At 48.6% G+C, this 115,946-nt stretch overlaps 2 protein-coding genes across 2 annotated transcripts; one reads left to right on the top strand and one right to left on the bottom strand.

The window, feature by feature from the left end:
- Positions 1–22,997: 22,997 nt before the first annotated feature.
- Positions 22,998–47,648, bottom strand: CNN2 (calponin 2). The gene is made up of 7 exons (XM_056844344.1): positions 47,567–47,648; positions 32,089–32,210; positions 31,230–31,296; positions 28,500–28,637; positions 27,267–27,383; positions 24,673–24,819; positions 22,998–23,298 (listed from the first exon to the last, which is right to left on the bottom strand). Exons 1-7 carry the CDS (start codon positions 47,627–47,629, stop codon positions 23,044–23,046), a joined length of 909 nt encoding a protein of 302 aa, XP_056700322.1. The 5' UTR covers positions 47,630–47,648; the 3' UTR covers positions 22,998–23,043.
- Positions 47,649–65,965: 18,317 nt separating this feature from the next.
- On the top strand, positions 65,966–110,558 carry ARHGAP45 (Rho GTPase activating protein 45). The gene is made up of 22 exons (XM_056844580.1): positions 65,966–66,094; positions 71,119–71,419; positions 81,352–81,495; positions 84,225–84,309; positions 85,928–86,000; positions 86,127–86,205; positions 87,031–87,168; positions 87,805–87,869; positions 88,370–88,480; positions 91,572–91,652; positions 93,018–93,197; positions 95,069–95,206; positions 96,558–96,745; positions 98,519–98,667; positions 101,770–101,933; positions 103,395–103,583; positions 104,954–105,091; positions 106,460–106,695; positions 108,125–108,365; positions 109,514–109,604; positions 110,263–110,324; positions 110,370–110,558. The coding sequence occupies exons 1-22, from the start codon at positions 65,966–65,968 to the stop codon at positions 110,556–110,558; spliced, it is 3,171 nt and encodes a 1,056-aa protein (XP_056700558.1).
- Positions 110,559–115,946: the final 5,388 nt, after the last annotated feature.

Raw genomic sequence — 115,946 nt, 5'->3', positions numbered from 1 at the left:
TTATTATTATTATTATAAAACCAACTGTTATTATTATTTTAAAAACCAACTTTCTTCTTTTTCTTCTTCTTCTTCTTCTTATTAGCTCATGAGCAGCCTAGGCTGGTTTCTTCTGGTCAGTTGGCAACCTTGTTATCCGCAAAGAGTCGCAAGTCATTGGAACATTTTCTGCCTAACAGTGCTGAGTCAGCCTGGCAGGAAACCTGAGTGGGCATCTCTGAAAGGCGAAGAACGGGGTTGCCTGGGGAAACGGCTCCTGTTGGATTCAAAGGATAGTTAAAGATCAGGGGGGAAATAACAGAGGTAGCGTGATCTCCCTGGGAAAGCTCATCCAGAACCGGTCAAACCCGCCAGTCAGCTTCCCGCGCCTAACGGCATCACGACAGCCCTGGCGTGGGTACCACTGGAGAAAAGGGGGAACAGCCGCGAGTGTGCACAAACGTGGGGGTGTCAAGTGCGGTCAAGTCGCAGATGGGTTTTCAAGGCAAGCAATTAAGCAGAGGTGGTTCCCCATTACCTATCCCTGCAAAGTTTTCCTTGGCGGTGCATGCACAAAGTCAGTTCCTTTAAAGGCCTCGTAGCCTTGATCTGGATGGCCCAGGCTAGCCTTTTCTTGTCAAATCTCAGAAGCGAAGCAGGGTCGGCCCTGGTTAGTACTTGGATGGGAGACCACCGAGGAAGTCAGGTTTGCCAGAGAGCCAGCGTGGTGTAGTGGTTAAGAGCGGTGGTTTGGAGCGGCGGACTCTAATCTGATGAACCGGGTTTGATTCCCCACTCCTCCACGTGAAGCCAGCTAGGTGACCTTGGGCTAGTCACAGTTCTCTCCGAACTCTCTCAGCCCCACCTACCTCACAGGGTGCCTGTTGTGGGGAGGAGAAGGGAAGGGGATTGTAAGCTGGTTTGATTCTTCCTTAAGCAGGAGAGAAAGTCGGCATATAAAAACCAACTCTACTTCTTCTTGCTATGCAGAGGCAGGCAATAGCAAAACCACCTCTGAACATCTCTTGCCCCGACCTGGATGGCCCAGGCTAGCCTGATCTCGTCAGATCTCAGAAGCTAAGCAGGGTCGGCCCTGGTTAGAACTTGGATGGGAGACCACCAAGGAAGTGTAGTGCCCAGATATAAGGGCTGGTATAAAACACTATGTACTCATATGCAGTGGCGCAGAGTGTTAAGCTGCAGTACTGCAGTCAAAAGCTCTGCTCACGACCTGAGTTCGATCCCAACGGAAGTCGGTTTCAGGTAGCCGGCTGTCTTCTTGTACCAGGAGTGATTTTAAAAACCTGCTCACAACCACAGCCTGCTCACCACCACAGCTCACAACCCCCACGCCCACCCCCAAGCAGGAAGATTTTGTTTCTTTCTTGTGGTCGCCCCGAACTTGGGAATTTCTGCCTTATCAACTATATGCTCTTGCCTAAGACCCTGACTACAACTATCCCAGAACTGACCAGGAGCAAAGCTGAGAAACCCTTTTAAAAATAAATAATATTAAAGTCTGAAAGAACGTTTAAAGAAGCAACAATACTTTTATGTACGGACGGGGGGGAGAGAAATATATATATTTTAAAAAATTAAAATGTATTGGATAATAGCAATAACAATAAACAATAACAGCAACTGAAAAGCAGGAAAAAAAGACAATCTTCATTATCTAAAATACAGTATATCTATATCACTGGTTCCCAACCGGGGGTCCACGGACCCCCAGGGGTCTGCGAGAACTAAATTGAGGTCCGCGAAACAAAGTTATAAACCCATAATTAATATTTTCAATTAAAAGTTCTCTATTCTAAAAATATATTCAAATATTATTCTAAGTTTAATGTTTAACTAACAGTTATGATTAAAGTTTATTTTCAAATTCTCTGAATTTTTATTTTGAACCTTGGGGTCCCTGCACCGAACAAAAAAGTCCTAGTGGTCCCTGGTCAAAAAAAGGTTGGGAACCACTGATCTATATACACGATAACAACAGGATTCCTATGTTACAGCTTATTTCTTTGTCTTCATATTCGTTCCGTCCTGACTGAGCACAATGCATTCCCTTTTCTCGCCCTTATTTATAAAATTCTCCATTTTATTTATAGTTTGTGACCATAACTCATCTAAACTTATTGTATCTCTATTTTTCTGATATGCTGTTAGCTTAATTAAAACATAAATTTCTTTAATTTTAACCAACCATTCCTCTATGTTTGGATTCAATTTTTGCTTCCAGTGTCTGGCAAAGGTCGTTCTAGCAGCAGTTATCATCTGTAATCCCATACAAAGTTGGCCTTTAGTTAGGTTAGGTACCAGATTTAACAGGAATACCTCGAGTTTACATGGAATATCCATCTCCATTCCAACAGCTAAGCATTTCACTATTTCGGACCCAAAATGCTATAGCTCTCTCACATTTCCACCACGTGTATAAAATCTGCTTGTTTTCTATCACAGATTTTACGTACGGGGGTGGGGGGGGAGAGAGAAATATATCTTGAAACTAGGACATGGGTGGAACTTTATCAACCGGCCTAGGAAGAGCAAAGAATATTATGAAAGACGTCAATGATCCAGCAGTGAGAGGCCAGCATGAGCCAAAGATGCTTAGACGTGCGAAGGTATTATTCATGAGCAAAGCATCCTTGTCCGATTGTCCATTAGAGGTACAACATCTCTCTCTCTCTCTCATATTAAGCCAAATAAAACTCTCTCTCTCATATTAAGCCAAATGAAACTCTGGCTGGTAATACAGCGTTGTGTTTCTTGAGGACATTAAAGTAGATGCAACTCAGAAGAACTGAAAAAAAGTATTTCAAAACCAAGAATATGCTCACTATTAGATATTAAATAGACAACTGTGTATTTAGAATGCCAGAGGCACATGTACACGGCAGGAAGAAGAAGAAGTTGATTTTATATGCCGACTTTCTCTACCACTTGAGGCAGAATCAAACCGACTTACAATCACCTTCCCCTCCCCACAACAGACACCTTGTGAGGTAGGTGGGGCTGAGAGAGTTTGGAGAGAAATGTGACTGGCCCAAGGTCACCCCAGCAGGCTTCATATGGAGGAGCGGGGAATCGAACCCAGTTCTTCAGATTAGAGTCCGCTGCTCATATGGAGGAAAGTGGAATCAAACCCGGTCCCCCAGATTAGAGTCTATGGGAAAGGTAGGGTGTAGTGGGTTAGGCCCAGGTTCAAATCCCCACTCAGCCCCAAAGCTTGGGCCAGCCATTCTCTCTCTCAGCCTGGCCCACCTTACAGGGCTGTTGCAAAGATAAATGAGGGACCGTGTTCATTGCCCTGAGGTCACTGAAGACTAAGATTCAAACACACATTATAATGTTAATAAAGTGCAGAATGGGACAGAACACAAACTTCCTAATTTTTAAAAAAATCTACCTTCCCCCCCCCCAAAAAAAGAGCCCGTTACATGCACAAATATGTCTGATATTAGCAAGGCCTGCTGAAATCTCTACCGCCAAGGGATAAATAAGGATTTCCTCCAGGGGAAAAGAAAGTTCAGTGTCCTCAACTGACCCTATGACGAACATAATTTTATTTACTTACTTGCTTTATTTACCTCCTACCTTTCTTCTCTATGGGGACCCCAAAGCAGCTTACATGGTTCTCCTCTGTCTTAACCTCACAACAACCCTGTAAGGTAGCTTAAGCTGGCCGAAGGTCACCCAGCAGGCTTCCATGGCAGAGCGGGGATTCGAACCTGGGTTTCCCAGGCCCTAGCCCGATCCTCTCAACTCTACCCCGGAGTGGATTAGGCACAAGAGAAATCACACCCATCTGCTCGGAAGTTGGACGGCCCGGGTTCAGAACTGTTAATTTTGTTAAGCACAAAGAAAGTTCGCCAAACCCCAGACAAACATCTGACCATATTTGCAGCCCGCCCCCCTTTTTTTTGAGATTCTCGGAGGTGACCAAAAGTGCACACCTGGGCAGGTGGCACTTGGGTTTTTAAACCCTCTGTAGTTCAGCACACCTGAGCCCGCACGGCAGGTGTGCAATCCTGACTCATCCCACGCGTCTCCCAGGACGATTAGCCTCCAAGCCAAATATTAATCAGAGCACGGTTGCCGGAGGAACCAGTCCTTCAGAAGATGTTCTTTCTCTTGCAATAAAGCTGGCTTTCTCTCTCCCCGCCCCATTCCCTGCAACCCCCCCCCAAAAAAACCCAACCACAGGAACTATTAGTACACATATAATTAATTTTCTTCCCCAGCCTCCTGCCGTGGCCACCCAAGTAACCTCCCCCATCCTTGTTCATTTGAGTCTGAAAACACCTGTCTTGCCAAGCTACTAGTCCCTAGAAAGTCCACCAGTCCACCAGAGCCATGTTTATTTAGAAGAAAAGTTGGTTTTTATTCCCCGCTTTTCTCTACCTTTAAGGAGTTAATATCCTACATTTTAACATCATTAGTCTTTTATTTAATTTTGTAATTTATACTAGTTTTACAGTTTTATTAAGTCAGATAATTTTATGTATTAACCTTTGGCTGGTCGAACAGACCGTATCAATACACACACACACACACACACACGCACACACACAGGAGCCCCGTGGCGCAGAGTGTTAAGCTGCAGTATTGCTGTCAAAAGCTCTGCTCACGACCTGAGTTCGATCCCGACAGAAATCGGTTTCAGGTAGCCAGCTCAAGGTTGACTCCCCCTTCCATCCTTCCGAGGTCGGTCAAATGAGGACCCAGCTTGCTGGGGGTAAAGGGGAGATGACTGGGGAAGGCACTGGCAAACCACCCCCGTAAACAAAGTCTGCCTAGGAAACGTCGGGATGTGACATCACCCCATGGGTCAGGAATGACCCGGTGCTTGCACAGGGGATCTTTACCTTTATACACACACACACACACACCTTTAAGGAGTCTCAAAGCGGCTTACAACCGTCTTCCCTTCCTCTCCCCACAACAGACACCTTGTGAGGTAGGTGGGGCTGAGGGAGTTCAAAGAGAACTGTGACTGGCCCAAGGTCACCCAGCTGGCTGCATGTGGAGAAGTGGGGAATCAAACCCGGTTCTCTAGTTTAGAGTCTGCCGCTCATGTGGAGGAGTGGGGAATCGAACCCAGTTTTCCAGATTAGAGTCCACCTCTCCTGTGGAGGAACAGGGAATCAAACCCATTTCTCCAGATTAGAGCTGGCCGCTCTTAACCACTGCGCCACGTTTATCCCCACCTGTTTCCCAACAGGATTAAAGATGACCCTAAAGGGAGAGAGGAGAAAACTAGCTTTTGCAAACAGTCCCAGAGGGGTTATTGTAATGCCAGCCTTTGTACCATGTCAGTCTTCTAGGTGCCAGAAGACCTGTCTTGCTTGCAACTTTTGCAAAGATTTGCCGATTGGATTACCCGTAGTGATTCACAGGGAGCCTGTTTATAAAACAGAATATCATGTTTGTCTCCCAAAGAAGCATCCATGCTTCTCTATTTTGAACTCCCAGCCATCCTGTAAAGCAGTTGAGGCTGGGGGCGTCTCCTGGTCACTCAAGGAACTTTGTGGCTGAGTGGGGATTCGAACCTGGCTCACCCTGACCCTTGCCCATCTCTCTAACCCAGGGGACGCCAACCTTTTATTTAATTACATCTTATCAGTTTTTTATTTATTATTGACTTTATTTATACCCCACCTTTTTCCTCAATGCAGATTCAAAATGGCGTGCATAATTCTCTTTTTCGCCACTGGGTCCTCACAACGACCTTGCGAGGTAGGTTAGGCTGAGCATGTGTGACCGGCACAAGTCACCCAGCAAGCTTCTGTGGCAGAGAGGAGATTCGAACCTGGGTCGACCAGATCCTAGTCCAACACTCCAAACCTTTACACCAAGCTGGCTCTTCATCTACTTTTGAGTAATGAAAATTATCCCAATTTACTGTCACAGAATTTGGTCTAGGAAAAGCCACCAGAAATTAAGGTACCAGCTAAACAGCCCTATGAGAAAAATCCTATAAAATAAAAGTTGTTGTTGTTGTTTAAACAACAGCAACCTTTCTTGGATTTTCTAGGGCAGGGATCCTCTACCAATACCTTTCCTGGCTCCCACCAAGTGTTTTTAGAAAGTGGGCAGGGCCAGATGGGGCTCCTGAGAAGAAGAAGAGGAGTTGGTTTTTATATGCCGTCTTTCTCTACCACTTAAGGAAGAATCAAACCTTCCCCTTCCTCTCCCCACAACAGACACCCTTTGAGGTAGGTGGGGCTGAGAGAGCTCTATCAGAGCCGTGACTTGCCCAAGGTCACCCAGCTGGCTTCATGTGGAGGCGTGGGGAATCAAACCCAGTTCTCCAGGTCAGAGTCCACCGCTCCAAACCACCGCTCTTAACTACCACGCCACGCTGGCTCTCTGGAGATCCGATTGTCCATGCAGATTAAAATAACATCATTTCACTGGGACCTGCCACCACCATGTTGGTTTTATTCTCTCTCACTTCCCTTTCCCAGTGTATTTTTAAAAAATTACTTCTCTTGTCTCCTGTACTTGGGCTTGCTCTATATGTCTGTATGTGGCTCTGCCTCCCATGGCAGATATTTTGTGGCTGCGCCAACCACCCTGAGTCAGAATTTCATACGTGCCTGCAGGCCCAGAAAAGTTGGGGACCCCGATCTAGGGGATGCACAAGGTACTCTGCAGCAACCAGTGAGCTACCAGTCACACGTGAGCGACCGTTGGAGCCCCCCCCCCCGCTCTAACCACTACACCATATTGTCTCTCTACCTTTAAATTTTGTAGTCCCCAGTGCTACAGCTGATGAACGCTCACTTCATTTACCCCGTCTTGCAAGAATGTGGGAAAATACACCTTTGAGCCCAGGGTGGAGTAATGGGTAGAATGCTGAGAGACCTGGATTCACATGAACACATGAAGCTGCCTTATACTGAATCAGACCCTTGATCCATCAAAGTCAGTATTGTCTACTCAGACCGGCAGCGGCTCTCCAGGATCTCAGGCTGAGGTCTTTCACATCACCTACTTGCCTGGTCCCTTTAACTGGAAATAATAGGGATTGAACCTGGGACCTTCTGCATGCCAAGCAGATGCTCTGCCACTGAGCCATGGCCCCTCTCCATGGCTTTCCAGCGTCTCAGGCAGAGAAACGTCTTTCACATCACCTACCTGCCTGGTCCCTTTAACTGGAGATGCCGGGGATTGAACCTGGGACCTTCTGCATGCCAAGCAGATGCTCTGCCACTGAGCCATGGCCCCTCTCCATGGCTTTCCAGCGTCTCAGGCAGAGAAACGTCTTTCACATCACCTACCTGCCTGGTCCCTTTAACTGGAGATGCCGGGGATTGAACTTGGGACCTTCTGCATGCCAAGCAGAGGCCCTACCACTGAGTCACGGCCCTTCCCCACTCAGCCCTGCTGACCTCCAGCCAATAATTCCCTCTCAGCCTAACCTACCTCACAGGGTCGTTGGCAGGATAAAATTGGGAAGGGAGAATCGTGGACACTACCTGGTGTTCCTGGGGGAAAGAGTGAGATGAAAATGTATTAGACGGACGGAGAAGCTCTCAGAACGTACAGAAAGGAAAACTTGAAAGAAAAGATAACCGCTGTCAAACCGCACCAACCAGGCTGACATAGAAAAGCCAAGATTTTTGGTTGCGTATGAGGCCGACTCATTCATGGGAGGCCCAGCAATGTGGCAGTCTGCATTTAATGCCTTCTTTCTGGGACTTATCTCAGGCAATCCCCTTTGCCCAGAAGGATAAAGGGTGTTGCGGGGTAGGGAAAAATTTAGGATTACATTCCTTTGCCAGGAAACTAATCGCATTACTGAAGCTGATCTGTACTGTATTCAGGAGGAGGATTTTGTCGCACAAAGCAGAGAAACTTCCAGTGGGAAGCACACGGACCAGTATAGCCTGTGCAACCAAAGATTTATTGGTTCTTGCCAAAATGGGGGTCAGTCCCCCCCCATCCCTAACACCCCATGTGGATGCACCTTCGGGCTATAGCCTCAGCCCTTTCTGTCTTTCCCCCAACCCCACAAAGCTGGGTTGATCAGTAACACCCCAGGATTGAATCTCCCCACACACAAACACACATACATATACACCCTGTCCAGGCATCCTTGAGCATTCCATGACATCACAGCAGCTCAGCCAATCAGCAGTACCCCTCAAGCAACTTTTTAACAGCAATTATCTCTCATCTTTTCTCCTCTAAAGGGTGGTGACGTTGACCCCCTCATACCAAGCTGTTGACTATTCCACCCTTTCAAAAGAGAATTAAGTTTTCCAGGTTTTGGTGAAAGGGATTTCTGAGATTTCACCTATCTGTGCGTGCATCTCCATTTGAAGAAGGCAGAAAAAGAGTGAATATAATAGGGGAGGGGGCCATGGCTCAGTGGCAGAGCATCTGCTTGGCATGCAGAAGGTCCCACGTTCAATCCCCAACATCTCCAGGCAAGTAGGTGATGTGAAAGACCCCCACCTGAGACCCTGGAGAGCCCTGGAGAGGGGCTGTGGCTCAGTGGTAGAGCTTCTGCTTGGCATGCAGAAGGTCCCAGATTAAATCCCTGGCATCTCCAGTTAAAGGGACCAGGCAAGTAGGTGATGTGAAAGACCCCTGCCTGAGACCCTGGAGAGCTGCTTCCGGTCTGAGTTGACAATACTGACTTTGAGTAGACAATATTGACTGAAAGCCAGCGTGGTATAGTGGTTAAGAGCAGTGGTTTGGAGCAGTGGTCTCTGATCTGGAGAACCAGGGTTGATTCCCCACTCCTCCACATGAGCGGCGGATGCTAATCTGGTGAACCAGGTTGGTTTCCCCGCTCCTACACATGAAGCCTGCTGGGTGACCTTGGGCCAGTCACAGTTCTCAGAGCTCTCAGCCCCACCTTCCTCACAGGGTGTCTATTGTGGGGAGAGGAAGGGAAGGTGATTGTAAGCCGGGTTGATTCTCCTTTAAATGGTAGAAAAAGTCGGCATATAAAAACCAACTCTTCTTCTTTGTTGGACCAAGGGTCTTATTCAGTAGAAGGCAGCTTAATGTGTTCACTTTTGCAAAGGTTTAGCATGCAAGAGCTTTTTTTTTTTAAAAAGTAGCATGCTACATTAAATTATCTGGAGCAGCTTGGGGGGGGGGGACAAGCTCAAGGTCTTTGAAAGGGATTAGCATCCCCACCGCATACAATGGAATCCACTGAAAACAGCAAAGAGACGCATCCTCCCTGTAAACATATTTTAGAGATTAAAAGGAGTCTTAAGCTGCATTACTGCAGTCAAAAAGCTCTGCTCACGACCTGAGTTCGATCCAGACGGAAGTCGGTTTCAGGTTGCCGGCTCAAGGTTGACTTAGCCTTCCATCCTTCGAGGTCGGTGAAATGAGGACCCAGTTTGCTGGGGGTAAAGGGGAGATGATAGGGGAAGGCACTGGCAAACCACCCCGTAAACAAAGTCTGCCTTGGAAACGTCGGGATGTGATGTCACCCCATGGGTCAGGAATGACCCGGTGCTTGCACAGGGGACCTTTACCTTTACTCCATATGAAATGATCTGGAAGTTGCCACTCTGAAACAGCTTGATTCGAATCAAGGCTCTGGATTTACCAGGGGGCAGCAGTTAGAGCAGCACAGGGGAGATCCGGATTCGAATCGCCACTGCCCCCAATCTGCCTCGAAGCTCACTAGGCCAGCCACTAGCTCCCAGTCTAACCTACTTTGCAGGGCTGTTGTGAGGATAAAACAATCCCCCTTCCCGAAGTACTTCTCATTGTAGAAAATAAAAATGGATTGTTAGGCACGGCAGGAATAAGGAAGGGGACAGCCCCCAAATAGACAAGGCCCAGATCCTCTAATAATTTTTAAAAAATTGCTAGCAGTAATTCAATGCAATACTCTTTTGATCGATGAAGGAATCACATCCCTCGTGTGCAATGTGTGTCTCTCCTTATACATGTGTGCATGAGAGAGAAATGAATTCGGAAAAACAGAATTCATAGAATCATAGTCGGAAGGGATCACCAGGGTCATCTAGTCCAGCCCTCTGCACAATGCAGGAAATTCACAACTACCTCCCCCCCACATCCCCAGTGACCCCTACTCCATGCCCAGAAGATGGGCATAATTGTGTTATTATTGATGGGAAAGATATGCATGTCATTTCGCTTTGGGAAAGGGAAGAGATGATGTACTCTTTATTATTAACCAGCAATGCGATAGTGATTAATATTTAATGACATTAAATTAAATGTCTCTTGATGCCTTTGGAGAGGAGAGAGAAGACAAAATTTAGGGTAAGCTCATACCCTACCAGAAAATATTTTTGTTAGTCTTTAAGGTGCTACTGGACTCTTGCCCTTTAGGGTTTGGGTTTTTTTAAATACCACCACCACTACCACCACCAAAAACCCAAATACTTTGTGGAATCTGTAAAGTACCCCCAGAGGGTAGGAAGGGAATTGAGGGTGGGGGGAGCTGCAGAAAACTGCCCGCCGACCCTTTCCCATCTCTCCGTCTCCCCCCTCCCCCGACTTCTCCCCCCCCCGCCTCTTTACCTGCATCCTTCCCGCACGGCGCGGCCCCTTTAAGAAGACGCGACCCTCTCCATTCGACGCCTTTTGCCGAATGTATCCGAACGGGAGGGGCGGGGACCCAGCTCCTCGCAGGCCACGCCTCTTCGCCGGCCGGCCGGCCAGCGCTCGACGGTGGAACGCCGGCGCCGCCAACGTTCCACGCGATTGATACATCAAAAGAGGGGCAGGAAAGTAGCGCGAGAGGTTATTGGCGGTCGCCGCAGCGTCATTCGCCGGCTTCTTAAAGGAGACGCGGTGGCTAATTTTATAACTGGCGGTGGAAGCGGGGGGGGGGGGAGAGAGAGAAAAAATAGGCAATCTTTCTTTTTTGCTGTTGTTGTTCCGCTTCTCCCCCCCGCACAAGCCTTTGTGAGGTTATTTAGTAGGGTTGCCAACCTCCAGGTGGTGGCTGGAGATCTACGGTTGCCAACCTCCTGGTTTTTCCTTGTGTTTTGTTTTGCTTTGTTTCATCTATAAGTATATATGATTGGAAGTGTAATGTGAACACTGTTGTGCTTTGAACTTATTGACAAATAACAGACAAAGATTGTGGTCTGAAAAGATTTGTTTATTTATTTTTTTCTTGGACTAAGAGTTGAGCAAGTGTGCTGTATTACTTTTCAGATAACTATACCAGCACAATTAGTGGAATTTTGTGATAACCTCCTGGTACTAGCTGGAGATCTCCTGCTATTACAACAGATCTCCAGCCAACAGAGATCAGTTCACCTGGAGAAAATGGCCTCTTTGGCCACTGGACTCTATGGCATTGAAGTCCCTCCCCAAACCCCGCCCTCCTCAGGCTCTGCCCCAAAAACCTCCCGCCGGTGGCGTGACGAAGAGGGACCTGGCAACCCTTCCCATCAATAGGGTTGCCAACCTCCAGGTACCCGATCCAAATAAGTTAGCCTGCTGTCCAGTAAGTTCAACCAAAAAACAGCAGTAAAGAAGTGTGCTTACACCAATAGTATGAAAATGCAAAACACAGATAATATAGAAAACCACCTACAAATATATTTCAGATGACAACAGATACAAAGCAAAGATAAAAGCTCAACAAGAGCCCAACATCAAAAAACTCCTTGAGACCAAAGTCCATAGCAGGTAGATCTCCCCAGTGTATGACAAATAAAAGTTGAGCTTTTAAACAGGGTGCAGTGATCGTGTGGTTGATGCCTGGTTCTGATGGATCCTTCTAGGATCGGAACGGTAATGGATCCTTTTAGGATTGAAACGGTAATAACCATGAATCCTTCATATAAATGATATTACAATAATTATATACATAAAGTCAATAGGGTCGCCAGGTCCCTCTTCACCACCACCAGGAGAATTTTGGGGTGGAGCCTGAGGAGGGCGGGATTTGGGGAGGGGAGGGACTTCAATGCCATAGAGTCCAATGGCCAAAGCGGCTGGTCTGGGATCCGGTCTGACTTTCCTAATAATGGAACTGATGGAAATGGGATTATACTAGAGGTGGTTCCAGTTATAAATTGAGAGGAGACTTTGTACAGTCTTGTATTGAATTGAAGAGGGACTGAGGAAGAATCGGATACGGCCGTCTCCCCTTCTTTTCTTGACATTTGGAACCTGCTTTTTCTCTTGTACCTGGCTGAAGGACATCTGAAAATAAGAAGATTCACTACTACATATACTCTTACAGGCTTTTGTACCAATATTGGACTTTTATAACACATGTAAGCCCATTTGGGGATAGTAATCCTGTGTTATTTACTTGGCTATTTATAGCTCTTAGGACAGATATATAGTTGCGCTGTCATTGGTCTTGTTTTTCATGTTATGTAGCTTGTATCATATTACATTTTGCACTTTGTGATACACTTTCGCTCCTGTGTTTGCCTCCTTACATTCTGTACTTACACAGTGGCATCCCTTTTGAGTACCCGGAGGTTGGCAACCCTAAAAATTAAGCAAAGCACACTAGTACATACAAGAGACCCGTTTACAAAATCCAATACATAAACTGAACGTTTTTTTCATCCTAGAAATATTGTACTCACGCATGGACTACTACATAGCCTGTTCTCATGCCGACCGGGACGCAAGAGTTCTCTAGCTCCAACGCGTCTCTGAGGTGCAATAACCTTTCCCTAACCATATGCACCTGTGATGGTGCTAGCAGAGAAATGACAGCATTGACGCAGCACTTTATCATTAAAGGAGCCTGCTCCTTCAAAATTAAACATAACCGCTAAGATCCAGAGAGGCATTGTGTCCATGGGATTGTACTGTGCCAAGGTAAGGTAAAGGTAAAGGTGCCCTGTGCAAGCACTGGGTCATTCCGGACCCATGGGGTGACGTCACATCTCGTCGTTTCCTAGGCAGACTTTGTTTATGGGGTGGTTTGCCAGTGCCTTCCCCAGTCATCTTCCCTTTACCCCCAGCCAGCTGGGGACTCATTTTACCGACCTCGGAAGGATGGAAGGCGGAGTCGACCTCGAGCCGGCGACCTGAAACCAACTTCCGTCGGGATCGAACTCAGGTCGTGAGCAGAGCTTGGACTGCAGTACTGCAGCTTACCACTGCGCCACGGGGCTCCTTGTACTGTGCCAAGAAGTTGAATACATTTTGCTTCTTGTTGCAGTGAAATTTTGTCAATATCAAGCAAGTTGAATCTTTTGCATGGTCAGTTTTGATGCTCTTTTGCATGGTCAGTTTTTGCATGGTCAGTTTTGATGCTTGCTCAAAGCTCTTTTTTAAAAATGCGACTTTAAAAATGCCTTCTCACAGTCCCGATGCAAAAGGAGAAGTTCCACTCCCCCCCCCTCGCCTGCTCCTTTGTTCCTGTTTGCATAGGCATTAGCATATGCATAGCTAATGCGCCTCTGTTGTTTTGCATTGTTCCTTGAGGGGGGATTCTTTGAGGCAAACACCAAAGGTCGCGTTAAATGGGCTCTTTTGTAATGCGAAGCTGGTGTTCGCCGTCTTTGCAGTCACTTCTGGAATGACGGTTCAGTGTGCAAAACTCAAAAAAATACGTGGGGCGATTCAGCCTGGAACATGCTGCTAATTACCAGGCAAAAAAGGCCAGTGTCGTTGTCGCTATGGGCCTTTCTCAATAAAATGTTGGACCAACGGGGCATTGATGGTCCTATTCCTAATACGGGAGCGGAGCTCCCCCACTCAATATTTAATAGGTCTATTCGTTTTCCCTATGTACCAAAGAAAGCAAGGGCACTGGATGGCGTAAATCAGGTTTTTAGAGTCACAATTATTGAAACTTTTAATCTGAAACTTAAACCCCGTGGTGGGGTTGGTAAATTCCTTAGCTGGTAGCATGAACCTACAAAAAGAGCACCTGCCGCATTTCAAATTACCAGTCGGGAGGTTGGTATCCCGTGGTTGTCTCATGTCCGTGATGTACCAAGTGCTTAATTTTGGTCTCAAGGAGTTTTTTGATGTTGGACTCTTGTTCCTCTTTTTCTTTGCTTTGTAACTATTGTCACCTGAGAGATATTTGTATATGGTTTTCTATTTTATACGTGTTTTGCATTTTCATACTATTGGTGTAAGCACACTTCTTTACTGCTGTTTTTTGGTTGAACCTCCAGGTACCAGCTGGAGATCTCCTGCTATTACAACTGATCTCCAGCTAATAGAGATCAGTTCACCTGGAGAAAATGGCTGCTTTGGCAATTGGACTCTATGGGACTGAAGTCTCTCCTCCCCAAACCCCGCCCTCCTCAGGGTCCGCCCCAAAAACCTCCCGCTGGTGGCGAAAAGGGACCTGGCCACCCTACCCATCAAGTCCCGCAGTCTGTTCACACAGTGGCCAACCAGGTGCCTCTAGGAAGCCCACAAGCAAGACGACTGCAGCAGCATTTATCCTGCCTGCGTTCCACAGCACCTAATATAATGGGCCTGCTCCTCTGATATTGTAGAGAATAGGTATGCATCATGACTAGTATCCATTTTGACTAGTAGCCATGGATACCCTTCTCTTCCATGAACACGTCCACTCCTCTCTTCAAGCCTTCCAAGTTGGCAGCCGTCACCACATCCTGGGGCAGGGAGTTCCATATTTTAACTGATAGTGAAAAACACAATGTGCAGGAACAACCAGAAGGTGGCAGCCGAAGACAATATGCAGGGAGAGATTCTTCTCTGAAACATGTTTTGGGCATGGCCAGTCATTGGACAAGTCCAAAGACGACTTTGTTTTTATACCCTGATTTTCTCTACCTTTAAGGAGTCCCAAACCAGTTTACAATCGCCTTCCCTTTCTCTCCGCACAACTGACACCTTGCGAGGTAGGTGGGGCTGAGAGAGTTCGGAGAGAAATGTGACCGGCCCAAGGTTGGAATCTGCCACTCATGCGGAGGAGTGGGGAATCAAACCCGGTTCTCCAGATTAGAGTCAGCCGCTCAAGTGGAGGAGTAGGGAATAGAACCCAGTTCTCTAGATTAGAGTCCACCGCTCAAGTGGAGGAGTGGGGAATAGAACCCGGTTCTCCAGATTAGAGTCCACCGCTCAAGTGGAGGAGTGGGGAATCGAACCCGGTTCTCTAGATTAGAGTCCACCGCTCAAGTGGAGGAGTGGGGAATAGAACCCGGTTCTCTAGATTAGAGTCCACCGCTCAAGTGGAGGAGTGGGGAATAGAACCCGGTTCTCTAGATTAGAGTCCACCGCTCAAGTGGAGGAGTGGGGAATAGAACCCGGTTCTCTAGATTAGAGTCCACCGCTCAAGTGGAGGAGTGGGGAATCGAACCCGGTTCTCCAGATTGGAGTCCTCCGCTCCTAACCACTACACCACACTGGCAAAGTGACCTCATTCTCCTGGCTCTGACGAAAAACGTGGGCGCATAGTAGGCAAGGCTAAGAGCTGCAGCTTTCCCAAGGCGAGTCGCGTGACTTTCACACACTTTGCATTGACATGGCTTGCCTCCCTGCCGATGGGAGCAAAACCCAGAAAATGTGGGTTCTCCTCCTCATTGCTCACCGTGGATTTTTGCCTGCAGAAGTCAGGCACGCCGTACCCGTTTTAGCTCCAGGAACTGTGATTTTTTTCACAGTGCAGCTTGCCTATGCAGATAGGAGCCATGGGTTGTTTGTTATGTCTTGCTTGGGGAAAGTCCTTGAAGACAGAACAGTTGCACAAATGCTGCCTACCGTCTCTTGTGCGGGTAGCGTGCCCGTCATTGACACAAGAAGGCCGTTCCAAGTTGGAGCCGCCGCTGAAAAACACAACCTAATGTGCGGGAACACCCAGGAGGTGGCGACCCAAGACCGTATATGCAGGGAGAGATGGGTCTCTGGAACGTATGCTTTGGGCGTGTCCAGTCATTCAGTTTTTCTGGGAAGAAGTTATTACTTGTATCAGTCTGGTATTAGAATGGACACTGGTTTTTGGAGGATGTCTATGTACTTTCAAACTATATGCCTGTCTCTTGGAGGCTAACTAATGGGCAACGAAAAATGGACTTTCTGTGCCCTTGCTACAGCTAAAAGCTCATATCCTGCCAGAAAATTTTTTTGTTAGTCTTTTAGGTGCTACTGGACTCTTGCTCTTTTCTACTACTGCAGACAGACTGACACGGCTACCCACTGTGAGTTATCTACAGCTAAAAGATTCATATTATTACACCGTTGCAAAGGAGGAGGAGTTGGTTTTTATATGCCAACTTTCTCTACCACTTAAGGGAGAATCAAACCGGCTTACAATCACCTTCCCTTCCCCACAACAGACACCCTGTGAGGCAGGTGGGGCTGAGAGAGTGTGACTAGCCCAAGGTCACCCAGCTGGCTTCATGTGGAGGAGTGGGGAATCAAACCCGCTTCTCCAGATCAGAGTCCACTGCTCCAAACCACCGCTCTTAGCCACTACAACATGCTGGCTCTATCCTCTCATGTGGAGGATCTGAAGAAGTGAGCTGTGGCTCATGAAAGCTCACACCCTCTGCCAGAAATTTTGTTAGTCTTTCAGCTGCTACTGCACTCTTGCTCTTTTCTATTTCTGGGAAGAAGTTATTACTTGTGCTCAATCTGGTATTAGAAAGGTCACTGGTTTTTGGAGGATGTCTATGTACTTTTAAACTCTTGGAGGCTAAATAATGGTCAATGAAAATGGGACCTTCTGTGCGCTTTCTACAGCTAAAGGGCTCATATTACATTAGAAAGATAAAATCCCACCTCCGGTAAATCAATGGATTAGAACTCTTTATCAATATGATGCATGACATCTAGATGGCAACTGTGCATGGACTGATCTTTAGATATTTGGAAACCATTTATAGAAAAATATGTGTAGATCTGCCCCCACAATGCATAGTTAAATGGTAGAACTCCCTACTTGTGGTGATGGCTGCCAACTTGGAAGGCTTTAAGAGGGGAGTGGACATGTTCATGGAGGAGAGGGCTATCCATGGCTACTAGTAAAAACAGATACTAGTCATGATGCATACCTATTCTCTCCAGGATCAGACCTATTATATTAGGTGCATTGGAACGCAGGCAGGATAATGCTGCTGTAGTTGTCTTGCTTGTGAGCATCTGAGAGGCACCTGGTTGGCCACTGTGTGAACAGACTGCTGGTCTTGATGGGCCTGGGTCTGATCCAGCAGGGCTTTCCTTGTGTTCTTATGACTTATCTTTAGCTATTTGGAAACCATTTATAGAGAAATATGTGTTAATCCGCCACCACTGTTGATCCATACAGTAAAGACAAAAATGTAAGTAAAAAAAACGTTTTGGGCTGGTTTTTCCCCTGGTTTTTTGGAAGGACATTAAAAAACGCAGGGAGCTGGTCCTTTGGCACATGGGTTCTGAACGCCTCTAAAGATCGTAAGCAACACCCCAAACTGCTCTCGAACAAACCAGCAACACATGTAACGGTTCGAAAACAGGCATGGTTTGTTCCCAACAATTAGCCCCATTACTATAATCAGGTTGCTATATCCAAATTGGCTGCAGTTTCCAAGTTGTCTTCTTGCAAAGATTTGGAAAACCCTGCTCATGGGGTGGTAGGGAGGGAGAAAAGACACCCGAAATCCGGTTTTGCTTTTGGAGCATTTTATTGCCTATATTCAAATAATCGCAGGTTCACATTTGGTCTCCGAAAAAGTCCCACTTTCCCAGCATAACCCCCAGACACCCCTCCCTCTCAAAACACAGCTGTTATCTATAGAGATGGAAGAGACTATCCAGTTTGTGTTTCCAATGTAAAGTTTAACCAGGAAGGGAATGTTTTAAAGAAGCAGCAATAGTGGACGGAGCCATCTGGGGAGTCCGCCCTTTAACACGCTGAAGGCGAGCAGATTTATTGGGAGCAGACGTCCATTTTTGGCAGATGAAGACTTACAGATCGGCCCACCGTGGATAGTGAACCGTGGGTAGACAGAGGCAGCGAGGAAAGGGGCAAAGCTGTTCATGGGCCTTATTCACTGTAGGGCTGCCCTGCCTGGGTTATGTAGAACCCAGCCCCTATTTCCCCCCACCTCGGTTATCTATTTTAAGGCGACACCTCCCAACTTTTTAAAAGACAAAAAGCCAGGCAGCGAACAATTCGACATGCACAAAAAAAAAATCAAACTTAGCCATTAACATTTACAAGACAACCCCAACATCACTTAAATAACCATATATATTTAGAAGAGGGAAGAGACAAGAGTTTTGCTTTTCACATTACATTTTAATGGAGGAAAGCAGGAATCTACTAATAAAGAGTATAAGGCACACAAACCCCTGGGGGGAAATTGCTTTCTTAACCCGGCACCGAAAATGCCGCAGTCTAGGATTATGACCAGGCCGTGGCATGGTTGATGGGGGGTCAACAAAAAAGGGAAAGAACTCAACCAGGAAAAGGGGGGGGACTCAGCCAGGAAAGTACAGGAGCCTCAAAGGTTGAGCTAGAAACTATAAACTATAATAAAATAATTATATTTATTACAAGGTCACGATGGGTAGCCGTGTTAGTCTGTTAGTAGCAGTAGAAAAGAGCAAGAGTCCAGTAGCACTTTGAAGATTAACAACATTTTCTGGCAGGGTGTGAGCTTTCGTGAGCCACAGCTCACTTCTTCAGATACAGCCAGAGTGTGAGTCCATCTATCCCTAAGTAGAGAAGAGTGAATTAGACAAGCAATGGCAATGCAAATGTCAAAAGCAAGTAAATGACATCAGCAGGCGTGATTGGATTAGGTGTTATATTAGCATTGGCAATGAGATAGGAATCCCAGATCCCTATTCAATCCAGGAGAAGTCTAATTTTCTCTACTTAAGGCTCCTACCCTGCCAGAAAATGTTGTTAATCTTTAAGGTCCTACTGGACTCTTACTCTTTTCTATTATTACAAGGTGCACACTATAAATTTGTTAAAAACACAGAGCCTGGAATGCAGGCTACATATAAAAACACCAGTTACAAAAATCTGATACGCAGTTGATGTACATTCAATATAAAGGACCAATATTGGACCATACGCTTTTTGGCCTGAGTAGGCCTTTCTCAGTGGTCATAAATGTACAACATGATTATTAAAAACGCATCCGGAAGTGAACCTTATGAGGTATTTTTATCTGAAAATAAAAATAAAATACCATAAGAAATGGGAGGAAAAGCCCAATTAATATAACTAATATTTTTTTCTATAACTAGAAATTTTTGAAAAACCATTAAGTATAAGAGGCCGTATATTCAGGCCGAAATGTGTATGGTCCTATATAGGTCATTTATATTGAATGTATATCAATTGTGGGGGGGAGGAGGAGGAGGAGGAAGAGAAGAGGGAAGGAGGAGAGGGAAGGAGGAGGAGAAGGAGGAGGAAGAGGAGAAGAAGAAGGAAAAGGAGGAGGAGAGGAAGAGGAGGAGGAAGAGTTGGTTTTTATATGCCAACTTTCTCTACCACTTAAGGAAGAATCAAACCGGCTTACAATCGCCTTCCCTTCCCACAACAGGCACCCTGTGAGGTAGGTGGGGCTGAGAGAGCTGTGACTAGCCCAAGGTCACCCAGCTGGCTTCATGCGGAGGAATGGGCAAACCAACCCAGTTCACCAGATTAGCCTCCGCAGCTCCTGTGGAGGAGTGGGGAACCGAACCCGGTTCTCCAGATCAGAGTCCACCGCTCGAAACCACCGCTCTTAACCACCACCACACTGAGATTTTTGTAACTGATGTTTTCATAGGTAGCCTGCATTCCAGGCCCTGCGTTTTTAACAAATTTATAGCGCACGCTTTGTAATAAATATAATTATTTTGTTATAGTTTGTGGTCGGCGGGGTGCCTTTTCCTCTCTTGTGGCCAGCCACGCAGAGCATTCCAAGAAAGCAGTTTCCGAGGGTAGCAAATTTGGTCCGCAGCAGAAAAACTAGATGAGAATCATGATTTCTCTGTCGAAGGGAGCTTTGACTCTCTAAAGCTCACACCCCCAGACTCTGACTGGTCTCTAAGGTGCGAATGGACTCAAATCTAGTTGTTCCAAGAAAATAAGTACCATGAGGCAGCTTCATCTGGGAACAACATGTCCTTTAAAGGCCAGCGGCCAAGCTTTTAAGATGCCACGTGATTCTGGGCTGGTTTTGTTCCAACAGGCGAAAATACAGCTGCCCTTCTGGAACAAGGGTTGCCAACCTCCAGGTGGTTAGCAAACAAAAAACAGCTTCAAACTGCAAGACAATACAAGTTTGTATTAAACAACAAATAATCATGCACCATATGTATGGTGCATGATTATTTGTTGTTTAATACAAACTTTTTTTTTGTTTGCTAACTAACTTACAGCTTGCTGATTTTTGTGTGCCCAACCTCCAGGTGGTGGCTGGAGACCTCCTATTACAACCGATCTCCAGCCAATAGAGATCAGTTCCCCTGGAGAAAATGGCCCCTTTGGCCATTGGACTCTATGGCACGGAAGTCCCTCCCCTCTCCAAACCCCACCTTCCTCAGGCTCCGCTCCCAAAATCTCCAGGTATTTCCCAACTCGGAGCTGGTAACCCTATCTGGAACTGGAGATTATACTTGGTCTCTGAAGAGAGGTCAGATTCCCACAAGCAGGACAACACGTGCAGACTTCACAGCTACCACAGAATTCCGTCACATATGATATGAACCACTCTGAACAAACCCAGAGCCCAGACAGAATTTTAAAAAGTAGGACAGGAAACTCCTGTTCTGTTCCTAGGGTTGCCAGGTCCCTCTTCGCCACCGGCGGGAAGTTTTCGGGGTTTGGGGGTGGAGCCTGAGGAGGGCAGGGCTTGTGGAAGGGAGGGACTTCCATGCCATAGAGTCCAATGGCCAAAGCGGCCATTTTCTCCAGGTGAGCTGACCTCTATCCGCTGGAGATCAGTTGTAACAGCAGATCTCCAGCCAATACCTGGAGGTTGGCAACCCTACCTGTTCCACATCTGGCACATCTTATTTAAAGCCCCAGATAACGACATCCCCTTTTTCAACCTCACAAACGTCCCCCAGGGTTTTCAGTGCGTTAACGTTAAAAATGGCACTTATTAATTAAAAAAAAAAATAGAAAAAGATTTGTCCCCAAGTATCACCCTCCCCAAAAATTCAGACCAGTTTGTCTGTTGTCTTGCTTGAGGAAAAACAATATAAATGAAATGCTTACAATTGCTTTGAGAAAACGTTTGCTTTGGCATAATTAAAAAGTACCTAAAACTTAAGAATTCTTGGTCCCTCAAATAAGTGATGCAAAGGCAGTAGGAAGGCATCTGTTAAATAGGAAGTTGAGAGATGACATGACAGACTCAGTTTTGAAAGCATTTTCAAGTTGCAAGCCCTCATTACGTTAAAGCACCGCCACCCAAAACACTCACAAGGTGGCCTGTAGCCACCTGTGACCGCAACAGTACCAAATCCTAGAGTGAAGAACAAGTTACACATCTTCCAGAAAAATCAGAAGTTATTGCAGAGTTTTCACAAGAAAGCCAGTCTAGATTTCAGAGGCTGGGATTTTGGGAGTTCCCGGTCCCCAATGATTTGGAGATGTTTCTGAACAGAGAAACCAGGTATTACCCACCGAGTCCTACAAACACTCCTTTATAACCCCTAATTTGCGTGTTACAAGTTGGCAATTTACATTGCTTTAAAAAAAAAAACACCACCTTAACAGACAGGAGGTCATGGGATTTGCTTGTAGCAGAATAAAAAGGACATTGTTTCCCAGGCTGAACGCATACCAGGACTCCAGAAGCATGCAGAGAGTGGACAGAACGTGGTACCAGGTCCAGAATCCTGCTTCCTGAACAACTTAATTTCCTTTTAGGACACACAAGTTTCTAGTCCTCAGGGCTCTAAAAAGGATGCCTGGAAACCTATAGCGCCGCAGATGCCCGATTGGTGCGGCTGAGCAAACTTTCAAAAGCAATCGAGATCCAGCGCTTCAGTACAAAGCTCAAAAAGGCCCAAGTTCAATTCCTGGCATCCCCGTGTGAAAAAGGATCCGTTTATTAATCTGACTGGAAGAGACTGCCGATTAAAGTGGAGAATACTCAGCTGGCTGAAACAGTATGACTCCATCCAAGACAGCTTCAAGCATTATGCAGACCAGGAAAATAAGATGGAGGATGCAGAATTCAGTCCTAGTTTTACCACCTTTGAATGGGGTGCAGTCCATAATGGGATTCTTCCAGATACTAACATATACTAGGGCCCTTAAGGTTTCCAGTGGTGGTAGAAGAAGAAGGAAAGAAGAAGATGGAAAGAAGGAAAGAAGAAGGAAAGAAGAAGAAGAAAGAAGAAGACACAGAAGAAGCAGCACCAGCAGCAGAAGAGTTGGTTTTTATATGCCGACTTTCTCTACCACTTAAGGAAGAATCAAACCGGCTTACAATCACCTTTCCTTCCCCTTCCCACAACAGACACCTTGTGAGGAAGGTGAGGCTGAGAGAGCTCGGAGAGAACTGTGACTAGCCCAAGGTCACCCAGCTGATCTCATGAGGAGAGGGGAAAACCAGCCTGGTTCACCAGTTAAAGTCTCCGCCGCTCATGTGGAGGAGTGGGGACTCAAACCCGGTTCTCCAGATCAGAGTCCTCCGCTCCAAACCACCGCTCTTAACAACTACACAACAAGAGAGATGAACTTTTGGGGTGAGGGAACAAATACTTCAGGATAGCTCCACACAGCTTCCGGCCCTGAATTTATCCCCAAAGACATACAAATCTAATTTAGAAGATCTGCTCAGTTTGCAGAATTAAAGTGGTTTTGGTTTTGTTAAACAGGTTTTCTCCAAAATGAACTGGGGTTTCTCCAAAATGAACTCAGGTTTCTCCAAAAATTCACCTGCAGAATCTGATTTTAAGGCACAGGAGGCACCCAACCCTGAAGGTGACCCTTGGGGTCTTAAGGACCAACCCAACACTTGGGGCAAACAAACAGATAAAATCATGAGCTTTATTTTTTTCATCTCTGCTTAAAAAAGAAGAGAAAAAGGATTCCTATTAATTAAAAAACAGGTTACAAAATACATGATACCGCAGTGTTGCTGGCAACAAAGAACTGTACAGGACAGGTTATGGGAAGGAGGAAAACCCAACTTTGCAGGCTCTCTAATCTTCCTGTTCCCGATAACAGTAATATTCAGGCGAGTTCCTGTCCTGGTTGTCGTTGGCTACCTCGCCGGGATTGCCCAGGGGGCAGTACTTGGGGTCATAGATTTGGCGGCTCATGCCAAAAACCTGCCCGCTTTGGTTGGCCCCCTGGGTATAGCCCATCTGGAGAGACATGGAGCTGTCGTCGCATTTATCCGTGCCCGTCTTGGCATCATAGATGTGCCGCCGGGTGCCTGGAGCCGTCATGCCCACCTGCAAGAAGAAACAAGACTGTTCCGCATGAAGGAGCCGTGGAATTTTTTTCGGGGGGGCGGGGGTTTGGACGATGACAGAGGTGGTATATTTGCCAACATGTAGACAGCAGGAGCCTTTCTTTATCAAAAATACAGCTAACAGCCAAAAATATACAGAAGTATATACAAACCAAGTCCTATGATGAAAGGTCAAAGGAGCTGGGTATGTTTAGTCTGAAGAGGAGAAGCCTGAGAGGGGATTTGAAAACCATCTTCAAGTCCTTCAAGGGCTGTCATATAGAGAAGGGTGCCAAGTTGTTTTCTGTTGCCCCAGAAGGTCGGACCAGAACCAGCAGGTTGAAATAAACCAAAAAAGTTTCCGTCGAGACATTAGGAGAACTTTCTAACAGTCAGAGCGGTTCCTCAGTGGAACAGGCTTCCTCGGGAGGTGGTGAGCTCTCCTTCCATGGAGGTTTTTGAGCAGAGGCTAGATGGCCATCTGTCAGCAATGCTGATTCTATGACCGTACACAGATCATGAGAGGGAGGGCACCTTAGCCATCTTCTGGGCGTGGAGTAGGGGTCACTGGGGGTGTGGGGGGGAGGTACTTGTGAATTCCCTGCATTGTGCAGGGGGTTGGACTAGATGACCCTGGTGGTCCCGTCCAACCCTATGATTCCATGATTCTATTCTATGGTTCTGTCATTTCCTACAGCCCAACAGGATGGCCTGTAGTTCTCGGCGTTGGAACTCAGAGGGAGTGGACTATCGAGAGAAGAGCTATTAAAAACAGCAGGGGATCAACGTTTACTAACTGCGGAAACTGTGATTGCTATCTACCAGCAATTAAACAAGATCTTAAACAAGTTGGATGATTTAAGTGCCATGCGGGACAGAAAATCGGGTGTGGTGGGGGCTGAAACCCTGTCCTTGGAGGCCGGCCCTCCATGGAGGGCCGATATCGCTGCTGGATTTAAAGCCACAAATAGTAATTTAAAAACCACGAGGACAGCACGAGTCATTGATCAGGGCTGAAAGACAGGAAGCAGTAATGGGCAGAAGTTAGGCTGCCGGAAAATAAAGGTGTTGTGTGGGGGTTTTTTTAATTAACAAGAACAGGTTTCTAGTCCTCATGACAAAGGTGTGCTTGAATGGAAGCCCACTGAAGTCTCGGAAGCCACTGAAGTGGGACTGGCCCTTGGCTTCTTGCCCCTCCCTGCGGATTAGCAAAACTAAAGTTACGCAAGTATGTTTTGCATTATTATACTTAGAAGAGAAAGAAAAATAGGACTACACATGAAGCTGTGGGTGGTTTCCATCACTGGGGGTGGGGACGGGATGACGAACCCCTTCAGCCATGCCAAACTTCGAAGGCAAGGTGCTCCATTCTCACCTGACTGGCACACTTGTTAGTGCCCATCTGCAGACTAATCGTGGAGTGGTCCATTGGCGGGAGGATCTGGTTCTTGGGGTCGTACAGGTGCCGCCTGGTGCCGTAGGCTGTCATCCCCGATTGACTGGCACATTTATTAGTGCCCATCTGAAGCACAGAAAGAGAGACAGAGAAGTCGTTTATGCATGGGTACTTACATTCATGTTCGCCCCGGTCTGTCTCGGTTGTTCCTTGGAGTTATGCATAAGTTTTCTGTCCATTACAGTTGACCTTGCTAACAGCCCTGGCAAATCCCGGGACTTCCCATTCCTCTGTTAACCCAATTCTTCCCTCTCTCCTGAGCTCAGCCCGGGTGAAATCCCCATGCATAATGCAAAGCGCAGGACATGGAAGCTTGGGGGAGTGACGTTTCTCTCACAGAGAGCACTACAGCCAGTTTCAAAGCAGTGTGTCAAAGAGCGGGCATTAAAATGCTTCCTGCTTCCTTGGAGATCTTTCTGAGCAGAAGAAAGGATTTTAAAGACAAGGCTTGGGTTTCTTCCCCCACCCCGGCCCTTTTCAGATAGCTCCCTTTTTTTGTTTTTATTATTTACATGCTTTTTTATGCAGCAACTGGGTTTTTTTGGGGGGGGGGGCTTTTCTCTCACTACAGCTAATTACAAAGCAGCATTTCAAGGGGCAGGGACTGAAATGCTTCTTGATTCACGCTTGGATACTGCTGGTGCATAGATTCCCAACTGGAAAGTGTAGGAACCTCCCACACAGGTAAAACTCCCATGCATAAACGACCAGAGAGAGAGAGAGAACACTTTTATTATTATTTATTTAATCCATTTATGCCTGGGCTTTCTCCCCAACGGGGACCCAAAGTGGCTTGCAGCATTCTCCTCTCCTCCATTTTATCCTCACAATAACCCTGCGAGGTAGGTTAGCCTGAGAGCATGTGACCGGCCCAAGGTCACCCAGCAAGGTTAGCCAGCAAGATGTAGTGGTTAAGAGCGACGGACTCTAATCTGGAGAACCGGATCGGTTTCCCCACTCCTACATATGAAGCCAGCTGGGTGACCTTGGGCCAGTCACAGTTCTCTCTGAACTCTCTCAGCCCCACCTACCTCACAAGGTGTCTCTTATGGGGAGGGGAACAGAAGGCAATTGTAAGCCGGTTTGAGACTCCTTAAAAGGAAGATAAAATTGGGGTATAAAAACCAACTTGTCTTCTTCAAGCTTCCATGGCACAAGTGGGGATTCGAACCTGGGTCTTCCAGATACTAGTACAACACTCTCAATCAACCCATCACACTGGCTGACAGTGTTTTAATTTCAATATGAGCCTTGGGGCTTCATTCACTGATTCGCGGGGCAGTCAAAGTCATGGGGGTACTTGCAGAACAAACAGAAAGCTGGAATTACATATTCCTGATACACCCCAATAATTTTTAATCTACATTTATACTTTTACCCTCTCCCCCGCTGAGGAACTCAAGGCAGCACACCCTACCTCCATTTTATCCTCCCAGCAACCCTGCAAGGTAGGTTAATAGGCTGAGAAGGTGGGACTGGCTGAAGATCACCCAGCGAAGAAGAAGAGTTGGTTTTTATACCCCACTTTTCTCTGCCTTTAAGGAGTCTCAAACCGTCTTACAATCACCTTCCCTCCCTCTCCCCACAACAGGCACCCAGTGAGGTAGGTGGGGTTGAGAGAGTTCGGAGGGAACTGTGACTAACCCAAGGCTTCATGGAGAGGAGTGGGGAATCAAACCGGGTTCTCCAGATTAGAGTCCACTGCTCATAGAATCGTAGAGTTGGAAGGGACCACCAGGGTCATCTAGTCCAACCCCCTGCACAATGCAGGAAATTCACAACTACCTCCCCCGTCAGCTCTGGATCACCAGCTAAAACCCACAAACGAACTCCTAGGCAGGTTTTCCATAGAAAGTTGTTTATTGAGAAATAAGCACAGTGGTAAGCAGAAAGTGACTTGGGGAATAAGCAACGACACTAATGGGGAAATGCTGAGGGTACGGGAGATCTAAAGAAATGCAAATTCAGAATGGCTCTTGATTGCCACAGCAATCCCTCCCCCTGTTCCCTGTTCTCAGGGTCTTGTTCCCAAGGAAGAGCCGGCGTAGAAGCCATAACATCAGTACAGAGGATAACATCGTGACCTTGAGGGTAACCACCTGGCCAGACATTGAACAACAGGCCAGTGCCTGACACCCCCCACACCCCCAGTGACCCCCTACTCCATGCCCAGAAGATGGCCAAGATGCCTTCCCTCTCATCATGTAGTGGGGAATCAAACCTGGTTCTCCAGATTAGAGTCCCCCGCTCTTCACCACAACACCACAGTGGCTCAGAAACGTGACACTTTTTACAGCCAACTGCCTCAACCGGCAAAATCCGTAGCAGCCTGCAAACTAAAACAACCCATGCAACAGAAGCGGGTGGGGGAGCTTTCCCTGTCTACTTCTCACTGAGGGTGTGGGGTTTGCAGCAACCCCAGAACACAGCCATATTTCAAAACGCACACGAACACGGGGACCCATGCGCGCCAGCACCACAGACAGCTCCCCTCCCTGACGCCGCCGACTCACCTGCAGACCAATGACGCACTGGCCGGCTTTCAGCTTCGCATCGTCAAAGCTCCTCTGCTGTTTCTCCGAATATTTCACCCCGATGTCCAGACCGCTGTCGATCCCCTTCGTCTTGGCCTGCCGGGAAAGGGACAGGAGGGAGGGAACCGGCTTGGAATCACGGCATGTTTCTAGTCCCTACGGGGACAGAGAGAACACATGTACACACATGGAGCTGCCGTATACTGAATCAGGACCTTGACCCATCCAAGTCAGTATTGTTTACCCAGGCTGGCAGCAGGTCTCCAGACTGGCATGCAGAAGGTCCCACGTTCAATCTCCAGCATCTCCAGTTAATGGGACTAGGCAAGTAGGTGATGGGAAAGACCCCTGCCCGAGACCCTGGAGAGCCGCTGCTGGTCTGAGCAGACAATACGGACTTTGATGGGACCAAGGGTCTGATTCCATATAAGGGCCATAGTGGTAGACCATCTACTTGGCATACAGAAGGTCCCAGGTTCAATCCCCAGGATCTCCAGTTAGAGGGACCAGGCAAGTAGGTGATGTGAAAGGCCCCTGCCTGAGACCCTGGAGATTCATGGAGAGGGGCTGTGGCTCAGTGGTAGAGCATCTACTTGGCATGCAGAAGGTCCCAGGTTCAATCCCCGGCATCTCCAGTTAAAGGGACCAGGCAAGTAGGTGATGGGAAAGACCTCTGCCTGAGACCCAGGAGAGCCATGGAGAGGGGCTGTGGCTCAGTGGTAGAGCATCTGCCTGGCATGCAGAAGGTCCCATGTTCAATCCCCGGCATCTCCAGTCAAAAGGACTCGGCAGGTAGGTGACGTAAAAGACCTCTCTGCCTGAGACCCTGGAGAGCCGCTGCCGGTCTGAATAGACAATACGGACTTTGATGGACCAAGGATCTGAATCGGTATAAGGCAGCTTCATGTGTTCATGTGAAACGACAAGGGACGGGAAAGAGAGGAGAAAAAGGAAAGGGGGAGAAGAGAAAGGAAAGGAAGGGAGACAGGGAGGGAGGACAGGGCAGAATCTGGCAGCTTCTCCCTCTTGTCATTCCAGAGCTGTAGATAACAGCCCTAAAAGGTATGCCGATAGCATTCCTGCCGTTCGACAGGCAGAGGGCGAACGGTAGGCAGCTTCCTAAAGAAGAGTTTGCGGCGCAGGAGGAGACGGTTGCGGCGGGACCTCCCCGGAGGCCTGATTTCCCGGCAGCCGGGACCCCCGCTTGCTCACCATGCCCGCCAGAGCCAGCAGCGACACCTGGACTTGTGTCATGTTCCCGCTCTCGTAGAGATCATTGGCTTCAAAGAGGTCGACCGGCTTGAAGCCGTAGCTGATCAGGGCCTTGATGAAGTTGGACAGGTTCTCCAGCTGATGAAGGAAGGAGGGGGAGACAGCAGTCACAACCAACCTAGAGCAATCCCAGGGCCGTGGGGTTTTCAAAGTAAGGTGTTTTGCCATGGCCTGCCTCTGCATAGCAACTGTGAACTTCCTTGGCGGTCCTCCATCCAAGTACTAACCAGGGCTGACCCTGCCTTCCTTCCAAGATCTGATGAGATCAGGCTAGCCTGGGCCATCCAGGTCAAGGCGAGAGACTTCAAAGGTGGGTTGCCCTTGCCTGCCTCTGCACAGCAACCGTGGACTTCCTTGGTGGTCCTCCATCCAAGTACTAACCAGGGCTGACTCTGCCTTCCTTCCAAGATCTGATGAGATCAGGCTAGCCTGGGCCATCCAGGTCAAGGCGAGAGACTTCAAAGGAGGGTTGCCCTTACCTGCCTCTGCACAGCAGCTATGGACTTCCTTGGTGGTCCTCCACCCAAGTACTAACCAGGGCCGACCCTGCCTAGCTTCCAAGATCTGATGAGATCAAGCTAGCCTGGGCCATCCAGGTCAAGGCAAGAGACTTCAAAGGTGGGTTGCCCTTGCTTGCCTCTGCACAGCGACACTGGACTTCCTTGGTGGTCCCCCATCTAAGTACTAACCGGGGCTGACCCTGCTTAGCTTCCAAGCTCTGGTGAGATCGGGCTAGTCAGGGCTATGCAGGCTGCTTGAGAGTAATGAAGGTCTCATCAAAAATAAGCCCTGTCCTAAGAAAGGTTGTAAACTACAAGCCAGGTATCTGGGAAGGGGATGGTTCTGAGGGTCACATCAATAATTTTTTTTGTGTTCAAGTTTTCAATGTAGAGATGTGAAGGCCCTTCTCTGAGATTCTCTAAACTCTCAGGGTCTTCAGAAGGACCCTTCTGTTTCTAACTAAGGTCATTTATGCATGGGTACCTGGACTCACGTTCGCCCCGCCTGACTCAGTTGTTCCTTGGGGTTCTGACCGTTTTTTCCATCCATTAGAAATGACCTCGCTGCCAGCCCTCGCAATGTCTTCCCACTCCTCTGTTGACCCAACCCTTCCCTCTCCCCCGAGCCCAGCCCAGCTGAAATCCCCATGCAGAAGGCAAAGCAGGGGAAACAGAAGCTGGCTTTCTCTCACAGCCAATCACAAAGCAGTGTGTAAAGAGGCGGGGATTCAAATGCTTCCTGCCTCCTCGGGGCTCTTTCTGAGCAAAAGAAAGGCTTTTTAAAACCGAGGCTTGGCTTTCTCTCCCCCCCCCCCCCGTTCTTTCTGATTGCTCTGTTTTTTGTTCTTAAAATGCTTTTTTATGCAGCAGTTGGGTTTTGGGGTGGGGAATCTTCTCTCACAGTGAGCACTGCAGAGTAAACCAATTACAAAGCAGCATTTAAAGAGGCGGGACTCGATTTGAGCTTGGAGAATGCTGGTGCAGAGATTCCCAACTGGAAAGTGTGGGCCCAGCCGGCAACGAGCCTCAGGTAAAACGCCCATGCATAAATGACCTAACCCTCTGCTGTTCTCAGCATTCCCACTTCTTGGAGCACACTCAGGCCTTATCTCATTTTTTGCATATCTGTGTACCCCCCCCCCCAAGTACACGGCCCCATAGTGCGGCTTTTGTTATCCACATGGAGCATACTTTTATCCAGCATACTTTTAGATATTCTAAGCTCCAGGATACGAACAAACACCACTGCCTCGTACTGAAGAAGACCACTAACCCATCCAGCTGTGTATCTGTGTATTGGGGAGGGGCCATGGCTCAGTGGTAGAGCCTCTGTTTGGCATGCAGAAGGTCCCAGGTTCAATCCCCGGCATCTCCAGGTAAAGGGACTAGGCAAGTAAGTGATGGGAAAAACCTCTGCCTGAGACCCTGGAGAGCCATGAAGAGGGGCTGTGGCTCAGTGGTAGAGCATCTGCCTGGCATGCAGAAGGTCCCAGGTTCAATCCCTGGCCTCTCCAGTTAAAGGGACCAGGCAAGTAGGTGATGTGAAAGACCTCCGCCTGAGACCCTGGAGAGCCGCTACCGGTCTGAGTAGACAACACTGACTTTGATGGACCAGGAGTCTGATTCAGTAGAAGGCAGCTTCATGTGTTCCTGTGTGTTTCTAGGGTTACCAACCTCAAGGTGGAGACCAGAGTTCTCTCAGAATTGCAACTTATTCTCCAGCCAAAAGAGATCAGATCCCCTAGAGGAAACGGCAGCTTTGGAGGGCGGGTTCTATGATATACCACAGAGGCTAAGAGAAATGGAAGTCCTAGAGCAGCATCACACCCTTACTGAGCCCCCTCCCCAACTCACACCCTCTCCAGGCACCGCCCCGATACCCCTAGAAATTTCCCAAGCCAGAGCTAGAAACCTTCCCAGTATAACCTGCTCTAGCAGCCCTTCTCCAGGGTCTCACTCAGAGAAACGTCTTTCCCACCACCTGCTCCCCAAGTTCCTTTAACTAGAGATGCCAGGGGTTGTCTGGGACCTCTAGGGGCTTGACCTCCAAGCCATGGCCTCTGCCCGGTATGTTCTAGCATTAAGCCCACCCAAACACTGGTAGCCCCCAAGCTCCTTGGCTCTGATCCTTTAAGACTTTTAATCTCCCCCTTGCATTATGTATACATACCTGGTGCCAGTTGAGCGCCGAATGGTTAATTTTCTTTATGGAACCCGGCTGCAGCAGATTTATTAGCCTGGAGGGGGGGAGGGAAAAGGGGGGGTTGCATCAATGCAACATCATTGTAAAAAGTCAGCTATCCGGCAAAATTGTGATGATCAGGAAGATAATAAATCTAAGTTGGAGACTCTCTTCACAGATTACTGTCCTTTCTCCTTGTTTGTGGGCTTCCTGGAGGCACCTGGTTGGCCGCTGTGTGAACAGACTGCTGGACTTGATGGGCCTTGGTTGGATCCAGCAGGGCTGTCCTTATGTTCTTATGGAGGACGGGGCTATCCATGGCTACTAGTAAAAACTGATACTAGTCACGATGCATCCCTATTCTCTCCAGGATCAGAGGAGCATGCCTATTGTATTAGGTGCTGAGGAACACAGGCAGGAGGATGCTGCTGCAGCCGTCTTGTCTGGGGGCTTCCTAGATACACCTGGTTGGCCACTGTGTGGACAGACTGCTGGACTTGATGGGCCTTGGTTGGATCCAGCAGGGCTGTCCTTATGTTCTTATGGAGGACGGGGCTATCCATGGCTACTAGTAAAAACTGATACTAGTCACGATGCATCCCTATTATCTCCAGGATCAGAGGAGCATACCGAATATATCAGGTGCTGTGGAGCACAGGCAGAATAAATGCTGCTGCTGTCGTCTTGCTTGTGGGCTTCCTAGATACACCTGGTTGGCCACTGTGTGGACAGACTGCTGGACTTGATGGGCCTTGGCCTCATCCAGCTGGGCTTTTCTTATGTTCTTATGTTCAGCAGGAGAGATAAAACAAAGAAAGGCTTGCAGGATAGGGGACTGCCCACTTACTCGCAGAGGATGACGCCGTCCTTCAAGCCCTTCTGGAAGTCGGGCCCAATTTCCCTGCCGGTGATGCCTTCGATCCATTCCCGTAGCTCCGACTCCTTCTGAGGGTCGTACTTCTGGGCAAGCTGGAGAGGAGGGGGAGAAAAGGACAGGGTCAGACCTTCCAATCCTCAAACCCCTGAGATCTCTTTCTGGCCCTTTCTGAAGTCCCCCACCCCATTTCCTGCTCAGGCAGACAACAGGAAAATATCTGAGGCGATCCACGATCACACACAAAGCCAAAGTCCGTCTGTCTAGACTGGTTTTGTTTCTTGACAGGCTACGGTTCTCCAAGGCTCCAGGGTAGGAAGAGTTCTTTCCCATCACTGCAAGTCTCCCCCACCCCCCAAAAAAAGACAGGCTTGTGCATACTCCAAGACAGCTAGCATGGTGTAGCGGTTAAAAGCGGTGGTGTGGAGCGGTGGAGGCTAATCTGGTGAACCGGGTTGGTTCCCCCACTCCTACACATGAAGCCAGCTGGGTGACCTTGGGCAAGTCACACCTCTCTCAGCCCCACATACCTCCCAGGGTGTCTATTGTGGGGAGGGGGAGGGAAGGAGATTGTAAGCTGGTTTGATTCTGCCTTAAGTGGTAGAGAAAGTCGGCAGATAAAAACCAACTCTTCTTCTTCTACCTGCCATTCCATCACACAAGCATGCGATCTGAACATTTTCACTTTTGTCTGATGAACTCAGGCTTCTAGTCCTCATCGTAAACCCTCCCTACCGAAGCAGTTTCTCTGTTTAAAAAAAAGCTTCCTTTTCCATCCCTTGTCAACTCTGCAGCCACATCTTCGGGAAGCCCAATGAAGCTATCCAACCACAGAATCATAGAGTTGGAAGGGGCCATAGAGGACATCTAGCCCAACCCCCTGCTCAATGCAGGATCAGCCTAGAGCATCCCTGACAAGCGCTTGTCCAGCCTCTGCTTAAAGTCTGCCAGTGAGGGGGAGCTCAACACCTCCCCAGGTAGCCGATTCCACCGTCGAAAAACTCTTACTGTAAAAGTTATTTCCTAATATCCAGCTGGCACCTTTCCGCCCACAATTTAAACCCGTTATTGCGAGTCCTATCCTTTGCTGCCAATAGGAACAGCTCCCTGCTGGAGAGCCAGCGTGGTGTAGAGGTTAAGAGCGGTGGTTTGGAGCCATGGACTCTGATCTGGAGAACTGGGTTCGATTCCCCACTCCTCCACATGAGTGTCAGGCATATCAGTGTTGTTCACTTTTTTCACATCCTGCCATCCAGACTCAAGGAATGTTATCCCTACTGAACCGCAGCCAAGGTTGCAAGGACTGTTATGCCTACCACTCTGTTTGATGTTCTGGGAACCTGCTTTGTTCTGGGAACCTACTTTGTTTTCAATATGTAATCTCTCACCCTTCCTGTGCCTCTATATCACCAAGTTTCAGCAAGACAGCCCCATAGCTGTCACCCTTTCCTTTATGCTCTGTTATTCTATTTGACCAGTAAAGACCAGCTTCTTTGGACCTATTTGTCTATGTCGTGGTTTCTGGTTCATTTGGACCAAGGGCTTACAATGAGCGGCGGAGGCTAATCTGGTGAACTGGATTTGTTTCCCCGCTCCTCCACATAAAGCCAGCTGGGTGACCTTGGGCAAGTCGCAGCTCTCTTAGAGCTCTCTCAGCCCCACCTACCTCACAGGGTGTCTGTTGTGGGGAGGGGAAGGGAAGGCGATTATAAGCCGGTTTGATTCTTCCTTAAGTGGTAGAGAAAGTCGGCATATAAAAACCAACTCTTCTTCTTCTTCCCTGCCCTCCTTTAAGTGGCAGCCTTTCCAATACTTAAAGAGAGCAATCATGTCCCCCCTCAACCTTCTCTAGACTAAACGTTTCCAAGTCCCTCCGCCTTTCCTCGTAGGGCTCGGTCTCCAGGCCCCGGATCATCCTTGTCGGTCTCCTCTGCACCCGCTCCGTTCTGTCCACATCCTTTTTGAAGTGAGGCCTCCAGAACTGCACACAGGGCTCCAGGTGCGTCCTGACCAATGCCAACCTTTATCTACGGATTTACACCAAACACAGCCTGATTTTGTGGTTTCAAACCTCGATCTGCAGTGCCCGCACTAGAGGGTTAGAGAGTCACCATGCTGTAAGCGCTCCTCTAGAAAATATCAGCTATTTTTTTTAGGATGGCTGTGATGCAGACAACGGAAGACAAGACCGTTCTTAAAAACAGGAAGTCTCACGGCAGGCACCCGAGAAAAACCGGCTGCCGTCCGCGAAAGCTCGCGGCGGAAGAAAATCTGGTTCGAAGACGAAGGTTTATTTTTCCTGAAGCAAAGTACCAGGGCTACACCCCGTGGAAGACCGAGAGCTGTAATTTACAATTCGGGAGCGCCCAACGTCCGGACACCCTACCCGGCAGCAATTATGTAGTGTTAAAGAATCTCCTGCATCTTTCAAAAAGGCGATTTCCTTTGAGCAAAACCAGAGGGCACCCATCCTTATCTCCTTTCCAATGCCACCCTTCACCCAGACAGCCCAGAGCACTTTCTGTTGCTCTCCCCTCCGTTTTCCTACAACGTTGCAGAGCGGGTCGGGATCAAACCAGAGCACCTCGCTTAAGGTCCCCCAAGCAAGCGGCAAGGCAGAGGGGGGATTCGAACTCAATGAGTTAGCAACAGAATGGCTTTTAATGTTGGCTCCATTTTCTGGAACAGCGTTTTAAACATTTCTGTCCAGATATACAATAATACAGGCCAGGGGTCCCCCACCTTTATGAGCCTGCGGGCACCTTTGGGATTTTGACAGCACATGGCAGGCTCAGCCACCAAACGGGTACTTCGAACCTTGGTTCCCCAGATTTGGGGTTCATCTCTCCCCCACCCCCATCGATCAACCGACGGCTACCACAACGGCGGAGGGTTGCTTCAGAGAGTCTGGGATGCCCAGCCCCTTGTGGGAGGCACCCGGCTTCTCACCTGCGTAACAAGGATGCCAGCTAAACAATAAACCAGATTTGTCATGAACACATGAAGCTGCCTTCTACTGAATCAGACCCTTTGTCCATCAAAAGTCAGTATTGTCTACTCAGACCGGCAGCGGCTCTCCAGGGTCTCAGGCAGAGGTCTTTCACATCACCTACGGCTTGGTCCCTTTAACTGGAGATGCCGGGGATTGAACCTGGGACCTTTCTGCATGCCAAGCAGATGCTCTACCACTGAGCCACAACCCCTCCCATAAATGAACACATGAAGCTGCCTTATACTGAACCAGACCATTGTTCCACCAAAGTCAGTATTGTCTACTCAGACCAGCAGCCGTTCTCCAGGGTCTCAGGCAGGGGTCTTTCACATCACCTATTTGGCTAGTCCCTTTAACTAGAGATGCCAGGGATTGAACCTGGGACCTTCTGCATGCCAAGCAAATGCTCCACCACTGAGACACAGCCCCTCTCCATGGCTCTCCTGGGTCTCAGGCAGAGGTCTTTCCCATCACCTACTTGCCTGGTCCCTTTAACTGGAGATGCCGGGGACTGAACTTGGGACCTTCTGCATGCCGAGCGGATGCTCCACCACCAAGCCACAGCCCCTCCCACAGATGTTTTTGCACCCTGTCGGGTGAAAAGGAGGCGGCGAAGATAAAAACCAGAGCTGGTTCCCCCATGACGCCACCGCCGAGGTTCTTTTTACCAAGCCGGTGCCTCGCCCTGGAGGCAAAGGGAATAGCAGGTGCCGGAAACAGACGAGGGCAGGTCTCCTCCTCCGGCCGGTTTCTGCTGACAGCGCAAACACACCAGGGGTGTGTCGAATCACACACACCCCTCTTCTCTAATTTGGAATTTCTCCCCTGCCTTTTTTTAAAGCACTGGCAGGAAGGCTGGCGTTTCCACCAAGAAAGGGAGATAACGTTCAAAAGTCCACCGCACCGCTCAAGAGTTGTTACCTGCTGTAACCTTTTAACTTCCCTGGCCGATTGAGAAAGTTGATTTCCCTGCCTGATACCCTCCACCCGGCACAAGTCGCGAACGGCTGACGGCTGACGTTACTTGGCCTTTTACTGCATGGAGATTTACAGGGTTGCTCAACCAGGTGACCCAGGACCTACCTGTAAGCGTCACAACAGTAAAGCAGGTGCTGTCCAAACCAGTCCAAGGACTTTATGGATTTGCCTTCTCTGCCCTGCCCAGGTTTTTATATTCATGTGTGTGTGTGTGGGTTTACAGTTGTAATAGCTGGAGATTTCCAGCAGCCACCTGGAGGTTGGCAACCCTAGCCCCATGGCGAGCCTGGCTTGCTTGCAGATAACAGACAGGAAAGTTTTAATGCTTTAATTTCATAGATCTCTGCCATTTGAAGTTTATGGAATGATCCAGTCTTCCTTGACACTAAGGTACTATAGAATATTTCTGTTCCTTGGAGAATATTTCTGTTCCTTCCTCATTGGGACAGGCTTCCTCGGGAGGTGGTGAGCTCTCCTTCCATGGAGGTTTTTAAGAAGAGGTTAGAGGGCCATCTGTCAGCAAGGCTGATTCTATGACCTTAGGCAGATGATGAGAAGGAGGGCACCTTGGCCATCTTCTGGGCATGGAGTAGGGGTCACTGGGGGTGCGGGGGGGGGGAGGTAGCTGTGAATTTCCTGCATTGTGCAAGGGGTTGGGCTAGATGACCCTGGGGGTCCCTTCCAACTCTATGATTCTATTATTCTAATGCCACACGTGAACCAACATGCAGGTAGGAAGGCAGACTGGCTAGTTGGTTGATTTAAGGGTCAATTTGATGATTTATAGGCTGCTTACAACTAAGAGTTCCCAGTTGATTCCTTGGCCACTTTCAACTAAGCGTTCCCAAGGACACTTTTTACAAGATAATATATATTTTTTTTAAAAATCAATAGGACAGTAAAATGCAGTCAAAACAGTAGAAAAAATAGAATTAAAATATCAGAATTCCAATGAACTGAGGAACCCTGCAGAAAAGTCAGATCTTCAATGCCATGCGGAAGGCCTTTATGAAGCAGGCGTCCTCAAACCGCATGTTCAGATGACCTCACGAGGGAGAACACGTTGGCTCTTTAGTTTGTCCAACTACTCCTAAAAATTTCCTTTCCCTACAGATGGGAGGGAGGCAACCGACAACTTTTAAGATGTCCTTAGTCAGAATTTTCTTCTCTCTGGGTTTAACAACCAGTAATCCTCCTGCTCTTATTAAACTACAGCTCAAACAGGTTTTCCCTCCTTTCCCCTCCATCCAACCTGCCCAGGTAGGTTTCTCAGTCAACAGAATAAGGATCAACTAAGCAGTTCTAAGCCTCTTAAGATATCCTAAAATCACTGCCTTTGAAAAGGCCAGTGGGGTTATTCACCGGGGATGCAAGCCTGGGCGCACTTACATGCGAGTAAGCCTATAGAACACAGTGGGACTCATGAGTGACTTTCGCTGGCCATGATTCTTTTTTAAGTCGGTCACCGAAAAAGGTATCCCCAATTAACTGAACAAAACAAAAAAAAGTTACTTAATACAAGAACTCATAAGAGTTGCCTAAATTGTCCAACCTTTCCACCAAGGAGGCCAGGGCGGCATGCCTAGCTCTCCCTTCCTCAGTTTTATTTATTTAATTCATACGCATGCCACCTTTCTCCTCACAACAACCCTCATAAGAACCCTGCGAGGCAGGCCCAAGTCGCAGCATGGTGTAGTGGTTAAGAGCGGTGGTTCGGGGTGGTGGACTCTAATCTGGAGAACCGGGTTTAATTCTCCACTTCTCCACACAAGCGGCGGACCCTAATCTGGTTGAACTGGGTTCCCTACTCCTATACACGAAGCCAGCTGGGTGACCTTGGGCTAGTCACAGCTCTCTCAGCCCCACCGACCTCACAGGGTGCCTCTTGTGGGGAGGGGAAGGGAAGGTGATTGTAAGCTTTGATTCTCCCTTAAGTGGTAGAGAAAGTCGGCATAGAAAAACCAACTCTTCTTCTTCTTCTTCTTCTCCGTGTTATTCTTTTGGTATTTAATTACTTTATTATTATTTTATTATTAAATTTTGCCACAGACAAGAGTAACAGAATCATTTGCATCTGATAGTAGCCACGTCAAACTGCGCCCTCGTACTGCCAAATGCCTTGTTGGACACTGCCGTATTTTTAAATAAAGGATTAATTAAACTAGCCCACGGCTCATTAAACCGAGGACACTCCATGATCCTGTGCTCGATAGGTCCGGCTTTGTCGGGCGATGGAAATATTTCGAACACAAAAAATGCACTATGGCCAATGAAAGAATGCAACTTCTGTGTTCCAAGAAAGGTTTATCAAACTACTATACTGCCACATTTACATAACAGACATAAGGAATTAAAAAATAAACAAACATGAATATATGAATATATGAAAAGTGCCTATGTAGCTCTGTTCCTACTCCAGCTATCTAGCAATGCAGTTGGAATAAACAACATATGCTGTGTCCACCAGAGGAATAATAGGTCTAAACCAGTGGTTCCCAAAGTGGGCAGTACCACCCCCTGGGGGGCGGTGGGATTACCTAGGGGGGCACCAAGAGTCAAGGGGGCAGCAAGGGGTGCTGTAGGTGGGCCCCTTCAACTGTGTTGTTCACTAATTTACAATAGATCGACCTATGGTACCATGCTGGCAGATCTGGTGGAAACTATTGGGATTTTTTCCCCATTCTTTGAGGAGCTGGTACCACTGGATCAAGTTCATCAGTTTTGTTGAATAAATTTCAACTCAAAAGTTTTAACTTGATTTTGAATAGATGTGCAATTAATTGTAACTGTTTTGAAATCGTATTGTTATTATCTTCTTTAGTGCGTCACGCACGCAAACCCCTATTTTCAATCATGCTTTTTATAGGATAGGACAAGGGGGCGCCGGGGTTGAGTCTGTGGAACCAAGGGGGCGGTGGCCCGAAAGGTTTGGGAACCACTGGTCTAAAGCATCACACATGTCCTGTATTCGGACATGGTAGCTAGGTCACAAATGAGAACGATGTCAGCAACCATTAATCAAGCAAGAGGGGAATCCGGTACGTCCCGTTTCATAGTCCTTTCTTCAGTCGCATGTAAGTCCGTGTTGATGTTCCAGAATAGACCCAAGTATGCTGTTTCCCAATCCTCTGGGAATAGATGTGGCCAAAAGTCAAAAGGCACTTGATGCCATAACCATTAATCCGGAGATTAATGGGTAGGGGCTGTGGCTAGGTGAGAGCCTCTGCTTGGCATGCAGAAGGTCCCAGGTTCAATCCCCAGCATCTCCAGTTAAAGGGACCAGGCAAGTAGGTGATGTGAAAGACTTTCTCTGCCTGAGACCCTGGGGAGCCACCGCTGGTCTGAGCAGACAATACTGACTTTGATGGACCGAGGGTCTGATTCAGTATAAGGCAGCTTCATGTGTGTTCATGTGTGAGATGCTATCTAGCAATCTTCCTCACATAAGCGCATATGTCTGATATGCCTGATAGAAATATTTCAGCAGTTGCATCAGAAGGGCCGTCGTTCTCATTAGAAACACTGTCTTGCCCCTCCTTACATACAAACCTGATTAAGACTCCAATCAACGGGACTCCCAGCTACAAAACTGGTTTTGACTTTTAACCTAGGGCCTCTCCAAAACCCTCCCTGAGTTACAAGCGGAAGGCTGCCAATCTAGAACCCAGAGCTCTCTCTTGGGCATGCCACAGCCTGCCCTGAACGGGCCCCCGGCACGTCTCTTCAACGTTCAGGCTCGGCAGCCCCAAAGGGCCCAATTTACTCTTCATGGCCCATTTACGGGATGATTACTCAGCACCTTGAGCCGCATCTTCCGCAAAACGTGCGCAGTGAAGATTATGGGGCACCAAGCCCCCCCCCCCCAATGCATGCATCATGAAAGGGTTCTGCAAACCACAAGGGAAGGATCGAAGCCGCCAGCTTTTGCCAGCATCAAACGTGTTGGGTGAAATCCCTGGTTCACGTCCCTTCCCAAGGAATTCTCTGTTTCGCGACCAGCCACAAACTTATCAACCACACAGCATTCTAGCTTAAATCACCGCAAGGAAGACCGAGATCATAGAATTGGAAGGGACCACTGGGGTCATCTAGCCCAACCCCCTGCACAATGAAGGAACTTCACAGCTACCTTCCCCCCCACACACACACACCCAGTGACCCCTACTCCATGCCCAGAAGAAGAAGAGTGGGTTTCTATATGCCGATTTTCTCTACCACTTAAGGGAGAATCAAACCAGCTTACAATCACCTTCCCTTCCCCTCCCCACAACAGACACCCTGTGAAGTAGGTGGGGCTGAGAGCTCTAAGAGAACTGTAACTTGCCCAAGGTCTCCCAGCTGGCTTTGTGTGTAGGAGTGGGGAAACAAATCCAGTTCGCCAGATCAGCCTCCGCCGCTCATGTGGAGGAGTGGGGAATCAAACCCGGTTCTCCGTATCAGAGTCCACCACTCCAAACCACCGCTCTTAACCACTACACCATGCTGGCTCTCAGAGGAAGAAGAAGAGGAGGAGGAGTTGGTTTTTATATGCCGCCTTTCTCTACCACTTAAGGAAGAATCAAACCAGCTTACAACCTCCTTCCCTCCCCTCCCCACAACAGACACCCTATGAGGTAGGTGGGGCTGAGAGAGTGTGACTAGCTCAAGGTCACCCTGCTGGCTTCATGCGTAGGAGTGGGGAAACCAACCCAGTTCACCAGATTAGCCTCCGCCACTCCTGTGGAGGGGTGGGGAATCAAACCCGGTTCTCCAGATCAGAGCCCACCGCTCCAAACTACTGCTCAATTCTCCAGTTTCCAGAGGCTGGAAACTGAACAAATCAACATCTGAGCAGAGTCCAGTCCAGCATCTTGTTTCTGACAGGGGACAGCCAGGCGCTGAGCACTTCAGGAAGCTTGCAAGCAGGCCATGAGGTCCGCCCCAGTAATCCAAGGTGGACTGCTTTTATACATGGAGGATCCCCATGGGGACCCAACGCGGCTCACATCATTCTCCCCTCTTCCGTTTTACTCTCACAACAATCGTGCGAAGTAGGTTGGGCTGAGAGTTGTGCAACGGGCTCCAGGTCACCCAGCGGAGGGGGGATTTGAACCTGCGCCTGCCTCTCGGATCCTAGGGTGTTGCTCTAACCACTATGCCGCAGCAGCTCTCCTAATCCTGTCATTGCTGAGCTTCCCTCGGAAGAAGATCCATTGAAACCACTAAGACCTACATTCTAGAAGTTGGTATGTAAAGGTGCAAGCCAGTGTCCAGACAGACAGCTGCCCAAACCTCACTCTTAAAAACTGCTATGGAGATACAGGAGTTGCCTTAAATAATATTTTTTTTGCAACAGCAAAGCGTTCCAGGAAAGGGAGGGGCCGTGGCTCAGTTTGTAGAGCATCTGCTTGGCATGCAGAAGGTCCCAGGTTCAATCCCCAGCATCTCCAGTTAAAGGGACCAGGCAAGTAGGTGATGTGAAAGTCCGGCTGCGCCTGAGACCCTGGCGAGCCGCTGCTGGTCTGAGCAGACAATACTGGCTTTGATGGACCAAGGGTCTGATTCAGGATAAGGCAGCTTCGTGTGTACCAGGCAGTATGCAACTCAGGTACACCACAAAGTCACCCCCCTTCTTCCTTTAACAGCCCTTGCAGGAGGAAATGGGAGGGGATACCCTTGAGAACTGGGCAGGACATTCCCGCCTAAATCCCCAGACTTGCACAACTTGACACTGGAAGGCAACACTCCTCGCCTTTCACAAGGCTCCTTCCTTCTTTGGGCTGAACAACTCACGCAGCATTGCAAGGGCTGACAAGTGATTGTGCAAAACACGCACAAACACAACCAAGAAGGCTTCCCAAGATACATGCCCTAAATGGCTTGGAAATGGGGTATCTGAAGGCCCATCTTCTCCCATATGTTCCTGCCTGGGACTTGAGGATCACAGGTAGAGGCCCTCTGGACTGACCCACCAATCAAAGAAACTCATTTATTTGGTCCACGAGACAGGGCCTTTTCAGTGGTAGCTCCATAATTACGGGACAACCTCTCCAGGGCCTGGCCCCCTCAATCGCCCTCTTCAGGAGGTAGCTAAAAATGGTTTTATTTAGGGCTGCATTTTATTAAAGCAGTCCCAAACTATGACTTTTAAATTCTGGTTTATATATATTTATATATATATATATATATAATGTGTATGTATGTATGTTTTATACACACACACACAAATACTATATGTGTGTGTGTGTGTGTGTGTGTGTGTGTGTGTGTCTATACACACACACACATATATATAAATAATGCATTTTAATTATATCATAAGCCACCTTGAGCTCCATAAGGAAGAAAGGCAGCTAATAAATGTTTTCAATAAAAATAGATAAAATGCCTCAAAAGCTGGGGAACCTTTCCCCACAAGTTCTGTGGCTCACGGCGCTTACTTCGCGTATAGAAGAGGAAGAAGAATTGGTTTTTAAATGCCGATTTTCTCTACCTTATTTTAAGAAGTCTCAAACCGGCTTACAATCTCCTGCCCTTCCTCTCCCCACACCCTGTGAGGCAGGCGGGACTGAGAGAGTTCGGAGAGAACTGTGACTGGCCCAAAGTCACGCAGCAGGCTTCATGTGGAAGAGCGGGGAATCGAACCAGGTTCTCCCAATTAGAGTACACCGCTCTTAACACTACACCAAGAAGGCTATTGGCAAGATCCAGAGTCTCCAGGTGAAGCAGGTAGCAGGTGTCACGGAAGACCTCTTGGTACACAAGACCCTGGAGAGCCAGAGAAGGGTCTGATTCAGAGAAGGCTCTGCTCTGGTTAGACCTCACCTAGAGTATTGTGTTCAGTTTTGGGCACTGCAATTTAAGAAAGATGTAGACAAGTTGCAATGTGTCCAGAGGAGGGCAACAAAGATGGTGAGGGGTCTGGAGACCAAGTCCTATGAGGAAAGGTTGAAGGAGCTGGGTATGTTTAGCCTGGAGAAGAGAAGACTGAGAGGGGATATAACCATCTTCAAGTACTTGAAGGGCTGTCATAGAGAGGAGGGTGCCGAGTTGTATTCTTTTGCCCCAGAAGGTCGGACCAGAACCAAAGGGGTTGAAATTAAATCAAAAGAGTTTCCCTCTAGACATTAAGAAGAATTTTCTAACTGTCAGAGCGGTTCCTCAGTGGAACAGGCTTCCTTGGGAGGTGGTGAGCTCTCCTTCCCTGGAGGTTTTTAAGAAGAGGTTAGATGGTCATCTGTCAGCAATGCTGATTCTGTGACCTTAGACAGATGATGAGGGAGGGCGTCCTCTGGGCATGGAGTAGGGGTCACTGGGGGTGTGTGGGGGGGAGGTAGTTGTGAATTTCCTGCCTTGTGCAGGGGATTGGACTAGATGACCCTGGTGGTCCCTTCCAACTCTATGATTCTGATTCCAGTATAAGGAAGCTACACATGCCCAGGAGCAAAAATAAAGATATAACCAAGTTCAGGTCCACTCGATAGTAAAGCACATGGGTTTGACACCAGGAAGTAAAAAGGACTGCAGATGCTGGAAAAACGTTTTTCTCTGCCAGAGATGGTGGAGGGCCAAGCCAAAGAGCCAACACAGAGCTAGGTGGATTTGATTTAAGGCAGCTTCAGCCAAATGGGTGCCCGGAAAGCCAAGCTGGGATGTGAACAGTATCCGGAAGTTATAATAAGCCAGAGAGAAAGCACTTAATAGCCACCAGGAGCCAATAGGAAGGAGGAAAGGAATACTGCCAAGTCATATATCAATCAGAGAGTGGACAGGGAGAAGAGAGAGTGGAGAGAGTGGGCAAGGAGAAGCTTTTCTCCCTCTCTCATAATACTAGAACGTGGGGTCATCTGCTGAACCTGGAGGGTGAGGGATTCAAACCTGATAAAAGGAAGTATTTCTTCATGCAACGCATAGTTAAATTGTGGAACTCCCTGCCCCAGGATGTGGTGATCGCTGCCAACTTGGAAGGCTTTAAGAGGGGAGTGGACATGTTCACGGAGGAGAGGGGTATTCATGGCTACTAGTCCAAATGGATACTAGTCATGATGCATCCCTGTTCTGACCCGTATCAGAGGAGCATGCCTATTCTATGAGGGGCTGTGGAACATGGGTAGGATGTTGCTGCAGACGTCTTGTTTGTGGGCTTCCTAGAGGCACCTGGTTGGCCACTGTGTGAACAGACTGCTGGACTTGATGGGCCTGGGTCTGATCCAGCAGGGCTTTTCTTATGTTCTTATGTTCAGAGACATTCTGGAAAATATGACAACATCACATGCCCAGGAGCAAAAATAAAGATATAACCAAACTCAGGCCCAATCTAGAGTAAAGCACATGGGTTTGACACCAGGAAGTTAAAAAAATCGGCAGATGCTGGAAATGCTTTTTCTCTGCCAGAGACGGTGGGGAGCCAAGCCAAAGAGCCAACACGGAGCTAGATGGATTTGATTTAAGGCAGCTTCACCAAAACGGGTGCCCAGAAAACCAAGCCGGAGGTGAACAGTATCCGGAAGTTATAAACCACCAGGGAGAAAGCGCGTAATAGCCACCAGGAACCAAAAGGAAGGAGGGAAGGAATACTGCCAAGTCAGAGATCAATCAGACACACTTCAGAGAATAGGAGGGCGAAGATTTCCAGGAATGCCAGCCAAGGCCCAATTGAAGAAAACAGGAGCACATGATGGGCGGAGAGGAGATAATCTGGGGCCAGGAATGCAAAATGGTTCAAGAGGTTTCAGAAGAGGATCCCTGCCAGTCCAGCAGCTTCCATCTCATTCAAAATGATCAGGGGACGAGAGACACTGCCCTATGAGGAGCGGTTAAAACGCTTAGGGTCGTTTAGCTTGGAAAGAAAGCAGCTAAGGGGAGACATGATAGAGGTCTATAAAATAATGCATGGTATGGAGAGAGCAGACAGGGAGAAGCTTTTCTCCCTCTCTCATGAGACCAGAATGCGGGGTTGTCTGCCAAAGCTGGAGGGGGAGAGATTCAAAACTGAAAAAAGGAAGTATTTCTTCACACAACGAACGCATAGTTCAATTGTGGAACTCCCTGCCCCAGGATGTGGTGATGGCTGCCAACTTGGGAGGCTTTAAGAGGGGAGTGGACATTTTCATGGAGAAGACTATCCATGGCTACTAGTCAAAAGGGATACTAGTCACGATGCATCCCTATTCTCTCCAGGATCAGAGAACCAGGCCTATTGTACAGGCAGGATGGTGCTGCTGCAGTCGTCTTGCTTGTGGGCTTCCTAGAGGCACCTGGTTGGGCCGCTGTGTGAACAGACTGCTGGACTTGATGGGCCTGGGTCTGATCCAGCAGGGCTTTTCTTATGTTCTTATGTAAGAGGTCATCCAAAGACAGCCTCAGCAGGACCCCGCAACAGCAACACCTCCCTTCTAGCTTTAGGAAATAGCCAAGTTAAAGAGAGACAGCGAGCAAGGGTTCAAGCGACCTAGCAAGCCGCAGCCTCCGGCCTGGGGAACCTGCCTGCCAAACTCACAGAACAAGGCTTATCCAGACCCACTGAAGCACAGGTTCAAATCCCCCCTGGAAGGCCTATGGCCAATCACCACCTCTCAACCTAGCCTACCTCACAGGACTGTTGTGTGAATAAAAGGGGGGGAGGCACCATTGACACCCGGATGAACTACAAGATAAATAAACCAGGAAAACTAGGGGGATCTTTACGTTATTCACCCTGCACATACTTAGAGCCACTTTCACTTTTAGCGATGTTTTAAGGGTAGGAAGGTTTGAAGCGCCAGCTGACAAACCAATAATTTAAATCCGGCTGGGAACAGTTCTAGCCTTCAGTTCTCGCCAGCAGACAGTTATGTCTGCCACAAAGCTAGATGGCCATCTGTCAGCAAGGCTGATTCTGGGAACTTAGGCAGATTGTGAGAAGGAGGGCAGGAAGGGCTGCGGGTGTTTGGCTCTCGTGGCCCTTTCTTACATGCCTAGGGAAATGCCGATTGCCACTTTGGGGTCAGGAAGCAATTTTTCTCCAGGCCAGATTGGCCAGGGATCCTGGAGGGTTCCCTCCCCCATCTTCTGGGTATGGAGTGGGGTTCACTGGGGGGGGGGGGGAGAGAAGTAGTTGTGAATTTCCTGCATTGGGCAGGAGGTTGGACTAGAGGACCCTGGTGGTCCCTTCCAACTCCATGACTCTTGACGACCCTGGTGGTCCCAGCTCCATGACTCTAGATGACCCTGGTGGTCCCTTCCAACTCCATGACTCTATACGACCCTGGTGGTCCCTTCCAATTCCATGACTCTAGATGACCCTTGTGGTCCCTTCCAACTCCATGACTCTAGATGACCCTGGTGGTCCCTTCCAACACTATGACCCTTGACGACCCTGGTGGTCCCTTTCAACACCATGACTCTAGATGACCCTGGTGGTCCCTTCCAACACTATGACCCAGATGGGGGGAAATGTGCATCTACAAAGCAGCAAATCCAAGGCAAAACCTCCCACGCATAAATGGCCATATATGTGAAAGGGTAAAATACATTTGCAAACCACCGTTAAAGTGCGTTGAAAGCGGATTGAAAGTGCATTGTTCCAGCGGCACGAAAGCGCCCTACGTGATTCCAGATGACCCTGTTGCCCCAGAATGTCGGACCAGAACCAACGGGTTGAAATTAAATCCAAAGATCACGGTTACACCGCCCGGATAACCTACAAGAACCAATGAACTCTGACTGTGAAAGCCTTCGACAATATTTTAAATCCAAAGAGTTTCCACCTAGACATTAGGAACAATTTCCTAACAGTGAGAGCGGTTCCTCAGTGGAACAGTCTTCCTCGGGAGGTGGTGGGCTCTCCTTCCCAGGAGGTTTTTAAGCAGAGGCTCGATGGCCATCTGTCAGCAATGTCGATTCTGTGACCTTAGGCCACTGGTTCCCAACCAGGGGTCCGTGGACCCCCAGGGGTCCGCGAGAACTACATTAAGGTCCGCGAAACAACGTTATAAACCCAGAATAAATCAATATTTTCAATTAAAAGTTCTCTATTATCAAATCTATATATTCAAATATTATTCTAAGTTTAATGTTGAACTAACCGTTATGATTAAAGTTTATTTTCAAATTCTCAGAATTTTTATTTTGAGCCTTGGGGTCCCTGCACCGAACCAAAAAGTCCTAGTGGTCCCTGGTCAAAAAAAGGTTGGGGACCACTGCCTTAGGCAGGTGATGAGAGGGAGGGCGCCTTGGCCATCTCCTGGGCATGGAGTAGGGGTCCCTAGGGGTGTGGGGGGGAAGGTGGTGCACTGCGCAGGGGGTTGGACTTGACGACCCTGGGGGTCCCTCCCCACTCTACGATCCCAAGCCAGACGAGCCTGGCCGCCCAAGGGGAAGCCCGGAGGGGTCGCCTTCCCGGAGGCGCGCCGCGCCTCTCCAGGGCGCACGGCGCGCCACCTCTCCAAAGGAGCCTCCGTGCGCCTAGGGCGCACCGCAGCCGGCGGAGGCGGCGGCGGACCCCCTGCCGGCGCCACTCACCCGGTTGCGGACTTCGGCCGACAAGCCGTAGCTGGGGCCCTTGTTGAACTGGCTGCTGCTCATCCTCGGCCGGGGCAGGGCGGCGTCTGGCAGGACCGGGCGAGGCGCGCAACCAGACGCCGCCGCCGCCGCCTTCCCCCGCCGCCCAAGTTTTGGGGCCGGCCTCCCGCCGCTGATTGGCGGCCGGTGGAAATGGCCTTATAAGGGCCGAAAGAGCCGAATTCCTGCAGGAGGGGGGTTTCCTGCCCGGGACCCCCGCCGGCTCCCCCCAAATCTGGGGGTGCAGCGTTGGGCAAGGAGAGGCGCGGGAGGCTCCCTCTTTCTCCCCCTGCGGCGCCCTCCCCTTCCTAAGTTGGACACCCCACCCCCTTAGGGCGGCCCCTCTGCCTGGAAATCTGGGGAGTTGGGCGTTTGGGGTTTTGCCTTGGGTTTGCTGCTCTCTCGATGCACACTTGCCCCATCTGAATCCTTACAACTCAAAGGCCTCTTAGGCATGGGGTTTTTTGCCTTGGATTTGCTGCTCTCTCGATGCACATTCCCGGAGGACTTTCATTCATAGGGTCGCCATGAGTCAGAAGCGACAACACACAGAGAGATGCATATTTTCCCCATCTGAATCCTTAAAACTCAAAGGCCTTTTAGGCATTTGGGGTTTTGCCTTGGATTTGCTGCTCTCTCGATGCACACTTTCCCCATCTGAATCCTTAAAACTCAAAGGCCTCTTAGGCATTTGGGGTTTTGCCTTGGATTTGCTGCTCTCTCGATGCACACTTTCCCCATCTGAATCCTTAAAACTCAAAGGCCTCTTAGGCATTTGGGGTTTTGCCTTGGATTTGCTGCTCTCTCGATGCACACTTTCCCCATCCAAATTCTTAAAACTCAAAGGCCATTTATGCATGGGAGGTTTTGCCTTGGATTTGCTGCTCTCTGGATGCACATTCCTGGAGGACTTTCATTCATAGGGTCGCCATGAGTCGGAAGCGACAACACACACAGAGATGCATATTTTCCCCATCTGAATTCTTAAAACTCAAAGGCCACTTAGGCATGGGAGGTTTTGCCTTGGATTTGCTGCTCTCTCGATGCACACTTTCCCCATCTGAATCCTTAAAACTCAAAGGCCTTTTAGGCATTTGGGGTTTTGCCTTGGATTTGCTGCTCTCTCGATGCACACTTTCCCCATCTGAATCCTTAAAACTCAAAGGCCTCTTAGGCATTTGGGGTTTTGCCTTGGATTTGCTGCTCTCTCGATGCACACTTTCCCCATCTGAATCCTTAAAACCCAAAGGCCTCTTAGGCATGGGAGGTTTTGCCTTGGATTTGCTGCTCTCTCGATGCACACTTTCCCCATCCAAATTCTTAAAACTCAAAGGCCATTTATGCATGGGAGGTTTTGCCTTGGATTTGCTGCTCTCTGGATGCACATTCCTGGAGGACTTTCATTCATAGGGTCGCCACGAGTCGGAAGCGACAACACACACAGAGATGCATATTTTCCCCATCTGAATCCTTAAAACTCAAAGGCCTCTTAGGCATGGGAGGTTTTGCCTTGGGTTTGCTGCTCTCTCGATGCACATTCCCGGAGGACTTTCATTCATAGGGTCGTCACGAGTCGGAAGCGACAACACATGTATTTTCCCCATCTGAATCCTTAAAACTCAAAGGCCTCTTAGGCATGGGAGGTTTTGCCTTGGATTTGCTGCTCTCTCGATGCCCATTCCCGGAGGACTTTCATTCATAGGGTCGCCACGAGTCGGAAGCGACAACACATGTGGCCATTTATTCATGGAAGGTTTTGCATTGGATTTGTCACTCTAGAGATGCACATTTTCCCCATCTGAATTCTCAAAACTCTGCACGCCGGCTTATTGTTGAGTTTTGAGAATATGGATGGGGGGAAAGTTTTATCTAAAGAGTGGCAAATCCAATGCAAAACCTTCCATGAATAAATGGTTTGTATTTTCCCCATCTGAATCCTTAAAACTCAAAGGCCTCTTAGGCATGGGAGGTTTTGCCTTGGATTTGCTGCTCTCTCGATGCACATTCCCGGAGGACTTTCATTCATAGGGTCGCCATGAGTCGGAAGCGACAACACACACACAGATGCATATTTTCCCCATCTGAATTCTTAAAACTCAAAGGCCACTTATGCATGGGAGGTTTTGCCTTGGATTTGCTGCTCTCTAGATGCACACTTTCCCCATCCGAATTCTCAAAACTCTGCATGGGGGATTATTGTTGAGTTTTGAGAATTTGGCTGGGGAAAATGTGCACCTAAAGAGTGGCAAATCCAAGCCGAAACCTCCCATGCGTAAATGGCCAAAAACAAGCCCCCATGTAGAGTTTTGAGAATTCAGATGGGGAAAATGTGCATCTAGAGAGCGGCAAATCCAAGGCAAAACTTTCCATGCATAATTGACTTGCAGCGGCAAAGCAACGGAAGCGAAGTGGCGTTTGGGAGGCTGGCGAAACCAATTCCGCGGGAGATGCATCAGGAAGTCAGGGCCTGACTCACCAGAAGTCAGCCAGGAAGCAGTTTGGTTCATCTCTGCGCTGGCCCCGGATTGCTGTTTTCGTTTTCCTGTCCCTTTCACAACCAGGCTGCAAACAAGTTGAACTGTCTGCTGGGGTACCCTGAAGATGCACAAATGGACCGTTAAGAACATAAGACAAGCCCTGCTGGATCAGACCAAGGTCCAGCAAGTCCAGCAGTCTGTTCACACGGTGGCCAACCAGGTGCCACTGTGGGGCGGAGCAGTGGCTCAGTGGTCGAGCATCTGCTTGGCATGGAGAAGGTCCCAGGTTCGATCCCCAGCATCTCCAGTTAAAGGGACCAGGCAAGTAGGTGATGTGAAAGACCTCTGCCTGAGACCCTGGAGAGCCGCTGCCGGTCTGAGTAGACAATACTAGCTTTGATGGACCAGGGGTCTGGTTCAGTATAAGGCAGCTTCATGTATGTTCTTAATTGAACTGAACATCTCAAACCAGAGATTCACGGATGAGAAAGGTAACAGCACATCAAGAAATCAAAGGCTGTCTACCAAGCTGTGCAAGAATGCATCTATATCTAGAGTTGAGAGACAAGAGTTTGCAAATGGTTCTTTCATCTGATGTTAATGTCTCAATTGTGTATAAAATATAATTTGTATTTGTAACTAAAATATAAATTGTATAAAAGAAGAAGAGTTGGTTTTTATATGCCGACTTTCTCTACCACTTAAGGGATACTCAAACCGGCTTACAATCACCTTCCCCTCCCCACAACAGACACCCTGTGAGGTAGGTGGGGCTGAGAGAACTCTGACAGAGCTGTGACTAGCCCAAGGTCACCCCGCTGGCTTCGTGGGGAGGAGTGGGGAAACCAACCCGGTTCTCCAGATTAACATCTGCCGCTCATGTGGAGGAGTGGGGAATCAAACCCGGTTCTCCAGATTAGAGTCCACCATTCCAAACCACTGCTCTAACCACTACCTAACGCTGCCGCTGGCTCTCAAGAGGAAAGCTCTTTAAAAGGGGTGGGGGAGAAAGAAGTTGAAAAGTCAATGGATTTCTCTCGTATTTAGGCTGTTGGGGAAAGTATTTCCCCACCCTCTGAACTTTCGCCTACCATGCAGCTGGTAGGAGCCGGGAAACCTGCTGCCAGATGTGGCTTTGCCTGACGCTCTGCACATGCTCAGAGGCACTTTCTTCTTTGCACACAGCAGATTGCTTTGGGGAAAGCGTTGCATTTTAAAAGAACAGGAAATGGCATGTTTTGGACGTCATAACTTTGGCTTCCCTTGCCCTGAATGTGCGCATAACGCACATCTGATATGCATTGTTGAAAACAGATCTTCTTAAGGGGTTGTAGCTCTATTTAAAAGGCCATTTTAAAACCTGACTCCCCCGGCGGAACAACAAAAAGCCAATGCAGAACAGCCAGAGAGGCAAAATATAATTATAATAATGTCTAAATATACGGTCGCTAGCTCCAGGTCAGCCAGAGAAACTCCCTCTGCTCCTTTTTAACTGCCTCCAAAATAGGCTTCCTTGGGAGTAAGTCAGAGGAAACTCAGGGCTTCTTTGGGCTGGGCTTGTCTCACTGGAACTGTGACAAGAACGACCTCTTCGAAAAGAGATCTTTTTCCTTACGCAAAAATGTAGCCGGGCTTGAAATATTTTGGATTTTTGAAATAACTTAACAGCGGTTAGATTGTTATTAGAAGTTTTTTTTAAGAACTTGCTTCACTTCTTACACAGTGTAGCTGATTCTCTACCTCCCACCCTTCAGTAGGAGGGTCCGGATCTCCTGAGCATCCCTGATTTTGAGCGTCTTCTCTGGCATTTCGGCCACTTGGATGCCCCGACAATGACATCATTAGGGTTAGGAACTCCAGGCCGAGCAGCTGATGGGAGAGGCAGGAGGGGGGAGGTTAAGCCTGATTTCCCACGTCCCCGCTGTGAGCAGAACAAAGGGTATTTTTTTCAGCTCACAGCAAACCCCACCGAGAACAAAATCTGTGTCCTATCTTCTGTGTTGATCTCAATAAAAGGGGCAACATGGCTTTTGTTCTTCCTTTTTGGATGTTGCCTGGACAGGTACGATTTTTTACAACCAGCATAGAATCATAGAGTTGGAAGGGACCGCCAGGGTCATCTAGTCCAACCCCTGCACAATGCGGGAAATTCACAACTGTCTCCCCCACACACTCCCAGTGACCCCTACTCCATGCCCAGAAGATGGCCAAGATGCCCTCCCTCTCATGAACTGCCTAAGGTCATAGAATCAGCATTGCTGACAGATGGCCATCTAGCCTCTGCTTAAAAACCTCCAGGGAAGGAGAGCTCACCACCTCCAGAGGAAGCCTGTTCCACTGAGGAACCACTCTAACTGTTAGGAAATTCTTCTTAATGTTTAGCCAGAAACTTTTTTGAATTAATTTCAACCCATTGGTTCTGGTCCGACCTTCTGGAGCAACAGAAAACAACTCAGCACCATCCTCTCTATGACAGCCCTTCAAGGACAAAGATGGTTATCATATTCCCTCTCAGTCTTCTCCTCTTCAGGCTAAACATACCCAGCTCCTTCAACCTTTCCTCATAGGACTTGGTCTCCAGACTCCTCACCATCTTTGTTGCTCTCCTCTGGACACCTTTCAGCTTGTCTACATCCTTCTTAAATTATGGTGCCCAAAACTGAACACAGTACTCTAGGTGAGGTCCTACCACAGCAGAGTAAAGCGATACCATCACTTCACGTGATCTGGACACTAGACTTCTGTCGATGCAGCCCAGGATCCCATCTGCCTTTTTAGCCACCGCATCACACTGCTGACTCATGTTCATTGTGTAGTGGTTAAGAGTGGTGGACTCTAATCTGGAGAACCAGGTTCGATTCCCCACTCCTCTGCATGAGTGGCGGACTCTAATCTGGAGAATCGGGTTCGATTCCCCACTCCTCCACATGAGCGGTGGACTCCAACCTTGTGAAGTAGGTTAGGCTGAGTGTGTGTGACAGGTCCAACTTCACCCAACAAACTTCCTCAGCCTAATGGGGACTCGAACCTGGGTCTCCCAGGTCCTTGTCCAACATTTTAACCACTACGACCCACTGGCTCTCATAGACATGCGCAGGACTGTGCTATAAGGGAGCAGTCACAAACATACTAGAAAGTATGGCCCATTCAACTTAAAGGGGCTTACTTTTGAGTAAACAGATTTAGGGCGGTGCTGTAGAGGTTACATAAGAGTAGGGTTGCCAGCTCTGGGTGGGGAAATACATGGAGATTTGGGGGTGGAGCCTGAGGAGAGTTGGGTTTGGGGAGGGGAGGGGCTTCAATGCCAGGGGAATGAATCTCTATCCGCTGGAGATCAGTTGTAATAGCAGGGGATCTCCAGCTACTAGCTGGAGGTTGGCAACCCTAACCTGGAGGTTAAGAGCTAGGGTTGCCAGCTCTGGGTGGGGAAAATACCTGGAGATTTGGGGGTCGGAGCCTGAGGAGGATGAGGTATGGGGAGGGGAGGGACTTCAATGCCACAGAGGCTGGAGATCAGTTGTAATAGTGGGAGATCTCCAGCCACCACCTGGAGGTTGGCAACCTTACATAAGAGATCCAAAATGCGAGATGGGACATCAGAGTCCACATATATCTCTGTTTCTTACAATATGTTTTTCCTTATGGAAAAAAAAATGGGCAAAATGTTTTCTAGCCCCGAATGAAAATTCAGCACAGTCGTCCGGAGCTGAATAAACCGGATCTGGTCCACAGACATTGGCTATTTCAAATGCTGAAGAACCATTTGTAACCTGCCGGTGTTGCCAGCTCCGGGTTGGGAAATACCTGGAGATTTTTGGGGCAGAGCCTGAGGAGGGCGGGGTTTGGGGAGGAGGGGGAGGGACTTCAGTGTCGTAGAGTCCAATGGCCAAAGCGGCCATTTTCCCCAGGGGAACTGATCTCTGTTGGCTGGAGAGCAGTTGTAATAGTGGGAGATTTCCAGTTAGTACCTGGAGGTTGGCAGCCCTATAACCTACTGAAGCCTTCCCAAAGTTAATGTAAGCCTGGTCCATGCTGAATTGAACATTCATTCAGCAACAGTAGGAAAGTGGAGCAGAGGATTCGTTCCTTCTCTCCAAGCACCGGTATTCTGTCCGGAAATCACCTCTTCTGCCCAGGGAGCTCTCTTATCCAGTCCCAAACGTGGGAAAGGAATCGTCAAGCTTCGGCAACGCACGGAAGGCACTCTGCGCGCGCCCAGGGACACTCCCCGCTTTCTAATTAGAACCCGGCCCCTCAGCTCCGAAAACTGGCCCTGCGGCTAATCCCCGGCCCCATCGAGGCCTGAGTTGAATGTTTGTTCTCGAATTAAGATGTCAAGATGTTTATCTGGCAAATTAAATTTCCGTTTGAAGACAATACACGGCCAGGTGAACAGAGAAACTGCACGCTGGGCTTTTTGCAAAGGTAGCATCGCTGGGGAATAACCCCCGTTCCTGTTCTCAGTGCTCGGTCCTGGAAGAGGTGGTATTTTTTTAAAGATCTACATTATGTCTTTTATTGATATGGCCTTAGTGGTCATTTTTTCCCAGGCTTTCTGACTATCCCTTTGTAAAAACCGGATGTTTTATGCTGCCTTGCAGGAGATGGGTGGGGTAGTGGTTAAGAGCGGCGGACTCTAATCTGGAGAACCGCGTTCGATTCCCCGCCCCTACACATGAAGCCTGTTGGGTGACCTCAGGCCAGTCACAGTTCTCTCCGAACTCTCTCAGCCCCACCTACCTCACAAAGTGTCTGTTGCGAGGAGAGGAAGGGAAGGCGATCGTAAGCCGGTTTGAGACGCCTTAAAAAAATGGTAGAGAAAATCGGCGTATAAAAACCAACTCTTTTTCTACACACAAAGTAAAGGCCATGAGCCACCCCTGGAGGTTGGCAATCCTACCCCCTTACCTCACAAGGTGTCTGTTGTGGGGAGGGGAAGGGATTGTGATTGTAAGCAGCATTGAGACTCATTAAAGGTAGAGAAAAGCAGGGTATAAAAACCAGCTCCTCCTTCTCCTTCTCTTCTCCTTCTCCTCCTCCTCCTCCTGCTTCTTCTTCTTCTTCCTCTTCTTCTTCCTCCTCCTCCTCCTCCTCCATTGCTGTGGGATGTTTTGGTGTTGTTTTATATGGGGACTTTATGTCCCATTACCATAAATGGACATCGTTTAATATGACAATATACGAAATAGAATATATTAAATACAATTTTATATATAATATAATTGAATAATATATGGATCTAAGAGTTAACAGACAGGCAGTATAAAAACATTTTCAATACATAATTGTGTAAGAGGGTGTTTTGGAGCATTTGCAGAGTGTCAATGCTAAGCGTAAGTACCGTAATCTACAAATCTGAGATGAGAGAACTGGAGGGCTGAGGACATAGAAAATGAACAAAAATGAACCATGGTCTCCACATCTCTGGAAAGTGAAGCAGCCTTGTGTGTTTGGTGGTCTCTCTGGGATCAGCTGTACAAAGTATCCTGGATCAGGCCCACCTTCTCCCTGACCAGGTTCAAGGGGCTGGTTGCCTCTGGCGGAAATCATTAGGGTTGCCAACCTCCAGGTGTAGGGTTGCCAGGTCCCTCTTTGCCACCGGTGGGACATTTTTGGGGCGGAGCCTGATGAGGGCAGGGTTTGGGAGGAGAGGGACTTCAATGCCATAGAGTCCAATTGCCAAAGCGGCCATTTTCGGCTGGAGATCAGTTGTATTAGCAGGAGATCTGTTAGAAATTAATTCGATGAATCGTGATTGTGGTTAGAAAGAGTCTGATCAGAGCACCCAATAAAACACAGACAAAGACTTTTGTCTTAAGCAAAAAACAAATTCTTTACTCTCTAACGAGGGTAGGGTAACATGGATTAAAACAACAACAATTTCTTTCTACATGACTAGTTCCCTACAAAACCTGTTAGTTTGCACTAACTGGTATCTACAGGCTTAAAATCCACCTTTGCTCCTAAGAGCAGAGAGGCCTTGCATCTGGTCGGTGTAAGATCCAAGACGTGGACTGTCTCTGCTCTAATTCCCAACAAGATCTCCTGATACTACCTGGCAGTTGGCAACCCTATCCAGGTGGGGCCCGGAGATCTCCCAGAATTACAACTGATCTCCAAACTACACAGACCAGTTCCTTTGGCGAAAACGGCTGCTTTGGAGGGTGAGGCTCTATGGCGTCACACCCTGCTAAGGCCCCTCCCCAAACCCCGCCTTCCCCAGTCTCCACCCTCAAATCTCCAGGAATTTTTCAACCCAGAATTGGCAACCCTAATTTGCCTCTCAGCGGCTGCGGTGAATCCTGCAAATGAAAAAAAAAGTGCAAACAGAGCACTATTTAATACAGGTTCTTCCAGATGTTGGTGTGTGATGGAGAAAGGGGCATGCAGTAGCAGAGCATCGGCTTGCACGCAGTAGGCCCCAGGTTCAGGCCTCAAGACCCCCAGTTAAAAGGGTAAGGTCACAGATGACATGAAAGATCTCAGCCAGAAAGCCGCCGCTGGTCGGAGCTGACAAGACCGAGCTTGATAGACATCTCGAACCCAGGACCCCGGGGCCCAACTCCTGCAGTGGGGCTACAGGCAAGCCTATGGAACCTAATGAGGAAGGGAGCCACAGCGCCATCCTATAAGTGGCCAGTCCAGGAACTGCAGCCTGGGCCAACCCAGAGGAAACTGGGGGCGGGGGGCACTCAAGGTAAAGCTAAGTGGGGGGTTGCCTCCTCCCTGGGGTCAGATTCAGACTCAGGCCGCTTCATGTGCTCACATGACCCCATGCATGTTCCAACTGGAGTCTCTGAGATGACTTCAAGGGCAGACCCACGCAGAGAGCATTACTGTAGTCTAGTCTCAATGTGAATGAGGCATGGATCCAGGTGGGCCGATTAGCCGAGTTAAGGCAAGGGGGCCACCTTCTAAGTTTGACGAAGCTGTAAGAAAGTGTTTTAGTTTTTGTGTGTGTTTTTTTGCAGCTGCATTAACTTGCTTGTCCAGAAATAACGCAGGATGCAGTAGAACCCCATGGCTTTTAACCAAGTCAGCAAGGGTCAGTTGAACCCCATCAAACGTGGGGAGCACAATTTCTTTTAGGGACTCAGACTTCCCAACCTGCATTACTTCCTTGGAGCGGCGGAGTCTGACCTGGAGAACTGGGTTCGATCCCCCACTCCTCCACATGAGCGGCGGAGGCTAATCAGGTGAACTGGGTTGGTTTCCCCGCTCCTCCACAAAAAGCCAGCTGGGTGACCTTGGGCTAGTCACACCCTCTCAGCCTCACCTACCTCACAGGGTGCCTGTTGTGGGGAGGGGAAGGGAAGGTGATTGTAAGCTGGTTTGAGTCTCCCTTAAGTGGTAGAGAAAGTCAGCATATAAAAACCAGCTCTTCTCCTCCTCCTCCTCCAGGGACTCAGCCTTCCCAACCTGCATTACTTCCTTCTTGTCGGGATTCAGTTTCGATATGTTTGCTTTTAGCCAGTTGACCGCAGCAGCCAAGCACTGGTTCGTGACTTCCACCGCATCACCAGGAAAGGGTTGTGTAGTAGTCTAGCAAAACTACTCCAAGGCGTGGCACACTGGAGACGGACAGAAGCGTGGGTGACGCTGGTGTTTTCGGCCAGAGATGGGAGACCAGCTGCTCCTGGTTTAAACAGGTTCTGCCAACAGAGGGCAGTGGAGAGCCGGCTGGCATCCCCCCCCCCTTTTTGCAGTCAAATCACATCTGGCTTCTGACGACCCTGTAGGTAGGGGCTTCAGGGCAAGAGACTAACAGAGGTGATTTGCCATTGCCTGCCTCTGCTTCACAACCCTGGTATTCCATAGAATCATAGAGTTGGAAGGGGCCATAGAGGCCATCTAGTCCAACCCCTGCTTCATGCAGGATCCGCCTAGAGCATCCCTGACGAGTGCTTGTCCAGCCTCTGCTTAAAGACTGCCAGGGAGGGGGAGCTCACCACCTCCCTAGGAAGCCGATTCCACTGTCGAGCAACTCTCACTGTAAAAAAATATTTTCTAATATCCAGCCGGTACCTTTCCGCCTGCAATTTAAACCTATTATTGTGAGTCCTCTCCTCTGCTGCCAACAGGAACAGCTCCCTGCCCTCCTCTAAGTGACAGCCCTTCAAATACTTCAAGAGAGCGATCATGTCCCCCCTCAATTCTTTGGAGGTCTCCCAGACAACTACTAGGCAGGGTCAACCCTGCTTAGCTTCTGAGATCTGATGAGATCAGGCTAGCCTGCCTGGGGCTATCCAGGTCAGGGCAGCTGGCTTTTGGCTTTCTCGACGTCATGAGGGAAGATGGCATGGTATAGCTCGATCCGATCTCAGAAGCTAAGCAGGGTCGATACTTGGAAGGGAGACCTCCGAGGAAGACTCAGCAGAGGAAGGCAATGGCGAATCACCTCTGCTTCTCACCTGCCTTAAAAGCCCCATGCTGAGGTTGCCATAAGCCAACTGTGACTTGACAGCCCTTTACACACTTAAAGGGGAAAAGGAGGAGCCAGGTAACTCATCAGCTTGACTTCTATACCAGGAAAAGTTTTTGAACAAATCATCAGTCAGTCCTTGAGCATTTAGAAAGGATGGATCTGATTACTAAGAGCCAGCATGGGTTTCTCAAGAACAAATCATGTCAGACTAATCTTATCTCCTTTTTGGAGAAAGTTACTACCTGGCTGGATCAGGGGAATGCTGTAGACATAGTTTATCTTGATTTCAGTAAGGCTTTTGATAAGGTTCCACATAATATTCTTGTTGACAAATTGGGAACATGTGGTTTAGATTCTATTTCTAAATGTGGTTTAGATCTGTCTAGACATTAGGAAGAATTTTCTAACAGTTAGAGGGGTTCCTCGGTGGATCAGGCTTCCTCTGGAGGTGGTGAGCTCTCCTTCCCCGGAGGTTTTCAAGCAGAGGCTAGATGGCCATCTGTCAGCAATGCTGATTCTGTGACCTTAGTGGAAAGAAAAAAGGCACCACTGTGCATATACCTAAAGGTTTGGAAATCAGCACAGGAGCAAATAAGTATAACAAAGTGCAAATGTTTGTATTGCTACAACATATAACATAGAGTCACAACTATACACTAAGAACAAACAATCTAAATAATCTATCCTACTATGTACAATATATATTACAACAATCAAATGGGAACAGCCAGACTTGAAAATTCAAAGTATAGTTATAGTCCTTAGGTTATATTCACAAGAAAGTCCTGGGTTCCTCTTCAAGTTATAATGATGTTTCTGACGTTACCAAGAGATGATGCCAAAAATTGAAGAAGGGATACGTTTCGAATTCTTTGACTTTACATTTCTTCATCAGTCCCTCAAAAATCAGTCATCATATAATATCTCCAGCTTACATATTGCATCTTTGCTAAGAATTCAAGCAGGATAAATTTTGACCAGTTCCCACGTAGGGTAACACAAATCAAAAGAGTTTCCGCCTAGACATTAGGAAGAATTTCCTAACAGTTAGAGCGGTTCCTCAGTGGAACAGGCTTCCTCGGGAGGTGGTGAGCTCGTCTTCCCTGGAGGTTTTTAAGAAGAGGCTAGATGGCCATCTGTCAGCAATGCTGATTCTGTGACCTTAGGCAGATGATAAGAGGGAGGGCACCTTGGCCATCTTCTGGGCATGGAGTAGGGGTCACTGGGTGTGTGGGGGGGGGAGGTCGTCGTGAATTTCCTGCATTGTGCAGGGGGTTGGACTAGATGACCCTGGTGGTCCCTTCCAACTCTATGATTCTATGATTCTATGTCTCAGAGTAACGAAAAGTGATCTTGGAGCGTTCCCTAGTTTAAAAGCTCACATCTTAGTTTGAGCCAGGATTTTGAATAATCATAATAGTGGTAGTAGTCGTGTTTTGGGTTTTGCTGTTGTTGTTTGTTGGAGGTCCTGGCTGTGCCAGTTTGCACAGTGGAAGCGTCATGGATGCTGGCGTAGGGGTCATGCTGGCTCCTATGGGCATTAGCCTCCCCCTTTAGGAATGGGCTGCCCGCCACTAGGACCTGGGTTTTAATCCTTATTCACGCATGACATGCGGAATCTCTTAAGCAAACCTGCCTCACAGGGCTGTTGTGATAAAAACGTAGAATTCCCATGCATCCAGAACCAAGCACTATTGACAAAACATAACACAGGAAAGGCAGAGTTAAGCCTGCAATTTCACCTTGGAGGAGGAGGAGGAAGAAGAAGAGTTGGTTTTTATATGCCGACTTTCTCTACCACTTAAGAGAGACTCAAAGCAGCTTACAATCACCTTCCCTTCCCCTCCCCACAACAGACACCCTGTCTCCCATCTCTGGCCGAAAACACCAGCGTCATCCACTCTTCTGTCCGTCTCCATTGTGCCACGCCTTGGAGTAGTTTTGCTAGACTACTACACAACCCTCTCCTGGTGATGCGGTGGAAGTCACGAACCAGTGCTTGGCTGCTGCGGTCAACTGGCTAAAAGCAAACATATCGAAACTGAATCCCGACAAGAAGGAAGTAATGCAGGTTGGGAAGGCTGAGTCCCTGGAGGAGGAGGAGGAGGAGGAGGAGGAGGAGAGCTGGTTTTTATATGCCGACTTTCTCTACCACTTAAGAGAGACTCAAAGCAGCTTACAATCACCTTCCCTTCCCCACAACAGACACCCTGAGGGAGGTGGGGCTGAGAGAGTGCGACTAGCCCAAGAGAGCTGTGACTAGCCCAAGGTCACCCAGCTGGCTTCATGTGGAGGAGTGGGGAATCGAACCCGGTTCACCAGATTGGCGAATGCTGCTCATGCGGAGGAGTGGGGGAATCAAACCCGGTTCTCTAGGTCAGAGTCCACCGCTCCAAACCACCGCTCTTAACCACTACACCACGCTGGCTCTCAACCAGTGGCAATTCAATAGACTTAACTTGTGCTGGGTTGCGTCTTATGTTTTCCACTTTCCTGTTTTGCTTGTGATTACCGTGATTTTGCGGGGAGGGTTACTAGGTGTTCTGTCCATCCCCTATCTGTTCAGTGCTACAGAAGGACTGTGCGTTTCGATTCGAACAATATTTTAATGTCCAGTTCGCTTTTGGCTTCAAATCCAGGTGCCGCAGGTGGTTTGATTCAAGAGAACGGCATTCGACCCCCGCGCTAGAGCCGTTCACTTTGTGTGCGGCGGCGGAGAGTCCTGTTCGTCCGGCGTGGGAATAAAGGAGAAAAAGGAACCGATCAAAAGGGGGAGGTTCGATCGACTTCCCTTTGTCTGGTGTGTCAAGCCACAAAAAAACCCACGCCAGACCCTCGGCCTGTGAGGATGCAAAACAACAAGGGGGATGGGGAAGAGGAATTCGGTAATGCAGCATGCTCCATTCAGATCCTGAACGACGCACACACCCCGATACACACCGCTCTCTTCCTGTGTCGTGTTGCAGGTCTGCCAGACAAACCCTGCCAGGAAATGGGTTTGCAGTCATGTGCTTGCAGCTGAGCAGGCAGCGAGGGCTCTCGAAAGCGTGTCGCCGTCGGTAGGTCGGTGAGTCTGGGGCGCATCGAGGGCCCGGTGGATGGGAAGGGCCGGGTGCCCATCGGAGGACTCCGGCCCCGAACTGGGCGTGGGTTCCTTTTGCCGGAGAGCTACCTTTCCTGGAGGAAACGATGTTTTCACGGAAGAAGCGCGAGTTGACGAAAACACCCTCCATCTCGAAGAAGTGCCCGGCAGGAAGTCCCATACCCCAGGCCGCCTTGGTAAGTAGCTGAACAGGCTCTCGCATTTCACTGGTGAAACCAGCCGGGTATGCAATGTGTACTGTCGCCACCTGGGCCTCTCCGCCCTGACCTCTTTCCCTCCTGACGTCTCTTGTGTGCCTAGCAGGGCCTTCTGATTCCATATGTTTTAACGGGATGTTTAACCTCGCAATGAATCTGCTTGCAACCAACCTCTCTGCAGCCTTTCAGCAGCTCCAGAAAGAACCAAGGTTTAATGGAACCACCCACGGTTAGCATGGTCATCCGAGTTTACGCCACTCACTATGGTTTGTTAGGGTATGCCAAACTTAGAGTTGGAAAGCATGTGGTGATTAGGGTTGCCAGCCACCAGATACTGTGGAAAAGAATAGTACAAGGTCACAGCTTACTGCAAAAACATATATTGAATAGTGAAAAGGTGAACGTGTCGACATATATCAAAGGAAACTCATCAAAAACTAAGGTAGACCGGGTATAGCAAACAAAGTAGTCAAGAGCTACAAAAGTTACAAAGAGCTGCTATGTACAAAGATTTGTAAACGGTCTCATAAGACTCCAATAAAGTCCATGTACAATTGATTCCCACAGGGGGCGGGAAAGATGACAGACGCGAGGAGGAGTTGGAACGCCGTCCGGATGCTTTGCGTTTTCACTGCCGCTCAGGCAGCTTCATCAGCTCATACATCAGTTTCCTTTGTTGTATGTCGACACGTTCACCTTTTCACTATTCAATATATGTTTTTGCAGTAAGCTGTGAGCCTTGTACTATTCTTTTCCACCGCTTGACTATACTAGTACGAGTGCAATTTTTGTTCTCAACCACCAGATACTAGCTGGAGGTCTCCTGCTATTACAACTGATCTCCAGCTGATAGCCATCAGTTCATCTGGAGAAAATGGCCACTTTGGCAAATTGGACACTATGGCATTGAAGTCCCTCCCCTCCCCAAACCCCGCCCTCCTCAGGCTCCGCCCCAAACACCTCCCACCAGTTGTAAAGAGGGACCTGGGAATCCTAGTGGTGATGGCTGCCAACTTGGAAGGCTTTAAGAGGGGAATGGACAGGTTCATGGAGGAGAGGGCTTTCCATGGCTACTAGTCAAAATGGATACTAGTCATGATGCATCCCTATTCTCTCCAATGTCAGAGGAACACATCTATTATCTTAGGTGCTGTGGAACACAGGCAGGACAATGCTGCTGCAGTCCTCTTGTTTGGGGGCTTCCTAGAGGCACCTGGTTGGCCGCTGTGTGAACAGACTGCTGGACTTGATGGGCCTTGGTCTGATCCAGCAGGCTTTTCTTATGTCCTTATGTTTAAAGTCAGTTGCTTAGTCACAGTCAACTATAGTTTCACAAGTCATTTGAGTGTGGACACTGTGGCTTCATCCAGGATTGTTCCCTGGTACCAACCTCAGGACTAGGCTGTCCAGGTCCTTCTTTGCCACCAGCGGGAGATTTTGGGGGCAGAGTCTGAAGAGGGAGGGGAGGAACTTCAATGCCATAATCTTATTGGGGCCTTCAGTAAGATGCAATTGAGTAAGGTACCTGTCAAATTGGGCTCCACCATGAGACCCCACCCTGACCTGGATGGCTCACGCTAATCTGACCTCAACTGATCCTGGATGCTAAATACAGTCAGGTCTGGTTAGAACTTGGATAAAGTCTGTATGCTACAATTTAATAATTTTAATATGTAAATTATTAATTAACTAATTTTATAATTTCTAATTATGTTGTCATAGTGGACATTCATAGAAGTATATGTCATATTTGTTACCAGACACCACAGTCCGTGGAATTAATTTTGACTGGATACAAGCCGTCAATATTCATTCGGCGTCACAATTGCGACAATATGGTCTGGTATATATATAAATAGTTCTTTTTAAAAGGCAGAGAGCCCACCTAAAACAGGGAGAGCATGAGTCCCCCATGGGGACTCAAAATAGCTTACATTGTTCTCTCCTCCATTTTATTCCCACAACAATCCTGCAAGGTGGGTTAGGCTGAGATGATGGGGCTGGCCCAAGGTCAACCTTCAGGGCAGGATTGGGATTTGAACCTGGGTCCTCCAGATCCTAGTCCAACACTCTAACCACACTACCTCGTTTAATTTGTAAAGATAGGAGGAGGGGGGCTCTTCCCACGAGCGTTCAGGGGAGTGATGTAAGTTCTCTGTTCCGATTTGGTCTGTTTTTACTCTGCTGTACTTGTTTGTACAATAACTTTACAACTGTATTTTGCATTTTTGCTAGCAGGTTAATGCTAAACATAGTTGTAGCTTAGAGGGGAGGTTTTTTAGCTGAAACAAACACACGCATAGGTTTCTGTGACAGCAAAATGTCAGTGTGGGATGGCTGGAAAATACGGAGTATGAAATGAGTACTTCAAAAATTCCGGGGTCAGGCTTTGTTTTGCTCTCTCTCTTTCTCACACACACACACACCATGAAATGCTCACAGAAGGAGGCAGAGAAAGAGGAAGTACTAGCAGCTTGTAACTGTAGCCGCAATCGTAGATCAATTGATTGATTAATTGATTTGCAAACTCTTTTTATAAAAGTGCCCCAGGTCCTTTGGGGCAGATAATTTTAGCAATTATGTTCAGTGTCCGTACCAAAAATGCAAGAAGGTGGTAGCGTCTTAGAAGAGACATTCTCTCTCCTTGATTTTTTCAGAAGAGAGATTCCCACTCTTCTGTTTCATGCAGGAGGGAATGCCTCTTCTACGGCAGTGCATTCTGGGAGGAATACCTCTTCTGGGAGGGTCATGCAGGAGGGGATGCCTCTCTGAAGGGTAATGCAGGATTAAATGTTTCTGTAACAGTACATGCAGGACAGAATGCCTCTTCTACGGCAGTGCACGTTGAGAGGAATACCTCTTCTGGAAGGGTCATGCAGGAGGGGATGCCTCTCTGAAGCGTAATGCAGGATTGAATGTTTCTGTAACAGTACATACAGGACAGAATGCCTCTTCTACGGCAGTGCACGTTGAGAGGAATACCTCTTCTGGGAGGGTCATGTAGGAGGGAATGCCTCTCTGAAGGGTAATGCAGGATTGAATGTTTCTGTAACAGTACATACAGGACAGAATGCCTCTTCTACGGCAATGCACATTGAGAGGAATACCTCTTCTGGGAGGGTCATGCCTCTCTGAAGCGTAATGCAGGATTGAATGTTTCTGTAACAGTACATACAGGACAGAATGCCTCTTCTACAGCAGTGCACGTTGAGAGGAATACCTCTTCTGGGAGGGTCATGCAGGAGGGAATGCCTCTCTGAAGCATAATGCAGGATTGAATGTTTCTGTAACAGTACATACAGGACAGAATGCCTCTTCTACGGCAGTGCACATTGAGAGGAATACCTCTTCTGGGAGGGTCATGCCTCTCTGAAGCGTAATGCAGGATTGAATGTTTCTGTAACAGTACATACAGGACAGAATGCCTCTTCTACAGCAGTGCACGTTGAGAGGAATACCTCTTCTGGGAGGGTCATGTAGGAGGGAATGCCTCTCTGAAGGGTAATGCAGGACTGAATGTTTCTGTAACAGTACCTACAAGACAGAATGCCTCTTCTATGGCAGTTCATGCTGGGGGGGGGTTATGCAGGAGGGAATGCCTCTTTGAAGGGTCATGCAAGATGGGATGCTTCCTTAACATTGCACGCAGGAGGGAAAGCCTGCGATGGTGCATGCAAGAGCGATTGCCTCTTCGATGACCCAGGTGCATAATCTAAAAAGAAAAAAGAATAAAAAGGGAGTCTGTTTACCCTTCGGGACCGTTGATTTATCCACATGCCAACATATGTCAGTTTACTCGACAGAGTCGGCAGCTCAAACACCTCTGAGCTTGTTTGAGCAGAGAGACTGCCTCCCCCACCCCCACCCCGCAACTGGTTCTGGTGCAAATTCTAAAACCCTCTCAAAGTGTGCTCCAAAAGAGGAAGCTGTCAAGTCGGCCGTCTTTCTGCTTCCGAGACGATTGCGGCTTTCCTTCCCCGCCCTTTTGTAGAAGTGCAGCTTTTTCCCCCATTGTTTTTTTAAAACTTGCAGGCTTTTTAGAAGGGGCTGGGTGCAGTCTGAGGCTGCAGCCTCTTCCCGGGTGGCTTTCGAGAGGCGTAGGCCAACGGGGCCTGGCTTCTCCCCATGCGGCGAGGAGGGGGTCTCAGACTCTGAGGGATGCTCGCCAAGCCTGCCAACCGAAAGACCAAATACGGCCCCTACTCCGCCAGCATGAGAAGGAAAGTTTCGAAAGCCAGCGGGCACGTCCTGGACTCCGTCGCCAACCGAGCCAGCGTGTGGCTGAAGGTAATATCGTGCTGCCTTGGCCCGGCGGATGTGCTCGGCGCTGTATAGAATGGGACAGGCAGCGTAGGTGTGGTGGTCAGCTTCAGGTGGACTGAGCGTGGTCGGTTGTGAGACGGGTACCACAGAACCAGTCCCTGGCACGCAGAAGGCGCCAGGCTCAACCCCTGGCGTCTCCAAGGAAGCCAGGGCCAAGGAGCTGGGGAAAGCTCAGCCCGAGACCCTGGAGGGCGACTGCCTGTCAGAGCAGATGATAGCAAATGAGATCAACTGACTCAGTATAAAGCAGCTTTCTGTGGCTTTATGTCTTGTTTCGGGGAACGAGAGCGGATGATTTTATTTTTTTGCCGAAGACCCCGGCTCAATCGTTGGGCCCATCTCCTGTTTAAGAAGCTCTTGGGTATTTTATTTCTATTTCTTGACGTTATTTATAGTTCGCCTTTCTCACAGAAAAGAGCAACCGTAATGATCAGGGGACTAGAGCAGCTGCCCTATGAGGAGCGGTTAAAACGCTTAGGGCTCTTTAGCTTGGAAAGAAGGAGGCTAAGGGGTGACATGATAGAGATCTATAAAATGATGCATGATCTGGAGAGAGTGCACAGGGAGAAGCTTTTCTCCCACTCTCATAATGCCAGAAAACGGGGTCATCTGCCGAAACCGGAGGGCGAGAGATTCAAAATGGATAAAAGGAAGTATTTCTTCACACAACGCATAGTTAAATTGTGGAACTCCCTGCCCCAGGATGTGGTGATGGCTGCCAACTTGGAAGGCTTGAAGAGGGAAGTGGACATGTTCACAGAGGAGAGGGGTATTCATGGCTACTAGTACAAATGGACGCTAGTCATGATGCATCCCTATTCTCTCCAGGGTCAGAGGAGCATGCCTAATATATTAGGTGCTGTGGAACGCAGGCAGGATAAATGCTGCTGCAGCCGTCTTGTTTGTGGGCTTCCTAGAGGCACCTGGTTGGCCACTGTGTGAACAGACTGCTCGACTTGATGGGCCTTGGTCTGATCCAGCAGGGCCTTTCTTGTGTTCTTGTGTTTTGTTCATGGAGGAGAGGGCTATCCATGGCTACTAGTCAAAACAGATACTAGTCATGATGCATACCTTTTCTCTCCAGGATCAGAGGAACATGCCCATTATATTAGGTGTTGTGGAATGCAGGCAGGATAAATGCTGCTGCAGCCGTCTTGTTTGGGGGCTTCCTGGAGGCACCTGGTTGGCCGCTGTGTGAACAGACTGCTGGACTTGATGGACCTTGGTCTGATCCAGCAGGGCTTTCCTTATGTTCTTATGACTCAAGGCAGATTACAGTGAGTCAGGACAATCAACCAAATGGGACATTCAATAAACAATGCATTAGGATTGTAGCGGTCTGGAAGCAGCCAGAAAGAGCTGAAGGATGTCATAAGTATTCACATGATGCAATAAACCGTGTGAAAATTACATAATAGGCTCCTACTGACAGTAGCTATACGCAGCAGTATAGGCCACAGTCCCTAATCACTTATCCGAGTAAGTTTGTGAAACCATTTTGTACAGTGCAAGCCTATTACCGGCGCAAAAAAAGCCCTCTTGGATAGTTCAGTTTTGCATAGTTTGCAGAAAGCTGGTATTGGAAAAGGCCCTTCTCTGCCTGAAACCTGGCCATATGGTCGCCGTTTCAGGCTGGAGATCAGTTGTAATAGCAGGAGATCTCCAGCTAGTGATCAGTTCACCTGGAGAAAAATGGCCATTTTGGCAATTGGACTCTATGGCATTGAAGTCCCTCCCCTCCCCAAACCCCGCCCTCCCCAGGCTCCGCCCAAAAAACCTCCTGCCGGTGGCGAAGAGGGACCTGGCAACCCTACCCAGAGATCAGTTGTAATAGTGTGAGATCTCCAGCTACCACCTGGCGCTTAGAAGGTAAGGACAGTATTCTATGTCACAAGTATAAAGCACAAACCAAATAATCACAATCCTATATGACATCAAGATCAAAAAAAGAAAACCCCTCCAGTGCAATCCACTAATAGTCCAATATGCTGCGTCCGCTTGTAGTCACGTAGCTTCCCAGCCACAAGGTAGAGATGTCCGTGTCAATTTCGGGCTGTAATGTGCACTTGTCAGTTGTGCTATGAAGATTTATACATGTCGAATGCTGAACCGTCTTGGGCAAGCATCTGCTCTTCATCACAGTGGATTGCACAGGAGGGGTTTTCTTTTTTGATCTTGATGTCATATAGGATTGTGATTTATACTTGTGACTAATGTCATATAGGATTTTGCTTTATACTTGTGACTAATAACATAGAACACTGTACTTACCTTCTGAGCTATTTATTTTTATACCTATACTGAGTTCATAATAATTGAGTATAGAGGTGCAATTTTTGTTTTCCTACCACCTGGAGCTTGGCAACCCTATCTGGAGATCAACAGCAGGAGATCTCCAGGTGCCATCTGGAGGTTGGCAAGTGTGAGATTTATCCCAAATAAGACCTAAGCGGAGCAATCCAGCACCACAGCGGGCTTTGAGTGGAGTAAAGCTGCCAAGTTCGCACTGACAAGTCTGGATGCTTCTAAAATTAGTTGTCTATGCAGAATGCTGTTTGCTGAATCCGCACTCAGGGGATCAGAATTCGACACACACACGTTGGAGCTTCTGACCCAAAAGCGCACGCGTGCATGCACACACACACAGAGTGCCACAGAGCAGCAAGTCCATTTCGGATGACGGAGGTTTGCGCAACCGACAACATCTGACGTTGGCTCATTTCAAAAGCTCTTGAGCAACTGTGTGACTGTTGAGGCCACAAGGCACATCTCTGCCCCTCCTCATGAGTAAGTCTTTCCTGGCTCTGGGGCAGGGCACAGCGGCCCCTCCCTACAGGGCTGCCAGCCTCCAGGTACTGGCTGGAGATCTCCTGCTGTTACAACTGATCTCCAGCCGATAGAGATCAGTTCACCCGGAGAAAATGGCAATTGGTCTCTGTGGCATTGAAGTCCCTCCCCTCCCCAAACCCTGCCCTCCTCAAGCTCCAAAAACCTTCTGCCAGTGGTGAAAAGGGACCTGGCAACCCTACTTCCCTACCATGGCCCTTCCCTATAGGTTTGCCAGCCTCCAGGTAGAGACGGGAGATCTCCTGGAATTACAACTCATCTCCAGACTATAGATAGGCTTGCCAGGCCCCGTAGCTCCACCGGCAGGAGCTTTCCGGGGCCGTGGCGAGAAATGTGCGCGGCGCGCCTGGTGCAATGCGCACGCGCACCCCGCATGACGCGCCTACGTCACTTGTGGGTTTACCCGGAAGCGAAGTGGACGCTCCAGCGATCTCAGCCAAAACTCTATGATGCGTGCATGCCCGCTGGCCATCAGCTGGCCGGCGGGAAGCCCGGTGGATCGGCGGGATTTTACCCGCCAACACCGGGCACTTGGCAACCCTAACTATAGAGATCCGACTCCCTGGAGAAAATGTCTGCTTTGGAGGATGGGTTCTGTGGCATTGTACCCCCTAGAGTCCCCCCCAAACTCTGCCCTAACCAGATTCCACCCCCACCCCACCCCAATCTCCAGGAATTTCCCAACATCCATTTCTGATCCAAAATAATAATGTCCACTCAGACGCTTTACGTGGTACATCCGTCTCACAGCTTCCCTTCAGGGGAAGATATTGGATCAGAAACTGGGGAAGAGCTGAAGAATCGAAACGGCCGCCTGGCTTGCTGAATTTCACCTCCCTGGGAAAGGAATTGGATGCATATAAATTTTATTCAACACCTAAGCAACTGTAAGACTTACCTGAGTTATGGACTTGTATAGACATTGCTTTGAACGGCATAACACAGATTACTGCGTGCTCATTTTGTGACACAGTGGTCACTGTATATTATTTGGATCGTTTATATTGACTAAGGTTACTTTTGGACAATTTGCTAATTATATTTTTAAAAGACTGTGGTTGGAAACTGTCGGATCTTTGCTAGTACCTGGAGGTTGGCAACCGTACCCCCTCCCACACCCCGCCCTCCTCAGTCTCTGCCCCAAAAACCTCCCGCCGGTGGAGAAGAGGGACCTGGCAACCCTAGGCAGTAGCCTTGCCAGGCCCCGCAGCTCCAGTGGCAGAAGCTTTGTGGGGCTGTGGCGTTAGCGCGCCATGCGTGCACACCTGGCAAAGCGCGCTCACACACGCACAATGTGCCTACGCCACTTGCAGTTTAACCTGGAAGTGATGGGGACGCTCTAGTGATCCTGGCCAAAACTCTATGGTTTCCATAGAGTTTTAGCCAAGGGTGCTAGAGCGTTCGTGTCACTTTTGGGTTAAATCGAAAGTGATGCGTGTGCTGCATCTGTGCGCGCGTGCCTGCAGTGCCCACTGGCCCTCAGCTGGCTGGCGGGCAACCCGGTGAATGGGCGGTAGTTTACCCGCCGCCACCGGGCAATTGGCAACCCTACGTGACAGCCATTTTGTGGCTGGCTCTGCCTCCTGGGGCAGCCATTTTGTGGCTGGCTCTGCCTCCCGGGGCAGCCATTTTGTGGCTGGCTCTGCCTCCCGGGGCAGCCATTTTGTGGCGGGCTCTGCCTCCCGGGTCAGCCATTTTGTGGCTGGCTCTGCCTCCCAGGGCAGCCATTTTGTGGCTGGCTCTGCCTTAGGGTTGCCAACTGCCAGGTAGTAGCAGGAGATCTCCTGCTAATACAACTGATCTCCAGCTGATAGAGATCAGTTCACCTGGAGAAAAATGGCCGCTTAGGCAATTGAAGTCTATGGCATCAAAGTCCCTCCCCTCCCCAAACCCCGCCTTCCTCAGGCTCCGCCCCAAAAATCTCCCGCCCGTGGCAAAGAGGGGCCTGGCAACCCTACTCTGCCTCCCGGGGCAGCCATTTTGTGCCTGGCTCTGCCTCCTGCGGCAGCCATTTTGTGCCTGGCTCTGCCTCCTGCGGCAGCCATTTTGTGGCTGTCATCTCAGGATCAGAAACATCTTTCCCAACACCTGTATGTGTTCTACCGCTGAGCCACAGACCAATGGGCTCTTAATTCTTCCAGGAGCTGCCACGCCGAGATGGCCAGGAGATGTCGGCGTCCAGCCTGGTGGACCTGTCCGCCGCTGCCACCACCCTCAAGCGGCCCACCAGCCTCAGCCGCCACGCCAGCGCGGCCGGCTTCCCTCTGTCTCCGGTGGTCCCCCGGGGCCTCGCCAAGGCCGCCAAGCCCCTCGCGGCGCACAGCCCCGCGGAGAGCTACGAGGAGACCGTCCTGGAAGCCGAGGAGATTGCGCATCTGCTGGCGGACGTGGCCCGCTTCGCCGAAGGCTTGGAGAAACTGCGGGGCGTGATGCTTCAGGAGGGTGAGCAACCGAGGGCATAGCTGCACCACGGCAAGGTTCTTCTGCCCCAGCCAGCTAGGGTTGCCAGGCCTCTCTTCGCCACCGGTGGGAGATTTTGGGGGCAGAACCTGAGGAAAGCAGGGTTCGGGAAGGGACTTCAATGCCGTAGAGTCCAAAGGCCAAAGTGGCCATTTTCTCCAGGGGAACTGATCTCTATCTGCTGGAGATCAGTTGTAGTAGCAGCTCCAGCTCGTCCCTGGAGGTTGGCAACCCTGTAGCCAGCCGGTACTGAGCCTTCCTTAAAACCCTTGCCCAGGGTGACTGAGCAGCAGTAGACCTGAAGCTTTATACCAGGTGGTAGCATGGGATTGGCTGTCTGTGATCACCTGGTTTCCAGGACCATGAGTATTCTAGGCTGAAGTTCTGATGGTCTAGCAAAATCCTCAAATTTCCCTTATTCAGCAGCCCTGGTGGCCCAGAGGAATCAGCAGGGGTGGTGTTGAGGTAGGGTTGCCAGCTACAGGTAGGGAAATACCTGGAGATTTTGGGGGCGGAGCCTGAGGAAGGCGGAGTATGGGGAGGGGAGGGACTTCAATGCCATAGAGTCCAATGGCCAAAGCGGCCATTTTCTCCAGGGGAACCGATCTTTGTCGCCTGGAGATCAGTTGAAATAGCAGGAGATCTCCAGCCACCGCCTGGAACTTGAAAAAATAAATCACTATGCCGTCACAACTATAGTTGCAATCAAATGAACAGTACCAAGGCTCTATTGTACTATTAATCCATCTATTCAATGTAGTACAATTGATATACGACAGTATATCAAAAATCACAATTACACACAATAAACAACTTATCTCTGTACTCCACTATACCAAACCTACAAACCTACACAACTAATGAAGTCCAAAAGCCTCAAAGAGACATATTCAGATACACAAGCTCAGTCTCTTAATTCACAGCCCATTCCTGAAAGGAATGGCTGCGCTGGGCTTTGGAGGCAAACTAGCGCCATTGCCTCCTAAAGAGCGGAAACCTCTGCCCGGCGCCAAAAACCCGTGCAACCCTCATAGGGTTGCATGGGAGATACACCAGCAAAAAGCTGGCGTATCATTGCAAAAAGAAAAAGGAGCGTTCCCGAGCCGAAAGGGCTCAGGAGGCTGACTAACGTTGAGCCCACCCCCGGCTGGCGCCGTCATGCCCTGGGAACGACTCCCAGGGTGCCGGAACGCCTCCTGGCTCATGGGCCCTTAGCCTACTTCAAATCACTTGTGCAGTCATCCACACGGATTGAAGAGTCAGTGGAAAAAACTCTGATCCAGTCAATGGAGAGAAACTTCGATCCAGCAATAGCAGGTAGGCAAATAGGCTTCAGGTGAGAGTCAGTACAGCACCACAGGAAATTGACCAAGAGCAATGCATACGGATAGAATCAACTAAACCATAACTCTTAAAAGTACAGTCAGTAATTCCTAAATGAAACAGGAAAGGTCGAAGTCCGTATTACCGACTGTGCTGCTGTATTTCCTGTGGTGCTGTATTGACTCTCACCTGAAGTCTATTTGCCTACCTGCTATTGATGGATCAGAATAATATAAGCAAAGGCTGAAGAAAGGAGGAAGCTGTTGGCAGCGAATTTAAACTTAAGAATAATATTTTGGTATTAGCTTTAATAAGGATCTTAAGGTATGTCTTGGTGGCGGTCCCGTGTATCATTTATTAAGAAGTATAATGTATAGAGTCAGAGGTGAGAATTTTTATTGTATGTATCAGGCTGATGAAGCCACACAATGGCGAAAGTGATCGACCCACTCCGGAGGGCGCGTTTCCTGCCTGTATTCATTTGCCTACCTGCTATTGCTGGATCGAAGTTTCTATCCATTGACTCGATCGGGATTTTTCCCCCACTGACTCTTCAGTCAGTTTGGATGACTGCACAAGTGATTTGAAGAAGGCTAAGTGTATTAAGAGACTGAGGCTGTTATTGCACTAGGTATTCCCAGCGATGTATTAAGAGTTTGGAAATGTTATAAAAAAATACTGTTCGCACTTTCTGTGTATTCCCACCGATGTATTAAGAGTTTGAAACTGTTATAAAAAATACTGTTCGCACTTGGTTTGGCCCCTTTAGCTGTGAAGACGTCTTCCAACCATTTTTTAGCCGTAGTATCCAAAAACCCCTTTTAAAGCGATGTTTTATATAACATTTCCAAACTCTTGATACATCGCTGGGAATACCTAGTGCGGTAACAGCCTGAACTTGTGGATCTGAATATGCCTCTGAGACATTTGGACTCCATTAGTTGTGTAGTTTTGTAGGTGTAGTATAGTGTATAGAGATAAGTTGTCTTTTGTGTGTAATTGTGATTTTTGATATACTGTTGCATATACATTGCACTACATAATTAGATGGATTAATAGTACAACAGAGCCTCGGTACTCTTCATTTGATTGCAATCACCTGGAACTTGGCAACCCGATTTTGATGGGTTGCCATCCTCCACGTACTAAAAGAAAAAAGAGAGTAAGAAACAAGTGAAAACAGGAAATTAACCCAAAGAGGATAGGTGGGGGCCATGCCACGAAAATCAAAACAGAACAGAGATGCATCTTTATACATCCCTAGAAGACAGAGCGGAGAAGCGGCAGACGTCCTCACTGTCCGGGGGAACGCTGAAGGCTCAGGGGCCTTGCTCCGGGAGACCCTTTCTCCGCACGCGGGGGGCCTTCCTCTTTCGCAATCGGTGGCCCAAACCATGCTCTGAGTCAGTTGCCACATGAGGCTAGGCAGAAGGGCTGGGACGGCCCAGGGCTGGATAGCAAAACTGTTTCCGGTCTGCTTGCTATTTTTCGCCCGCCTTTCCTGTTTATTCTGAGGCTGTGACAGCTGGCAGAGCCCTGATAAATCCTTTGCGCGCGTAACGAGGAGAATCGGCGCATGTCATCCCTCCGCTCGCGCCGGGTTGCTGCGGGATCACACCTGCGAAGCGAGAGCTTGCGAAAGCCGCAATGAGAGAAAACATGGAGTTGTCATGGTGCCAGCCAGGGATGCCATCTGTAGACACCCAGACAGAAAAGAATTAAGCAAATATCTAGGAATTTAAGGAGTTTGGGGATTTCATCTATTTTTAAAAAGATAGTACACATAGGGTTGCCAACCTCCAGGTATTAGAACAAATATGAAGTTAGCCTGCTATATAAGTAGTTAGTAAACCATGAAATAGCAGAAAATATGCAAAGTTTTATACTGCAATCTTTTTAGTTAGATATATGTTTCACAAATATTCACATTATATTAGAGTTCATATATGAATTTGTACAATCACAATATATCAATTGACAATCCCAAATTGTGCAAATATCTCGCTTTGACTTGCGCTTTGGAGATGTGAAGGTAGTCCCAGTGGCAAGGGTTTCTGGCAATAAGGTAGTCTTTTCTTCTTGCCACAGTGGCAAGAAGATATTTGCACAATTTGTGATTGTCAATTGATATATTGTGATTGTACAAATTCATATATGAACTCTAATATAATGTGAATATTTGTGAAACATATATCTAACTAAAAAGATTGCAGTATAAAACTTTGCATGTTTTCTGCTATTTCATGGTTTACTAACCTCCAGGTATTAGCTGGGGATCTCCCACTATTACAACTGATCTCCAGCCGATAGAGATCGGTTCCGCTTGAGAAAATGGCCACTTTGGCATTGGACTCTATGGCATTGAAGTCCCTCCCCTCCTCAAACCCCGCCCCCCTCAGGCTCCGCCCCCAAAATCCTCACGCTGCTGGCAAAGAGGGACCTGGCAACCCTAAGTACACACCACTTTTTAACACAAGTATACACAGGGGTTTACGTGAACATTAAAGCAATATTGGTGCAGATGAGTGAAATGCAAATTTAGTTAGGGCATTTTCAGGCCCTGTGGTTTCTAGTCAAGGCAGCTAATAAGAGCAACAGAAAAAAGTACAGATGTGGTTGAGGGGAAATGTTTTTTTGCTTTTATTCCCCGAATATCAATATAAACAAAGAAGGAAGGAAAAAGAAAACCAGGAACCGTAGCTTTCTAGGTCTTTTTGGCTGATTACTATAATTGTTGGGAGCTGTCCGGGGCTGTTACCGCACTAGGTATTCCCAGCGATGTATCAAGAGTTTGGAAATGTTATAAAAAACATCACTTTAAAAGGGTTTTTGGATGCCACAGCTAAAAAATGGTTGGAAGACGTCTTCACAGCTAAAGGGGCCAAACAAAGTGCGAACAGTATTTTTTATAACAGTTTCAAACTCTTAATACATCGGTGGGAATACATAGAAAGTGCGAACAGTATTTTTTATAACATTTCCAAACTGTTAATACGTTGCTGAGAATACCTAGTGCGGTAACAGCCTCAGTTTTACAAAGAAGGAGAGGTAGAGCAATGTTTTAAATCAATAATTGAACCAAGAAGATCACATGGAGAGAGAAGGAAGGAAGGAAGGAAGGAAGGAAGGAAGGAAGGAAGGAAGGAAGGAAGGAAGGAAGGAAGGAAGGAAGGAAGGGAAGGAAGACAGACAGACAGAAAGACTGTAGGGTTGGCAACCATGATCTCCATATGACAGAGATCAGTTCCCTTGGAGAAAATGGGTGCATTGGAAGGTGGACTCTATGGCATTGAAATCCCTCCCCAAACCCCGCCCTCGTCAGGCTCCGCTTTCAAAATCTCCAGGTATTTCTCAACCCAGAGTTGGCAACTCTACCCATCAGAGAGGGAGGCATGAGATGTAGGGTCTTTGCAACCGGTGGGAGGTTTTGGGGGCAGAGCCTGAGGAGGTCTCCACCCCCAAATCTCCAGGGGTTTCCCAACTTGGATCTGGTTGCCCTACTTCCCCCCATCACCTGCCAATGGCAAGGGGGGACCTGGCAACCCTAGATTGTAGGCGTTTGGATGGACAGATTATCTCGAAAGATTCAGGAAGCGTCGGTTTCCTGATTTTCAGCTTCCCTTTCCTGGCAGTAAACAAAACACCACCAAGCTATGTAACGTGTTCTAATCTCCATGGCACAATCTTTTATTGCTATTATTGCTGTTGTTGGTTTGGGGTTTTGTTTGTTCGTTTGTTGCAAACAGGTCGTAAAAGCAGTCTATGCATTTTTAAAATAAATCCTATTGAGGGGTTTAAAAATAAAAACTGATGGGATCTCTGCTGGCAGCGGCAGACCAAGAAAGGGATCTTGGGGTGGTAGTGGATCGCTCGATGAAGATGTCGACCCAGTGTGCGGCTGCTGCAAAAAAGGCAAATTCCATGCTGGCCACAATTAGACAAGGAACAGAGAATAAAACTGCTGCTATCATACTGCCCTTGTACAAATCTATGGTGAGACAACACTTGCAATATTGTGTACAGTTCTGGTCTCCACACCTCAAAAAGGACATTGCAGAGCTTGAGAAGGTGCTGAAAAGAGCAACCAAAATGATCAGGGGGCCAGAGGAGCTGTTGAAGCACTTTTTAGCTTGGAAAGAAGACGGTTATGGGGAGACATGATAGAGGTCTATAAAATTATGCATGGTTTGGAGAGAGTGGACAGGGAGAAGCTTTTCTCCCACTCACATAATACTAGAACGCGGGGTCATCTGCTGAAGCTGGAGGGTGAGGGATTCCAAACAGATAAAAGGAAGTATTTCTTCACACAAGGCTTAGTTAAATTGTGGAACTCCCTGCCCCAGGATGTAGGGATGGCTGCCAACTTGGAAGGCTTTAAGAGGGGAGCAGGCATGTTCATGGAGGAGAGGGCTATTCATGGCTACTAGTCAAAATGAATGCTAGTCATGATGCATCCCTATTCTCTCCAGGATCAGAAGAGCAGGCCTATTCTATAAGGTGCTGTGGGACGCAGGCAGGATGGTGCTGCTGCATTCGTCTTGCTTGTGGGCTTCCTAGAGGCACCTGGTTGGCCACTGTGTGAACAGACTGCTGGACTTGATGGACTTTGGTCTGATCCAGCAGGGCCTTTCTTATGTTCTTATATTTAGGGTTGCCAACCTCCAGGTACTAGCTGGAGATCTCCCACCATTACAACTGATCTCTAGCCGATAGAGATCAGTTCACCTGGAGAAAACGGCCACTTTGGTCACTGGACTCTATGGCATTGAAGTCCCTCCCCAAACCCCGCCCTCCTCAGGCTCTGCCCCAAACACCTCCCACCGGTGGCAAAGAGGGACCTGGCAACCCTAGTGATATTGTCACCCACTCAAAAGTCTCTGGTTAAAGGCACCAGAGCAGGAATGGGTTAAAAATAATGTTGTCAACTTTAGCAAAGTTTGGGGTTTTTGTTTTTATGACCTTCCTTTCTTATCCATTGCTGGAAAACTTAGCCAAGAGGCGAACATCCTCGATTACGGAGGCCGCAACAGAGGAATGAATGGAGGCGGGAGGGTTTGACCGGATACCGAGACGGAAATAATGGCCTTCGTTCTGGCCAGAAAGGAAACACGGAGCAAACACCCCAACTGCTTTCAAGGGAAACGCAAACAAATAAAAAATAAAACACAGAGTGGACAACACAGATAAGTAGGGTTGCCAGCTCCGGGTTGGGAAATACCTGGCGATTTTGGGGGTGGAGCCTGAAGAGGGAGGGGCGGGGCTTCAATGCCATAGAGTCCAATTGCCAAAACGGCCCTTTTCTCGATGGGAAATGATCTCTGTCGCTTGGAGAACGGTTGTAATAGTGGGAGATCTCCAGCCACCACCTGGAGGTTGCTGAGGTAAGTAAGAGAACCTGTGCTGAATTAGGTAAAGACTAAAATAAATTGTCAGCACGTGGGCTCATGTAGGAAACTGTAATTAAATTGGCTGGAACTTGTAAATATCCGTTAATAGCAATTTATTAGGCATCAAACTCAACCATATGCAACAGTAAAAAGAGTCTGTCCGACAACAGATGCAAATAAACAATGTCAAAAATACACCAAGCATTAAGACAATTTACAACAATGCGTCGTTGCTATTGTGAGCTAGTTGCAAAATACAAAATGAAAAATATATAACAGAAACCATGAAACAGAAATCATAACAAAAATTATCTGTTAATTCACAGAAATAAACTGCACAATTGTGCTATCAACAATTCTTGGTGGAAATATAACGTAAAACCGCACAACAATTTCTACCCCAATCCCTGCGTGAGGCGCGGGGAACATACAGAGCGGAGAGCGGCTGCCTCTGAAGAGCAGGGAAAAGACCCGGTGTTGAGTAAGGGTTCTTGCGGAGACGATGGTTGAGTAATGGTTCTTGCTTTATATATTGATGCTGTTGCATATGGTTGAGTTTGATACACAATAAATTGCTATTAACGGATATTTACAAGTTCCAGCCAATTTAATTATAGTTTCCTACATGAGCCCACCTGGAGGTTGGCAACCCTATCCTCGCAACAAATGAGCTCGACGCCCCTGCCGTACAGCCCGTCCTCCCAAACTGCCATTTTCTCCAGGGGAACTGATCTCTGTTGTCTGGACAGCAATTCTAATCCCAGGACATCCCCAGGCCTCGCCTCAAGGTCAGCAGCCCGGTCTCTGTCCTCTTGCGATCAGTTGTCATTCTGGGAGATCTCCGCCTGGAGGCTGGCAACCCTATTGAACGGTCACAATTGTACATGCAAATTAATGCCCAAAGAGAATGCCCTCCTCATATGGTGGTTATTCTTTTACCTGCTCTCGTATCCCGCTTAGAAGATGCCGTGGTAAAACCAGGAAAGGACTGTGTCACTCTTTGATAAAATGCATTCTGGAATCTCCAGGTTTATCTTCTGAGGAAGGCAAAGAGTTGAAACAGGAACATATGTACCGGAAACCTGTGAAGAGTACAAAGAAAAGACATTAAGAACAAGAGAACAAGTAAAAAGATAATCACAATATGAAGAGGACATTCTTTTTGGGCATTCATTTGCATATACAATTGTAACTCCTATGGTGGAAAATACAAATGGAACTGACTTCAACAAGGATGTGTTAAAAGCACCGGCATTTGTCATGCTTACATGCACTGAATATAATTATTTCCATGAATAGATATTTGTAATTGGTTCTTGTAGGTTATCCAGGCTGTGTAACCATGGTCTTGGTATTTTCTTTCCTGACGTTTCGCCAGCAGCTGTGGCAGGCATCTTCAGAGGAGTAACACTGAAGGACAGGCATCTGAAGATGCCTGCCACAGCTGCTGGCGAAACGTCAGGAAAGAAAATACCAAGACCACGGTTACACAGCCCGGATAACCTACAAGAACCAGTGAACTCTGACCGTGAAAGCCTTCGACAAGATATTTGTAACTCTGTATGGAATATTGTTGTTGGTTTCATGTGAATCTTAGCTGCGAACACTGTGAATAACATTGTCGAAGGCTTTCACAGTCAGAGTTCATTGGTTCTTGTAGGTTATCCGGGCTGTGTAACCGTGGTCTTGGAATTTTCTTTCCTGACGTTTCGCCAGCAACTGTGGCAGGCATCTTCAGAGGAGTAACACTGAAGGACAGTGTCTCTCAGTGTCAAGTGTGTAGGAAGAGTAATATATAGTCAGAAAGGGGTTGGGTTTGAGCTGAGTACTGTCCTGCAAAAGTAATGTGCTAATCATGATTAGTAATGATTAGTAATGTGATTAGCACATTACTTTTGCAGGACAGTACTCAGCTCAAACCCAACCCCTTTCTGACTATATATTACTCTTCCTACACACTTGACACTGAGAGACACTGTCCTTCAGTGTTACTCCTCTGAAGATGCCTGCCACAGTTGCTGGCGAAACGTCAGGAAAGAAAATTCCAAGACCACGGTTACACAGCCCGGATAACCTACAAGAACCAACTGTGAATAACTTTGGTGAATTGGTAACTTTTGCAATATAAGTTCATGTATGTTTAAACACACCCTGACCTGGATGGCCCAGGCTAGCCTGATCTCATCAGATCTCAGAAGCTAAGCAGGGTCAGCCCTGGTTAGTATTTGGATGGGAGACCACCAAGGAATACCAGGGTTGCTGTGCAGAGGAAGGCATTGGCAAACCACCTCTGTTAGTCTCTGGCCATGAAAACCCCAAAAAGGGTCACCATAAATTGGCTGTGACTTGACGGACACACACACACACACACACACACATGTGATTAAACACAGCCTGAGTTGCCCTTTTGTTTGGTTGTAATTACAAGGAGATTGAGATTGGGAAGGGCAGCCATGAAGGAGCTAGAAATGATTCTGAAGTGTAAGGATGTGTCACTGGCCACCAAGATCAGGTTAATTCATGCCATCGTATTCCCTATTACTATGTATGGGTGTGAGAGCTGGACAATGAAGAAAGCTGATAGAAAGAAAGTAGATTCCTTTCAGATGTGGTGTTGGAGGAGAGTGTTACGGATACCCTAGACCGCCAAAAAAACAAACCAGTGGGTTATAGATCAAATCAAGCCTGAACTGACCCTAGAAGCTAAAATGACTAAACTGAGGCTGTCGTACCTTGGACATATTATGAGAAGACAAGAGTCACTGGAAAAGACAGTCATGCTGGGAAAAGTTGAGGGCAGCAGGAAAAGAGGAAGGTCCAACAAGAGATGGATGGGCTCAACAAAGGTAGCCACAGCCCTCAGTTTGCAAGATCTGAGCAAGGCTGTTAAGGATAGGACATTTTGGAGGACATTGATTCATAGGGTCGCCATGAGTCGGAAGCGACTTGATGGCACTTAACACACACACACACACACACACAATTACAAGTAGGGCAACTATAGTTCCACCCGTTTATTTTTGTGAGTGCCTGGAGGTTGGCAACCCTACCAACTAACCACACACACTCAGTTGGCAGGGCTACTGGGCCCAGCAGCATTTCATCAGGGGCACAGTTTTTCTCTTTTAATCTCACCTCTCTTTCTTCTGAAGCTACCTTTTCTTTCTGGGGCATGATTGCTCTCCATGTGTGTTCATCTTGCAGAGGAGGTGGAATCGCACCGCTCGCTTGCCCACGAGTGTCTTGGAGAGGCGTTGCGGATACTCCGGCAGGTCATCAGCAAGTACCCTCTTCTCAATACCGTGGAGACGCTGACGGCAGCTGGGACTCTTATCTCCAAAGTCAAAGGTCAGTAGATGCCAAAACCCCCCCCCCCATTCATCTTAATTTGGACCCATAAATGGTAGAGGTTGCGGAAGAAGGACCTTGAGCAACGAAATTGGTTAGGACTGAAGGGATCATTACTTAGAGGTCTATCAGTGACTAGTCATGGTGACTAAGGGAACCTCCACATTCAGAGGCAGTGGCCTCTATGCCCTGTTGTGGGACCTCCAGAGGAACTGGTTGGCTGCCGTGTGAGACACGATGCTGGACTAGATGGACCACTGATCTGATCCAGCATGGCTCTTGTTATGTATGTATATATGTCGTGAGTCAGCCTGAGAATTACTCTTCAGAAGAAGAGGCGGCAGAACAAGCCCTCACTCCCTCTGAAGAGATAACACCGGAACAGCAAGACGGGGCCTCTGGCCATTTATTCATGGAAGGTTTTGCATTGGATTTGCCACTGTTTAGATGCACTTTCCCCCCATCCATATTCTCAAAACCTGCCTGTACGCAACAATATAGTTAGGCGATATGCAGGGGGACACTTAGGAGCTTGAGTCCTGGACGAAGGATCTTAAGCCCTGCATGCGCTATTGGCCCTAAACCGGCATGCGCCATTGGTAACCCGGGGTTGTTTTCCCCCCTATCACGGATCGGGGGGGAGTGGCTGCGGGCGGCCAAGGGAGCATATAAGCAGGGCCGTTTGCACCAAGTTCTCCAGTTCTGTTCTACACTACAATAAAGCGTTGTTGTTGGAACTCCATCTCGACCTCGTGTGTCCTCCCCACGCGGACTTAACAGCTCTTCTGATGTTCATACGTTCTCTTCTTAAGGCCTCGGCCTCTATGCCCTGTTGTTGGCCTTCCAGAGGAACTGGTTGGCTGCCGTGTGAGACAGGATGCTGGACTGGATGGACCACTGGTCTGATCCAGCAGGGCTGTTGTTCTTATGAAGGCCTCGGCCTCTGTGTCCTGTTGTTGGACCTCCAGAGGAACTGGCTGGCCGCTGTGTGAGACAGGATGCTGGACTAGATGGACCCTCACTGGTCTGATCCAAAAGAGTTCTTCATATGTTCTTAAGATCCCAGGTTCACTCAAATAAATGGGTGTGTGGGGGACTTCTCTCTAGACCACTGGTTCCCAACTGGGGGTCCATGGACCCCCAGGGGTCCGCGAGAACGAAATTAAGGTCCGCGAAACAAAGTTATAAACCCATAATAAATTAATATTTTCAATTAAAAGTTCTCTATTATAAAAATATATATTCAAATATTATTCTAAGTTTAATGTTTAACTAACAGTTATGATTAAAGTTTATTTTCAAATTCTCGGAATTTTTATTTTGAACCTTGGGGTCCCTGCACCGAACAAAAAAGTCCTAGTGGTCCCTGGTCAAAAAAAGGTTGGGAACCAGTGCTCTAGACCCTGAAGAGGGGGGACAAATGGATCTGTCTCAGTAGAAGGCGGCTTTGTGTGTTCATTCTCTGATACCATTATAAGCCCCAAATTCTTCTTGTGTTGACTATGTGAAGCTGCCTTTTTTGTGGGTCAGAAAGGAGGGGCCTGTGACAGCAGGAAAGAAGGGAGGAGAAAGCGGCTGGCGTAACCGCACACTCGCACCAAAACGTGTGCACTTTGCTGCCTGAGCATCCGGTACCCTGAGCGCGGTAACCACAACACACCGCCAGCCGTTAGTCTTCTAGTGAATCTGCCAAGTGGTTTACTTAGCAGTGAAGCGTTTTTAGCAGCGAGTGAATTTGGGGGGCACGTACACATCTCCACCCCCTCCTCAACGCATGCACAAATACTGGTGGTGTCGGAAGCCTTTGGGGATAGGTCTATGGGGAGACTTACACAACTTTAAGGTTGACAACGAGGAAATTGAAATTGTGGAAGACTTTCTATTCCTTGGCTCCATCATCAACCCAAAGGGAGACTGCAGCCAAGAAATCAGAAGGAGATTGCGATTAGGAAGGGCAGCCATGAAAGAGCTAGAAGAGATTCTGAAGTGTAAGGATGTGTCACTGGCCACCAAGATTAGGTTAATTCATGCCATCGTATAACCTATTACTATGTATGGTTGTGAAAGCCGGACATTGAAGAAAGCTGATAGGAAGAAAGTAGATTCCTTTGAAACGTGGTGTTGGAGGAGAGTGTTACGGACATCGTGGACTGCCCCCCAAAACAAATTAGTGGGTTATAGATCAAATCAAGCCTGAACTGACCATGGAAGCTAAAATGACTAAACTGAGGCTTTCGTATTTTGGTCACATTATGAGAAGACAAGAGTCACTGGAAAAGACAGTCATGCTAGGAAAAGCTGAGGGCAGCAGGAAAAGAGGAAGACCCAACAAGAGATGTATTGACTCAATAAAGGAAGCCACGGCCCTCAGTTTGCAAGAGCTGAGCAAGGCTGTCAAATAGGACATTTTGAAGGACTTTGATTCATAGCGTCTCCATGAGTCGGAAGCAACTTGACGGCACTTAACACACACACACATTACCAAGTGGTTCCGTTAAGAAAAAAGCACAGTGCCAAAATTCCTTGTAAAGGTTACTAGTCAATTGATGTTTGCTACGTGTATGGCGGGTAGTCCGATTTTACAGAGGAGCAGGGGAGTGCTGAAAAACATGAAGCTGGTATAACCCTGAAGGGTCTCGCAGTGCGCCTTTTCGGATGTCTTTCTTGCAAAGTGATGTGGGGGGGGGGAGAGAAAGAGTTTCATGGTGTTTTCTCTCCCCGCTTTGCAGGTTTCAATTATGAAGCAAAGAACGAAGGAGACAAGCGGGAATTCGAAAAGGCCCTGGAGACGATTGCCGTCTCTTTCAGTAGCACGTAAGTGAACAACTTGCCCTGAACTGGATGGTCCAGGCTAGCCGATCTATAGGAGACAACTGAAGACGGTGTATTCATGAAGCCATTCAATTAGCTTCAGTTCTTCTGCTAACCAGTAGTTTTAAACTACTGGTTTTAAATTAGTGGATTTTATATATTTTATTGTATTGCTGTTGATGTATAAGCTGCCTTAAGTTCCTGTAAGGTCGAAAGGCAGCTAATAAATGTTTCAAACGAATAAATAATAATAAAGAACAGCCAATTCACCATAGCAATTTCATTCCGCTATTTATGTTTTCATCTCTTTTTCTGGGGCTTTGTGGCAATTTTTTCACCTCAAAACGTAGCCTGAGGTTATCCCATCTGGACAGCCGAAGCATTACTGAGACTACCCAAAGCGACTGCCCTTCTTTACTTTGAGTAGCGGTTATTTTTATTCCTACACTTATTTTTTTAATTCTTTTACTGTGTCATCCTACTCTTGTGGCTTTTTTTGTTGTTGGATAGTTACTTTAACCATCGATTGATTTTTTTTTAATGGACTTTTGTTCTTTGGGTTCTCTTGGACACATGCTTCACACGGCGAGGATATACACCCGGTAATATAAAAACATAGATCTGGGAGGGGACCTCAGGGGTCATCTAGTCCAACCCTCTGCACAATGCAGGAAATTCACAACTACCTTCGCCCCTCCCCCACCCCCCAGTGACCCCCACTGTGTACCCAGAGGTAGGCAGAAAACCTCCAGGAACCCTGGCCAATCTGGTTCTGTGGCCAATACGTTTAAAAATTTTTTAAAGGACTACTCTTTTTTCCCCCTTGGTTTTTCCTTTTCTTCCCTTCCCTCCCTCTTCTCTTTGGGCCTTGTTATACCTTATTCTCAATCTTCCTACAGGCCCTAACTTAGTCTTGGTCCATTGACCCCCCCCCCCAAGGTATTATATATGGACAGTGTTTACAACAATCCTTATCCACCGCAATAACATCTCTCCCTACAGGGACAAATAGAGTGGCAAAGCCAGAACTAGAGGAATGCAGCGCACTAGAATGTTTTAATGTTTAATGTTTTAATTTTTGTAATTAAACCTCTATGTACATTAACTATGTTGGTAGCTGATCGGAACCCGGCCTGGTCATGGAGGGCGGGGTATAAATAAAAGTTCATTATTATTATTATTACTTTGCAAAGGGTAGAATTGACTGTAGGAGGCATGGGTTTTATTTTGAGCCATTTGTCAAACCGTGTTATAACACTAGTAATCTTAGGCACGGTTCACAATACTGTGCGTTTTAAGTGCCGTCGAGTTGCTTCCGACTGATGGCAACCCTATGAATCCATGTCCTCCAAAATGTCCTGTCCTTAACAGCCTTGCTCAGGTCTTGCAAACTGAGGGACGCGGCTTCCTGTAAAGAGTCAATCCATCTCTTGTTGGGTCTTCCTCTTTTCCTGCTGCCTTCAACTTTTCCTAGCATGATTGTCTTTTCCAGTGACTCTTGTCTTCACGATACTATTGTTTTGTTTTGTTTTTTTCTTTTGTGGGGTGGCCTTTGGCACTGACATGATTTAGATTTGTGAAGAAAGAGAAGTGGGAAAAGGTGTTCTTCTTTCTTTTTCAGAGTCTCCGAATTCCTCATGGGGGAAGTGGACTGCAGTACGCTCCTCTCTATCCCTCTTAGCGACCACAATCAGGTGAGGGGCACCTTCTCCGCTGAAGAGAAAGGCAGGGCATAAAAGAAGTGAATAAATAAATCCACAATAGCCCTCCCCTTTCTTTCCTCTTGCAATAACTGCTTTCTCCTTTTCCGATCCCTGCAGTCTATGGAAAACATATACACCAGGATTGCTGGACAGGGGACGGAAGAGATCCCAACAGGCATGGAAGACTTCAACTCGAGTAAATAGCCACTTGGACATCCTTTTCCATAGCTGTAGGGAGGCTGTTGGCTGTTGGGAGGTCTAATTGTGCACCACCTCCTACAATCAGACTACTGGGGCCATAACATATATTGCATCTACGGTAGGATCTGAAGGCCTGATTTGGAGCTTCACACCTTTAAGCTCTGGCTCACTGTGGCTGGGGTTAGTTTGTGCAACCTCAACCCATGAGGCTTACCAGGATCCTGGCCCCATGGGGTGTCCACTGATGTCACACTGGGAGAAGATAGCTGGGGGTAGGGAACGATGTTGCAGACGACGCAGCATCACTTCTGCTTGCCACGTCCACAACGCTCTAGGAATCCCCCAAATCTCTATGGTCGTTACCATAGAGATTTGGGGGATTCCGAGAGTGCCGCGCAACACGGTGGCGTCACGTCCGGGTCCTCATCTGGGAGCGATGTCACCACATCATCCAACGCTTCCTCTCCCAACCCTGGGATGTTTGGCAGCCCTACAGCTCACAGATGATCACTCAGATCCTATCTGAAGAAGTGAGCGGTGACTCACGAAAGCTCATACAGACGGCTCTCAGCAACCACAGATCAGTTCAATATTGGTTTTGTCTGCTGTCTGAACGGAATCTCTTCCTCCAGTGGGAAGAACTGGGTCTCCCTGCTAGGCTTTTTTCCCTGGGGAGGGTTCCAAGGTGTCTCTCCCAGAATCCGTGACGACAATTTCTTTTACTGATTTAGAACACGGGATATCCTATATCGAAAGGCTTGCTTGTGCCACCGCGCTGATTTCTTACCCCTCTCCTCTGGTCACCCGCTGTGTCTTGCAGACTGCCTGTTGGGAGAAGAGGTTGATATCCTTCTCCAGAAGTCTGAGGGTGGGGTGGAAATCGCCCTCCAGTATGCCAAGAATATCTCCAAGTACATGAAGAATCTTATTGCCTACCTGGAGAAGAGGACAACTCTGGGTGAGCCGGAGGAAGACCCAACATGAGAAGAATAATAGAATCTTAGAGTTGGAAGGGACCACCAGGGTCCTCTAGTCCAACCCACTGCACAATGCAGGAAGTTCACAACTACCTTCCCCCCCCACACACACACACCCAGTTACCCCTACTCCATGCCCAGAAGATGGCCAAGATGCCATCCCTCTCATCATCTGCTTAAGGTCATAGAATCAGCATTGCTGACAGATGGCCATCTAGCCTCTGCTTAAAATTCTCCAGGGAAGGAGATGCATTGACCCGATCAAGGCTGTTAATGATAGGGATCAGTTCACCTGGCGAAAATGGCCGCTTTGGCAACTGGACTCTATAACGGGAGGTTTTGGAGATGGAGCCTGAGGAGGGCAGGGTTTGGGGAGGGACTTCAATGCCATAGAGTCCAATTGCCAAAGCGGCCATTTTCTCCTGGTGAACTGATCTTCATCAGCTGGAGATCAGTTGTAATAGCAGGAGATCTCCAGCTAGTACCTGGAGGTTGGCAACCCTATCTACACCCCTACCTAATTGTATAAACCTCAGAACAACAAAATCTCTTTTTTACCCGGGCCTCCCACCTCATCCTGATTTCTGCTTCTTTTCTCTTTTCTTTTCTCTTTCCAGAAATAGAATTTGCCAAAGGGATTCAGAAGATGGTGAACACCTGCAAGCCACCCATCACTCAGGAGGTAGGCCTCCGTCCGGGGTGCCCACTCCAGGTTGGAGAACTCCAAGAGATTTGGGGGTAGCGTCTGGGGAGTGCAGGGTTTGAAGACAGGCAAAACCTCAGCGGGACAAAATGCCCTAGAGTCCTCCCACCAAAGCAGCCGTTTCCTCCAAGAAAATTGATCACCTGGAGATCACTGGTAATTCCAGGAGATCTCCAGCCCCCACCTGGAGGTAAAAACCAAATAACAGCAGTAACAGCCAATACCACGTATATGCAAAAGGTGAGCATTGTTCAGGTGGAAATGTACATAAAGCACATACAATAAACGTGACAAATACAATAATCTGGGACCCTATGCCAAGAGTCCCATGCAATGAAGTCCAAGGGTAGAGACTAAATACAACTTGTGAAAGCCGGTCTTCTTTCACAAGCCTTGTCAACGACGTGCTGTGTGGCTTTTGCACTTGGACGCTTAAGTTCCCTGTGTGACTTGATTGTGTGTTGTTGCCAACTCCCCAGCGGGACATGCCTCTGCTCTCCATCTATTCGCTGGCACTGGAGCAAGACTTGGAGTTCAGCGCAACTTGTCTGCAGGCCTCCCACAGCTTGCGAACGGAAGCATTCTTGCAGGTAAAAGCATTCTTGCAGGTAAAAGCGGCTTGGGGGCGGGAAGGGGGAGGCTCAGGGAGCGATTGCCCCTGCAACGTTGTGTATTGGTTAGAGCATACGTAGGGTTGCCAGCTCCGGATCCGGAAATACCTGGAGATTTGGGTGGGCGGAGCCTGAGGAGGGAGGGGTTTGGGGAGGGGAGGGGCTTAAGTGCCGTAGAGTCCACCTTCCCAAGCGGACAACACCTTTCTGATGCCTGCCTGCTGAATGTTTTTAGAAAGTGGGTGTGGCCTTGGGGGGGGCTTGTGCCCCGCAGGGTTTCCGATAGGCCAGCGGAGATTGCCTGAGCACGTTTTTTAAAATTTGCTTTGGCAGCAGCTACATCGCAGAGATCTTCAGTGAATGACTGGAAGTGAGCTGTGCATACTGGGGAGGAATCCTTGTAGCTTAGGGCTGGCAGCCTCCAGATACTAGCTGGAGATCTCCTGCTATTACAACTGATCTCCAGCCGGTAGAGATCAGTTCCCCTGGAGAAAATGGCTGCTTTGGCCATTGGACTCTACGGCATTGAAGTCTTCCCCTCCCCAAACCCCGCCCTCCTCAGGCTCCACCCCAAAAACCTCCTGCCGGGAGTGACAAGGGACCTGGCCACCCTATTGCGGCTACCTCACACTCACTCTTTCTCTAGGGACTGGGATATAATAAAAATCCAGGTCAGAGCTAAGACAAAGTCCACTACTCAAAGCTAACATTTGCTTAATTCACTATAAGAGATAAAGGTGCAAGCACCGGGTCATTCCTGACCCATGGGGTGACATCACATCCCATCGTTTACTAGGCAGGCTACGTTTACGGCAGGGGTGGGGAACGTCAGGCCGGGGGCCGTTTAAGGCCCGCGAAATCATTTGGTCTGGCCCTCATGGGTCCTGGCAGATCTCTAGCTCAGAAGGATCTAAGTCTGGCGATCCGCCCCCTCCTGTGGCCATGAATAGCCTCTATTCAAGGTGGATGTGAGTTTGTTTTGCCTAGAAAAGGAACCTTCTTTCCCCCTTGCAGAAGAGTCATTAGCTATGAAGCTGCTAGGACCGCCCAAGAAACTCTGTTAACCCTTTCCCACCTGGGCTGTGGAGAAACGTATTTCCTCTGTACTACAAGAGGGCTGGGGGCGGAAGTGGCGACAATGGAGGGGTTAAAGGGGGCAGGGCCAGAATGCGCGGCCCGGGAATGATGTTATAAATATCCAAATGGCTCTTGGCAGAAAAAAGGTTCCCCACCCCTGGTTTACGGGGTGGTTTGCCATTGCCTTCCCCAGTCATCTACACTTTACCCCCAGCAAGCTGGGTCCTCATTTTACCGACCTCAGAAGGATGGAAGGCTGAGTCGACCTTGACTTGACTACCTGAACCCGACTTTCGTTGGGATCGAACTCTAAATTAATATAAAAAGGGATACAGAGAAATAATTAAAAAGAATTTCAACTTCACTACATAAGAAGATACATCTAAATAATGGTCGTTTATGCATGGGTACTTTCACTCACGGTTCCCCCCCCCCCGGTCTGTCTCGGTTGTTCCTTGGAGTTATACATGAGTTTTCTGTCCATTAGAGGTAGGGTTGCCAGTCCCTCCCAGCGGGAGATTTTTGGGGCGGAGCATAAGGAGGGCAGGGTTTGGGGAGGGGAGGGACTTCAGTGCCATAGAGTTCAATTGCCAAAGCAGCCATTTTTCTCCAGGTGATCGGATCTCTATTGGCTGGAGATCAGTTGTATTAGCAGGAGATCTCCTGCTACTACCTGGCAGTTGGCAACCCTAATTAGAGGTGACCTCGCTGCCAGCCCTGGCAAATCCCGGGACTTCCCGTTCCTGTAATAACCTGACTCTTCCATCTCCCTTGAGCTCAGCCCGGGGGAAATCCCCGTGCATAAGGCAAAGCGTGGGACACGCAAGCTTGGTTTCGCTCATAGCCAGTTACAAAGCAGCATGTTCAGAGGCAGAGATTCAAATGCTTCCTGCTTCCTTGGAGCTCTTTCTGAGCAGAAGAAAGGCTTTTTAAAACAGAGGCTTGGATTTCTCCCCCCCCCCCGCTTTTCAGATTACTCAGGTTTTTTTGGGGGGGGGGTTGTTCTTAAAATGCTTTTTTATGCAGCAATTGGGTTTTTTTGGGTGGGATTTTCTCTCACAGTAAGCTCTACAAAGTAAGCCAATCACAAAGCAGCGTTTAAAAGGGCGGGGGACTTGATTTGAGCTTGGAGACTGCTGGTGCAGGGGTTCCCAACAGGAAAGCATGGGTCCAGCGAGCAACGAACCCCAATTAAAACTCTCATGCATAAACGACCAATAGGTTCGTTTTAAAAGGCATCCTGATAAGCAGGGCTTCTACTGAAATTTCGAAGAGTTACGATTAGAGTTACGCATGACCTCGCTCTCTGACATTGTGTGGTTGGCTCCGCCTCCTGCGGCAACCATTTTGTGATTGGCTCCGCCTTCTGCGGCAGCCATTGGTTTGATCATACCTTGCGTCAGAATCCCAAAGGCGGCCTCTAGTTTATACATGGTTGGGGCAGATTCAAAGAGAGAGAGAGAGTCGCATGAAGGAAGACATCGGGGTGGTCTTTGAGCCACTTCTGCAATATCTGACCCACCTTACAGGGTTGTTGGAAATACCGCCCTGTTTCTTATTTCCTTTTCTTTTTCTTTTTTCATGGGAAGGAAAAACACAGAGGACGAAAAAGGGGAAGGAAAGGATTTGACAATACAGACACAGGGAAAAGAGAATCGAACACATTACATTATCGTACTTGTTTTGCATGCTTATGCAATCAAAATAACCTTCCAGCTTGAAGAGAGAATTTTAACCTTACAAATAAAGGAAAATAAAACTAACGGCATTGTCGTACATATTTTATGGCTATACAATCAGAATGACCTTCCAACTGTAAAGTTAATAAAAGCTTCATAACCCAGTAATGACTATGATCAATTAGAGCCTGTTTTTCTACCCCATCTACCGCTTATTCCTATTGTTGAACCTTGACATATGGATAACATAATTTCCATTTTTCCTGTTTCTTATTTTCGTTTCTCCTCTTCCCTGCCCCCCCCCCACCCCCAAGCCACTGACCATAAGACGTCTCGAACATGAAAAGCGACGGAAAGAGATCAAGGAACAGTGGCACCGAGCGGAAAGGAAGCTGGTAGGAAACCCCGGCCCTCCGTTGACTTGCAGGAGTGTTGGGGTGTGAGTTGTAGGGTTGCCAGCTCCGGCATAGGAAATTCTGGAAGATTCGGGGGTAGAGCCAGGGAAAGGCTAATACTATGTAATGTATGTATGTATATACTATGTAATGTACATACTATGTGATGTATGTATGTATGTAAAGGCGAATACTATGTAATGTAATTCTATGGAGCCCATCCTCTAAATCAGCCATTTCCTCCTGGGGAACTGACCTTATTCGTCCGGAGATCAGTTGTAATTCTGGGAGATCTCCAGGCACCTCCTGGAGTTTGGCGATTAGGTTGCCAGGTCCCTCTTTGCCACCGGCGGGAGGTTTTGGGGGCACAGCCTGAGGAGGGCAGGGAGGGGAGGGACTTCAGTGCCATAGAGTCCGATTGCCAAAGGGGCCGTTTTCTTCAGGTGAACTCATCTCTGTCAGCTGGAGATCAGTTGTAAAAGCAGGAGATTGCCAGCTACTCCCTGGAGGCTAGATAAACAACTCACCAATACTGTAACGGATATTGCAACCAAACACAACCGTAGTAGGCTACAAAAAATAAGCAAAACAGGTAGTAACATGCAGTCAAGAGACTGTAAATATATTGCAACTATAAGAAACTTAAAGTCGCAAACAAAGCTAAGCAACATGGGTTACAAAGCAACAAAAGAACAACTAGAAAGTTGCACATATACAACATCAAAGAAATCTCCCTGGAGGTTGGCAACCCTAGGATGGAAGGAGGAGGCTGAGGAATTGGGAAGGGGCAACCAGCTCAGCACACTATAGCAAAGAGTGCTCATACTGAAGTATGTCTTCCGAGCTGTTCTTACAACAGCCCTGCGAAGCAGGCCACGGTGCAGAGGGAGGGCAAATGCCAAAGGCCGCTTCCTGAGAACTGGGGAAAGAAGACTTCCTGCAGGGCAGCTGAAACATAAGATCGGAGAACCAAAACAGCACAGAAACAATATATGCAATGCTTAATTTTATAAGTGAATAAAGTGCAAAAATATATACAATAAATATATACAATATAATACAACAAGATACAGGTAAGTAATATATCTCAATCCAACATATTCAGGACTTGGAAACCTCTCAAGTCCATTCAGATGTAAGTCCAATATGTCCAGTAGTTATATAGGAAGAATATTTCCTTTGTGGGAATCAGTTGTATGTCTTTTCAGACTATATTTCAGTATGTTAAAAGTCAAGCAACAGCCACAATGAGCCGCCCAGGAGGCATCAGAGTTGTAAGAACTGCTGCCCTGGATGGCAGCGGGAGGGGGAAACAGTGGCCGTCACTTGCCGGTCAGTGAGGGCCGCTTCCGTGTCCCCCTGCAGCAAGAAGCCGAGAGCAACCTGCGCAAAGCCAAGCAGATATACAACCAGCGCTCGGAGGAACACGAGAAGGCCAGGTCCGGGACGGTCAAAGCCAAAGAAGATGAGCAAGCAGCGAGCAACACGGCGACCGCGAAGGCCTTGGACAAGAGGCGGCGTCTTGAGGACGAAGCCAAGAACAAGGTGGGCAGGAGACTGTAGGGTTGCCAGCTCCAGGCTGGGAAATTCCTGGAGGTTTGGGGGCGGAGCCTGGGGAGGGCACTCGGCAGGGTACCGTGACCTAGAGCAAAGCTTCCTAAACTGGGGTTGCGTAACTGAATGGGGGGGGGGTCGCAAAAAATTTGGCAATATAAATTAGGTATACAAATCAAACATTTACTAATATATACATACCTATATAAAGAGCCCCGTGGCGCAGAGTGGTAAGCTGCAGTACTGCAGTCCAAGCTCTGCTCACGACCTGAGTTCGATCCCGACGGAAGTCGGTTTCAGGTAGCCGGCTCAAGGTTGACTCCGCCTTCCATCCTTCCGAGGTCGGTAAAATGAGTACCCAGCTTGCTGGGGGTAAAGGGAAGACGACTGGGGAAGGAACTGGCAAACCACCCCGTAAACAAAAGTCTGCCTAGGAAACATTGGGATGTGACATCACCCCATGGGACAGGAATGACCCGGTGCTTGCACAGGGGACCTTTACCTTTACCTTTTTTACATACCTATATACCTGGTGTGGCATAAAGATTTCTCGGGCAAAAAGGGGTCCCGAGTGGGAAAAGTTTAATATGCCCTCCAAAGGAGCCCTTTTCTCCAGGGGAACTGAGCTCTGTTGTCTGAAGACCAGTCATAATTTCGGGATATCTCCAGGCCCCGCCTGCAGGTTGGTAACCCTGGCAGAGGTAGCCGGGAGAAACAGGTAGGCAGGACAAGTTGAATCAGAGTTTGAAAACTTTCATCTAACTGGAACTGAGGGCAGAAACCTTGTTTGGGGTTCCCGGGGTTAGTACTGGGGCAACAAATGGCTCAAGCTACGATTGCCCGGTCTCCGCACCCCCCCGCCCACTGGCAGGGAACAAGAAGAAGAGTTGGTTTTTTATACCCTGTTTTTCTCTACCTTTAAGGAGTCTCAAAGCAGCTTACAGTCACCTTCCCCTCCCCACAACAGACACCTTGTGAGGTAGGTGGGGCCGAGAGAGTTAGGAGAAAACTGTGACTAGCCCAAGGTCACCCAGCAGGCTTCATGTGGAGGTGTGGGGAAACCAATCCGGTTCACCAGATTAGAGTCAGCCGCTCATGTGGAGCAGCGGGGAATCGAACACGGTTCTCCAGATTAGAGACTGCTGCTCATGTGGAGGATCGGGGAATCAAATCCAGATCTCCAGATTATAATCCAACCCTCATGCAGACGAGCAGAGAATCAAACCCTGTTCTCCAGATGTTGAGGAGCAGGGAATCAAACCCGGTTCTCCAGATTAGAGTCCACTGCTCATGGGGAGAAGTGGGGAATCGAACACGGTTCTCCAGATTAAAGACTGCTGCTCATGTGGAGGATCGGGGAATCAAATCCAGATCTCCAGATTATAATCCAACCCTCATGCAGACGAGCGGAGAATCAAACCCGGTTCTCCAGATGTTGAGGAGCAGGGAATCAAACCCGGTTCTCCAGATTAGAGTCCACTGCTCATGGGGAGAAGTGGGGAATCGAACACGGTTCTCCAGATTAGAATCCGCCCCTCTAAACCACCACACCACGCTGGCTCTCAATCCCCAACATCCTTAGTCAAAAAGGACCAGGTTGTAGGTGATGTGAAAGGCCTCCGCCTGAGACCTTGGATAGCAGCTGCCAGTCTGAGTAGACAATATTGATCTGGATGGACCAACGGTCTGACTCAGTATAAGGCAGCTTCATGTGCCTTTTGCAGGTGAAGCGTTCTCCCGTTCTCAGCCGAGGCCTGCATGGGAATCGCCGCGACGCTGCCCCCAGCCAATGTGCCGGGTGCGTCTGCTCCCTCGCAGCCTGCGTCTGCCTTTCAACCCTTCTAACTTCCTGCTGATTCTAGGTGGACGAGGCCATGGCGACGTATCGGACTTGCATTGCGGACGCCAATACCCAGAAGCAAGAGTTGGAAGACACCAAGGTGAACTCCCTTCGGCAGATCCACGAGGTGGTTAAGCAGAGCGACCAAATCATCAAATTGGTGAGTCCTTTCCTTTATCCCTTAGAACAGTGGTTCCCAACCTTTTTTTGACCAGGGACCACTAGGACTTTTTTGTTCAGTGCAGGGACCCCAAGGTTCAAAATAAAAATTCCGGGAATTTGAAAATAAACTTTAATCATAACTGTTAGTTAAACATTAAACTTAGAATTATATTTGAATATATATATTTTATAATAGAGAACTTTTAATTGAAAATATTAATTTATTATGGGTTTATAGCTTTGTTTCGCGGACCATAATTTAGTTCTCGTGGACCCCTGGGGGTCCATGGACCCCTGGTTGGGAACCAGTGCCTTAGAAGCTCCTTGGTCCATTGATCTTGAGCAGGGTGGTTTTAAATCTAATGTTTGAGGGATATAAGGACTGAAATAAATCTTGCCACGGACAATGTAACCTTGGGATCCTTGTCATTTAATAAAAAAGGCATTATGTCAGACATAGAGGCATTAGATTTATATGTTAAAAGGGGAGAGATATAACGTGATCTAAGTTCCTCATAAAAGAGGCATTCCAAGAGGGCACGAGCTAATGAATCCATAGAGCCAGAAGAGCAAGGACAGGTCCTGTCCAGGTCTGGTATATTCAGAATTCTGCCTTGCATAACCACAGAGGGGTTAGCATTCAGTCTAGCTAAACAGAAGGCTCTAGAAAGACGAGAAGGGAAAATGGCGTGGTGGTGGTAGTCTGAAAAACTGAGATGAACAAACGCGGTGAGCACGAAAAGTAGTGCTGTTATAATCGCGCTCTTTAATGCACTTTTTAATTTTGGAGAAGGCTTCAGTTTTCTGAAGATCTAAAAGCACATCTTGCGAGAAGCCCGACAGTGACCATTTTCAAGTACTTGAAGGGCTGTCATATAGAGGATGGTGCCGAGTTGTTTTCTGTTTCCCCAGAAGGTCGGACCAGAACCAACGGGTTGAAATTAAACCAAAAGAGTTCCCATCTAGACATTAGGAAGAACTTTCTAACAGAGCGGTTCCTCAGTGGAACAGGCTTCCTTGGGAAGTGGTGAGCTCTCCTTCCCCGGAGGTTTTGAAGCAGAGGCTAGTTGGCCATCTGTCAGCAATGCTGATTCTATGACCTTAGGCAGACCATGCGAGGGAGGGCACCTTGGCCATCTTCTAGGCATGGAGTAGGGGTCACTGGGGGTGTGGGGGTGGGGAGGTAGTTGTGAATTCCTTCATTGTGCAGGGGGTTGGACTAGATGACCCTGGTGGTCCCTTTCCAACTCTATGGTTCTATGATTCTATAATGACCGGGCCAAGGTCACCCTGCTCTAAAAGCTTCTGCTTCCTCCTCTCACTGTCCTTTCCCCGCTTCTGGATTCCAGGCCACCGTCGCCTTCTACCACTGCATGCACATGCAGACGGCCCCCCTGCCCGTCCACTTCCAGACCTTGTGTGAGAGCAGCAAACTCTACGACCCCGGGCAGCAGTACGCCTCCCGGGCCAAGCGGCTGCACAGGGAGGACGAGCCGGAGACCCTGTACAATTTTGAGCCCTACACGGCACACAACGGGTAAGTTTCAAGCCCCGGTCTGAGCTCGCGCGCAGCGGTCAAATGCAGCGTCCACCCAGCGTGGTTTGCAGTAATCCGCAACTGGGTTTCGAACTCCCAAGCTTGGGAACTCTGCCAGCATGGTGTAGTGACTAAGAGCGGTGGGTTGGAGCGGCGGACGCTAATCTGGTGAACCGGGTTGGCTTCCCCGCTCCTCCGCATGAAGCCAGCTGGGTGACCTTGGGCTAGTCACACTCTTTCAGCCTCACCTACCTTACAGGGTGTCTGTTGTGGGGAGGGGAAATGAAGGTGATTGTAAGCCGGTTTGATTCTTCCTTAAGCGGTGGAGAAAGTCAGCATGTAAAAACCAACTCTTCTTCTTGGTGGTGGTGGTATTAAAGGCTGGAAAAAGGACCAAGGAAACCTGTGTTCAAATCCCCGCCGAGCCGTTACACTGTTTCTCTCAGCCTAACCTACTTCACAGGGCTGTTGTGAGGAGAAAATGGAGGCCGGGGGGGGGAACCATACAGTGCTCCCTTGGAGGAAGGGGGATAATGGGATTCGGAGAAGTCATTGCTTGCATGACTGTCGTTTTCAGAAAAAGATCCATAAAGTCTGAGAGTAATACTGAAGGGCTGGAGGAGATCCGAGTTCAAATTCCACGAAAATCACCTTTGATAGTTTTGAGGCACTTTCCCCAGCTCTGTGTTATCCTTTTAGAAATGGGGTAGACCAGAATCTAGCAAATTTTTATTCCACTCTTGCTCTAAGGAGCTAAGGGCTGTAGACGTGGTTCTCCTGTAAAGGGAAATGCGATCTTATGCTGTATCAACAGAAGTACAGTGTCCAGATCACGTGAAGTGATGGTATTGCTTTACTCTGCTCTGGTTAGACCTCACCTAGAGTACTGTGTTCAGTTTTGGGCACCACAATTTAAGAAGGACGTAGACAAGCTGGAATGTGTCCAGAGGAGGGCAACCAAGATGGTGAGGGGTCTGGAGACCAAGTCATATGAGGAAAGGTTGAAGGAGCTGGGTGTGTTTAGCCTGGAGAGGAGATGACTGGGATATGGCAACCATCTTCAAGTACTTGAAGGGCTGTCATATAGAGGAGGGTGCCAAGTCGTTTTCTGTTTCTCCAGAAGGTCGGACCAGAACCAATGGGCTGAAATTAAATCAAAAGAGTTTCCGTCTAGACATTAGGAAGAATTTTCTAACAGAGCGGTTCCTCAGTGGAGCAGGCTTCCTCGGGAGGTGGTGAGCTCTCCTTCCCTGGAGGTTTTTAAGCAGAGGCTAGATGGCCATCTGTCTGCAACGCTGATTCTATGACCTACAGCAGATGAAGAGGGGAGGGGACCTTGGCCATCTTTTGGGTATGGAGTAGGGGTCGCTGGGTGTGTGTGTGGGGGGGGGGAGGTAGTTGTGAATTCACTGCATTCTGCAGGGGGCTGGACTAGATGACCCTGGTGGTCCCTTCCAACTCTATGATTCTATGTTTTCCTCACAATGACCCTGTGGAGTAGGTCAGGCTGAGAGTGACCAGGCCAAGGTCACCCAGGGAGCTTCCGTGGTGGAGCAGGCATTTGAACCCGGATTGCCTGGATCCTAGTACAAGACTATAACCACTACACCACATTACCTCTCTACTGAATAATGTTTCCCTTCCCCCATGTGGACAGATTCACCGGCTTGGACATCTGTGGCCTTCACCAGTGGAGAAGTGGGGTGGGGCATTTAGACACCACAGCCTTTCCGCGGCCTCTGCCAATCTTCCATGTCGCTTCCTGTCCTCCAGGTCTCCGCTGCCCCGAGCGCGAAAAGGCAGCGCCAGCACCAGTGAACTTGCAGTGTCTGCTGGCTCCGATACACCCGAAAAAGAGGCCGCCTCCGAAGGGGCCCCGACGGCAGCCCTGCAGAGCGGGTCAGCCACGGTGGAGCGACGAGGTGAGCCGTTGCCAGCAACAACTGTGTACGGAGGTGTATTTTTTTGTTATTCAGGGCCGGCTGCCACGTCCTTTTTGAAGTGAGGCCTCCGGAACTGCACACAACTGCACAGAACTTCTTTGCAGTTCACCAAATCGACCCTTCTCCCCCCCTCCCCCCCTTCAGCTGTGTCTGTCGCAAATGTCATTATGCTTGCATAGTACATTTGGGGAAGGGGGAATAAAGAGAGAATCATAGAATCATAAAGTTGGAAGGGACCACCAGGGTCATCTAGTCCAACCCCCTGCACAATGCAGGAAATTCACAACTACCTCCCCCCCACACCTAGTGACCAGAAGATGGCAAGGTGCCCTCCCTCTCATCATCTGCCAAAGGTCATAGAACCAGCATTGCTGACAGATGGACATCTAGCCTCTGCTTCAAAACCTCCAGGGAAGGAGAGCTCACCACCTCCCAAGGAAGCCTGTTCCACTGAGGAACCGCTCTGTTAGAAAATTCTTCATAATGTCTAGATGGAAACTCTTTTGATTTAATGTCAACCCGTTGGTTCTGGTCCGACCTTCTGGGGAAATAGAAAACAACTCGGCACCCTCCTCTCTATGACAGCCCTTCGAGTTCTTGAAGATGGTTATCATATCCCCTCTCAGTCTTCTGCTCTTCAGGCTAAACATACCCAGCTCCTTCAACCTTTCCTCATCGGACTTGGTCTCCAGACCCCTCACCATCTTTGTTGCCCTCCTCTGGAGGGTCTGAATCTAGGTGTAAGTTCGATGCTCAAGATGGGGTAACTGCTCAGGCCGAGCCCCAAAAGCCACTGGGAGATACATTGGTTCAGATTTTTTAATCTTGCCGAATGGCATTTTCCAGCTTAAATCCTCTGTCCAGCGGAGCAAAAAAAATATATAAAAAAAGCTTTACAGGAAAAAAAGAGACCTAAATCCACATGCCAAATTCTATATCTGTGCATCAGAATCCTGCATCAGAATCCTGCCCAGGAAGGCCTGGGTTCGAATTCTGCTCCGCCACACAGCCACAGCCGACGGCATCCAGTCCAGCCACGTGGCCGCTAAACCTGTCCTCTGATTGGCTCCTCAGGTGGGCGGGGTCATCAGGTGCACAAGTCCTGGCCAACGTCCATCACCGAGACCAAAAGCAACTCGAAGGCCCAGGCCACGAGCTCAGGTAGCCGACCCGCATCTTGTCCCTCGGGGCTTGACTCTGCCTTCTGGGGTTCCCCTCTGGCCCCCCAATTAAGGACTGTGGGACATCTTCCATTGCTTTTATGGGTGGTCTAGCCTAGCATTAGTTTTGAACTTCTTTATGCTCTGCATTGTCATTTTTATTTTTAAAAGCCAGCGTGGTGTAGTGGTTAAGAGCGGTGGTTTGGAGCGGTGGTCTCTGATGTAGAGAACCGGGTTCGATTCTCCACTCCTCCACTTGAGCGGCGGAGGTGAATCTGGGGAACTGGATTTGCTTCCCACTCCTACACATGAAGCCAGCTGGGTGAAGCCTAGTCACAGCTCTCTTAGAGCTCTCCCAGCCCCACCTATCTCACAGGGTGTCTGTTGTGGGGGGCGGGAAGGGAAGGCGATTGTAAGCCGGTTTGATTCTCCCTTAAGTGGTAGAGAAAGTCAGTATATAAAAACCAACTCTTCTTCTTCTTCTAGTCCAAATATCTCAAAACAGTGGCTGAAGAGGGTTGGAAACCCAGGTCTCTTCCACCCCTGCCTCTCAGTTCTTAAACACGAGCTTGAAGCTCATTAGACAGGTTGTACCTCAACAGGTGGCTGATTACTATGGAACGGCCTTCCCGCGGAGACTCAACAAAATTCCAGCATCTATGGGGTATATTTCAAGACCTTGGGTCCTGAAGGCGGGGGTCACGAATGGGCGGGACCCCTTGATCTTTCCTGATTCAAATTGATGCAGGGCTTTTCCTTGAGCATCCCCCAAAAACTCTCTTCTTCCAACAAAACACGATTCCGCGGCCAAGAGAGAAACCACCATTTGCCTTCATTGGCACAGAGCGTGTGCTAATGCCAGAAGGGAGGGAGGGGGGGGGCAGGAAGGTGTTCAGTAGCCCTGGGGATGCCCAGCCATGGAGTAGGGCTGTCGGGACCTGAAAGGTTAGACACGGCCAAGAAGTATGGAAAATGGACCTGATCAGGTGTAGCGTGACCATGTGAATGGAAGGGAAGGTGGCCGCTGTTTGCTTCAGCATGTGCAGAGATTACGAAGGACGACAGTGGCACCTAGTGGCAGAACATTTGCATTACAATGCGCAGCATTCAGGACCCAAGCCGTAGAAAAGAGTAGGAGTCCTGTAGCACCTTAAAGACTTTCTGGCAGGGTATGAGCTTTTCGTGAGCCACAGGTCACTCCTTCAAATACCTGTGAGCTGTGGCTCACGCAAGCTCATACCCTGCCAGAAATTGTGTAAGTCTTTAAGGTACTACTGGACTCCTTTCTTTTCTACTGCTAGTGACAGACTAACACGGCTACCCATCGTGATCTTTTCAAGACCCTGTTGGTTTTCATCCTAGCGGGCCCCCATTACTTGACGGTGCATGGTATAAGGATGAACTCCTGATCTTAAAACGACATGGAAGCAGTGTGTGTTAGTAGTTGTAAAGTGGAGGGATGCAGAAATGCTTAAACCAGACTTGGGCAGATCTTCTGGTCTTGCTCCAACACTTTGCTTGTTTGTAGGTTCTGCTACCTCCATCTGTTCCCACCTGTGTTTTTGGCAACAAATCCCAATGGAGTAGCACTGGAATAACACGCTCTCCGCTGTGCCAACCCTGCAACTCAAAACGCCCCTCCTATAATGGCAAGCTGGTTTATTGAGAGCCAGTGTGATGTAGTAGTTAGGGTGTCAAACTAAAAACTGGGAGACCCAGGTTCGAATCTCCACTCTGCCATGGAACCTTAGGCCTGCCACACCCTCTCAGCCTAAGCTACCTCACAGGGTTGTTGTGAGGATGAAACGGAGGACAGGAGAACGACAAAAGCCCTGTTAGGGAGAAAGGTGGGACATAAATGAACCAAATAAATAAATGATGAGAAACTGGTCTTTGTGGCTTTTCTGTCTCTCCCTGCCAGGACTCGCGGTTGCAGCCCCAGAAATCACATCGCCCACCGGCCCCTTCCGAAACGTCGGTTTATCCAAAGCTGCCCGGACCCACCGGCTGCGGAAACTGCGGACCCCTGCCAAGTGCCGGGAATGCAACAGCTATGTCTATTTCCAGGGAGCAGAATGCGAAGAGGTAGGAAAGAAATTGCGGCCGCAGGGAACAGACGCGGGTGACTGCCGTAAGAACGTAAGAGCAGCCCATTCTGGATCGGACCAGCAGCCCCTCCAAGCCCAGCTTCCTTTTTAACCCAGCACCCATCCACATGACCCTCAGAGCAGCAGCTTTCTGTGGTGGTTAGAGTGTGAGGTTAGGATTTGGAAGAGCCAATTTTGAATCCCCACTCTACTGTGGAAGCTTGGGCTGGTCCCAGCCTATCCTACCTTGCATGGTTGTTGTAGTAGAGGAGAGGGAACAGTGTTGTAAGGCGCTTTGGAGAGCCAGCGTGGAGTAGTGGTTAAGAGCGGTGGCTTGGAGCTGTGGACTCTGATCTGGAGAACCGGGTTCGATCCCCCACTCCTCTACATGAGTGGCGAAGGCTAATCTGGTGAACTGGATTTGTTTCCCCACTCCTCCACACGAAGCCAGTTGGGTGACCTTGGGCTAGTCACACTCTCTCAGCCCCACCTACCTCACAGGGTATCTGTTGTGGGGAGGGGGAAGGTGATTGTAAGCCGGTTTGGTTCTTCCTTAAGCAGTAGAGAAAGTCGGCATTTAAAAACCAACTCCTACTCCTACTCCGCCCCCCAAATTGGGGAGAAAAGTGGGGTATAAATATCTCAATAAATAATAAAGCAAAATAAGACCTATGCAGAAGGGCATGGAGGACTGAACCCTCCTTGAAGTCATTCCTTGGTTGAGCCACCCCCATCAGAGATCTGACGTTGCAAATGGAACAGCCCTCCGTCCAAGGTGCCAGGAAATACACCTGCCCTCCTCAAAGGGCCCTCGTCCACTCTCTGCCAGACAAGATCATCTTCTCTTTCCAACCTCTGAAGGAAAGATTTTTGTCAGCAACTTTTCTCAGGGTATTATCATCCAAAAGAAAGTATTTCTTCACACAATACATAGTTAAATTGTGGAACTCCCTGCCCCAGGATGTGGTGTTGGCTGCCAACTTGGAAGGCTTTAAGAGGGGAGCAGACATGTTCATGGAGGAGAGGGCTGTCCATGGCTACTAGTCAAAATGAACACTAGCCATGGTGCATCCCTGTTCTCTCCAGGATCAGAGGAGCACATCTATTATATTGGGTGCTGTGGAACACAGGCAGGATGCTGCAGCAGCAGCCGTCTTGTTTGTGGGTTTCCTGGAGGCATCTGGTTGGGCCGCTGTGTGAACAGACTGCTGGACTTGGTCTGATCCAGCAGAACCTTTCTTATGTTCGTATGTTCTTAAAAGGCTGAACACTTTATTTCTAAGTGCAGGCAGAGACGCAATGAGATCTTGTCCCTGAGATATCTTTACCTGCCTCTGCTGTTTGCCGGTATGGCCAGGTGTTGAAAAAATTGCTCATCGATTCCGCAGCACCACCTGGTGGGTATCCCCGGGAGTCGCGCACTCTTCCTCACTTCTCGTTTCTCTGCGTCGTTTCCTAGTGCTGTTTATCCTGCCATAAGAAATGCCTGGAGTCGCTGGCCATCCAGTGCGGGCACAAGAAACTCCAAGGCAAGCTGCAGCTCTTTGGCCAGGACTTTCTGCAGGCTTCTCGCTCCAGCTCCGATGGCGTCCCTTTTATCGTCAAGAAATGCATCTGTGAGATCGAGAAGCGGGCGCTGAAAACAAAGGTGAGGTCTCAGCAATGTGGCTGTGGGAGTTCTAGCTGCATCTTGTGGGAGTCTCTGATTTTACACACTCCGGTCATTTATGCAGGGGAAGTTTGTGTTTGGTTTGCTGCACAGTTTTCTGATCTGAATTCTCAAGCATCATATGCATGAGGGCTCCCCCACCCAAGAAATTCCAGGAGTACCTTGTGATGAATTAAGCTAAATACCCCTGCATAAATGGCCTCTATCTTTCACTGTCTTATAATTATTATTCCAGGCTTCTCACTTTCCCAGGCAGTGGAGACCTTCAGGGGCAGCATTACAGGGTTTTGTTTCCTTCGGATGAGAGAGCATAGTAGACATTTTTGGTAGCAGATGTGCCATTCACAAGAATACAAGCACAGCATAAACTGGAGGCAAAGAGGGATTCTTTCTGGTCTGCAGATCCTGCTAGCCTGCATCAGATCCCCCAAAAGAATGACCTCAAAGTGTTTCAGCAAACTCACCCTTGATCTAAAAGGAAGTCCTATCCCACTACTGACCCCAATTCTGGGTACTCCTCACTTCCCCAAGTTTCAGGGGCAGTGTTGCCAGGTTTGTCCCATTCGGAAGAGAGAGCGCTAAAACCATTTAGGGCTTTAAAGATCAACTCTGCTCCTTGCATTGAGCCCAGAAACAAAAGGGAAGCCAGCAGAAGTGAAGCGCCATTGGTTTTTCTATGTCTGTTGGGGTGTGTCCCGGTAAAGAGTCTCTTCCAGCGCTTCTTCTTACGGAATAGTCTTCAAGGGCAGCCCCACCATTCCATGTGTCACAGTAGTCTAACTTGGCTATTAATAAGGGAGGCGTAACTATGGCTGGGAATGGCTGCTGCAGGCGAAACAGCCTCCGCTGATCAAAGGCCTTCTGAGCATCCTTCCTGCTTCTCCAAGGTGAGTTTGGTGCCTGGTAGCATTCCCCCACACACATACACACAAGCGATATGCTTGATCCTTCAGGGGAACATAACCCCTACAGAACACCCCAGATAAGCTGAAAAATGAATGCCTTTTTGAAATTTATGAGCTTTTCTCTCTCCAGCATGGTGTAGTGGTTAAGAGCGGTGGTTTGGAGCAGTGGACTCTGATCTGAAGAACCGGGTTGGATTCCCCACTCCTCCACGTGAGTGGCGGAGGCTAATCTGGTGAACTGGGTTGGTTTCCCCGCTCCTCTGCATGAAGCCAGCTGGGTGACCTTGGGCCAGTCACAGCTCTCTCAGCCCCACCTACCTCACAGGGTGTTTGTTGAGGGGAGGGGAAGGGAAGGTGATTGTAAGCCGGTTTGATTCTGAGAAAGTTGACATATAAAACCCAACTTTTCTTCTCCTCCTCCTCGGGTCCCTTCGTCTCCTGTAGGGCATCTACCGTGTCAATGGCGTCAAAACTCGAGTGGAGAAACTGTGCCAAGCCTTTGAGAATGGGAAGGAGCTGGTGGAGCTCTCCCAGGCTTCCCCGCACGACATCAGCAACGTTCTGAAGCTCTACCTGCGACAGGTGAGGAGGGCGAGAACGGATCGGCCCTCTCCAGCTAGGAAATGGGTTTGGAGCATCTCCCCTGCCAGGAATTGTAAAGGGGGGGGGGGGATTTGTGTTCAGAATAACTCAGTCAAGGCAGGTAGAATCCATACTGGTGGGGAGACAAATGCAAAGAGACATCTTAGGCTAGATGTCCATCGTGTGCTAGTTAAGTCATCTTATACACAATGGGGAGTTGATCTGTGGGACTCACTGCCAGAAGATGTAACAATAATTACTGGCTTGGACGATTTTATTTTATTTTCTCTGTGTGTGTGTGTGTTAAGTGCTGTCAAGTTGCTTCCGACTCACTGCGACCCTATGAATCAAAGTCCTCCAAAATGTCCTATCTTTGACAGCCTTGCTCAGATCTTGCAATTTGAGGGCCGTGGCTTCCTTTATAGAGTCAATCCATCTCTTGTTGGGTCTTCCTCTTTTCCTGCTGCCCTCAACTTTTCCTAGCATAACTGTCTTTTCCAGTGACTCTTGTCTTCTCATAATGTGACCAAAATACGACAGCCTCAGTTTATTCATTTTAGCTTCTAGGGTCAGTTCAGGCTTGGTTCGATCTATAACCCACTGAGCTGTTTTTTTGGCGGTCCACAATATCGGTAACCCTCTCCTCCAACACCACATTTCAAAGGAATCTACTTTCTTCCTATCAGCTTTCTTCATTGTCCAGCTTTGACATCCATGCATAGTAATAGGGAATACGATGGCATCAATTAACTTAATCTTGGTGGCCAGCATCATATCCTTACACTCAAGAATCTTTTCTAGCTCCTTCGTGGCTGCCCTTCCCAGTCTCAACCTCCTTCCGATTTCTTGGCTGCAGTCTCCCTTTTGGTTGAGGATGGAGCCAAGGAATAGAGAGTCTTCAACAATTTCAGTTTCCTCATTGTCAGCCTTAAAGTTGTGTAATTCTCCTGTGGTCATTACTTTTGTCTTCTTGGCGTTCTGCTGCAGAGCTGCTTTGGCGCTTTCTCTTTTAACTTTCAGCAGTAGCCGTTTCAAGTCTCCACTATTTCCTTTGCACAATTTACATCCCACTTTTCTGCCCTGTCAGGGCCACCAAGATGGCGTAGGATGTTAGAGATATCTATGGAGAGCAGGTCTATTGCTGGCTATGATACCTGAACGGGGCCTCCTGGCTTAGAGGCAGAAAGCCTCTATCACAGGGATCCCCAATCTTTTTGAGCCAGCCACAAAATGGTTGGTGCCGCTCGCCTTCAGTCGCATAGTGGTCTGGTCCAGTATCGGGCAGTTTTGTGGGCCAGCTGAGCTCAGACAGGCGTTCTTCCCGGCCAAGCACCGGAACCCACGGCCGTTTCCCCTTGTTTCCGTCAGCTCCCGGAGCCCATCCTGCCCTTCCGCACGTACAACAGCCTCATGGGCGCAGCCAAGGAGAGCCTGCAGGGCGGGGCCGAGGGCAAGGCCGCGAAGAACGTGGTCGAGCTGGTGGACAAAGGGGCTGAGACGGACCAGGCGGTGGTTACCCTGGTGACGAAGCTGAAGGAACTCCTGTGCCATCTCCCCCGGGAGAACCTGGCCACTCTGAAGTACATCGTCCAGCACCTGAGCAGGTGAGATGCAGACAGGGTTGACAGCTCCAGGGTGGGAAATACCTGGAGATTTTGGGGGTGGAGCCTGAGGAGGGCGGGGTTTGGGGAGGGGAAGGACTTCAATGTCCACCTTCCAAAGGGGCCATTTTATCCTGGGGAACTGATCCGTGGTGCCTGGAGATCAGTTGTAATAGCAGGAGAAACCCAACTGCCACCTGGAGGTTGGCAACCCTAGATGCAGAGCTGCAGTTGCCTGCTGGGGTCCCATTGCCCGATCCTGGCCTTCAAACGGAAACTCAGTACCCATGCCCTTTTAGACCAGGGTCTGTCAGCGTGGTGTAGTGGTTAAGAGCGGCAGACTCTAATCTGGAGAACCGGGTTCGATTCCCCACTCCTCCGATGAGCGGTGGACTCTAAATCTGGAGAACTTGCATGTGGGCTTCCTAGAGGCACCTGGTTGGCCGTTGCGTGAACAGACTGCTGGGCTTGATGGGCCTGGGTCTGATCCAGCAGGGCTTTCCTTGGGCGAATACGCACGGTCGTTTTAGCCTCCTTTATTCCCTGTTTCAGCCAGGATTCAGCCGGGATCAAACGCATGCGTTTCGCCAAACGTGCGTTCGATCCTGGCTGAATCCTGGCTGAAACAGGGAATAAAGGAGGCTAAAACGACCGTGCGTATTCGCCCAAGGAAAGCCCTGCTGGATCAGACCCAGGCCCATCCTGCTAGCCTGCATCAGATCCCCCAAAAGAAAGACCTCAAAGTGTTTCAGCAAACTCACCCTTGATCTAAAAGGAAGTCCTATCCCACTACTGACACCAATTCTGGGTACTCCTCACTTCCCCAAGTTTCAGGGGCAGTGTTGCCAGGTTTGTCCCATTCGGAAGAGAGAGCACTAAAACCATTTAGGGCTTTAAAGGTCAACTCTGCTCCTTGCTTTGAGCCCAGAAACAAAAGGGAAGCCAGCAGAAGTGAAGCGCCATTGGTTTTTCTATGTCTGTTGGGGTGTGTCCCGGTGAAGAGTCTCTTCCAGCGCTTCTTCTTCCGGAATAGTCTTCAAGGGCAGCCCCACCATTCCATGTGTCACAGTAGTCTAACCTGGCTGTTAATAAGGGAGGCGTAACTATGGCTGGGAATGGCTGCTGCAGGCGAAACAGCCTCCGCTGATCAAAGGCCTTCCGCCCTGAATGTTCTTATGGAGGAGAAGGATATCCATGACTACTAGTCAAAATGAATACTAGTCTTGATGCATCCCTATTCTCTCCAGGATCACAGGAGCATGCTTGTTACATTAGGTGCTGTGGAACCCAGGCAGGAAAATGCTGCTGCAGCCATCTTGTTTGTGGGATTCCTAGAGGCACCTGGTTGGCCACTGTGTGAACAGACTGCTGGACTTGATGGGCCTGGGTCCGATCCAGCAGGGCTTTCCTTATGTTCTGTGTACTTTTGTAGGATTGTGGAGGTCGAACATGACAATAAGATGACCTCCGGCAACCTGGGCATTGTCTTCGGCCCCACGCTAATGCGCCCCCGCCCCACGGAGGCCACCATCTCTCTCTCGTCCCTGGTCGACTACCCCCACCAGGCGCGCGTCGTCGAGGCCTTCATTGTCTTCTATTCGGCCATCTTTGAAGAGGACGGCGCATTTCCGGAAGAGGAGCTGGAGGAGGAGGAGGGGACGGCCCATGGCCAGGTGAGCGACCCTTCGAAGGAGATCTGGTGGTCACTGAAGGAACCTCTTGGATGGGGAGCCAGAGTGGTGTAGTGGTTAAGAGCGGCGGACTCTAATCTGGAGAAATCGGGTTCGATTCCCCACTCCTCCACATGAGCGGCGGACTCTAATCTGGAGAACTGGGTTTGTTTCCCCACTAGGGTTGCCAACCTCCAGGTGGTACAGTTATTTCAAAAGTAATACAGCACACTTGCTCAACATTTATTCCAAAAAATAAATAAATAAATCTTTTCAGACCACAATCTTTGTCTGCTTTTTGTCAATAAGTTCAAAGCACAACAGTGTTCACATTACACTTCCAATCATATATACTTATAGATGAAACAAAGCAAAACCACAACACAGCAGTGTTAATGTCACACTTCCAATATCATATACATGTAACAGACTGGAATATTTGGATTATATTTTGTTGATTTGATTTACATGTATATGATATTGGAAGTGTGACATTAACACTGCTGTGTTGTGGTTTCATTGAAAAATAACATAATAACCAAAAAGGTTTTTCCTTGTGTTTTGTTTTGCTTTGTTTCATCTATAAGTATATATGATTGGAAGTGTAATGTGAACACTGTTGTGCTTTGAACTTATTGACAAATAACAGACAAAGATTGTGGTTTGAAAATATTTTATTTATTTTTTTATTGGAATAAGAGTTGAGCAAGTATGCTGTATTACTTTTGAAACCTCCAGGTGGTGGCCGGAGATCTCCCACTATTACAACTGATCTCCAGGCGACAGAGATCAGTTCCCCGGGAGAAAATGGCCGTTTTGGCAATTGGACTCTATGACATTGAAATCCCTCCCCAAACCCCACCCTCCTCAGGCTCCGCCCCAGAAATCGCCAGGTATTTCCCAACCTGGAGCTGGCAACCCTATTCCTCACCCCTCCACATGAAGCCTGGTGGGTTACCTTGGGCTCGTCACAGTTCTCTCTGAACTCTCTCAGCCCCACCTACCTCACAAGGTGCCTGTTGTTGGGAGGGGAAGGTGATTGTAAGCCAGTTTGAGCCGGTAGAGAAAAGCAGGGTATAAAAACCAACTCTTCTGAACTGACGGCTTTCTCCTTGGCAAGCGTAACCGCTCAACTTGATTCCCGTTTGTAGGAAGACGCCTGCGATCAGCCGCCCGGGAGCATCCCGTATCTTGCGGAGACCGTTGAACAGACCGAAAATGCCGACAGCGACTCCTACAGAGGTGAGACAGGGTCTTGGGTTCCTGAAGGTGGGCTGGGGAGATGCGCTGGGCCCACAGAGGAGGGAGGTTTTCCTTCTTTGCACAGGGCTGATCGTCATTTCCATCTCCGGATTCTGCCCATTTTTTTGCTGTCGATAAGGGTTGCCAGCTCTGGGTTGAGAAATACCTGGAGATTGTGGGGGTGGAGCCTGAGGAGGGTGGGATTTGGGGAGGGGAGGGACTTCAATGTCCCTCTTCCAAAGTGGCCGTTTTCCTCCAGGTGAACTGATCTCTGTCGCCTGAAGATCAGTTGTAATAGCAGGAGATCTCCAGCTACCCCCTGGAGGTTGGCAACCCTAAGTTCAATACAGATATCAATAGCATAGTCAAAACAAAGGCTGCCCAAACCTGGGATGGTTTAGATGGGCATGGCATAGGGTTGCCATCTCCGTGTTGGAAAATACCTGGAGATTTTTGGGGTGGAGCCTGAGGAGGGCGGGGTTTGGGGAGGGACTTCAATGCCATAGAGTCCAATTGCCCAAGCGGCCATTTTCTCCAGGCGAACTGATCTCTATCGGCTGGAGGTCAGTTGTAATAGCAGGAGATCTCCAGCTAGTACCTGGAAGTTGGCAACCCTATAGTAGACTGCACTCATGCGGACACCTGTTTCCTCCTGCAGAACCCAGCGTGGAGCAGTACATCGATTCAGACTCCGACCAGGAGGACGCCGCGGAGGCCGACGCTGAGAGGGGACGGGCGATGGGCTTAGCCGCCCAAGGCAGCGAGACCAGCAGCGACGAGGAAACGCCGTCCCAGGCCGGGGCCGGCGAGGAAGAGGCCCTGCCCAGAACGTCCAGCGTCGGTCAATCGGATTCAGAGGTCGTCCCGCGCCCAAGACAGGAGGAGGACCCTCAGGATCCAGAAGACGACGCGGTCTTCCATAGAGGGACGGAGGTGGAGAACGGGGAAGGGTAGCCTGGACTACAGAGCAGGCCGGTCAGGAAGCCCTCTCCCACTGCTGATGCTTGCTTTGGGTGGCCGGGAAACACGGGGCTTTGCTGGGCTACAAAATTGAGGATTGCGCTGGGGAGGCCTGGGCAGCATGGGAGAGAACCGATTTTTCTCTTCCTGGTCCTGTGCCGATAAGGCATTCCTTCCAACCCATTTTAAAACATTCCCCCACACCCCGACCAAGAGAAAAGCTACATTGGATAAACTGCACAGACGTGAGACAGCGCGGCTTAATTTTTAAAATAACATCAACGTTATTAAATGGAGAATGCCGTCTTATAAGAGCGAGGCAGTATTGGCCTTCGATCCAGTTATGTCTTTATTGTCCCATCCTCCTTCCTCTCCTTTGCTCAGGGTGGAATCTGGCATCCACGCCTCCTCCGTTTTATCCTCGCGCCAACCCTGCGAGGTGGGTTAGGCTGCGAGTGATTGGTCCAAGGGGAGCTTTTTGTGGCAGAGATCTGAACCCCGGTCTCCACACCTCCTTAAGTATGACTCCTGGAAGCGCCAACTGTTTTTTTGCTTTAAAGTGATACAGCAAACCTTCGGTTTTTAGATGCCTTTGGATGTGCAAAGCAGAAATTATTTTTTTACGTGGGCTGTTTGTTTTTCTCTAAAGCTAAACCTGTTCAGGGAAAATTAGTTTTCCAAATGCTAAAGAAAACAGATGAGGTCTGCTTTGGGGGTCTGGGTTTTGCTGGATTCTTGGGGGTGGGGCGTTAGATGCTTTCTTCCTTTTGTTGGCATATTGACATATTAGAGGAAGGAGAGCCTCTCCATACGATGTAAGATGCCGCAGGTAACCAAATGTAGAAATTAAACGCCGCAAGACTGACTCTGCGCAACTTAAAAGTTGCCTTATCTACAATCAGACTATAAATCTGCTCAGCAGCTGTCTAGACCAGCCTACCCCCGGTGGTGGAGAATTGGGGGTCTTCTGCCTGCCAAGCAGACGCTCTGCCCCTGAGCGACACCATTGGTCCAGCAAGCTCAGGATTGTCTGTTCAGTCGATCTCTCATGTCTCAGGCAGGGAGAGGTCTTCCCAGCTAAAATGAGTGGCTTATCTTTGGATTCAGCAGTACCCCTCTTTTTCACAGGCCAAAAGGGGGGAACCAAACCCCGCCACGTCTCTTTCAGGTACTACGCCCACTTGTGAGGTCAGGCAGCTATATTTCTGTTTTTAATGAGAGAATAAAAAATCCTCTTAGGCCATTTTTGCATGATAATTAGCAGCTTGTTCCCGGCTGAATTGCCCTGCATATTTTTTGAATTTTTCACTCTGAGCCGTCATTCCGGAAGTGACTTACAAAAGAGCCCATTTAACGCGACCTTTGGTGTTTGCCGGCGAAGAATCCCCTTGAAGGAACCATGCAAAATAACAGCGGCGGGTTAGCTATTCGCATGCTAACGGCTATGCAAACAGGAACAAAGGAGCAGGCGAATGGGGAGGGGGTGGGATTTCCCCTTTTGCATTGGGACGGCAGATAGGCATTTTTAAAGTTGCGTTTTAAAAGAGCTTTGAGCGAGCATCAAAACTGACCGTGCATAAATGGCCTTAGTGTCACATGCAGATTTTAAGAGTCAGCTGAACCTCACCCTTCTGCCATGCAAGTGATGGACCTTGGAACTGGGTTAGATTTAGATGTGCACAAGATCCATTTTGTAGCGTTGGGAAGCAGAGTTGCACCCAGCCCTTGAAATACTAAACGACTCCACCAATCCTGGATAATAGGGTTTCATTTTCCTGCTTATCCTTGAGACAAACTTGATGCAGATCTTCCTGGAAGGGGCTAGAACGGTACTGTATGTGTGCTTGCAAACGGGAAGGGGGAGTGAATGAAGAAAAGAGGAAAGGGTCTTCATGCTCTGCTTTTAACTATTTGTACATAACTCAAGCAGGTTCGACGTTACACTAGCTAATTTCCTTGAAGCCCTGTATTTGTGACCTCACACTCAGGTTGTATGGAGGTACTGGGTTTTCATAACAGCTGTATGTGTCCCCAATTGTAAAATGAAGCAATAAAAACACAATATTGGGAAGTGCCAAGTTCCTTTCAAAACTGTTACCGAAGATTTTTTTTTTTTATATGCCAACTTTCTCTGCCTTTTAAGGAGTCTCAAACTGGCTTACAATCGCCTTCCCTTATTCTCCCCACAATAGACACCCTGTGAGTAGGTGGGGCTGAGAGAGTTCGGAGAGAACTGTGACAGGCCCAAGGTCACCGACAGGCTTCACATGGAGGAGTGGGGAATCGAACCCAGTTCTCCAGATTAGAGTCCGCCACTCAAGTGGAGAAGGGGGGAATCGAGCCCGGTTGTCCAGATTAGCGTCCGTCGCTCATGTGGAGCAGGGAAACCAACCCGGTTCTCCAGATTAGAGTCCACCGGCCATGTGGAGAAGTGGGAATGAAACCCGGTTCTCCAAATTAGAGTCTGCCGCTCACGTGGAGGAGTGGGGAAACCAACCCGGTTCTCCAGATTAGCAGCCGCCACTCGTGGAGGAGTGGGGAAACCAACCCGGTTCTCCAGATTAGCGTCCGTCGCTCATGAGGAGCAGGGAAACCAACCCGGTTCTCCAGATTAGTCTGCAGCTCATGTGGAGGAGTGGGGAATCAAACCCGGTTCTCCAGATTAGTGTCCGGCGCTCTTTAACCACACCACCACGCCTGGCTGGTTGATATGGGCCAGAAGGCTCCAAGCGTCTGTAGTTGTGAGGGGTTCCAACAACTGCCGGCAAATGCAGCCTCACCTCCTCCTGGACTGGCGGTTTCTGGGTCTGAGTAGCAGAGAAAGAAACAAGGAACTCACGGCAACTTCCTTCCCTTTCTCAGTGCTGCTGTTGAGAAAGTAGGCAATATCCGAGGGAAGCAGGCAGGCGGAAGCGGGGCATCTCTGCAGGTGTTGCCGAGGGAGCTAAAACCAGGTTCCTCTTCTCTGGCTCCCCCATTATGACTGTGTCCGCTCTAGTGAGGAGGCCGCCAGCGATATCATTCCCCTATGTCCCCACACATTTTGCACCTAAGAGACCACATGAACACATGAAGCTGCCTTATACTGAATCAGACCCTCAGTCCGTCAAAATCAGTACTGTCTGCTCAGACCGGCAGCGGCTCTCCAGGGTCTCAGGCAGAGGTCTTTCGCATCATCTACTTGCCTGGTCCCTTTAACTGGAGATGCCGGGGATTGAACCGGGGACCTTCTGCATGCCAAGCAGAGGCTCTTCCACTGAGCCACAGCCCAGCACGCTCCCTTCAAAGGGAAGCTGGCAACGCTTCTCCAACTGGTGTCAAAGGAAAGGAAGCTCTCAAAGCCAGGGGTTCCCAATGTGGAGCCCATGGGCATGAAGTGTTTCTAGAAGCTGGGTGGGGCCAGGTAGAGCTTTTCTCCAGCAAGGCTTCTGATTGGCTGTGCAGATTTTTAAAAACCGTTGCTTTGGCAGGGTGGAATGTCTTGGCCTTGAAATGAATCCCTCCCTTGAAAAAAACGACATTGGGGGCAGCCTTTTTTTTTATCAGACCTTACATAAGAAGATAAGAAAAGCCCTGCTGGATCAGACTAAGGCCCATCGAGTCCAGCAGTCTGTTCACACAGGGGCCAACCAGGTGCCTCTAGGAAGCCCACAAACAAGACAACTGCAGCAGCACCATCCTGCCTGTCTTCCACAAGACCTAATATAGTAGGCATGCTCCTCTGATCCTGGAGAGAATAGGTCTGCATCATGACTAGTATCCATTTTGACAAGTAGCCATGATTAGCCCTCTACTCCATGAACATGCCCACTCCCCTCTTAAAGCCTTCCAAGTTGGCAGCCATCACCACATCCTGGAGCAGGGAGTTCCACAATTTAACTATAATTAATTTAACTGTAATACTTCCTTTTATCTTGATTAAAGCACTTTGACATTTTCTGTTGCTTTGGGCCCTACGAGGGGCCCCAAGCACCAGTTTTTAAGAAGAAAAGCAGAATAAGTTTGGGAAGGGCACCAAAAAATTGAACAGCGCTCTGCTAAGAGGGGCTTCTTCGTTCAGGTGACAGCAGCGTATACATTTCAGGCTGCTTTTTTGGCCAAAATTTTGGCTTGCAGAGGAATTTACAAGAAACCAGACGTGCATAGGTCTATAAAATGCTACTGGGGAAAGGGCTTGTTTTCTCCCCCCCCCCACCATGAGCCCATGAATGGCAAGTGGAAACTGAAGTGGGTGGGGGTGCTTTAACGGGCCAGATCCATGTGCCACAGGGGTGGGGGGTCCTGGCTGCTTCCTGCCACCCCTCACCTGTGCTATCAAGATGATCCAGGAAGGGATATTGCATCAGAGAAAAAGCAGAAACAAAAATTTGTTCCAATGTTTTATTAAAATCAGTCTCGAGACGAGCACAAAGCTATCTTGTGCTGAGGAGGATCCCCAGAAATATGGAGCAGACAACAGGAAAACCTGGGGAGTTCGGACTGCCAGGCGGTGTATTGTAATGATGCACTCCAAAGCGAATACACGCAGAACCAGAGAGGACGCTAACACCGTACTTTCCAGCCAGGTTTGGGAAAGGAATCCAGGTTTTGCGAGCAAAACAAACCCCTCGCCATCCTGATGCCGAGTTCTCGACAACCGGGAGACGCTTGCAAGCTGCCCGTTTCTCTGCTGAGCTGAGAGTTAGGCCAAGTGTCGGCTAATATCTTCCTCGACAGGGCTAGAAGCTCGCAGTGTCAAGTATGCTCCCCTGTAGCGTCCACGCCATTTTGGCCTTCCTCAGAAGAAATACCTCAAACATGTAACGTTTTCAGTTTCTTACTGGAGAGCACTCGGGGTTTGGGACAGCCTGCGAAAGGACAGAGGAGGAGTCAAGGACTGATTTATAGTAAACCCCCCGCAACCGTGCAAAAGGGCCCTTTGTCAGAAATCGCCAGCATAGAGTTCTCTACGGACGCTTTGCCACGTTCCTATTCTGTTCATGTGAACTGGACACTTGGAAGCCCGCACACTTTTGACAGGAGCCCAAGTTGTCTAATAATGTATTTCACTCGCTGAGAGCCAGCGTGGTGTAGCGGTTAAGGTGTCTGACGAGGACCGGGGAAACCCGGGTTCGAATCCCCACTTGTGCTATGAAGAAGAGTTGGTTTTTATATGCCGACTTTCTCTACCACTTAAGGAAGAATCAAACCGGCTTACAATCGCCTTCCCTTCCTCTCCCCACAACAGACACTGTGAGGTAGGTGGGGCAGAGAGTTTGGAGAGAGCTGTGACTAGCCCAGGGTCACCCAGCTGGCTTCATGTGGAGGAGTGGGGAAACCAACCCAGTTCACCAGATTAGAGTTCACTGCTCAGGCAGAGGAGTGGAGAATCAAACCCAGTTC

Source organism: Euleptes europaea, chromosome 2 (assembly GCF_029931775.1).
Source record: "Euleptes europaea isolate rEulEur1 chromosome 2, rEulEur1.hap1, whole genome shotgun sequence".
In the NCBI taxonomy this organism is placed as follows: domain Eukaryota; kingdom Metazoa; phylum Chordata; class Lepidosauria; order Squamata; family Sphaerodactylidae; genus Euleptes; species Euleptes europaea.
Note: the sequence above shows the minus strand (reverse complement) of the source record. Positions and strands in the feature narration are given on the sequence as shown.

What these genes read in the sequence shown, in the direction of transcription:
- CNN2 (XM_056844344.1), bottom strand. Translation starts at nt 47,629, where the DNA reads ATGAGCAGCAGCCAGTTCAACAAGGGCCCCAGCTACGGCTTGTCGGCC. An exon ending in AGTGCGTCATTGGTCTGCAG is followed by an intron (nt 24,820 to 27,266) that starts GTGAGTCGGCGG and finishes TCTGTGCTTCAG; the next exon opens with ATGGGCACTAATAAATGTGC. An exon ending in CTAACAAGTGTGCCAGTCAG is followed by an intron (nt 23,299 to 24,672) that starts GTGAGAATGGAG and finishes TTCTTCTTGCAG; the next exon opens with GTGGGCATGACGGCTCCAGG.
- ARHGAP45 (XM_056844580.1), top strand. Translation starts at nt 65,966, where the DNA reads ATGCTCGCCAAGCCTGCCAACCGAAAGACCAAATACGGCCCCTACTCC. An exon ending in TCTTATCTCCAAAGTCAAAG is followed by an intron (nt 81,496 to 84,224) that starts GTCAGTAGATGC and finishes CCCGCTTTGCAG; the next exon opens with GTTTCAATTATGAAGCAAAG. An exon ending in ACCGAGCGGAAAGGAAGCTG is followed by an intron (nt 91,653 to 93,017) that starts GTAGGAAACCCC and finishes GTCCCCCTGCAG; the next exon opens with CAAGAAGCCGAGAGCAACCT.